Source organism: Capricornis sumatraensis, chromosome 10 (genome assembly GCF_032405125.1).
Source record: "Capricornis sumatraensis isolate serow.1 chromosome 10, serow.2, whole genome shotgun sequence".
Lineage (NCBI taxonomy): Eukaryota > Metazoa > Chordata > Mammalia > Artiodactyla > Bovidae > Capricornis > Capricornis sumatraensis.
This window is the reverse complement of record NC_091078.1, coordinates 10920585-11064763: the sequence shown is the minus strand read 5'-3', so window position 1 is coordinate 11064763 and position 144179 is coordinate 10920585.

Sequence of the window (144179 nt, the reverse complement as noted above, 5' to 3'; positions counted from 1 at the left end):
AGCGACAGAGAGAGTGATTGGCTGATGATGTTGTTGGCAACCCTGAACAGGACCCTTCCTGCAGCATGGTTCATCCTCAGACTTTTCAATTATGTGAGCTGATGTATTACTTGTTTTGCTTTAGCTGGTTTGCATCTGGTTTGTGATCACTGCAAATAAAACAGTCCTAACACACTAGTGTCAGAAGGGCCACAGCCCAGAGGATACTGAGATCTTGGGGAAATGAGCATTTAAGTTTATACTCAGAGCAAGAAGGATGAGGAAGAAATTAACCTGCAGCTCAGGCCCAATAAGATAACACAGCTGTGATAATGGAAATGCACCATGCCTTTCCAGCTCAGAAAAAATAATGTCCTTGGACTGAAATGGAGAGCTGAGGGTTCCGGAGAGAGAAAAAGAACCTACCTGACAGTTTTTAATTCAAGAACCCATGGCCATTGTGCAAAAGAGAACTTGAACGTGGGGCCACTCATCCGTGGCTGGAGATATGGAAGGAGTCGAGGAATAAGGAAGAAGTGAAGATGCTGATAGTCTCGAAGCAGGCCCATGAATTTCCCATACTCTGACCCCTGGCAGCTAGCCCAGTGCCAAATAGAGAGCAGGCCCTTGACAAAGTTCAAAAGATGAGTGAAGACGGGCAAGGCTATTTCAGTTTTCAAAAATAAGATGAGGGCAACATTCAAAGGCCCAGGTCAGATGTTGTTTCTGCCCAGTCATCTAGCAGCAACAGGGATGGTTTTCAAGAAAAGATAGTCTGGGAACTAATGTTGATTTGATTCCTAAAATCAGGGTAATCATTTAATAATGAATCTTTTTGAAACACTCTGCTTTTCTTTCTTCCCTCCCTCCCTTCCTTTTTTTTTTCTTTTTTTCTGAGGGTATTTGTAATTGTTAGATGGTTAGATCAGGGAAATGCAATCGGGCACAGTGTATTTGAATTTCCACATGGTGTGTAATAAAGTTTTTATGATATCCTTTTAGGTAACATGAAAAACTCTAGCTAAGGTAATAACACAGTCAGGAAGATGGACTTGTAACCACTTCAAGAACCGCGCCCAGAGCTTGCTGATTAATTCATGCCTGTTTAGCTTGTCACTTCAGGAGCTCTCCAGGGCCCTGAGATAAGGTTTTTGTCCTTGACTCTCTCCTGCTAAAATAAATTTTGCGAATACTTGAATGAAGGCATAGAAAGCTCCTTATCAAATCTGTAGATGCCACTGAACCGGGAGGGGATGACAAACGAGTTAGATGGGAGAATTCCTATCCAAAAAGCTCTCAGTGGGTTATGGTGGTGCAATGCAACTTACAAGGTAAAAACCATAATGGGCCAAGTAAGCTTCCCCCAAGAAGCTCTGCTATGTCTGCACAGGGTGAGAGAGCTCTTCCTTGAAAGCAGCCTGAGTGGTCTCCAGCCACTCCCTAAGGATCCATATTGTGCTCTAGCTCTCACTGGAGAGAGCAATTTAGGGTTGCATAATAGGGGTAGAGTGTGTAGAACAAAGAAGGTCAAAGTCTCAGATTCAAGGCTTTCCTAGTCAGGCCTCGCCTGAGTCTTATATTCAGTTCTCAACACCGAGATTGAGGATGAAAACGGATAAACCTGATCATGTTCAAACCTCATCGTGAGTGTGCTGTGTTGTGCTTAGTCACTCAGTCGTGTCCGACTCTGCGGCTCCATGGACTGTAGCCCACAAGGCTCCTCTATTCATGGGGATTCTTCAGGCAAGAATACTGGGGTGGTTTGCCATGCCCTCCTCCAGGGGATCTTCCCAACCCAGGGATCGAACCCAGGTCTCCCGCATTGCAGGTGAATTCTTTACCATCTGAGCTACCAGGGAAGCGTAAGAGTATAAGGGAGTATATATATTCAGCCTGAAAAAAATTCAGAAGGGTGAATATTCCCCATGTTCAACTCCTTAAAGGGTTGCCAACTGAAAGAGACTAGACACGATGTCTGCTGTTTAAAAGTTGGAATTAGGAGCACTAAGCAGAGACCCTCTGCATATTGGGTCCTTCCCTACATTGAATGAGGGAAAAATAGCACAGCTGCCCAAAGCTGAAAATACAGTATTGTTAGGAAGGGAGTTCCCCAGCATAAGAGCCACCTCAGCAGATGCTGTACGTCAGCTTAGAGGAGTTTGGGGAAGAAGGCTTTGGAATTGACCGAGCCATGGGAAACGGTGGTTCCACCAAGATCTCCACCTCTGCACATCTGGATCTCCATGACGACAGGAGGACCAGAGTGGAAGGGGACAACCAGCCTGTGGAGGAGGAAGCAAAGCGGAGAAGAAGCAGAAGAGGGCGTCTTGGTGGTCACTGGTGACCTTTGAGAGAGCAGCAGGTCACCTTTCTTTCCTGCTTCTCCAATTATCTCTTGTCTCCACAATGAAACGGAAAAGCACTTCCAAAATTAAACCTCCATTGAGAGCACACATTAATAACACACCAAAGGACACATAAATTACACCTGCGAGTCATATCCCACTGCAGACGAGTACACTGATTAATGTCACATTCCAACAATATCAAGAGCACACCATAATTAAGCTACCACTGGCGGCTTGAAAAGCTGTCTTACATCACTATGGACACACGTGGCAATCAAGATGACTAAAACCTGAAAAATCTCCCAATTTGGAGTCATATCGTTGTATTGGAGGATTTAAAGTGTGGGTTCTGGAGTCAAGCTGCTCTGGATTTTAATTCTGGTCCTACCGTACACCAGCTGTGAAACCTTGAGCCAGCTGCCTAACCACACTGAGCCTCAGTTTCCTGATCAGTAGCAGGGGACATTTATGTGGGGCTTCTTGGCAATGTTAATTCAAAGAATGCTTGCAAAATGCTTTGCACAGACCACGCACCCAGAGCACGGCTCTCAGGAACATGAGTTCCTGTCCCTGAACATGGGTTCATGTCAAAAATCTTCCTCTGGTCCCACCCGTGAGCCTCACGCTTGTCATGTAGTTCTTAGTTCAAGTGGGCATTTCCAGTTATTTTTAAACTGCAATGTGATTGCTGTTTTGACATCATGATTACAGTACTCATTCATGGCTGACCGGGTGAAACTCTCCCACCTAAAGTGCGAGGATTGTCATCTGTTTTGATTCACGCTCTTAGTCTGAGAGAATGACTAAGAATCAGTGTCCCACGTTCAACAAGTCAATCACCGGAATATGTCTGGTTCATGATGACTTGGTGAGGCGGTTGTGGGATGAAGGGAAAACACTGGCCTGGGTGTCAGCAAACTGTCAGGAGTTGGAGCTCCTCTTGAGATGGAGCTTCAGGGAGGTCTCTCATCTTGACACATAATGGCATCTTCTGACTCCCAGGACAGCCCTCTAGACAGCATCAGCACCCTGTTGAGCAGAGTCACATTTTATTGAAAATATTTCCATCCATTCCTCTGTGCATATACGCAGGCAGACACCCTAGCAGACAAGCTCTGTAGTTGATGGACACCTCCATTCACTTTTCCCCCTTTGACTTACCGTTTTCTTTCCCATTCCTCTCTTTTTCTCCCTCTTCCTAACTTCACCTTTCAATCCATCCCTCCAATCCTCAGGCAACCAGTGTTAATAATCTGAAGTGTGTCCCCCCACCTTCCTCAACATTCATATGAAAGTGAAAGTGTTAGTAGCCCAGTTTTGTCCGACTCTTTGTCACTCTCTGAAAAGTAGCTCACCAGGCTCCTCTGTCCATGGGATTCTCCAGGCAAGAATACTGAAGTGGGTTGCCATTCCCTTCTCCAGGGGATCTCCTCAACTCAGGGATTGAATGCAGGTTTCCTGCATTGGCAGGTGGGTCCTTTACTGTCTGAGCCACCAGGGAAACCAGCTCACATGATTATATATAAATATTCATTGTGTTACTCTTGACTTTACAACTGGGATCATATTCCACATGCTTCTTTACATTTGAAGTCCCTTCCAGTAGACTGCTACACGATTTTCTAAAATATGTTATTTACTTTTTTATGGCTGCCCTGGGCCTCTGCTGCTGCCCGGGCTTCCATTTTTCTAGTTGGGATGCGTGGGCTCCTCATTGCGGTGGCTTCTCTTATTGTGGAGCATGGGCTCTAGGGCGCAGGCTCAGAGTTGTAGCATGCAGGCTTAGTTAGGTGGCATGGGGGATCTTAGTTCCCAGACCAGGGATCGAACCTGTGTCCCCTGCATTGGCAAGCAGATTCTTAGCCGCTCGTACGTGGTTTTGTCACTGGTACGTGCTGTTTGGAAAGGCTGCCTCACATTCCACCCTGGGGGCCAGAGAAGCAGCAGAATTTCCAGTTGTGGCTCTCCTGCTGGCCACTCCCCTTGCCCTCTCGGGTCCAGATCCACTAGAGACCACAGTGCCATTAGCATCCCTGAAAGCACACAAACCCTTCGTTTCTTGTGCTCTGATTTCAAAAGATTGTATTTCTCCATCTCTTGATTCAGAGAATAAAACCAAGATATATGGATGGAGGGGTTTTGTCTGGAATCACACAGCTAGTAAGTGTCTGAAACATTTCAAAGCAAGCCCGCTGGACGCGATAGTGCATGCTCTTTATTCTACCAGACACTCGACCCTTCTTCTAAATTCTTACTGCCAGAATTAAGATTTTTGCCATCAAATGTAGTCAAGACTTGCCCTGAATCCCCCCACCACCCCCTGAGACAGAGATGGTCAAGTCCCTGGCTGTCACAGAGTATCCTGGTGACCCTGGGTGGTAGGAATTCAAGGCAGATGAGGGATGCTATGCCAACATGTAGAAAGCACTTAGGGGAGTTTTGATAAAAATACTCCATCTGCTCAATAAACAGGTATCGAATCTCGACAGTACTTCAAACTGGCAGGTGGGAGACTTTACTCAGCCCTCTCTAAAGGTAGCATAAACAGCCTTAGGCCTCATTCATTTCTATCTTGGAGGATTTGACAGCCAGGCCCAGAGTCCCTGAGCATATTGTCAAGGGGCTTCAAGGCCCTTGCAACTGGTTGGGCCAGATTGACCAGAAAATTCTGTGGCCCTGCTTCTTGCTTGAGTCACACTGTCCTCATCTGTGGACCCGCGAGAGGAGAGGCTTGCAGAGCTGGGCCTGAGGGATCTTGGACTTCAAACCTGCCTCTCACCAGTGAGGAGAGTAAGGTGTGCTTCATCACTCGGTCGTGTCTGACTCTTTGCGACCCCATGAACTGTAGCCCGCCAGGCTCCTCTGTCCATGGGATTCTCCAGGCAAGAACACTGAAGTGGGTTGCCATGCCCTCCTCCAGGGGATCTTTCCAATCCAGGGATCGAATCCACGTCCCCTACATTTGCAGGGAGATTCTTTACCATCTTAGCCACCAGGGAAGCCCAAGGAGAACAGGGTGCAGAACATCAAAGGGATGTTTCCAAAGTGTCCCTGGCAGCTGCTGATGGCACTAGGGTGCCAGTCCAGGGCTCCTGGCCTCATCGTTCTTTGTTCTCTGCTGCGGTCATTGGAACCCTGGGCCTGCTTTCTTTTCCCCACTACAAACCTGGATTGGCATGCATGCACAGAGATGAAAATTGGCTACTAGGTCCCTGCAGGCTTAGCCCTCCCACCCATTCAGTGACTTTGGGAGAATTATTTAACCTCTGTGGGTTAATAGCAATAACCAGTCCACTGGTTTCTGGGGATTCCACAAGACAATGGCTTGAGAAAGCCTGACAGGAAACTGACCACATAGTACGCACTCAGTAAATGTGGGTTGCGTCTTTGGGTTCCCACTCACTTCTTTGAATTCTTGCAAAACCTCCCTGAAATTCCCAAAGTCTCCAATACAGCTCAGTTTCCCCCAAACAATAGCTCTCTTGACGTATGTGGAGATGCGGGCCCCTCTGTGAAGTGCTTCCAAACCCTCTTTCTCAGGCTTTCATCCGCTGAACCCCTGAGGGATTGCTGGCCTGCACTTAACTTCTCCAGAAGCAAGACTCTGCTGATCGCTTTCTGGTGAACAGCTATGAACTTGTCAAGAAACCAGCCAGGAGGGAGGTGGTGAAGGGCCGGGAGCGAGGCCGGCAGGTGTGCAGCAGGCGAAGAGGGCTGGCGCCATCCATCTTAATTCCTTGCTCCGTGTCCAAGTGTAAAGGGATTTGTGTCTACAAGGCTGTCTTCGCCAACCTCGGGGAAGAGCAGAAGTCATTTAATTTGAAATTTTTACGTCTGCCACAGGGGAAGATTCTGGGGGCAATTAGGGATATTGTAATTTCTTATTAAGGTCAAAAAGAAATTACAGGTAGAGCCCACGAGTCACATGCCAACACAGTAAAAAATGGAATTTCTGGGTGACTTGGTGTGGGTGAGTCTCTGTGCCCCCCCACCCATAATGATTTAGGTTGAGGGGAGGGCAAGGGGTGTAGGCCACCTCCCTCCTGCCTCTGAAATACTCACCTTTTTGGAAACCCAATAAAATTAATTCCAAGCTCAGGTTATTAATTCATCGTGGCGTGTGAATAATTCATTGTGGCAAGAGCCGTGTCACATTTTCACATTTTGGAGTGCACGCCCTCCCCTGCTCTTGCCGTGGGAGAAATGGCTCCCCCTCTTAACCTGCCCAAGTGCGGAAAGAACCAAGCAGTCAGTGGTCTACTCTCCAAGGACATCAGAGCCACGGTTGCAGCCCAACGCCTACCGCAAATCCTGTAGCCAGAGTGTAGGCAGTTGCACTGACCCAAGGCGACCTACTGAAGTCAGGATGCTTCTTAAGGACCAGGGGGACTTGCTCGCCATGTTTATGACTGCACCAGGATGTGAAAGGACTTCCTGTCGTGACCAAGTGCCACTGCCAATTACAATTTGGTCCTCCGAGAGGTTCTCCGATGGACTGCCCATCAATTATGCATTTCCCCAACACACCTTGCAGGCTGGCTTCTCATGTTAGGGACATTTCCTATCTGGTCGCCTCTGAGCAGGCGTCCCGCCACTGCTCCTGGGAAAGAGATGAAAGATGAGGCACTGCTGGTCTATAGTCTCTAGGGAGCCTGGTGCCGAGGCTAAGTGGGACAAGGGAGGGGGAAGCTGGTTTAGGAACTTCTCTCTAGAACATGAATGGGGGTCATGGACCATCCTCTGTTGAACCAGTGTGTCTCTGGAGCTCAACAGTGCTTTCCAAACATGTTCTCACTGAACTGTGCACTTACAAAGACCCTGAGATGCAGATGGGCGAACGGAGCTGCTCTTGTGATCGATGAGGAATCTATAGATGGGGCTCAGGGAAGGGGTAGGTTTTCCTGGCTGGTTCTGGCTGCACTTGAAATAGTCCCTACTCTGGTGGGCAAATAATTCCTGTATCTATTATTTCATCAAGGAGGATGTTCACCCCAACTCTGCTCGTTTGTTAATCGTGGTCTGATTCAGAGCCAGACCCAGTGCTGAGGGTAAGGATCCTGGAGATGACTCAGACCTAGTTCTTGTGCTAAAGGAGCTTCTGCTCTTGAGTTGGATGAAAATACCCAATAAGGTCTCTGTGGTGACAGGGTTGTGACGAGGGAGGAAGAAGACCTGTGAGGAACATGGTTCTCTGTTCATCGGTTCATCCCGCTCTCTTTCGTCGAGCTTCAGCCACAATGACAGTTGGGTGCCTGTCCCCTGGACAGGCTGCCCAGTGTGTCTGCTCCTGCAGCTGTGCACATGTCTGGCTCTTTTCATCCTCTGATCCTCTCATCTAAACAAGCTCCTATTTGACTTCTGTCCCCCAGAACACCCATCACAATTTGCAATAGGTTCTTACTCATGCTCTCTCTCTATCACCAGGCTGCAAGTTCCCTGAGGAGCTCACAGCACATCTGACTCGTGTGTCATGGTGGCCTATCGCGTCTGTTGATGAAGACAACCCACAAACAGTCCACACTAAGAATAGAAAGTAGCTTTACTTGCACAAAACCGAGGTCTATAGCCTGGAAACTAACTCTGAGGAACTGCTCCAGAGAAGCAGGGTTTTCAGCACAGTTTTATGTCCTGCCAGAACAAAGAATATCAAACAAGTCAAGGATGCATTCCTTCAAGGCTTCAAGAGAAACAGATGCGCACTTCCACAGCAAGTCAGTATGGCCTGGGCACCTGGGAAGGGAGTCTTATCATCAGAGGAGGGCTAGAACTGGCGTCCCAAGAAGGGAAGCATTTAATCTTTATTTTCAACATGAACATTCTCTACTTCTGGTCACTGCACCTCTTTTTAAAATTGTTAAAGCAGATGTACAATGTATGTTTGATAGGCCACAAAGAGGCTGTTTCAGTTAGTATAAAATTCAAGTTAACGCATATATAAGCCAGAATGACATTCTCATACCTCGATATGTGAAGGTTTCTTTGATCATGTGGCACAGTTGCATCTTAATAAATACTGAACGAAAGAATAACTGAACTCGGCGGGTGCCAACAGAAAGGCAAAATCAAGCAGCCCCAGGAGGTCTGAGGAGAGAGTACTGTGTCCACCTGGGGGATCAGGGATGGCTTCATGGAGGAGGGGGCATTGGAGCTTTGGGGACTCTCAGGCTATAGCAGAGAGGTTTTTTGTTTTGTTTTGTTTTAATTTGAAAAATAGGCTTTTTAAACAAGCAGTATTTTATGACATCCTATATGGCATAATTGATTACAGCCAAGTTCATGAATATAAATAAATGGGATTTTCCCTCATTCTCTCTTTCATTTTCTGTTCAGAGAAATCAGGAGATGGGAGCATTATGCTCAGAAACCAAGGAACTCCTCCACAGGCTCCAGCTGAGTCCAGGCTCCTAGCGTATTCGCCTCTTAACACGTATACGGTCTCATGTGCAAAGACCTTTATGAAAAAAATATTCAGAGCAGCCTTTCTGTAGGAAATCACAGAAGCATTGCAAGGTATCCTCCTGCCTCATTTAGGAGTTTGAAGACTACTTATTAATTCACAACTGGGGAAAGAGTCCTGCAACCAGGCTGTTTGTACATTAGCTGAGTGTTAAAAAACTTGGGAAACATCGTAGTGATTAGTAGATTTCCAGTTGTGCCTGGAATCTTAGTGTGAGTTGTTGGGAGAAGGCTTGGGAAAGAGGGATAGATGGCTACAGGCTATGGCAGAACTTCGTACCACACCCCTCTCTCCTCCTTTGAAAGAACATCTTTCCAAATAGTGTAACACTGGATCTTGCCAAATATTTGGTCAGCCTCTTTTCCCTGGGCAGTGCTGATGGGGAACAACATATGCTTGGCCTTCTGCCTTGCTCTCATATACACACCCCAACACACATCCACATCACACCCATTCATCTCTTTGACAGCAAGGGGAGGGACGCGGCCTGATGCTTCTGGGGCTCAATATGCAAATGTGTAGCTAGCAGACTTAGCAGTTCTGGCCCTGCAGTCTCACAGAGAGGGGCTGGGATGATCACAGAGACCGTTCGTGGGGAAGGGAGAGGCCATCGCCCTGTGCACCCTACTGGTGGCAGTTTACTGATGTGTGTCTGCTGGAACAGGTTGATTGTTTCACCCCTTAGCACTTGTCAGGAATGAGAAGTGATCTCGGGAGGAAGGACTGGCTTTGTATCCAATCCCACCTCTATTACATACCTTGTGAATTCTCTGAACCTCAGTATCTTCACCTATAGAAGGACAACTCCTTAAAAGGATGGCTGTGAGTTCCGGAAATTGATGTAAAAAAATCTATAACTGCCCATTCTCAGAAATCAAATGAGACTGGTCAAAATCAGAGGAGGGGTCAAGGGGCATGGAAAACCTGGAAATCAACAACATAGGGAAACAGCTAGTCAGTCTAGTTAAGCAAGGTAAAAGAGACAAAACAATACTCAAAATTAAGATTGGGAAAAGGAATGGGACCCTTGGTATTGTATGGACAGCACTATAAAACAAATATGAGGATGTATGCACCAACTGTGTGAAATATGTTGAAATCACAATCAAATGCATGCTTTTCTGTGAAAATATAAAATTAACTTTAGAAATGAAAACTTCATCAGGGCAAAACCCTTGGAAAAAGTGAACAGAAGTCAATGAATTATATTTCTAACCAGTTTGCAACTACATAATAAAAGTAACAGACTAAATTAGTTTCACAGGCTGGTTTTTTTTCTCAAAAATTCAAGGAATAAGTCATTACCAAGCTATATAAAGTGTTTTAGAATGCTAAAAATAAAGATGAAGCAATACCCAGTTCATCTTACAAGCTAGAATATTCCTAATAACCTTGTTTGACAAAGATAATATACAAAAAAAAAAATCCCAAATCTACAAAATAATATTACCAGTGAATTTACATGTAAAGATTTTAAATAAAGTATACGTGTATATCAAATTTCAGAAATATATTAAAAGGATAATGCACCATGATTATGTAGATATAATCTGGGTATGGTAACTTAAAAAATCAATCAACACAATTTATCAAGTTAAAAATAATAAAACATAATTGCACCTTTACTATCTTGTTAAGATACGTTTCTATAAAAATTCTGAAAATAAAAATTACTAAATTGAATTTCATCAAAACAAACCAAAAAAGAGAAATAAAAACCTATTACTCTTTAGAAAACAGCACTGAGATAATGAAAAGATGAACTACAGATTGATTGCAAGTCCTGCATCTGATAAGGATGTGTATATAGTATATACATATATATGGAGAGACTGTATATACATATATAGAGAGAGACTGTATATACATATGTGTGTGTGTGTATATATATATATATATACACATGCATATAGTAAAAGTTGTTCAATCATGTCCAACTCTTTGTGACCCCATGGACTATACAGTCCATGGAATTCTCCAAGCCAGAATACTGGAGTGGGTAGCCTTTCCCTTCTCCAGCATATATCTATATATATCTATATTTCTTTTTTTAACTCTTACAGCTCAATAAGAAGGTAAACAACACTGTTAAAAAAACAGAAGGTAAAATATTTGAACAGACCTCTCACCAAAGAAGATACACAAATATCCAATAAGCACATGAAAAAAACAGGCTCACCCACCACCGTTAGTATTAAGGAAATGCAAATTAAAATCAAAGTGAGATATCATAGTTTGGAGAAGGAAATGGCAACCCACTCCAGTGTTCTTGCCTGGAGAATCCCAGGAACGGAGGAGACTGGCAGGCTGCAGTCCATGGGGTCGCTGAGGGTCGGACATGACTGAGCGACTTATCTTTCACTTTTCACTTTCATGCACTGGAGAAGGAAATGGCAACCCACTCCAGTATTCTTGCCTGGAGAATCCCAGGGATGGAGGAGACTGGCAGGCCACTGTCCCTGGGGCCGCACAGAGTCAGACACATGTGTGAGTGTCACTTCACATCTGCTGCTGCTGCTGCTGCTGCTAAGTCGCTTCAGTCGTGACCGACTCTGTGCGACCCCATAGATGGCAGCCCACCAGGCTCCCCATCCCTGGGAATCTCCAGGCAAGAACACTGGAGTGGGTTGCCATTCCCTGCTCCACTGCATGAAAGTGCAAAGTGAAAGTGAAGTCGCTCAGTCGTGTCCGACTCTCAGCGACCCCATGGACTGCAGCCCACCAGGCTCCTCCATCCACTAGAATGACTCTAATCAAAAAGACTGGCAATGCCAAATGTTGAAAAGAATATAGAGAAACTGGAAGCTTCTTAGATTGTCAGAATATTAAATGGTACAGTTTGATAGTTTCCTAATCAAGTCAGACACCTACCGCACAGACCAACAATTCTACTCCTGAATATCGTCCTAAATGAAATGGAAACATATGTCCAAACAAAGACTTGTACAAGACTGTTCATAGCAATGTGACTTAAAATAGCTCAAAACTGGAAACAACTTAAAAGTCCATCAACCAGCCAAGGGATAAACACACTAACACGTTCAGACAGAGAATACTGCCAACAATAAAAAAAGAATGAGTGCTTGACACACGGGACAACACGGGGGCCTCAGAAGTGTTCTGCTAAGTGAAAGACGTCAGATACCACATACTATAGACCATATGTCACAGGATGCCGTTTACATGAAATTTCTAGAAAAGAGACTGAAGGCAGATCGGCATTTGCCTGGGGCTGGGGGAGAGCAGAGGCTGGCTGCAGATGGACACTAGAGAGATTCTGGGGGTGATGGAAGTGTTCTTGAACTTGAGTGTAGTAATACACTCCCAGTTGTAAAAAAATTTCTCATCAAACTATACACTTAAAACGAATGGCTTCTGTTCCATGTAAATTATATTCCAACATATCTGTTTCTAAACGTTTCTGAGAGGACAGAGAGCAAACTGATGAGTCGTTACCTCTGAGTGACATAATCAAAGACAATGTGTTTTGTTCTTGGGCGACTTCTACTTTTTCCTCTAATTAAGCACATGTGAAAGTGAAATTCGCTCAGTGGTGTTTGACTCTCTGAGACCCAATGGACTGTAGCCTGCCAGACTCCTCTCTCCGTGGAATTCTGCAGGCGAGAACACTGGAGTGAGTAGCCATTCTCTTCTCTAGGAGATCATCCCGATCTAGGGATCGAACTTGGGTCTCCTGCATTGCAAGCAGATTCTTTACCATCTGAGCTACAGGGAAGCCCAATCGTATATTATACTCATAATGTCAAAAACTTCTCCACCAAGAATATCGTTCTTTGAACAGCTACGGAATGGGTGCTTGATAAATAAAATGTTTCCTCTATGTTCAAAAATCCCTCTTCTTACAGCCATGCACCATCTAGCCCTCGCTCTGACCCTTCCTACATATTCCAGGGCAGTGGCAGAGCCTCACGTCCACTTGGCTGAGACCTGAATCAGCACCCATCCGAGGGCAGCTCCGCCTTACCATCTAGTCTGCGGGAGGCTTTATCACTGCTCTTAACAGGCTCACCTGCCACCCGGGTTTCTTCCCTAGTGATTCCTGGGTTCCCACTGCTCCTTCCCTAGCCAGAGTCATAACAGTGCTGCTGTGAGACCAGAATTGTTTGTCCCAAAATAGCTACAATGTCACAGCAAATAGAGGCTTATGGATTCGGCAGGTGGAGTCCTGTCTGTGCAGCTGCAAACCAGGAGAAGACATTGCCAGCATCTTCGGCTGGGACAGAGGACTGGAACGCGGGGCATTTAGGTGCTGCTGGCAAATCCCAGAGTGTGGGCTCTGGAGTCAGGCATCCCTGCTGCTTGTGTGACCAGGCCCTGCACTTCTCTGAGCCACGGTGTCTTCTTGGCCTTGCCAGGTTTTTGTGAAGATAATTTTAGAAAAGGGAAAGTGCCTTGTCTATTGCGACATGCCACCCCAGTTGTGGGTGACTGCTGCTGTGACCATTCCTGGCACTGCAGGAAGTGCTGGGAATCAGAGTCTAGCTCAGGTTGGGCATAATCCACCCTAAACGCGACTTGTTCAGGAAAAGAGACCTCCTGTGATATAGTGTATTTGAAGTTGCTGGGGAGCAGGATGGAAGAATCTAATAGGAAGGTTCTCTAGCCAGGGGGAATATCATCAAAATATTAAAATTGAGACAGGATGAAACATTATGGACCGGACAGATCTTCCTCCTCTGCACAAGTAGAAAAATGGAGCAAATACGTGAAACAATTCTTCCCAGACGTGGGGCAACAGGCAGCACACGACTGTGATCTCTGAGAGAGCATTTCAGGGGAGCCCTACAGTCTTCCCAGCTTTCTACCTGTGGTCACCTCAGCTTTCTGCCTAGAGGTAAGTTCTGGCCACAACATAGGGAGGAGAGGTCCAACAGGACTCACAGTCTTGGTGAATTCGAGGGGTGGAGAAGGAAGTTGCAGGACATGTTTCTGAAACAGAGTAAAAGAGCTCCCGAAATCTGAAGAGGAGTCTCCATGGGTCTTAGTAAGCATGGGGCCTTACTGCATAGTGTGAAATTCCACAAAATCATGTAAACAGTGAATAGGGGATTGGAAGCTGTATAATTCCCAGTATTTACACAGGGCAGGGTGATATTTGAAGGCTGACAACAAGAATGATGAGTCCTCAGCAGTCACGTGGACTTTCAGTGGGATCGCAGAGGGGTCACATCTGACTATTCAGGCTGAGCTATCTATCCCTTCAGTGAAGGCTACTCTAGAACTGCCCTAGCAAATCTCTGAAATAGACTGAACGTGATCAAACAATCTGTAAGGAGCTTAGGCGCTCTCCAGGACAAAAACCAACTCCCTTTAAAGGAAGACGACAAGATCCAGACACTCAACAACATAAAATTCACCATGTCCATCATCCACTAAAACTCACCAGATGCACCAAGAAGCAGGAAGAGAAAGACTGTGAAAAAGGAAAAGCCTGTCAATACAAAAGGGATGAGAAACAGCAGAGGTGCTGAAACTTGCAGACAAGGATGTTAAAACGATTCTCATGTTCAAACATTTAAAGGGAAATAGGAACAGAACCAGGAGACAAGCAGAAGTCATAAAGAAGGAGCAAAGGGAACGTCTAGAGATTAAAAAAATACACTATCTGAAATGCATATTCCACCAGAGGAGACTGGCAACAGATTAGATGCTATAGGGAGAGAGACCGGGGAACCTGAAGACTTAGCAAGTGAATTTACCCATGGTGAAGCACAGATGTTCAAAAATAGCAGAACCTTGGTGTTCTGTGAGATAATATCAGCCTACCAAACATAACCATAAAAGGATGGGAGGCAAAACAATATTTGGCAAAAAAAAAAAACCTGGCTGAACATTTCCAAATTTGAGTAAGTTCATAAACCCACAGACCCAAAAAAAGCTCAGCAAACCCTAGGCGAGAAAAATACCAAGAAAACCAAATGACAATACATTATAATCAAATTGCTGACAAAAATAAAGGAAAAATTGCAAAGCAGCTGGGGGTGGTGGGGCGGGGGGCATGTTATACACAGAACAAAAATTTGCCATCATTTTGGAGGAGTTCAGTTCAGTCACTCATGTCCGACTCTTTGCGACCCCATGAATAGCAGCACGCCAGGCCTCCTGGTCCATCACCAACTCCCGGAGTTCACTCAGACTCGCATCCATCGAGTCAGTGATGCCATCCAGCCATTTCATCCTCTGTCGTCCCCTTCTCCTCCTGCCCCCAATCCCTCCCAGCATCAAAGTCTTTTCCAATGAGTCAACTCTTCACATGAGGTGGCCAAAGTACTGGAGTTTCAGCTTTAGCATCATTCCTTCCAAAGAAATCCCAGGGCTGATCTCCTTCAGAATGGACAGAAGAGCCTGGTGGGCTGCCGTCCATAGAGTCATGGAGTCGCATACTATTGAGCACGCAGATTCACAGGAAGAGAGAGGCTGGAGAGATGCGCAAGACCAGATCATACCAGTTCAGAGAGCCTTGAAACTTTTTCAGTAAACAGTGGGAAGCCAGAGAGGGCTTACCATGGGAGATGACACCTTCAGATCTGGGCTCAGGGAAGAGCACTCTGGCTCATCATGAGAACTGTCAGCAAGCCTAGATGAGGTGTTTGAGGAATGGGGAGTGACAATGAAGACAGACACAGGACACCGCACGAGAGGTGTTTAGAGCGTGAGGTCTCCTAGGCATGGGTGTGGTCCTGGGCCATGGGAGGTGGAGCCTTGGAAATCAGAACACAGAGGAGGAGCAGGTTTGGGGAAGGATTCGAGTTCAATGTTGGGCAGAACCTGTTGGAGGTGCCGTGATGACCTCTCTGGGAGAGTGGGAAGACAAATTCCAGATGTGGGTTTTGCTGAGATGGCAGAGATTGGGGTTTCTCCAATTAAAGTGCATTTGCCTCACTCTGTCACCTGGAGACCTTGTTAAAATACAGATTCTGACTTAGTAGGTTTCTTGGTGTCTTGTAGGAACCGGTGTTTCTAAAGAGTGCCCTTGATGGTGATAGTTTGGAGACTGCACTTTTAGAAGCAAGAATGTAGAACACAGCCATGTATGAGAAATTTTTTAGTTATTAATTTTTTTTCTTGTTCTCACCCCAAGTCTGTATTTGCAGAAGCACCGATGCTCCCTCTAAAGAAAGCAAATAGAAAAAAAAAAGAAAAACCTCTCTCCTCTCTATTGGCCACCACCATCCCCTGGAAGACACAGATCAGGGAACTGGCTGCCTTCCAAATTTCCCTGCCTGGCTCACTCGCTCTTAAAATACCCTCAGTCACAGATGCTTCTAGAATGTGAGCTGACCTGGAACACTCTTCGTCAAGGGCAGCAAAGCTTTCAAGTGGTTTCCTGGAACAAGAAAAAGAAAACAAGAGAGAGAAAAGAAGGTTTCTGAAAATGAGACTTAGCAGCTCACACAAGTGGCACCAAACAGAGAGGCCGGATTCCTTGGAAAGAAAGCCGACTACCTTCCTCAGGCACCTCTCTGAACCTTAGTCTTTTCACCTATAAAGTGGGGGCTGTAGCAGACTCCTTTCAGAGTCTTCTGAGGAGGAAGGGGTCCCACAGGTAAGCTGGTGGGCCGAGGCACGTGTACAAAGAGCGCGCAGTAGATACAGCCCCTTCCGTGTTCTAGAGCCTGAGCCACTTCAGAATTGCCTGGTCGGAGGTCGGCTGCACCCAAGCTTCACTCTGGCCCCTTCGCTTAGTACAGATAACTCCCCACAGATCACCTATTACAGAGGATTCTCAAACACCTTTCTTAACCTCGCTGGACCATTTATGGAATGAAGATAATGCCAGTCACCTCACTGGCATGCGACAAGGACTAAATAATTTTGTGTTTGCAAAGCACCTAGAACAGCCTCCACACATAACAGGCATGCAATTTGCCTTGGCGGCTTTCTCCAGCTTCCTCTGCTGGACACGTTGGGTTGAGAATTCACAACGAGCCCTGTATAGTCCTCCAGTTATTTTTAACAGAGCATACGTGGCTTGCCATTCTCTCTTCTTACTTCTCTCCCGTTCCCCCTTTGACAGGCCTCCCACAAGCCCACCTACACAGGGGCTATGAAATTCCAAAGGGTAAACAACCCTCTGCAGAGATTAGCAGATGACAACACACAGTGGAGGCATTTTCTCACCAGGAGTCCCCCAGGGCGCCACTGCTGTGTTTGGCTGCCGGCCACCCATCTCCTTTCTCTGTGTCTGTGCACACCAACCCCTGCCCAGCTGCCTAATAAACTATCCAGTTTCCAGAGTCCACCTGTTGGGACCCTCCAAGCCCAAGGCAAAGGAAGTGCCCACTCTGTGAAAAAGGAAATAAAGGTGTGTTTACCAGACACTGGGAGGCACCAAAGCTGACTCCCGGACTCTGGGCGCATATGAATCCCCAGCTCTGCAGACAGGAAGGTCAAGCTCTAAAAGACATCAAGGGCACAAGTCTCGAGCTGGGAGCTACCTGCCTCGGTGGCACCATCGCTGCCAAATAAGTTCTTGTTTCCTTTTCCCCACATAGGCCCCATCCACATAGAAGTCTTTCCTGCGCACAGCTGGCCTGATTGACTCAGATCAATCAGGGAGGGCAGGAGGAGAAAGCCAACCCCAGAGACACCTGGGGAGTCCATGCCAGAACCCTGGCTGCTGCCCCACCCCCAGGGAGGACGAGGGGAGGGCTGATGAGCCCTGCCATGGGCCATCCCATGCATGGCAAAGCGCCCGCTAACTCCCTTTCCGGAATAAGTCATCTGAATTTGGATGCCCGCAGGAGCAGCTTGAAGAGAAGACATTGAGTTGCTCTGGGCCTTGGGTATTTCTTTGAACACACTGACCAACCACCATCCTTGACAGTACTGAACTAAAACATAAAACAAAGAGGTCTCTGGGGTGGGGTGTAGTAACTGGGGAAGACTGTGAGGCTGCTGCACTTGAAAGCCACAGAGGACCCAAACAAGCTGTCAACTCACACTCGTCATCCTTCCTGGACCTGTTGACCAAGACATCTAATTCCTCCCCGCAGGCCAACATGGCACCGGTCCTCCAAACCTGGCCCCTGCCCAGCACGGCAACCTATGCACGAGGACCAGACGGGTTAATGACATGTGATCAAGACACTCAGGCCCTTTGTCCTGGGAGAGAGCTATGACTTCCTCCTTGATTTTGGCACCTTGTGACCTCAACCCGTAAGAGGTAGAAGGAGGGCTTTATTGAAGAGCTGGGCCTTGGAGTCTTCTCCCACGCTCAACACATTCGATATATTTATTCATAAATACGTAGAAATGTGTGCGTCATATAAATGGCCCCAGGGAAAAAGAAATGCCATTTGTGGTCTTTTGGCATCTAGCGATCCCTCCCATCCTGATTTCCTTTTATTTCAGTATAAAAAACCCTGCAGAAAAGTGAGCAGAGCTGTGAATGAGCGCAAGTGTCACACTCACACAAGCGACCCGGACTCCAGTCATTATTAAACAGCTTGATTGAGGTGCAATTCACCAGCCAGATAATTTACCCACTTCAAGTGTACAACGCAATGATTTCTGGCATATTTAGAGGCCTGTAACGTCACTACAATCCATTTAAGAAACTTCCATCACCCCAAAAGGAAACACTGAACCCTTTAGCTGTGACCCCTTCATTCCCACCATTCCTTTTAGCCTTTGGAAACCACTAACCTACTTTCTCTCTGTAGGTTTGCCTCCTCTGAACTTTCACAGGAATGGAATCATACAGCATGTGGTGTTTTGTGTTTGGCTTCGGTACATGTATCAACACTTCATTCCTTTTTCTGGCCAAATAGTATTCCTTGGCCTGGATATATCCCATTTCATTTTTCCACTTATCAGCTTCCCATTTGGGTTGTTTTCACATTTTGGCTCTTGTGAATTATGCTGCTATGGCTGTGATCAGTTGTACAAGGTTCTCTGTGGGTATATACCGACATTTCTCTTGGTTGCATACCCAGGAGTGGAATTGCTGAGTCATATAGTTTAACTTTGCCAATTTCTTTTTGAGGAACCAGTTCTTTTCTACTATCCCGAGTCTCATGGGCTAGTAACTAAGGCTCTGCTGACCCATTCATTGGGCAGGTATTGACCCAAACAAAGCCCACCTGTCTCAGTTCTGACCCCTTTCCAGCTTTCCTGGTGATTCCAAATCCTTGAAATCCTTCCAGCAAATCCACTCCTGGCTGGGTTAGCCTGAGCTGTTTTTCACTGCTTGTATCCAAAGCTCTCAGTCTGTTGGCCCCTCTCAGACTCAGAGCATGCAGGCAGCTTTGATTAGAGAGTGGCATGACACAGCAGACAGGCCCCAACATCATACAATGCTGGAGTGTTCATGACACCAGATTGCCAAAGTCTAGGTGAGGAACCAGGAACAATCCACCAGGTCCAGCTAGAGAGATCCTAGCACAAAGTCTCGCATGGACCGTGAAGCTCTTATCTGACCCCAGGCACACAGCAGACACTTCAGGGGCCTGCCTCACATCCCTACCTCTGACTCATTCATTCACTCATTCACCCATTTACTCAGTCAACTAGCTTTTATTGAAAGACCTAGTTTCTTGTAACGACTCTCTGAGCTCTGGGTACACAGTAAAGAAGAATCGATTCTGCTCACAGGAGTCATCATCTCCTAAGGACCGAGGCAGACAAATAGAGTACCGTAGTTCGTGATGAGTGGAGAGGATAGGGCAGAGGTGGGGAGCGGAGGAGACAGAAGGGGCACGCGCGTCATGTGTCTGCAGGCCTGTCTCACACCTTGGCTCACTGGCTGCTTTGGCCACTATTGCAACATGCAGTGGCTTCCGTGACAACTCCAAATTTCAGCTGCTCCACGGACCCCTGTATCCAGAGCTTTTCCCAGAGCCTCTGCCACTGACTTGTGAGCTGCTCAGCCACACTGGCCCACATACAAGAGGGGTCAACACTCTCCCTGGGGCAACCCCACCAATGGGGCACATAAGGTACTGGAGAAACACCCCTGTGCTCTATCAGGGCACAAAATTCTCAGGCACTTTGCAGAAGGCTGCTCAGAGCCGTTAGCAGCTCAGTGACACATTCACGGCTTCTCCTTTCCTGTTCCACTCTTGCAGTCCCTCCCCACCTCCCCACACTGAGATCGCTCCCCTCAGTAAAAGCCTGCCTGTAAGCCCTTGACTTAGGAGCCAGTGGAGGGAATGAGGGGGTAGGGGTGCAAGCTAAGAGAGGCAATTAACCCTGTCTTGGGAGGGCGGGAGGAGGTCCTGGAGGAAGTGACCCCTGAAACCAGAGTAGGGAGAGGCTGGGTGAGGAAGGAGATGAAAGGGGCTCCACAATCCTGGCCAAGGGGGGAACCCCACGGGCAAGGCTGCGGTTGCAAGAGAGAACTTAGTGCTTGCTTCCTTGAGCTGTGAGTGGTTCACCTGGGGGACGAAGGCTGGCGAGAGGGGGTGTGGTGGGGGAGGAGTGACAAGCACTAGACTGTGAAGGTGGGGACCCTGGTCTGCAGGCACAAGTCTAAGAACGCAAGGCACAGCCTCCCTAGAAGGAGGCACGGTGCCCACCAAGCACCACCCCCTGGCACAGAGCTCACTGGGGCTGCTACCAGGGTTTTCCCATCTCTCAATGAAGAAACCGAGGCAAATGAAGTCATTTTATGCACACACAACAATGGACACACACAGCTAGTACATGGTGGAGACAGGTTGTAAACGAGGGCAAAGGGCTTCAGAGACCATGCTCTTCACCACCAGCGTGCGCTGCCTCCTTCAGCTGAAGGGAAGAGGCGAGGTTTGGACTGGCCCCGCCTCCTCTTCCTCTCTTTTCTTTCCCTTGATCAAGGGTTCTCAAGCCCAGGCAGCATTGCTTCCAGGGGATGTTTGGCAAAGTCTGGAGATGTTTTGATTACAACTAGGGGAGGAGGGTGCTGCAGGCCTCTAATGGTCAGAGGTTGGGGGTGCTGCTAACCCCCCCACAACACATAGGCCGGCACCCTGTGCCCAACAACCAAGAGTCACCCAGGCCAAAATGTCTGTCTGGTGGAGGAGGACTGTGCCCAGCTCCTCTCTCTGCCTCCTCTCCTCCCAACCGGGTGACAGCTGAGTGATGGTGGGAGGTCGGGACCACAGGAAGAGGAGAGGGGGACAGGAAGGAGCCCGCCATCCAGGGCACACTGCACCACGTGATGCTTTCTTGCCCCTCATGCTGGTCGGAGGGCGAGGGCTCCCTGTCCTTGAGTTTAATGATTCTATAAGAGAGACACACTGATGGATGAAAGCGTCCTCTGTGGATCCTGTATGTCTCTGGCAGGTGGGAGAGCACTTCAGGCCTCCCAGAACTGTGTGGAATGGGCTTTCTGAATTAGGGGATCAAAACTACCCTGGAAATTCCACTGTGGGGTCATCAAAGCAGTAAAACCCAGATCTGGAGGGTTACATGCTGGTGCCGGCTTCCCGCTCTAGAGGTCGAAAAGACCTCCAATTGAAACCAATTGACTTTTTCATGAAACTGACATTTTTGACATTTACAGCAAAGTAAAGAAAAACAGAGTCTGGAGTGGGAGTTGCGGAGTGTTAGACCAGACAGAGCAAACAGGAGCTTGGGGATGTGGGTCAGGCCCTCTATGAGAAGGAGCTGCGGGAGCCCCACCATCTCTCCTGCAAGAAACATTCCCTCTGGTAGCAGGAGGATACCCGCCCAGCGGCTCAGCCTTTCACTTTCATGGAGTGGCAGTATCAGGGCACAGGGTGTGACAAACGCAAGCAAGCCTGACCTTCCTAGAAAACCCGTCCTCGGGGCCAAGTCCCTGCTCTGTGACTGCACCTGGGAATGTCTGGAATTTGCAGGGAGGCCGGCCACACCCACCATACCACCCACCTGCACAGCCACAGCCCAGCAGCCACACCAGCACTCCCCGGGCATACACAGCCACAGTCCCAGAGTCCCAGGTCTAACAGACAAACCCAAGATCCTCTGGTCTCTGTTTGGCACCACTAAAGATGAACAGAGGCAGATACTAGTGAATGTGATCAGGATAGAGTTTAATCAGTAATAGCTATTGCAAGAGGCAGTAAAGTCCAGGGTGAACAAGCCTGTTTCTATACAGAGGTGGCTGGGTGTTTTAAAGGGAGAGCCAGGGAATGAAGGGTGGGGGGCAGTGAGCAGCAGGCTCAGGAGAGTCAGGGAAGTGAAGCATTACAAAACACAAGAAGGAGATGTTGGTCCAGGTAAACCCCCAGGGTCGGCTAACTGGCCTTATGGAGGTTAGGCTCCTCGCCTCCCTCAGAGGCTGGGAGGTGTCCCATCTCCTCAGGTGATGGCTAGGACAGCCAGTTCTTTCGGCAGCCTTGAGTTTTCCCATGTCGGCACTTTGAGAGGGGTCTACCATCATCCTAAGGGTGTGGCCTTGAGCTGTTAGAAACTATGTTAGTGTCTGTGGAGGTCTTCACAGAGGGCTCAGAGGAGCCTGGCTGAGGTTTGGTGGAGGAGAGTAGCCTTGCTGGTGCCCATAAGCTACCAAAATAGCTGAGCACCCTACCATGGCTCAGACTTCCGTGAACTCCATGTACTTCCACGTGCTCACCATGATGAAGGGTCTTCAACTCCACCTGGCCTTTCATGTCCCTTGTGCAGGCTGTGGTCCCTTGAGACCAGCCACCCCTTCCTCCCGGGCACCCCATGCCCTGTGTCTTCAGGGTGGGCATGAATTGGCATGTCTCTCCTCCCTGGCAGATGCCTAGGTTTGCATATTAAGCATGGCTGTCCTTAGATACAATAGCCATTTCCTTCTCCAGGGGATCTTCCCGACTCAGGTATCGAACCCAGGTCTCCCACACTGCAGGCAGTCGCTTTAACCTCTGAGCCACCAGGGAAGCCCCCTTCCTAAGACAGATGTTTATTTCTCTTCTGAGTCATGGCAGGAATGAGGGAAATCCAGAGTTCCCACCACAGGTTTCTTTTCATCAAGGCTCCTCTTGTTCTGTCGTCCAACCATGCGTGGGCTCCACTTCTAAGACCACGTCAAGGTCCCAGAAGGCTGGTACAACACCAGCCGACATGCCCAGATGCCAGCTCACAGTAAGGCAGAAGAGAAGGCCATGTCAAAGAGGAAGAGAAGGGCCTTCCAAAAGCATGCCATCTTTCCAGGAAGGTCCTGGAAATGACAACACCACACCTCCACTTATATCTCCTTGATGAGATATTTGTTGAGCATCAAGGAAGGCTGGGGAATTGGGCCCTTCATTTGATGGCCAGGTGCCCAGATATAAGTCAGAACTCATGTTACCAAGAAAAGGAGATTAACTATAGCTTTTGCCCTGGTGAGTGGCTTGAGCCAGGGTCTCCCCCTACCAAGCCTGCCAACGTTTTCTCTCCCTGGGCACAGTGGAGCAAATGTTGGTACCAAAATTTGGTTGCCAGGGTGACAGGAATAGGAAGCCCCACTCAGACCTCCACATCTCAGCCACATGCTCCCAGCCTCTCAGTAGAGGCGAGTGCTGGTGGCAAGTGCTTTCTTACCAGGAGTCTCTACCACAGCTCTCTGAACCCAGTGATCCTCTGGCCCTGGCTGTGGCTCTCCTGAGCACTCCAGGAGCCCAACTCTGATACCAGTCCACCCTCTGGGCCCTCTGCCTGGAATTCCTCCCCCGTATCTTTCCAGCTCAACAATCCCGTCCTCTTGAGCCCTCCCTGGCCCAGTCTACATTTCGTCATCCTCGTCGACAGTTTGTCTTCTTCCTCTCCTGGCCTCCCCTGCTGTCGTTTGGCTCATCTGATTCATCCTCCGTCTCCCAACTCTGTAACATAAATTCTAGCATACAGAGATTCTGGCTTATTGGTAAAGAATCCGCCTGTGAAGTAGGAGATGCGGGTTTGATCCCTGGGTGAGGAAGATCCCCTGGAGAAGGAAATGGCAACCCACTCCAGTATTCTTGCCTGGGGAAAGAATCCCATGGACGGAGAGCAGCCTGGCAGGCTATAGGCAATGGGGTCACTAAAGAGTTGGACATGACTTAGCAACTAAACAACAGCAACATAGAGATCCTGCCTGTTTTGTTCCCCGTGGCATCTAGAACAGTGCCTAATGCCTAAGAGGTGACCATATGTGTTTGAACGACTGGATGGTGGGTGGGTAAGGGAATGAGTGAATGGAACTCCTCAAACCCTTATCCTTATGCTCCCCAGCGCATGTTCCATTTCCTTGCTGCAGCCCTGCCTGCTACCCCATCAGTTCTACTAGCAAGACCCTCTCCCACCCAGCTGGCTCTCGAGTAAGTCTCCCTGGCTGTCTCTGTAATGCCATAGGCAGCCAGGGGAACCTGAAGGAGGGGGATGCTTGGCTCCCCCAAATCTGAGGTTTCAGCCTCTGGTCTACCAAGCACCAGCTGGTTGGTAGGGAGGAAGTGACTTTTGACTCCTAGCCCCTATGTTCATGCCTACATCAGAGGCATGTTTTCCTTTGGTCATTGGGAGGGGCTCAGAGATCATGCAGATCTGATCCCAGGACACGTGGCATGTTCATGATGGTCCCCTCCTCCTCTTCAGTGGCTGTGAAACCAACCTTCAGCCTCTTGCTGATGTTTCATGATTGTTTATCCAAGAGGAAGGACCAGGGCATGTCCTAGTCCTTTGAGTTAGAGTCTCAAGAAGGGACATTGGGACTTTTAGGCTTGATTTCTGTGGAAAGTACCCAGCACTTGGAATCAGTGCAGCAAGACACAGATCACCTCGTTCACTGTAAGACTTTCTAAAGGTAAAAGTGAAAGTGAAAGTGAAAGTGTTAGTCACTCTTTGTGTCTGACTCTTTGTGATCTCATGGACTGTAGCCCACTAGGCTCCTCTGTCCATGGGGATTCTCCAGGCAAGCATGCTGGAGTCGGTTGCCATGCCTTCCTCCAGGGGAATCTTCCCAACCCAGGGATCAAACTTGGGTCTCCTGCATTGCAGGCAGATTCTTTACCATGTGAGACCCCAGGGAAGCCCTTGTACAGGTAAATGCCCACCTAAAGACTCCCACTCACCCTGGAGATCCCCACTCACCCACTGACATTCAGCGCCGATGTCCTCTCCGCCCCCTCTCCCTTACCTAAAGGAGTTAGAAGCCCTCTTCCTCTCATGGCACTTTGTATGTTCATTTGACTGTGGATAACTTTTTAGTGCATTTATCCACTTATCCACTTATACATCCATCCCTTCATCCATCTGTCCATCCCTCCATCCATCCATCTGTCCGTCCATCCATCTAATCAGCAAGCATTTTCTAAGTACCAGTTACTACTAGAGAGAAAGAAACAAGCAAGGGCATGGACTCGGCTCCTGTGGACTTCAGCCCATAAAAAGCAATATCCATGAAGCAGGGCACATGGGAGGAGGCAAGAACAGACTGGCCAAGGGAGACACTGACCTCAACCTCCTATGAGCCTTAGGAAGCTCCTCCGGGGCAGGTGGGCTCAGGGTTCTGAGAGCCCAGACACCAGGGAAGGATGGGAGATGGACCTCTAGTGAAAGAGTGAGAGGAGTGGACATTGGGGAGAATATAGTAGTGACACAAACTGGTTGCTTCAAAAACAGTCAAAGTGGCAGGGTGAATTAAGTGAAGAGTGATTAAAACATTATATGCCTTACAGGTATCCCCCACTTTTTGAAAGTTCACTTTATGCCACTTCAATTTGCAAAAGGCTTACACTAGTACCTATTTTCACAAAAGAAATCCAAAGAGGATTTTCACTTTTACGAGGAAAGGCGAAAAGTGCAAACAGTGTTCAGTGATTGCATTGCAGCGAGCTGAGCCATTACCCAGGCGGCAGGCACCCTGGGCAGCGAGACGGGCACCGCCAAGCTCCTTCTCGAAAACTGCGCTCAGTGTCTCAGCATCAAGCCGCCACAGCTTTGAACTGTGTCTGCGAGCATCTGTGCTTCATCTCTGTCTATTTTGTGCATCCCTTAGCACGAGGCGTCCTAAAGTAACTGTTTCTTCATTTTATACCATTTCCACTTATGAAAGGTTTTCTAGGCTGTAGGAATGCTCTACTTTTGGATAGTGGGAGTCACCTGTATAGAGAACTGGGTTACATGTCATACACGTGCTATTCCAATGAACTCTCTGGTCTTGTATGAGGGTGATGAGGAAACAGGTGAGCCATTTCTAGGAACATATCGGGGCCGCACAGCTAGCGTAGGGCAGCATCTAATCTCATCCCAGGAACAGCTGACTCCCCGGTCCTTGCTCTCACCCCTAGGCTGTACCACCAGCCACCGAGTGGTCCACCGTGGAGCAGGGAGGAGGGGCAGGGAGCTCTGCAGGGCATGGTGCCCGAGGCAAAAGGGGAGAGAGCCACCGACTCGCCTCTGCCGAGTAGAAGAGAATCACTTCTGTACTGGGGGCTCTCAGAGAGCATAAAGTAGGATTTCATTCATCTCTAGGCTTTCAACACCCAGCACATTGCCTACTACAGAGAAGGTTTGCTGAGTGACTAAAAAATACCTCAGGGAATAGTGAACAAATAAAGCAATGTGGTGTTGTTAGACTTTGAAGTCAAGCTATACTTAATAGGATTAGATTTAGCAACATGTGACAGAAAGCCCCATAGTGCTTTAAGCAAAATGCTAATTTATTAGATTTTCTATAAAGAAGCCCGTAGGCAAACAGTCTGGAATTGGTATAGCTTCCAGAAAGTGAAGAACTAACTCTTCAATATTGCTAACCCATGATTCCAGAATGTGGTTCCTGGTGTGCAGTTTTACCTCGACACTCAAAAAAGGTGCTAGAGCTCCAACCATTGCATCCCCATTCCAGGTAGCTAGAAGCAGAACAAGAAGGAGTAGAATCCACACTATCCCTTTTAAAAGTCTTCCTAAAGTTACCATGCAACTTCTGCTTGTACCTCACTGGCTAGAACCTAATTACATAGCCCACTTCAGCCCCAGGGAAAGCCAAAAACAGTCCCTTAGCTGGAGCCTTTGCTGCTTTGAGTACAAGCTGTTATCAAGGAGAATGGGGAGAATGGATGTTGTAGAAAGCAACCAGCAACCTCTGTCACTAGAAGTGAGTGGCTTTGTGCAAACCTGCATGCATATGGCATCTCTTCCCAGGGAAGGAAAAGCCTCTTCACCTTCTGGGGAAGCAGTTATCTTAGGGAACTCCAGGAAGAGCAGGACTTGGCAGGTATTTGAGATTACATCTGCCTGATAAAAGGAAGCCACTGAACTCCAGCAAATGCTGTGAGGACAGAAGATAGGAGTTCTTGGCTGGTTCCCGGTGCTGTCCCCAGCAGCGAGGCCTCCTTATCACCGCTGGATCAGGGCCTGCTCAACAAGGCCCATTAAAGGGACTGGACTTGGATTCCAACAGTGCCTCAGGGCCAGATGTTTAGAACCATCTGCTTTCTGACAGAAGATAAACAGGCCTGGGCCAGAGGATTCTTTTCTGGGCCGCCTGAGCTAAGAAGTTTGCACTGAAGACCCCCAGCCACCTGCAGAACTCCCAACATGGCACACGCAGGCTGGTCAAGTTCAAAGGCACCTTCCTCAAGGGGATGAAGACACGAGGCAGAGGCCATCACGAGGAGGCATAGCTTTGCCCACTCCCTGAGCCCAAAGCTGCTGGGGCCCGTAGAGCAGAGCCAGGAAGCCCAGGGGGACAGCGTGTTGGGCCTGAAGCAGGAGCTGCACACTGTACTCTTGGCAGTGATGCTCTCAAATCATGGAGCTGCAGGACCAGGGTTTGTACCTGGCTCCCTGACACTGCCAATTCTGGGTCTCTCTTAGGTGAAGCCAAGACTACCATCCCTGGGCCAGGAGTAGAGGGGGAGTGTTCACTTCTTCTTCTTCTTCTCCCTGGGTCCTTGGGTCCCCTACTGTTTCAGCCAAAGGCCATCTCCTGTCTGTTCCATGGGTAAATCTTGGTATAAACAGAGTTTTGAATTGTTCTTTTGTTTCCTCAGGGGAGACAAAGTAAGCCATATTATTGTGCCCACTTGGCAGATAAGCAAATTGGGGTACAAAGAGGGTTCAGACATCCATCCAAGCTCTCTGTCAGAGTCTAAGGGGATAAAGCTGAAACTGGGATCTGTCTGTCTAACATCCAAGGAGGAGGCTGTCACTAAGACAATGGAACTTTGGGGAGAAGAGTTCCTCTCCTAGCGGTGCCCACACCGTTCGCCTCTGTCCCAAGAAGTCCAGATTTAGTTGAGATGCTTAAGGAGATGTGGTCAGCACCCGCCAGGACTCTCCCTGGGTAGACCACAGCCTGCTGGTTCAGGCACCCATGCCAGCCTGCCAGCCGAGGGCCAGTGTGGTGACGCCCAGGGAGGGGCTCCCATGGGATCCCGGTGCTGGACCACCTCTGTGCTCACCTGTTGTGAACGAGTGCCAGCCTCTGCTCCTGGTCTCTCTGCTGATGTCCAGGGGAATGACCACCTGTCATCCCTCCCTGTCCAGGCCCAGCAGACATGGAGGCGAGGCAATTGGCAATAAAGGCCAGTTCTAGCTCCTATGTGCCTGCAAAAAATTGAGGAAGATGAGACGTCCCCAGAACCCTGCAGCCCCCTAACCAGCAATGGCACAGGCATAGCAGCCAAAGTTCCACCTCTGTTCCCTTGGGTTCTTGAGATCTTCCTTTTCCAAGGCAAACGTTTCTGTAAGGAGTGCTGAAGGCCTCCATTTCCCCAGCTATAAAACATATGAAAATCCTTCCCACTCAGGAAAAAGAGACTCTGGGAAGCTGTAGGAGAAATTGCTGACATGTTGGCTGGGGCAGCAGATGTTCAGGATTCGTGAACCTGAGAGGTAGAAGGGCGCCCACGATGGGAGAGCTGCCTGTCTCCCCTGCAGGGCCATCCCGCCCCTCTGTGGCTACCTCCAGCGGCCACCCAGCCTGTCCATCCATCCTGGGAGGGTTCTGGAGCAGGGGCCTCATTTAGGGGGCTGTCGTCTGGGTGAAGTGTGGAGGAGCTGGCCTGAGAGCTGGAACTTGACTTGGGGAGGAAGAAGGAAGACGCCCTGCAGTGGAACCAGGAAATGATCCCCAGGGGGTCTGCCCTCCCCAAGCACCAGCCTTTGCCACTGTCCATTCATTCTTTGAACAATGCGCCTCACATTTTATAAGGCAATTGCATATCTGATTTACTCTATGTGATAACCTGTTTTACAGATGAGAAAAGTGAGGTTTGGAGGAGACTTCATAGTTTGTGACGCACGAACAGAATCCAAGACCCCCTCTGCCGTGAGTTCTCTACGTGGAAACGACAAAATCTGGTCCCAGGAAACCACAGACAAACGGTATTTGTCCCATCCGTCAAGGAACTGTAAAGAAAAGAGAGTTTACCAAAGGAGCCGAACATCATTTGTGTGTGTGTGTGTGTGTGTGTGTGTGTGTGTGTGTGTGTGTGTTATGGAGAACAAGTGATTAGATCCAGCTAGAGATTTTGTTTATTTTGTGCTTCTGAGTGTTTTTCACATTTCTTACAATGTTACTTTTGTAATTAGATATAGAAAAAAGAAACAATAAGAGCTATTAAAATCATTTTAAATAATGAGAGAGGGTAATTGGGTTATAAGGAAACAAACATGGATCTGGAGTCCGGAAGCTTGGCTCCTAGTCCTGAATCTTCCCTTTCCCTGCTGTGTGACCTTGGCCGTGCAGGATCCCTCTCTGGGCTTCAGTTCCCTCATTAGCAACCCAAGCACTGGTCTAGAAGCTCCTGCAGAACCTTTCCCCACTGGTCTCTCTGGGTCATGAATAGTCACTTCTACGGACAAAGCAGATCAGGGATTCCCAGTGCGAAGCCCCAGACTCCAGACTTCCATACCCACCCCTTTGCTTTTGGAAATCTGGACTCAGGACATGGCCACAGCCACTCCCTGCCGTGGGGAAAGAATGAGAGGAGGCAATTCCCCGTGAATCTGACAAGTTGTTTCCAGCTGCTGCTAACATGTCATTAGCAGGATTTTCCTAAACCTCACATCTACTTTCCAAAGTCCCACCAGGCACAGTGGCCTTCTTGTCCTCTGCCGCCCTCCAGGACTCAGAGCCTGAAGAAGAAAGAATGCACCCCCAAGTTTCTGATCAGAGCCACGCTTGCCTCGCTAGCTGGTTCCTCGCAGGTTGGAGTTTAGAAGCCTCACCGAGACGTCTGGACGCCCTGATCCCTGCTTTTGCTCGGGGGCTGTGTCTACTACTTCCAGATGTTTACACAGCTGGCTGGATTACTTAACTGCCTTGACATCATACACCTTGATATTTCCTCTACACAAAAACAGTTCAGATGGGAAAGAAACTGGCTATTGAGAAGCTGTGCTCTGCGGAACTAACCAAAATAACATTCCAACTCACCAAGGAGAAGCTGAATGCCTTGGCTTGCGTGCACTGGCCCCACACGAATCCACGGGCCTCGCTTCCCCATCTGCTAATCGAACGGGTGGGTTTGGACTGCTCTCAAAGTTCCTTTGGATGCATAGAATTGAAGTTGCCTCATTGGACAGATTTTGATCCTAAGTCCTGGGGTGGGGACTTGATTTTATTCAACTGATAACTACTTGTAGAGAACCAAGTACCACGAGAAGACTGCTGCTAACTGCTAAGTCACTTCAGTCGTGTCCGACTCTAGATGGACACAGAAGATAGAAATCCTATCATGCTAGTGAGTGGCCCCAGGGATTCCTGTGTGTCAGGCTCTGTACTGAGCCCTTTGTGGCTAGTGTCTCTTTCTTAACCTCATTAACAGGGGATCTATGTGCTTTGCTTGGCTTTATAAGATAAAGGGACTGATGCTTAGAGATGTTAGTGAATTTACTTCAGGTCACAGAATCTGGGGCATCCACCCCACTAAACATCACTGCATGCTGCTCCTCAAACATTTCCTACCCGTAGACACACCCTCTAGTCCAAAAAAGAGACACAAGTCAAGGAAAGAATAGACATGTTCACTACCAGAAGTTGGCACGTGCCACAATCAAAACATGTACCAAGTGCTAGGAGAGCTCTCGCTGCTTGGGAAAGGCTGCCTAGAAAAAAGGGCCATTTGGACTAGGCTTTGAAGGCGGACTAAGAGTCTACCTGGCAGAGGCAACTAGAGGAGATCATCACTAGCTGAAGGTGATGCCAGGCCCTGACGCGGTTCAGTGCTTCCAGAACACTGCTGTTTTCACAGCCTGCTCATTTTAGGAATGGCCCAGAGGGTTTTGGGTCTAGATGTCACTGTGACCAACAGTGGCTTCTTGGCACAGCCTCTCCCTGACTGTCTGCCCTGTAAGGCCAGGGTCAGGGACTGTCTGGGGTTGTGCCCTGGCACCTGGCACCGAGCAGAGCACAGTCTGTTTTTACTGGGCAAATAAACGTTTCAGTTTGCAGGACTCATTCCCCAAGCAGCAGCAGCAGGAGCGTAAACAACTTAATTTGTTGAGGGTGGTTTGCCAGGCACCGTGCTAAGTCCTTTTCATGCATCATCTTATTTAATCCACCCAAAGCCACGCTCTGAGTAAAGAACGATGATTTTCCCTACTTGACACGTGAGGTTAAATAACTCATCCAAGGTCACACAATGAGCAAGTGGTGGAGCCAGGATCGTGCCCAGCCTGCGAGGCTTCAAAACCCATGGCTTAACCCCTCTGCCTCCGGTTTCTCTTTGTCATGGCCTTGCCGCCCTCTTAGCTCTCCAGGGAGCAGGAACTGTTGCAGGCAGGCCTGGTGCGCCACAAACCTCCCAGCACATCCTGCCCCTTTGTCCTCAGACATCTGTTTATCATCGCCTTGATCTGGAGCCGGCCGGGCCCTGCCTCCTGCCTTGCCGTGATTCAGATGTTGGGGAGGATGGAAGCCAGAGCCCAGCGTCTGAGCATCTGAACTGGCAGAGCGCAGGACAGCCTGGTGCACACTTGCGTTTGTATTGTCAGCCCGCAGCATGGCGTTTGTCAGAGACAGGGACTCATGGATGCCACCCAAGCCTCCCCAGGTTTCTTGCTGTGGCCAGCCAGCCAGCACAGCACCACCGCCCACAGCTCTGGGGAGGTGACAGAGGGAGTACCCTGCTTCCTGACCCCTGCCCACCGCCTTCTCCTCCACCCTCAGATACGCTGCCTCCCCCACCCCCCAATTCTGCTGCAAGCCTCCACCGGGATGGAATTCCTCTTCCCACTTTGAGCAAGAACAGGAGCAGCCCTGGACATTTCTGAAAGCAATGTTCTTTTCAAACCATGTTCTCTAGAGTCATAGCCTTGCGAGATGTCCTGCCAAAAAAAAGAAGATGCTGCGGACTGTGTCCTGCCCTTGTGGCTCCCAGGGCACACTGGAGTGATGCAGGCACTGAGAAGGTCTGCAGAGTTTCCCAAATTACCCTTTATTCTAGGCGCGCTTGCTCTGAATAGAACACCCTCCATGACCTGGAGGGGAAACCAGGTCCAGGCAGGAGACGCCTCCCTCCAGTAGCTCACATGCCCGCCCGCCAGCAGGAGACCCCGCCTCTCTGGACATGTGCAACCTGGAACCCCTCCCCCTACTTCTTGCTCTGGGCATCTGCTACCCTGCCAGGAAGTCCCCGATTCATGCAGCATCTCCAGAATGGACTTTCCTGTCAGTCCTCAGAGCGAGAACAAGACCAGTGTTTGGCTATAAGGAGGCAGGGACAGACTCTTCATCAGCACGTTGCACTTACGCAGAGATGCTCAGGACTGTGGAAGCTCCTGTCACTGAAAGCACATGTGCAAGGCTCGGTGGACTGATGACCGGGGAGTCTCGTCTCAGAGGGAGGCTAGCCCCTTCCTACCTTTCGGTTCTAGGGCACTGGGAATACCCTCAGAGGAACTTGAGCCATCCTGGATAGACCCTCCAGGAGCAAACCCCCGGGACGGTACCCACCGCACTTTACACTAAGCATGTGCTTACCCGTCAGCTCCCCAGACAGACAGGAACCCATGCAAGATGTTCCGTCCGTGGATCTGCCCCCTGGGGCCTGCATCTGTCTGTCCCACAACAGGACTGGATGCAGGTTTATTGACTACGTGCTAGATTTCGGTCAGTGACTGTTACACGTCACGTTCCTTGAGAAGCAGACTCTGGGCCGGAGATTAGTGTGGGATGTGCTTAGGATCCAGTCTGCAGGAGCAGGGCAGAAAGCCGATGTGAGCTGAGGGAGAATCAGGCTGCGAGGCAGTCATGGCAAGGCCTCAGCTGGCCCCATGAGAGAGCACTGGAGTGGTAGCCTTTCACAGGACTGGGCCTCTGAACCTCGATGTGGCCTGGCAGTGGTACCCTTGACATTGCAGCTCTCTTTAGCCAGCCAGCTCCTAAAATCCTCCTAAGGAGGACTGACCAGGGAGCCCTGTCAGCTGAGGACATTCCCAGCAGCTGGAGAAAAAACTCCCCTGGTCCTGCAGGAGGGACCTGGACGCCCAGGACAGAGCAGAGCAATAGCATACCACTGACCCCAACCCCAGCTTTGCCGCCTGGCCATTCTGGACCTTCCTTCTCCCCCTGGCCCCTCTGCCCAGGCCAGCTCTCTCCTTCCCTCCTTCAGTTTTCCTTTGTGCAGGACAGGGGCTCCTCCAAGGGCAACCCTTGCATGGGGGGCTGGAGTGGGACATCGGCCAGTGAGAGTCCTACCAGGGCCGCGATTGGAGCAAGTGAACTGTATGTGGTTAAGGATAAGGACCCCACATGGTCCTCCATCCATCACATGCTAGCCAGGTGACTTCCACAATTTGCCACACCTTCTGATATTTATTCCTCTTTGTGAAGCAGAGGTGATGGGGCTCAGTTCAGGGGCTGCTATGCCCCAAGGCTGGAATGAGAGAATAAAGAGCACCATCCACACTCAGCAGCATGGGTGATTTTGTTCTCACTATTGTGCTCCATCCTGCTTGCCTCTATGTCCACAGAGTTCTCCATCGCCCCCACACACCCGCCTCCTTCCCTCTGGCATGAATATTCTCTGCATCATTTCATGAATAAACTGGTGACCCAGCTCTGTCAGGGCAGTCCACTGCTTTCGCTTGGAGTCTGAGCTGGACTCTCCTGCACCGAGCCCTCAGAGAAGCCGGTGTGGTTCCCGGGAAGAAGAAATGGATTGCTCGGCCAGGGGCTTTCCTCTGCTGTTCTCTGTGCTGGCTGGGGGTCCCATTAGTGAACCAGCTCAGACTTGCCTCAGCAGGAGAGAACACTGGCATTGCAGGATAGCCTGTAGCTGCGAGAGTGCCCAGCTCTTAATGGAAGGGGATGGCAACCCAAAACACTGTCCATTAGCAACATCTGCTGTGACCCCAGTCGCTCCCCACAGAGCACAGCATGCGGTCTCCTGGTGTTCCGTCTTTGCGGATGGAGGATGTTTTCCTGGTCCAGGACTCCTCATTAGCACTGATGGAGATGCTCGTGCCCCAGAAGGACGTGGCTGCAGGGCGTGAGGGGGCTTTCTCAGCAGGGTGGTGAGAAGACAGGGACACTGAGTGGGCAGTGTTTGGTCTTCCTAAGGGGTCGCTATTGGTCAATACACCGTGGTCCCAGCCAAGGACGGCCATACAGTAACAGGAATCTGCAGCTAATGGTGATATGGGGAGTTTAGGGGGGCGCAGCTCCATGATTTGGGGGTTGGCAGCAGTTGGGAGGAGTCTATTCAGTTCCAAACTGGACCCCCATCAGCAAGAGATGTGGAAAAAGAGAGCTCTCAGATGGGGCACGTTTGGGAACTAGGGTATGAGGAATGCTGCCAGCGGGGCTGGCTGAGGGGCAGGGATGCATGCACGGTGCAGAAGCAGTGCAGAAGCTCGGGCTGCTCTTTCCAACCACGGTCCAGGGAAGGGCACGGGTATATTGCCTGGGCAGGCCCACAGGGGTGAGGAGGGAGGAGGTCACACTCCAGCACAGGCTTAGGAAAACACCAGTGAGAGCTTTCAGAGTCACTCGTCAAAGCTGAGTCATTCCACTGCTTAAACCCTCCAGAGACTGCCTGTGTCATGCGCCCTGACAGGCTCTTCACACCACCTTGCATCACCTTCCTCTTCTCCCTGTGGTCTAACCTCGGTCAGTTCCTCTAAATTCCTCTTCGGTAGCATCAGTCCCTCAGTCATGTCCAACTCTTTGAGACCCCAAGGACGTACTCCGGCAGGTGCCTCTGCCCTTGGAATTCTCCAGGCAAGAATACTGGAGTGGGTTGCCATTCCCTTCCCCAGGGGATCTTCCCAGCTCAAGGACTGAACCTGGGTCTCCTGAGTTGCAGGCAGACGCTTTACCATCTGAGCCACCAGGGAAGCCCAGATTCATCGGAAGCACTGGAAAAGCCTTTCCCTGTCCCAGGGCCTTTACATGTGCTATCTAACTGCCTCGGGCTTTGACACCAACCCCACCCCGACCTTCTCAAAGCCTTCACTTCAGTATCAAGTCCAGGGAAGGACCACCTCTGCCCACCTTATCTAAAACACCCGCACCATCCCATTAGCCTCTATTTTAGCATCCTGTTTGTTTCCTTTAAGCTTCTTAGCAGAGTTTATAGTTATCTGGTTTATTTGGGAATTCATTTATTTCTTATCTGTCCCTCCAGTTGAAAGACTCCAAGACAGTAGGGAACCCCCCCTACCTTTCTCTCACTGGCCAATATTGCCAGCCTCAAACATTCAAGAAGCCCTCAGTAAGTGTCAGCTGTTATTTCTACTATTTTATTATTGCCGGGGTGGTTGTTACTGTAGGCCTGCAGTAAATATAGCTTGAACATTGAATGAATATCAAGAGTCACCCCAGGCCCCACTAGCCAGGGGGATGTGATGCCAGATGTGTGGCAGGTCTTGGGCGGGTAGGAGAGACCTCGACGCCCGCTTCTGCCCTCTGGTCCTTTCTGGGGGGTATCTCAGCCCTGGGGCGGCAGAGCGTGCCAGCCCCCTGGCCCGGGATCACTCGGGCTCTATCCTATCTCTTGCGGTCCTGCCCGGCTGCTGGAGTCATCCGGTGATTTCCCCCAGCACACGTACTGTCATCTCTTCACCGTGAACTGTATTTAAAATGTAAATAAAAAAAGGCTTTTAGGAGATTTAACTGTTTCCCTTGGTATTTAAATTATTCAATTATAACTAAAGCTATTAAAATACAGTTAATTAAAATTGTTAGATTGTTTTCCTTTGCACTGATCACAGCATTGCCCGACTTCTCCCTCTAGCTGTTTAATTCCTATTAAAAATGATAATGCCTCGCTTTATTCATAAATGCAGCAACCTTCCCGCACATTCTTCAAGTGATCTCCTCGGTACAAACCGCGCTGTTTTCTTTTCTTCTAGCAGCCAAGCGGAAATTCTGCTGTAGTCTTTAGAGGTTTAATCAGCAGTAAAAGGACTCAAAATTTAAACATTAGCATTACCAAGTCACAACAAATAATACAAACCCCAGTAAAAAAAAAAAAAAAAAACAAAAACGTGTCTAATTCTGAAGCAACATAATGTCATTGGAGACCAAAGGAGAACCCTGAGGTTTAATAAAAGGTGGGACCTAAATAAAGGTTTCATAACTCACAACATAAAATTACTGGATCCACACATTAAATATTTTATTTGAAAGGTTTCACAGCATTTCTAGAGGGAGCAGCTGTGTAGTGGAAGTACAGATGGGTAAGTGCTGCCCGTAACCACAAAAAGGGAAAATGAAGGAAGGAGGACAGGAGGCTTCTCGGATCTGCTTGTATCTCGTTGACTTTGGTGTGTTTAAGATGATGCACCCTGAGAAACTGATTGGCTTTAGTGTTTAAACTCCTGAGCCATGTGTTCACACAAGGGTAATGGCTGTTCCAGGTAATGGTGGGCAAGGTGGCAGAGGCAGTTAACTTTTCAGGTTGTGGCGGGCGCCGCTTCTGGCATTTGCAGTGATCTGTGAGCCCCGTGTGGTGGTGGCAGAGAAGGGTCCTAGTCCCCACACTCAGGAGGGGAAGGCATGGTACAGAGAAGCACTGGATTCCTCCAGGGACTAGCTGACTAGGAGCCTTCTGTGTGTAACAGCCTCCCACCCTCCAGAAACTCATAGCCCTCCACAGTCCCTGTAAACTGCATATGGATCCAAGTTCAGAATGCACTGGCCCCAGTAAATCCTCCTTGTGGGGATGAGGAGGGCTACGAAAGAGGCTTGGGGGATGCGGCTGAGAAGGTCTCCAATGGCCAAGTAAGGGAAAAGCATAAGGGAAGAGTGAGGCAGGGAGACGGGCAGGAGCTGGCAAGTCTGGGACATGAGGGCCTTTGCTAGATCTGGAGCATGGGCTGGGTGGATGTAGACGGATGCTGTGGGAGGAACTAAATTTCGGAACTTGGTCGAGAACGGCTTGAGAGTTTTGACTTTACTCTGAAAGTTGCCAACAAACAATGCCCATTAAAGACTTGCTGCTGGTCACAGAACTGAACTCTGGGGAGGAACTCAGGTTGTTGAGCAAACAAATCAAGTCTGAGGGTTAGAAGCTGATGCATCCTGCATATAGATTGCCTGTGGAAAAGCTCCAGGACTGGCACCCCCATCCAAGGGGTGGTCTCTGCCAGTCAGAGCCATGGGACCAAGTCTGCAAGTGCTCTGGGCTCTCATGCGGCCTTCCAGTCTTCATCCTGGGTGCATCCACTTGCCTGCTGTCTGTTGGGAAATTGAGCATTCACCTCTGGGCTGCAGGGGCATGCCCTGAGCTTCTTAGGCTCACTGTATGTACTTCTTCACCCAGAAGGGCACAGTGCCTCCAGATAATTAGGAAAGGGAACAGCAGGAAATAATATCAACCCCACTGATCACTAGGACAACGCATGTGAAAACCACAGTGAGACATCACTACAAGTCCACCGGAAGGGTTCTATCAAATAGACTGGCAGCACCAAGCCAGTCCATACCAAGGAGAGAACATGGAGAAACTGGAAGCCTTGCATTCCACCAGGGGTAGAGCTGCTTTGGGAAACAGTTGGGCCATTTCTTAAACAGTTCACATACTCCCACTACATGATCTAGGCCTCCTGTTGAAATGAAAACAATGTCCACGCAAAGACCTGTACACAAATCACGGCAGTTTGATTCATGATTGCTCAAAACTGGTAACAACCCAAGTGTCCATCAGCAAAAGAACAGATAAACCAGTATGTTCATCAGATATGAATACTGCTGCTGCTGCTGCTAAGTCGCTTCAGTCGTGTCCGACTCTGTGCGACCCCGTAGACAGCAGCCCACCAGGCTACCCCATCCCTGGGATTCTCCAGGCAAGAACACTGGAGTGGGTTGCCATTTCCTTCTCCAGTGCATGAAAGTGAAAACTGAAAGTGAAGTCACTCAGCCGTGTCTGACTCTTAGCGACCCCATGGATTGCAGCCTACCAGGCTCCTCCATCCATGGGATCTGCCAGGCAAGAGTACTGGAGTGGGGTGCCATTGCCTTCTCCAGCTGAAATACTACTCAGCCGTAAAAAGGAATGAATCTTTGATGCATGCTTATAACGTGGATGAATTGCAAAGCAATTGTGAGTGAAGGAAGCCAGGCAAAAAAACAGGAGTACATTCTATATAATAACATTTATGTAAAATTTAGGAAATGGAAACCAACCTATAGTAAACAGGTGCCTGGGGTTGGGGTAGGGGTGAGAAGGGCTGGTAGGGAATTGTTACAAAGGAACAGTAGGGCTTTTTGGGTGATGGGTATATTCACTTTCATGGTAGTGGTGATGGCTTCATGGGTGCCTACATAAGTGCAATTTATCATAGCAGTTCATCATATGGAAATTATAGCCCAATAAAGCAGCTTCCTTGGTAGCTCACACGGTAAAGAATCTCCTTGCAATAGGGGAGACCCAAATTCAATCCCTAGGTCGGGAAGATCCCCTGGAGAAGGAACTGGCAACCCACTTCGGTACATGGAGAATCCCTGGGACAGAGGAGACTGGTGGGCTACAGTTCATGGGGTCATGAAGAGTTGGACACAACTGCATGACTAAAGCAGCTTTAGCCGAGACTTTGGAGTGTTCTTTTTTACAATTTTAATCTTGATCTAGTTTTAAATGCACAGAATGGTGGTAAAAATAGTCAAGGATACCCTGCACATCTTTCACCAGTCTCCAATGGCCACATTTTGTCTCATTCACTTGATCATTTCCTCCACTCTTCTTTCCCTCCACACCCCCCTCATCTATTTAAGAGTGCACTGGGGACATGTTTCCTTATTACTCTTAAACACTCCCATGTGTTTTTCTTTAAAACAAGAACTTATCCTACATTTCCATAGTATAGTTATCAAAAATCAGGAAATTTAATGTTCACACAAACTATTATCTGGATTCTCTATTCAAATGTCACCAGTTCTCTCCATAACATCCTTTAGAGCTGTCTTTCCCATTCCCCAGGTTCCACCCCTGAATCACACATTCTGTGTAGCCCCCTCTGACCTGAGCTGGAATCCTGACTCCATCACTTACTTGTCCTGTGATCTTGGCCGTTCACACCTGCATCCTGAGCTGAACAAGCTCAACCCTGACACCCACCCCAGGGCCCAGGGGAGAGAGGAGGTCTGGACTGTGTCTTTGGCACAGAGGTGCACACAGGGAGCATTCAGGGAGTAGAATTATAGTAAAAGCAGGCCAATGTACCAGGGCCCTCGCTGCAGACCCTCTGCAAACACCCGGAGTGCACAGGGGTACCCCCGGCTGGGCCAGGGCCCTGGCAGCCCCCGCCTCCTGTCCAGCCTCTTCCTGCCCTCTGCTTCCATCACCAATGCCTCTCACACTGACCCAGAGCACTGAGCTCTTTAGAGCAACGTGTCCTCCAACAAGGAAGGCAAGCAGATTGCAATGTTGATATTTCAAAAGCGTCTGTGAGTATGTTTTCTTTCTTGCATTTGGAGAAAGTGCTTCTTCCTTGTCTTCTTCCTTTTCATATTATTCTGTAGGAAGTTTGGGCTTCCCTCGTGGCTACAATAGTAAAGAATCCTTTGATCCCTGCATCAGAAAGAGTCCCTGGACAAAGGAATGGCAAACTTCTCCAGTATTCTCACCCAGAGAATCCCATGGACAGAGAAGCCTGGTGGGCTACAGTTCTTAGCATCGCAAAGAGTTGGACACAACTGAGTGACTTTAACACACACGCACATCGGAAGTTTAGTCTCAGCAGTGAAGGTGCGTCCCTCCCAGAGTCTCCCTATGTGGATGGGAGCACATGACCAGCCTCCCTGGCCACAGCTGGAGGAACAGGCCCGAGGGCTACTGCCTGTGAGTTGGCCTGGGGTGAAAGCTTTGCCCTTTGAGGATGATGATGGTGAGCTAAATCGTCTACTCACCTCTCATGGACAGTTTGAATGTCTCTCAGCCAACTGAGAGAGTTGGCTAGTCAGCATGTGTAACAGACACGGAAGCAGATGAACACTGGACAGCTCAGCCTGCAGAGCTTCTAGCAAAGGGAAATTGCCACATGGGGCCTGAGATGGAGGCACACGGAGGAGGAGGAATGGGTTGGCTGGTGGCAGTTGAAGTCAGAGCATAGCGTTGCCAGGGTGAGAAGCAGAGTGGGGACTCCACATGTGATGGTGAGGGCTAAGGAGGCCCCTGACCTCCTAGACTCTATGGCCTGGCTGGGCTTCCCTTGTATCCTTACACTGCTCAGTTATAGTCATCATTTTAGGGCTGCCTAAGTAACAAATGACCACAGTTGGGTGGCTAGAAGTAATGGCAATTTATTCTCTGACAGTTCCAGTGGCCTGAAGTCTGAGATCAGGGTGCAAAACGATTGTTTCATTCTGAAAGCTCTGAGAGAAAAATCTGTCCGAGGCCCCTCTCCTAGCTTCCACAATTGTCAATAATCCCTGCATTCTTTGGCTTAAGAAAGCATCACTCCCACCTCTGTCTTCATCTTCACTGGAGTCTTCACGTGCTAGGGACATGTGCCATCACACTGACGGGCCCTTCATCCAGGCTGAGCTCATCTCAAGATCCTTATAACTAGTTACATCTGCCGAGATCCTTATTCCAAGTAACATCCCGGGTGGTGGGAACAAAGATTCTGGTCTTCACTGTGGCTCCTTAGATCCTTACTGTAAAACTTGAAACCTCGAGAACTTTGTTTTTTAGGAGAATGATGAGTCTCCTGGGAAGGAAGAGTCATGCTTTTTTCCATGAGTTGAAATATCTCTGGTGGTCTCTGAGCCTTGTTCTTTCAGACCTTGGCTTTCCAATGGCCCTGCTGGTCCAAGTCTGTTGGGCAGCTGGTGGAGAAAACATGAGGAAGGAAGAAAAGGTTTGTCAGAGGAAAGACATGCATAGCCCTAGCAACAGAGAGGTGGTCTGTGGGTTGTGGATGATGCTGAGACCCCAGAGCATGCAGAGAGGCAGGGAGGCATAGTGACAGGCAAGGGCCACCAACTGGGCTTCTTGCCAGACAAGTGGCATTTAACCCATCTGTCTACTCTGAGCCTCAGTGTTCTCACCCATAAACTCAGTTTCACCAATGCCAGTTGAGCACCTATGAAGTCCCAGAACCATGCTGGAAGGAGGGGACACGGCAGTGAGGAAGCATGACCTTAGGTCTGACAAATTCCCTGCGTTGTGAAGGAGGCAGGTGCAGGAAGGACCAAGGGGACCATCAGGGGGTAAGGAATGTAAAAGCCTTCAGTATAAGCTCCATGGGAATACTGGCAGTTGGGCAGGGAACCCCTAGAGTAAGTGATGCCAAACTGGTCTTAAGCATGAGAACTGAAAGACGGGAGAACCCAGAGGTCCAGCCTGAGCTCTTGGCACAAGCGGAGGCACTGTCCCTAGAAGAGTGTGGGGTATTCAGAAAGCACAGCATTACCTCCAAGGGACTGGACTATGGAAGATATGGTGGAAACTACAAGAAAGGGGCCTTGTAGAGAGAGGAAGGGGAGGGAAGCAGCAGTCCTTGAGTGCCTGGGAACCGGGACCTTAGTCCATAGCTGTTGGGGCTGCTGGAGGCTGTGACACCAACTGCAGGCTGAGCAAACTTGCAGTGCAGAAAGATCACTCAGACAGCAGGAGGGGACGACAGGGCTGAGAGGAGGTCGTGAGATGCTACTGCAACACCCCCAAGAAAGATAAAAATGGCAGTGGCCGTGTGACAGAGAAGGAATGGACACAAGAGGCATTTCAGGGGTGCAGGCGCAGGGCTGGGTGACCTCACATCCGCCTGCTGCTCAAGCCTGTCTGTGGGTCGTGCAAGATAATGGATGCGAGGCACTCAGAAAACTGCAGAGCCCCTCTTCATTAGGGTGCAGCGGCTGGTTTCGGTAGGATGCTGTTCAGGTTTTCATGAAGTGAAGCCTCTCTCACCCTCCCTGGCTCATCTTCAATGATGCTTTCTTTTGCCCGTAAGCAAGGGAGAGAGGGGAGGTGAAAAACAGAGACATTAAGTGCCAAAGCTTATGTTAATACAGCATTAAGGTTGAAAATGTAATCTCCTAGGAGTCAGGAAATTCTGAACCCCGGGTTTCCATGGCAACCCAGCCACACTGCTCCTCTGCCCATTCGGGCCCTGTTTTCCTTGTTAAATACGATCCCATCACATATTATATTTTATCGAGCTGAATGTGTTACCCACAGCATGCAGAACCCCAGTCAGCAGCAGTGCAGACCTTCAGGAAATGTGGTGTGTGTGTGTGTGTGTGTTGTGTGTATGCTGTGTGGCAGGGATGGACCTTCCAAATTTGCCTGATATAACACAGCTACACCTTACGTCTTTGTATCTAGTAAGTGGAATCTAACTCCATTAAGAGAAGCTCCCATGGAAATAATTGAGCAACAGTGCTGCAGTCTTGGGCTCTGAGGGAGTCTTTCGGGGTGCCCACTCCTCCTGGAGGGACACAGCCAGGTCCCTCACAGCCTTCTCTCTGCACCCCCTGGGCCCCAGGGGCAGGGCCATCATTGCCACCCCTGGCTCCCTCCTGGATGGAGTTCTGAGGAAGTGGATCGGAATTACCTGGTCCAGTGGTTCTCCATGCACGCCGGCCAACCGAAGCTCATCTGTCACTGTTGGTTAACATCCCAGGGTGCATTGGGCACCGGCAAACAGATGCAAAAAGGAAATCCGATTCTCCTCCAAACCCTCTCTCCCACTAAGGCAGCACAATGGACAAAAGGCTTCCTCGGTGGCAGCAGAGATGTTAGCGAGGGGGAGGGAGATGGCTTGTCAGGGAGGGCAGCTCAGTGGTGGAATGTGTGACAGAGAAACATCTGTAGGTTAATGTGGTGGAAAGACCGTGGAAGGTTAGAATCAGGCTGCCCGGGACTCGGCTATCTCCCAGGCATGTGGTCTTCAGCAAGTCTCTTTATTTCCTTTTGTCTTAGTTTTTTCATCTGCAAAATTGGGATAAAATTACCATTAACCTCACACAGGCTTGTTGAAGGATTAAATGGGATAATTGATGCAAAAGCTCACTGTAAACGTCTAAATCCCTACACAAATGTTATTCGTACAGGGAGTTCTGGAAAACCATCCTGGATTCTAGACTTACATAGTGGGCTCTAGAACTGCATTCTAAGGTTGGTCTGAGGATTCTACAGTAGGTTCCAGAATCAACTGATAGACCTAGAACAGGGTTAGCATTTTTTTTTTCTATAAAGGGTCAGATGGTAAATATTTGGGGCTTTGAGAGCCATGCTGTGACTAGTCGACTCTGTCACTGTTGCTCGAAAGCAGCCAATATATGGCTGTGGCTGTGTACCAATAAAACTTTACTAACAAAAACAGGAAGTGAGCTGGAATGGGCCCATGAGCTCTAGTTTGCCAGCCCCTGTCCTACAACTGACTTTGTTGAAAGCTGTGCTCTTTTTGTGAATGCTGCTTTTCTGCTCAGAATTTACATCTCCTTCCTCTCCATCCTCCACCTCCTGCCCTGCCCAACTCTCACCCACTCAAACACACACCTACTGGCCAACTTGTTAAACTTCCAGAATCAGAGTCCCCTCCTCCAAAAGCAAATAGCAATACTCGCTTGGCCTTTATCTCCTTCCCTTACAGCCTGAGACCCTTAGGCAGTCAGCTCTGTCACCCTAAGCCCTAGGTCCTGGTAGAAGCTCAGTGGATGCTTGCAGAATGAGTAGGGGAGAACACAGCATCGTGGAGAACTGGGGCATGGCCATTCTCTCAGGAGGTCTGTGAACTGCGATGTTTTTCAAAACGTTGCGACCTGACATCAATCTTTCACTGTGACCTGCTCCATCAGAGCTTCTAGAACAATCAGAAGGGAGAATCACCTTTGCAGACCCAGACCAACACACATAACTGGGGAGCTCAGGGGCTAACATGTTCTCTTTGCAGGTGCCCTGGAGCCGTGGGTGGCAGGCCAGATGGGCAAGAGTGGGTCAGTGGGCTCATTTACTTTCAGGCCCAAGTGACCTGAAAAGCTGCCTGTTTTGAGTGGGGCTCAGAGCAAGAGAAAGATTGGCATCTGCCGTTCTCTGCAGATAAATCCCTTCCCTTCTGAGTAACTGCTGAGCCATTCGATTTATACCGGCAGTGACCCTACTTCCAAAGAAGTTCACATTCCGAGGTTCTGGTCTGGCTCTAGTGGGAAGGGGGCGCTGCCCAGCCACCTCTCTGAGGTCATGACAGTGCGGCGGCTCCTCACCCTGTCCTCAGAGGGCCTCTGCCTCCGCTAGCCTAGACAAGCCACGTGATACACGGAAGCATCCGTAAATGTAGCAGCCCTTTCTGCTTCCACGCTTGTAAGCCTTCCTCCTCCTCCCCATCCTGGGCAGAGCACTCAGGCAGAATGGAGTTGTGTAACTCACCTCTGAGTCACACTTCCCCAGTGCAGCACTCGTTTTCTGCCTGACAGAGCCCAGCTTCCCCAGGACAGTCAGACAGGCAACTATTGTTCCAAAGCCAGGCCCAGGGACGGGCCCTTTTGCCCCCAGTACACCAGCTAAGATGTCACGTTTCACTGGGGGAGCAGACATGTGGGTGGGTGTGCATGTGAGGTGGGGATTCTCCAGTACATGCAACATGCATGCGTGTGTGCATGCATTCACACATGACATCCACGTGTCCTTGGTGCAGGTCTGTAGGCTGTACGGGTGTGTGGCCACTGCCCGTGTGTGTGTGTGTGTTTAGCCATGTGCTTCCGTGTGTGTGTGAGGCTGTGTTGTTCAGACACATGCCTGGGAAAGTCTGCTGGTCGGGCACGTGCTTCTGTCTGGGTCTGTGTGTGTCTTTAATTTAGGGCTCTGCTTCTCCTGGAGAACGTGATGGCTTCCATCCTCCAGCCTCAGCAGATGAATATTTTATTACCTTGCTTTTGCCATGACATTAGGCAGTTTTCCTGTGAAAAGCCAGAGCATGACACACTCCAGGGCGGTGGAGATGGAGGTGCTGATACTGGAGCCTGAGCAAGCCAACCACCCCTTCCTCTGGAGACAAATCCCCAGGAGGGCTCACAGATGCTGCCAGTTAGTGTCATTAGGAACTGATGAGTCAGCCCCCTTTCCCCTGTCCCCTGACGGTGCTCTCTCTAAACACAAAGCCGGCACACCCATTTCACCTGAGGCATGAGGGAGCTCCCTCCTACAGCCAACCCAAAGCAGTTGCATTTTTTCCCAGCTGCCGGGTCCTCCCATGGAAGAAGATGCTATGTCCTGGGAGCAGAAGGTCATTGTATGACTCAGATGACCAGCAGAAGGTCCTGACTTCTCTCACAGCCTGGCATGTGAGTGAGGCAGCCACACTGAGAAAGAGCCAGGCAACACTGTAGCCAGGAGGCCATGGAGACAGCATCTCCCAGCCATAGGGCCCTCCAGCCCTCAGCCGTGGTAGCCCCGCCAAGCACTGCTCTGTGGCTGGGCTCCCAGTTCAGTTCAGTCGCTCAGTCGTGTCTGACTCTGCGGCCCCATGGACTGGAGGACATCAGGCTTCCCTGTCCATCACCGACTCCAAGAGCTTGCTCAAACTCATGTCCATCAAGTTGGTGATTCTCCCAGAAGCAAGCCCTAAGACTAGGACTTGGATGCCAGCAATGTATCTGGGAGGTGACCCCGGCCTAGGAGCATGGTGTGAACACAGGGACAAGATCATGAATCTAGACAAGCAAATTAAGCAGGTATTAATGAATGAGTATGTCTCTGGCCCATTCCCCAGGGGCTGTGAGGCTGAGGGATTCGGGTGTACAACCACCAGCTCTTACCTCTTCAGTCCAGGGTAGGCTGCACCCCGGGCAAAACAAGAACCCTCTGCTGTAGGCTTCCCTGGAGGCTCAGACGGTAAAACATCTGTCTGCAATGTGGGAGACCTGGGTTTGATCCCTGGGTCAAGAAGATTCCCTGAAGAAGGAAATGTACTTTTGCGTAGAAAATCCCATGGATGGAGCAGCCTGGTGCCGGCTACCGTCCATGGGGTCGCAGAGTCAGACAACTGAGTGACTTCAGTTTTCTTTTCTGCTGTAGAGCCAGGAAGGGCAGGGCATAGGGCTGTGCTGTTTCCCAGAGGGGCAGGTAGCCTGGGCCACGTCTCTAGTTGGTAGGTGCTAATCCAGGCCGCAGGCCCCTCTCTGTTGCCCCCGGCATCCTCCCTGGTCCCCAGACTGAGGTGGAAACTCTTCAGGCTGTCCTCTCCGAGGGAAGCAGGGACTCCCCACTGGCCCTGTGTGGGGCAGGGAGTGCTCAGCCCCCTTAGGCTGTGAATCCCCCATGGAAGCTCTCAGAGCCAGAGCTGCTGTGATGGGAGTGGGGGAAGTTGGCCATACCTGAGGCTCCTGAAGCTCTGGAGCCAGGTGCCCTGGGCATGGTTCCACTCGCTGCTGGAGTCTGGAAGTTGAATGTGAATAAGGTGGAAAGGGCTTCAAACAAGAGGATTATAAGCATGATAACGAAAGCAAACAGGAAGCCTTCTTGAGTCTTCCCTACCCCAGCTTTCCTCTTCCCACCCATGCATCCTGATAGCCCTTATTTCTACCTCTCTGACAGTTTTTAAACGCAGCTACTCTTAACTGTTAAACTCTATCTGGAATGGGAATAAAAGCATCATTGTCATTATTTTGGAGCTTCTACTTTGTGTCAGGCCTTGTGCTTAGCACACATTATTTTATGAAATCTCCACAACAACGCAATCAATTAAGTACAACTACCTGCGTTTAACAGAGAAGCTGAGGATCTGAGATGTACTGCTTCTCACCTCAGGTCACTCTGCCCAGAAGGGCCAGAGATTTGTCTTGGCCGGTGTCAGTGAAGTGGGTCTTAACACACTTGCCATTTACTTCCTACTGGTCTGTGAGCTCTGGTGGGGCAGTGCTGACCACTCCCCCTCCAAACTCCTCACAGGGCCTGGAGCCTTGTCCGCCATGGGTGGCTATCAAGTGGAGCTCTTTTCATCTCTTTGATTATCTATCCAACCAGGAATTACTGCGCCTTGGTCAGCATCTATTGAAAGGGCCTGTGAGTAGCTCCACTCTTGGGCTTCAAGCTCACTACAATAGCCTTTCACACCACCTGTCTCAAAAAGGAGAGAGTGGGTCTGCCCCGATGGAAACAGACAAGCACTCGAGTCTGAGGCACCTGGGTTTAAACTTCACTCCCACCATCTGCCTGTGTGGTACTGAGCAGTTTACCTAGCATCTCTGAACCGTTGTGTCCTCCAGTGGGGATTCTGCCTCCCTCCCAGGGATGCTAGGAGGCTGGGATTTGAGAGATGCAGGTTGGATCTCTAGCCTGACTGTCAGAAAGCCTTAGTAGACATGGATTCCACCCCGATCAGACTGTGAGATTTCTCAGGGCAGGGAAGGGGGTTTATTTGCCTCTGTCTCAGCCACACCCATCCCAGGACCTAGCCCTGCATGGACACGTGGTAAGAGTCAGTACTGTTGAACTGTCCCCGGTTCAGTGGTGTTTATAAGGACTTGCCCTAGCACACCAGCCTCATCAGAGAACGGACAAGTGAGCTTTTTGCAGTCAGGACTCTGGCCTGTGTGTGCAGCTCTTTGAAAGCATGGCTGTTCACTTCTTCCCCTTTGTTGTTTTTTTGGCCACCCTCCTCAGTCCCACACCTGCAGTCAAACACTGCCAGAACAAAGTCCCCAGCCTTTGCTGAGTGAGAGCTCAGGGCAGGGGGAAGAGGCTGCGGCAGGCCAGCTGTCAGGATGTTAGGCCCGCCTCCAGCTCCCTGTCCGCCGTGGGACCGCACCCTGACAGCCAGCCCTAACCTCTCTTGCTAGCCTAGCTCTTCTGGGGTGACTGTGCCATTTTCCAGCAGCCAGAGTGCCGAGCTGGGGCTTCTCTGGCAGCCCATGCCCGCCCCCCACTCCTCATGGCTTTCTTCCCGACCCATCTCCCAGGCCTGCGTGGGGGTGGTCCCTCAGCCTTCCACTTCTCTCCCTCCACATCCTCTGTGTTTGGAGATGCTCATCACTGCTCTAAGTTTCTGTGGTGCCACAATGCTTTTCTCTTTGCCTGTTCCCCTGTGATAAAATCCTTGTTTCTAGCTTTATTTTGTCATCCTGACTGTGGATGGTGATTCTGCTCTGATGAGCCTGGCTCCTCAGAGGGCCCTGGAGAAATCACCACGTGGTTCACATCAACCTTACAGTAGGGCCCTTTCTGCCCTTGATTGCTCCATGTGCAGCCAGCATTCCGTTGCTCCTTCTCCCAGGGCATGATGCCTCTTCTTCCTCCACCATGTCTGGGTGGAGTGGGGAGCTGCTGAGCCCAGTTCTGCCCCTTCCACCCACTCCTCCTACAGCTGGGGGCTCACGTGCCAAGCCTGGCATCGGTGGCAGGCGCCATGGAGGGCAGACGACTAGCTGGGAGATGAAAACCTCCATTCAGGACAATATCAAATCCCTGGCTCCGGACAGAGAGACAGGTTTGCTCCTGGTCCGAGACATTGCCTGCAAAGCGAAAGCCGATACCGAGAGAGGAGCGTCTTGTTAATACGGGCTCTGTTCTCTTCACCTGGCAGGCCAAGCACAGCGGCTCACTTGTGCCTCTGAAATCCTAGCTGGCTCCTGGCTAGGAGCTCTGGGAACTGCTTGGGAGACTGCAGGCAGAGTGTGCCAGGTGTGCACCCGGCCAAGTCTCAACTCAGCCAGGCAGAGACTAGAGAGGAAGGCCCCTGGAAGGCAGACCACACCCGCGCCATGCGGTCACTGTCAGGATGAGGCTGGAGCCGTGAGCTTCAACCGCCCCAGTGTCCTTCAATTGCCTTTTTCTTTTCTCTGGCCTCCTTTCCAAGTGTATGCTGCAAGAGGGGCACCAGGGAAGCATGCAGTATGTGTATGGAGGGCCCTGAGTAATTTCACTCTTTTACTCAAATTTTTAGGGTCACAAAACCTCCTATAAGCCTTGAAAGCCATAGACTCTCTCCCAAGAAAAATGTATACCCCCCAAATTGAGTATATAAGTGTATGGTATTCACACATCCTGAAAGCTCCCCTCAGCTAGCCCCCTGGAGTTCATGTTTAGAATATTTTTCAATGCCTCTTTCAATGGCTGGGAAAACAAAGGCTAAATAGGGCAACCCAGGGAAACAGCATGTTGCTGGCAGAGATTTGATCATATTTAATAATTATTTGGTTAAAAATAAGTATGTCAATTCACAGAATGTGTTTTGCAAATAAATATCAAACTCAGAGAAGCCTGTGGGCTTGCACAGCATCACTAGTTTTTCCTCCATAGATCCCTTCTCTCCTTCCTCTGTAGTGGAAGAAGATTTTGATGGCTACTTGGACACCGACAATTCCCAACATACCTTTCAGCTGTATGGTTTTTCTTCTAAGTTTGGCCAATGGCATTTTAGCAAATTTCTAACTCATATATATATGAAAAAGATGGGTGCACCCTATTCCTCTTTTTCCCCATCCCACCAGGTGGAATGCAGACGTGACAGAGGAAGTTGGAGCAGCCATTCTGGGCCACATGATCAAGGCTGGGTATTGAAGACGGCAGAGCACTGAGATGGAAGGAGTCTGGTCTCTGAGGATCATGGAACCACCATACCAGCCTGGGACTGCCTGCTGTTCTGAGTTTCTCTGCCATAGCATTAGAATCCAAAGTTTAACTTATAATCTAAGAGACCAGAACATCCAAAGATCCTACGTCCCTCCTCATCCCAGTGGTTCCCAAGTCCCATCACATTCCCATCTCTCCTTCCGCTGATCCAGGCCATCTCCATCTCACCCTATACCACTCCAGGCACATCCTGGTCAGTCTCTGTGTTATAGCCATTCTGCCATCCAGTCCAAAGCACTTTTCCTGAAATGCACACCCAGACTGGATCGGTGTCCAGTTTCTTCAGCCGTTTCTTTCTTTCTTTCTTTCTCTTCAGCCCTTCAATGGCGCCTTCTTCCCAGCAGAGTGAACTTCACTCCTCAACAGTCTGATCCTCAACCTCCCTCACCAATCCCATCTATTGCCGCTTATTTTGCATACCCTCTGCTCCCAATACAGGGAATTGCCTGTCCTTTCCCAAGTACCTTGCAGCCTCAAAGACCTTTCCACTCTTTGCTGGACAGCCTGCTGGGTTCGTCCTTCCAGGCTCACCTCCTTGGTCAGCTCACCCAGCACTACCTCCTGCATGCCCCAGACCACCCTGTCCACACCTCCATCACAGGCCATGACTGGTGCCACTGACCTTGTCCGGCCCCGTGCATGACTGCCAACGCCATAGCACTTGGATGGCTTCCCAGATCCATAGATGCCCACCACGCAGCTGGGAACAGAGGCTCTGCTCAAGAAAGCTGTTGAATAGCAACGTATCGCTGGAATAAGAAGTAGAACTCGGCTTTCTTTACATATCTCTCAGGGCCCGTCCTGCTTTGTCGGCTCTATCATCCTAGCAAGGAATTTACTCCTGCCTGCCTGCCCTCTTTCCCTCCTTTTTTTCTTTCTGCAAGTATAACCCGAGTGCCCCCACAATGCTTGATAGAAAGAGAACTGCTGAGTATTTGTAGAATTCATGAACGTGTACGTTTAGGGAGTGGGGTTTATTATTATTATTATCCTATTTTATATTTTTGCAGGTCTCCAAGCTGGGTAGAGAAAGCCCCGACCTGCCCTCCAGGCCTTCCCAGCCTGAGGGGTCAGGGGCAACCCTGCCTGTGGAAGGAGGTGGAGGCGTGGGCTCCCCGGTACCTCGTGGGTGGGTCTCTGTAACATTTACTTGTGCCTGAGTGATGTAACAGGACCCGAGGAACTGGTCTTCCCCACTCCCATGTGCGGGCTGGAGGAGGTGAGAGGCGGAGTGATCCCAGCCTTCGGGCAACGTGATGAAGTCATTTGCAGAAAGACAGTTTTGTTCTGACTTGAGTGTTTTTCCACATGACTTCATCCCCCGGCAGGTCGTGCTTGGGGCTTAGCTTGCGACGGGCCCCAGGCCCAGCTGCTTAGGGAGAATGGTCCTGATCCCTTCCGCGGGCAGCTGTGGCAGGACAAGCAGGGCCTTGTGTCACCCACCGCCCAGTGAACGGCCCAATCACAGGCAGCGCCCACCACGGCCGGAAGAGGCTACAGAGAGGTTGAACTTAGCATTGCGGGGGCTCTGAGGAGTAGGCGCTCAACCATGCAGTCAGAATGGAGTGAAAATTTCTCAAAAACGGACTCTTAAACTGGGTCTTAAGAGATGAGAAACAGTTTTCAAAACAAAAGCAGAGAAAAGGACTTTCCACAGTGGGCCCTGTGTACTTGGTACAAGCTAGGGAGACCCCAAGAGCAGCAATACCAGTCCTCACTACCCAAGAGCAGCCTGGCCCCTGGGTTATACGGAGGCCCAACAATGCCCACAAAAACCAAGACTCACATTTCTGCTCAGCCCTCTTTGATGTACTGGGTTTTTGCTCTTTATCTGTTATCTCATGCTCAAAAGATGGCTGCTAAGGCTCCAGACGTCATATCCGCTCACCACTGGATGGAAAGACTCAAGGGAATGCTTCCACCTGCTCTCCAGAAGCTCTCTTACATATATGCCTGTCTAAGCCTGTTCAGGCTGCTGTAACAAAGTTTCATAGACCGGGAGGCTTATGACTACGGAAGTTTATTTCTCACATTTCTGGAGATGGTGAAAGTCCAAGATCTGGATGCCAGCACTGTCAGCCTCTGGTGAGAGCCCTCTTTCAGTTACAGATGGCCAACTTCTCATTATATCCTCCCAAGGAGGAAAGAGGGAGGGAGAGTTCTCTGCGGTCCCTTTTATAAGGACCACTAAGGAGGCTCTACTCTCATGGCTTAATCACCTCCCAAAGCAAAGACCCCCCACCTCCAAATACCAACAGGTGTACTAAGTTAGGGTTTGAACATATGAAACGGAAGTGGACAAAACATTTGGTCCATAGCAGTCCCCAATTCTCATTGACTTTGTCACTTGGCTAGTCACCACCATCTGTGAGGAAGACTGGGGAAATGCTTGGCAAAAGGGATTTGGATAAGCATGCTCTGTTTACACTGGGGTTGCTGAGGAGCTGGGTGCTAGAATCTCTGTGCACCGCTCCCACAGCATCAGAGCTCTGCTGACAGGGAACAAGGGCGATTGGGAGGGAGGAGGGGCTGTTTGGCGAGCAGCAAGCAGGGCGGTCACGTGTGTCATATGTTGGTACGTGTGAAGTTCCATGGTGAAGGTGGTGAGAGAGGAGGTTGGTGGTATGAGAATATGAACAGAAAGTTTATAGAGTCTGGGGCTTTACACTAAGCTCAGTCCATGCAAGAGTTCTGAACCTGAGTTTGGTTCATGTTTCAGAACTAGCACTCTGTCAGCAGCCAGCACTACTTAGGGGGGCAGAGACACCCCAAGGGTGGTCGTGGCATTGTCACTTCCCGTGCACAAGCCCCTGAAGGTAGGGACCGCCTCTTATTTATGTCACTGTCCTCAGTGGCTTCCACCAGGCTGCTCCTACAGAAAGGGAGGACGGCCGAATGAGTGAATGAACGAGTGACTGAGTGAGTGAGATTCACAACCTCTCCTTGCATCTTTCCCTCCTCTGTATCGTGGGATCAGTAAGGTGGTTCTTGTCTTACAGGCCTGTGAGAATCAGATGAGCTGATGGCGGCCATGGTGCTTAATACATGGGAAGGCTGTGGGCAGAGAGGAGGAGGCAGATAGGGTACATGAGTTGCCTTGAAACCCCACGATACCAAGCACAGGTGCCCCCCTGCTGGCACCACTCACTGCCTGACCACATGGAACTGCCTGGAGGTGCCTGTTTGGCCATCCAGGACTTTCAGAAAAGGAGGCAAGGAAACACCTGGAGTGGCCCAGTGGGTCCTGCCAAAGACAGCAATGGGAGAGTGATGAGGATAAACAGCTGCCTGTCTCTGGTAACGAAATTAGGAGATAAAATATTAAATGCTTTACGACGGGACATATATCTCCCACATAACGAGCTGCCTCTTGCAAAAGCAAGCATTGTCCAGGCGGGAGGCAGGCAGGCAGGCCCGTGTCTCAGAGCCAGCAGCCTCTGAGAAGGGCAACAAATTCCCATTCCATCACCATTTGGGAAGCTCCTCTTCCTTCATCATCATGATCACTGCAGTCCCCATTTACTGAGTTACTACTATGTGCCCGGAACACTCTCAGAGACTAGCTCACAGCCTGGACCACCTTTTTTTTTTCCCCCAAGAGAAAAATGTAGGGTAAGGGAGCTATGCAGAAACCAAGACTCAAAGATGTTAAGTAACTTACCCAGAGTCAACCACCTTGAAAGAGTCAAAGCTCCTGGGGGCAGCTGGTGTCCAGTGCAGGAAGCCAGCACAAAAGATGGAGGTGGAGTGACCCAGTAGGCGGGGAGGGTGAGATTTGGCTTGTCCTGTGATGTCCTGCAGCAAGATGTCATGCAGTCCCTGCATGGCCCTGGTTTCCCAGGTGATGGGATAGCTGGACGTGAGGCTGATCTAGTTGTGAAACACCCAGACTTCCAGGCTGTCTGTGTCTCAAGGAGAGGTCTGTCTCACCACCTCTTGACTTTGATGGTGAATGACTGATTACTTTAATGGGTTTTTTGAATCGACACAGATTTGTGATAAGAGCAGTGGAATTTCAGGCATCAGCAGAGTCAGGGCACCTCACAGCACTTCTGAAAGCACGCTTAGGCAGCCAAAGACTGCTGGACACACGTTTCCAGAGCCCTGCCTGTGTCAAAACCAGAATCACTGCCAATTCTCGCTGGAGGGTTAGGAGGAAGATCATGCAGCCCTCACAGGAGATGAGAGGTTGTTTGCCAAAGCCCGTTTGCATTCACCATCCCATTTTCTTCTCACAAGAACATTGTGAGAGAAATGCAATTTCAGCCCATTTTATAGATGTGGAAAGTGAGGCTGAAGGCTTTTAAAATAACATGTCTGGTCCAAGAGACAGGACCCATATTTGTGGAGCACTTGCAGTGCTCTAAGGATTGGCTGTAACAGACAGGGATGGGCGTGTGCAAAAGGCCTGAGACTCGAAGGACCTGCCACGTTCCTGGAGCTGAGAGGCAGCCAGTGTGTCCGTGGGAAGGTGAGTAAGGGACTTGCAAGAGTCCCAGTGATAAGCCACGCCTTCTGATGTGTCTCTGATTTCAGTCTAGAGCTCTTGAGCGGAGCCCCCTGCTGCAAGGAAGCCCCCCACCCCGCCTGCCCCCCTCACCAGTCAGGATTCCCTCCAGGGTGCTGAGAGCCCCGCCACTGTGACTGGCCCCCTGCTGCCTGCCCGGTGTGGTCCCTTCACCTCTCTAGGACCACCCTCTTCCTTAGGTCTGCCTCCATCTCTCCGTGGCTGCATTCCTAGAAGCCAGGGAGTTGGGGCCGGGGGGCCAGCAGAGGGAGGGCTGTGCAGGTTTCCACGAGCGCTACATCTGGAGAAAGAGACCGGAATGTTTGTGTCTGAAATTTAGCTAATATCCCAGGAATTTCTCCTGGCGTTTCGGAGGGTTCCTAGGGGGACTGCAAAGCTGGGATGTCTGGGTTCTGGGGGCGGGCTGGCCTCGCTCAAAGCCTCTTTGTCTGCATGGCTCTGCCTGTGTCTATCTGGCTCTGCATCTGTGTGTCTTTGTGTGTGTGTCTGAGTATCTCCTTGTGTGCGTATCTTTCTGCTGAGTGTGGAAATGAGCATCTGTGAACATGCCAGTGTGTGTCTGGGTGTGGATGTGTGTGCGTGAGTGTGCGCCTGTGTGTGCGTGATGTATCTGCGTGTGTGAGTCTCTGTAAGGATCAGTGTGTGTGCGCATGTGAATCTGAGCATCTTTCTTTGTCTGCGTCACGGTGTGACTGGAGTCTGTGTCTCTCCGTTTCTTGGTGTGTTGGTGAGTCACCGAGTGCCTGCCTATGTACCTGCCCCTCTGGCTTTGCTTTCGCAAAAAGATGACTCTCGGGGACTCTGGACTTCTGCTCTTGTCTCCCCCTTACCACTTCAGGCTGGGGCTGGCCCTCACCCTCCCTGTGAGTACGTAGTCTCTACAGTAGGGAGAGAGGAGAAAGACTAAGGAAGCAGCAAGAGTGGGTGGGAAGGAGACAGGGGAACAGGCTCCTCTGTGAGTCTGCGTGCGTCTGAATGAGTCTGTGTGTGCGTGCATGCATGCGTGTGTGTGTGAGTGTGTGTGGCTGTCTGGCAAGGAATGAGTCCTCACAGACCAAGCCTTGCCTTCAGCCCTGCCATGAAGAGGCAGTGCCCTGAAGCTATACTTGGGTTCTCTGGGCTCCGCAGCCTGGGTTGTGGCCCTCGCTCCTGTCCTGGCCTCTACCCCTAGTTGGTCACAAGGCATTTCAGAATACATCCTCCAGCGGAGTCGGCCTCTCCCCTCTGCCTCCGACTGGACCTTTGCTCTCCCCCGTAGCCCACTGCTCTGCATGGCCCCTATCCTCCAGTTCTCTACACCCACATCTCACTCCCTGGAGGATCTCACGGCTTCCTGCTCAACGACAATCCAGGCAACTCCCTGAAGGTCAGACTTCAAGGACCTAAACTTGCCACTTCTGCCAGGAAGTCTCCCTGGACTCCCCAGCCCAGGGAGAAGCCTCCTTGTCCTGACCCCCTTGCATTTTGCCTGCAAGCCTCTGTCGCTGTCATTCCTGGGGCTGGAGTTGTCCACTTACTGACTCCTCTCTCCCTGTAGACGGGAAGTAACAGGGCATTATTCAACTCTGGTCTCCCACCACTGGGTCCACTGCTTGGAACTCAGTATTCTCCACCATACCTGCCCCTGGACAAACGGATCACTCCCCGGGCCTTCTAGGAAGATAAAGAAGCTGGAGGACTTGATTTCCCATGATTCCCTGACAGCCACTATATTTGCTGTCTCCTTTAATGTATCACCGCCCACCCTCCCCCAAACACAGCATTCCACTGCTCACCTCCAAATTCCCACATGACTCTGCACCGATGTTCAGCATCCTTAAAGCCCACATGCAGGCCACCTCCCTACACCATTGCTGACCACCTGGGTTACTGGCCTCACCACCCCCGGGGCCTCCACTGAACAGTGAGGCACCCCTCAGGGCCCTCAGACTCCGTCAGGGGTCCCACATCATCTCAAACACATGGGTAGTCTCTTTATCTTACATTTTAAATTTTTTATGGAGTACAATTAGTCTTCTAGGGCTGGGCTAACAAATGACCACAAATTGGGTGGCTTGGGCAGGAACGTATCCTCACATATTTCTGAAAGCAAAAAGTCCAAAGCCAAGTTATCGGCAGGGCCTGAATCCTTCCAGAAGCTCCACGGAGAATCCTTCCTTGCCTTCTCCAGCTTCTGGTGGTCGCTCACGATCCTTGGCGTTGCTTGGCTTGTAGAGACACATTACCCCGATCTCCGCATCCACCTTCACGGGGCTTTCTCCCTGTGTCTCTCTGTGTCCCAGATCTCTAGCTCCTTATAAGGACACCAGTCAGTGGATTTAGGGCCCACCCTAAGATGATCTCATCTCAAGATTCTTAACTTAATTACCTCTGCAAAGGCCCTAGTTCCAAATAAGGGAATCCTCCACATTCACAGGTACTAGGGATTAGGACTTGGGCACATCTTTTGGAGGAGACACAATGCAACTCACTTCATGGACTTATCAGGCTAGAAACTCAAAAATAGCTGTTTGGCCTGAACAGCTGATGATAACAAGCAACAGAGACCTTAAGACTGTCTGGGTTAGAGGTCACCTAACACACCTGGCCAGGAGTGCCCCACAGGGTCTCCCTGCTGGCTGAAATCCCCGCAGGGACCAGAACATCACCTATGGGGCCTGACAGCTGGGCAGGGAACCTGAGTGGCACAGTTGTCAGGGACCATGGGCAGGAAGGATGTCCTTGCACTCAAGACTCCTCCCACTTTCCTAAATACACAAGGCTCTTGTACTTTTGGACAGCAAAGAGTGGATCCTAGCAAGTTGAAGAATAGCTCAGGAAGTAAAATGGAACAAGCCCTTCCAGGTCTTCCGAAGCAGGGCCCTCCCCAGGACGTGAGCAGGAATGGTATGATGGCAGAGCCTTGCTTACAGGTCTCTGTGCTAATCCATGCTTACAGAACAGCCCTGAGGGAGGCTCCCTGGGCATCACCTGTGTGGTGGAATCACTCGTGCTGGCCCTACTTGTCTCAAGGTCACTCCGAGACCCACATAACCTGTGGATCTGAGCCACCCCGTGCCTGTGAAGGCCAGGGCTGTGCTCATGGTAAAGGAAATTACAACATCTGGGGCCCAGCAGGAACACTAGCAGGCTGCCTGCTTTATATGAGTTCCTTAACCCTGGGAGAGCTGAAAGGCAAGAAAACAGGCAGGCTCATGGCATTACTGTACACCTACTACGTGCCAGGCATTCTGCGAGGCCATGCCTGCAGGGTCCTGTTTAACTGAGCCAAGTGTTGTGCTTGGCCCAGAGCTTAGAAAGCCCTTGTTTTTTGTTCTGTTTTTGGTTTTCTTCTCTTTTGGCCGTGAGGCATGTGGAATCTTAGCTCCCCAACCAGGGACTGAACCCACACCCACAGCATTGGAAGGTGAAGTCTTAACCCCTGGACAGCTGGGGAGTCCCAGGAAACCTATCTGGTGTTTTTTCTCAAGAGAAAAGTGGAGGATAAAAACTGACCAAGCTCACGTCGCCAGAAGGCTGTTGAGTGTCTACAAAGAAGTCACCAAAAAGTGGTTTGAAGTGAGAGCCAGGGGGGTGAAAGGGCAGGTTTAGAAGCTCAAGTTCATTATAAGACCTGGATAGAAGTCCTGCAGTCAAAATAAATAAATAAGCCACTGATTTCCCTGGAGGGGACTCAAGCCACCTTACATTATTTCCTTGGCTCAGGAGCCAAAACAGCTGCATTTTATCATTCCTCAGAAATCCATAAAAGGGTTGGAAAATGCTGGTGCTTGTGGGGAAAATGGATGAGCATTTAAATTTAATTGTGGGCCCCCGCTGCTCTGTGATGGGGCCTTGAGATATCACCTACGGGCCCTGGAGTTACCAGCAGAGCAGTGGAGAGAAAAGTTTTGCGTCCAGTGCAGAGGAGTGATTCCTTCCCAGCCTCTGGCTCCAGGCCCAGCCTGACCACACCCTCCTCTGGCCTCCTGCAGCTTCTATGCCTGCCCTCCCCAACACCCAGCTTGATATGCTGAGTCTGTGTGCCTGGCCTTCTGCCCCAGCCAGGAGGCTCCCAGCAGCTTGCTGGGTTCTCCCAGCCACCCTGGCCTGCCCACTGCGGCTCCTGTAGGAGCTGTCCCTTCTGTCCCAGCAGGGGCCTTGCTGGCTATTCCCAGCTCATCCTTCTTGGCCGGAACAACCAGGCTGAGCGTCAAGTTTCAAGGCTGGGCTTTGGCCTCTGGTGCTGAGAGTGAATCGCAGACTGCCTGAGCTGTTTTGTATGCAGGAGACTCAGGAGCTCACGAGAGCTCCATTGTTCTACAATCTCTGTGAAAGTGTGAATCACCTGGTGCCCCAGAAAAGCACAGATCCTGATCCAGCGGCCTGAGAACCAGGCCCCCCATGCTGACATTTGGCAGACCCCGCCTTGAGTCACAAGGCTCTTGGTCATAGATTAGTTAAACTGAGGCCCAGAAAGGAGTGGAGAGCTGCCTGAGGTCGCACCATGAAAGAGAAGGGGCTGAGATGGATTCCCACTGTTCTGCCCGCGCTTGCAGGGTACACACACTCCAGTGCCTCAGGGATTGGACAAGCAGATCCCTGAGTCTGCCTGCCTTGTACACTGTGTGTGGCAGGGACCCAGCCTTCATGCTCCCGAATGCTGGGGCCAGAACGGGTCACTTCCAGTCCCAGCCCCAGCCTCAGCCAGGAGAGGGGCCCGAAGGACCAGAAGTGCTCTCTGAAAAGCAGTGTGGAGTTATGATCTGGCAAACTTGGACACTAAGGCCAATTTCAGGCACTCTTGGCTGTAACCTCACCCAGCCTCACTTTCCTTTTGAGTAAAGTGGAAATATTAATGGCATGGACCCCACAGATATGTTGTGCTCATGGAATGAGAAGCAGGGGGCATTCCTTCATCCACGGCAGTGGCTTAGCCTCTCCTGCCTGCTCCTCCTGATTGCTGCTTTACATACTTTGCCCACTACCGTGGGCTCTTAAGTCCTGCCGACACTGCCTATGGTCCATTTGATGCTAAGAGCCCTTTACCCGGGCTGAGTCTCCTCTCCTCCCTTCTCCTGATTTCCTGTTTTGTGTTTTACTCAAGCTCTGACTTTTCCTGGAGAGGCCTGGCTCCAGAGCAGCAGCTTCTCAACAGACCATGTAAGGATGAAAGCTCAAAGCCAAGCTTCACCAGACTGGAAGTGACTGCCTGGGGCACTGTGGCCTGAGAGCAGTGCTGAGACTGTCCACATGCTAGGGTACCCGGGGGTGGGGCTGGGGGAGGGGGGAGTGCTGTGATCAATTAGCGATGTCTGCGGTGGGCTCTGAAGTGGAGAGTGATGGCACGTGCCACTTACCATCTTTTGTGGAGCAAACATGTCTTCCAGGCAGGTCTTCTGATAGCTCATCATAATCCATGGCCTTACTCCATGATCCTCAAAGCCACTCTGTGAGGTCAGCAGTAGTACCATCACGTGATGGATGAGAGAACCAAGGAGGTGACGTGCTTTGCCCCAAGTCCCCAGCAAGCCCCAAAGCCAGAACTAGGGCCTAGTTTTCCCTGAGCCCCCTTCCCATGCTTTGCCTTTTGACCTCATTTCTCCCCATTCTAGACTGGTCAAGATATGGGGTCAGGGGGATATCCCTCGTCAGCCCCAGACTTGGCTTCTGACTCTCTAAGCCTGTCTACACATATCTCAGAGTGAAAGTCGGCTTTGAGATCTCCAGACCAGACTGTGTCTCCCTGGGGAGGGCCTCCCCGTTTCCAGGCCTCAGGCCTCAGTCTCCCCATTTATATAGCGTGGGGAACAGTGACTCCTAGAGAATGCATGGCCATGGAGAATGAGCATAAAGGGCTGGCTTCCCAGGAAAGAGCTCACAGCTCTCCCCTCCCTGCTTGTCTTCCTTTCTCGTCTCCGGCAGACCTGACCCCTGCCAGCTCTCACAGAAGGGCCTCTGACCCCTCTCCAGCCTTCCCCATAGCTGTGGCTCATTTACAGGCCTGTAAACAGCCCCAGGAGCAGTGTCTCGGTGGCCTGCAGAAGGGGAGGCGAGCAGGAACCTCCCACAGGCCCACCCCCACCACCTTGGGATGCTGCCAAGGCCGCCACCAGCAGGAAAACATTTCTGCCCCTCAGGCCACCCAGCGAGGCCAGGCTGGGCCCCGGCTGCTGTTGCAGCCCAGGATCTGGGGTCAGCGCCCTCTCCTGCGTGCCCAGTGACTCAAACCGCAGCTCCTGCCTGGTAAGCCACAGCGGCTGGTGGCACCTGCCCTGCTCCCCATCACCTGGCGGGAGAGAGCGGGATGAGATAACGTCTGGACTCGGATCCGGCCGTGGTGAAAGAAAAGCTCTTTGCACATGTGGCTGAGCCTGCACTTATTTATTTATTTTTGTTTGCGGCTCTCGGCCCAGCTCAGCAAACCGGGTCATGGCAGGGAGTAGCTCAAGTGTCTCCTGCAGCCTGACTTCCCAGGAAAAGCCTCCCCCACCACCCCGCCCGGGTTACAGTTCTGGGACTTCCCAGCAAAGAACAACACTGGGATCAGATGCTTGTGAGGCCAGAGAATGTCTTTGGAGCACGAAAGGCAATAAACCACCCAAGAACACTGGGAGATTTGGGAGGTGGGGGGAGGTGGGGTAAGGCGGGAGCGCATCCTAGGAACAAGTTTGAGATGACAAGGGGTAAAATAGACCATTAATTTAGCACCTATTGTGTTCTACGTACTCTGCAAGAGATTTCGTTTCAGCTCCTTTATCCTTCAAATGATCAAATTTAAACTTGAGGTGATTGCATTCTCAAATCCATCTGAGAGTTTTAAAATATCATCAGTGGTTCTGAGGAATGGTTCTGAGGGGTGGGTATATTTTTAAAGCCCTGCAGAACCTTCTAATGTGCAACCCAGGGTGAGAACCATGGCCTAAGGCAGTGCTTCTCAAACTTCAGCCTTCGCGCAAATGAATTGCATGGATCTTACTGAAACGGAGATCCAGTTCCACAGGGCTGGGGCGGAGCTGGGTGTCTGTGTTTCTCTGCAGCTCCAGAGGATGCGTGAGTTGCTGGTCTTCGGGCCACACTTTGAGCAGCAAGTGTGCAGCCTGACAAGAGCGCAGCAGGACTCCCCCTGGTTCATTGCTGGAGCCCAAGCACCACGAACAGCACTGGGACAAAGTAGACCAATAAATAACGGGCAGAGGCAGAAAGGGATGAGCAGCTCTTGAATGCAGGTGTTGCCTGGTTGCCATTTGTGCACAAGAAAGTTGAGGTCGACGCAAAGCCATAAGGAAAACAGGCTTGGGGAGGGGCTGGCCTGCATGTGAGGTTGGTAGTGGAGTGACCATGGGTTCCGGAGTTCATGGATAACAGTGGGGAAGGAAGGGCTCGGGTCAATCGGGATTTGACAGCCAGATTCCAAATCCTGCCTCCGGCACCCACTAGGCAAGTGGACCCAAGAGATGAGGCTGCAAACCAACCAGTGCACAAGTGGATGATGTCTCGCTCACTCCTTTGTTCATCTGAAGAGACAGAGCAACCGTATTCGTAATCTGTAAGGGTTACTTGGAGGATTAAATGAGATGATTCACAGACTGGACATTAGATGGTATTGAAAATGGTGGTTTATTTTTTTAGGTATAATAATGTTTTTGCTTTCTGTTTTAAACTTGTGTACCTGGTATCAATACATACTGAGGTATTTATGAGTGAAATGATACAATGTCTAGGATTTGCTTTAGATATTTTAGCACAGAGGGAGAAGACAGAAAAGGAGGAGGAGGAAAAGGTAACAGAAGGGATGGATAAAAAAAGAAAGACAAGTGTCAGTCATTACTGAAGCTGGGTGATGGCCCCAGGGTGTTCATGACTGTCCTGTCTGTCTTTGTCCACCCTTGCATATTTCTACAATCAAAGGTTCACAATAATAAATAAGAAAGTGAAGAAGTAGGTAACTTGCTTGGCTTGGCTCCTGGTTCATAGTAAGTGCACAGGAAACGTCAGCTCCTTTTCCTTCAAGATAGGCCAGGCTCTGGCCATGAAGGAGGTGCTCAGCGGCCACCAGGCATGTCCCCCAACCCTGAGTGATGTGCCCAGGGTCCCACTATTGACAGGAGCAAGGTAGAGATTTGACACCATGCCTCTGAGAGTTCAGCCCACAGGACCACACAGCTGGAAAAGCAGGGTCAGCTTGCCTTCTGGAACAATCGGCAGTAGAGACAGAGCTAAAAATAATAACCACTTCTAGGGACTGACTTTACCAGGCCTCTTACATTTGTTACATTATTTAATTCCCCCAAAATCCTTGGAGGCAGAGGTCATCCTTCCCACTTCCCATGAGCAGATGAGTAAATGAAGACTCAGGTTGGTGGGGTGCCTGGGCGGCTGACACACTGTCTGTTGCTGGACATACCCTGTCCACAGGGGGCAGCTGCTCTGTTCACCCACCCCTTCCTCTGTATTGTTTAATGTGTGGCCTGGTCTGGTCAGGGCTCAAACGGTGGTCTCAGCTCCTGGGAGTGTGTCCTGCCTGTCCAGCTCTGGGCCACCCCAGGTACCTGCAAATTCCAGGTAGACACACAGTCCAGGGCTCTTGCCTGCTCTCCGAGCCCCAGCAAGGTTGCTTAGGCACTCCAACGGGACAAGCCATTGCCCCCTGCCCTCCCTGTCTGAACCCAGTGGGGTGGGATTTGCGTCCTGGGCCTGGCTGTTACAGGGATACGGCTGCCGGCTCCCCTGGGCAGCACACCAAGTCCTGCTGTGAACCCCACCATGAATGGCAGCCATTCTTCACCCCAACTCCAGGTCACCACCACCCCGCAGCCTTCCCCAGGCCTGTAAACACCAAGCCACACACACAGCAGGGCCCCAGCAGCCAATAAATCTTGGCCCCAGGTTCTCTTAAAGAGACAGAGCTGGGACAGACAGCAACCAGCCCCCAGGTAGCTGTAGCCAGCTCCACTCTGCCTCTCCACCGCCCACCCCAAATCAAGAGAGACACATTAACAGCACTCTCCCGGTACGCTTTTTGCTCTTGCTTCTGACATCTAACTTTTCTCTCTCTGATTTTTCCCCTCTGCTGCTCACCCTGGGGATAGGATAACGGGAGACCTGCTGGTGGGAATGCGTACGTGATTCGTCTTTTGGAAGCTGAGCCCCTGGGCTCATGGTGGGAGCCGGGTGGAGAGGCCGAGGTCTCCGGGCTTTGCACCCAGGGAAGCCTCAGGAAAGCCAGAAGGACAGTTGGGGTCAGGTGGGAAGCCAGCCCAGCCCAGATGCATGTTCTATAGAAGGAGCGTCTGTCTTGATCAGGCGTCTTGGCTGCTAGGAGGACTCCGAGGCCCACATGCTGGGAGAGGAGAGCCAGCTGTGGCTTTGGGGATGACATCCTTTCATTCCACCCCAGGGAAGAGCCAGGTCACTCACAGGCGTGGGGCTGGGAGATCTACGGCAGAGCCAGGGCTGGGCCCTTCTCTGTTAGAGGTGTTTCGGTTTGTTTCTCTTTGGGTATGAACGTACCTTCATGAGGGGAGTCTTGACAATTGCATTCTCCTAGAAATTGTGGGTCCAGTTATCTCTGGAATTAAATTTGCATGTGTTTACAAACCCATCAGACAAACGTCTTTCTCAGATCCCAGCACTAAATGGCACCCCTGTAGTCTGCCTCCTGGCAACCACCAGGCACTGTTAAGTGTCAGGTGCTGGAAGAGACATCTCTCCTGCCCTAAGGAAGCACACAGTTTGGGCACAAGTTGAAGACTCTCCTCCCTGTCCCACCCCAGCACCCTTTGAAAATCTGTACCAGGCACCCCAGATAGACTTTCACTGTTACCACAATCACAATCAGAAGACAGAAGGGCACGGAAGGCTTCCCTTCCCAATAGAAGGGATGTTGGCCAGGTGGGAGGATGAGATCAATTGAATTCCAAGGATCAGAGCTGGAGGGCGAAGCAGGCTGGGCAGACATGCTCCCGAGCAACACCGCAGCAGGAAAGAACCAGACACGTGCGTTCTGGGGAATGTGAGTGAGAAGATAGGGCCAAAAAGGGAAGAAGTGACAAGTGAGATCGCGGGGCCCCAGACCACTTTCCCGCCTTTGAAACCATCAAGGAACATTGCCCTCTGCAACTCCCCCTGAATCCCAAACTCTTATTTCACAGATGAGCAAGCTGAGGCCACGGTTGGAGAAGGTAACTCCCCAAGGTCACTCGGCTAATTGGGGTCAATCCGGATCAGAAGAGGGGCCTCTGAAACTTGCCCTGGTTGTGTGATTTTTATTATTCCCAAGTATGTGGAAATGGGGTGTTTGCTGGTGTTTTGAAGAAATGATTAACTTCTGACCTCCTGGCCTTGATTACCTGGTTGCCAGAGTGCTAATTAGCCACTTGGCTGGTCACCTGGACCAAAAAAGGGCTTGGGAAAGGCCCCCAGCCCTCTGCCCCAGCCAGACCAGCTGCACTGGCTGTCCTCTGCAGCCTGGCACTACAGGATATTCAAACTGGGAAGACTAAGGGAAGTTACATTCCCTGCTTAGAAAGAATATTCAGGCCCAGAGAGGGAAAGGGACCAACCTGAAGTCACACAGCTGAGGGAGACAGGTGCAGATGAACCCAGACAAGGACATACATAGCATGTTCTTGAGAACAGAAGAAACGATCTGTCCACCAAGCAGCCTCAGGGCTGGCTTTGTCCAGCCTGGCCCCAGCCTGGTGTGGCGGGGAGGGGCTGGCAGACACAGGATGCATTGAGGACTCATCATCCCAGGCTCGGGCAGTGGATTTTAGGCCTGATCTTCTTCATTCCTCATTCTAGCCTTGTGAGGCAGGCATTGTGCCCATTTTATAAATGGAGAAACAGACTCAAAATTATAAAGAAGGATCACGCATTTTAAAAATGGCACAGGCTGGGTTCCAACATGGTCCATCTCAGGAGTTTGTGTTTCCTCTCCTTCTCCCTCTCCAGCTAGTCCCTGCCCCTGGGGGTCAATGTTCTAGCAAGAGTGCCCTCAAACCTAAGGACAGGCAAAGCCTTCTCCTCCCCCAACGCTGTGCACACCGTAAGATGAGGGTGTGGAGGATCAGGAAGCCCGAGGCCTGGGCTGTCAGGTGCGCCGAATGGTGGGGTGGGGGTGAGGGGAGGCTCTTTGAGGATTTGGAGAGGCCATCATCAGACAAGCAGCGGAACGTCACATGCTTCTTGTCAGTGGTGAGGATGGAGGCTATTTCCAGACTAGATATGGGAATTGGCATCAATCATGGCAACGAAGGCAGTGACAATAATCACAGCTCTCATTTACTGAGATCAGATCTGGGACTGGGCACAGACCCTGTCCATGCAGGTGGCTTCTAATTTCTGTTCCAGTGTCGGAGAGAAGTGCTGTATGACCGCTTAATAGGTGGGGACCCTGAGCCACCATGAGGGCAAGCGGCACGTCAGGTTCTCAGAGCCCACTGTGGGACCAGCCCTGAAGCCTGGATGCTGGGCACCAGCAGACACTTGTGGGTCTGACGCCTGCCGTGAGGTTGCTCACTAAGCATATCAGTAACATCCCTGCTGCCCATCCTGCTGCTGGGCCCCCTGAGACCCATGGGCCACGTTCTTAAGGCTTTTGAATGGCCTTCAGGGGGCCTGCCCCTCTGCCCGCCCAAGGCCACCACAAGGATATGGGGCCTGTGGTCCTACAAGCTCTCAAGGATGCGGGCCCTGTAGTGGGGAGGGTGGGGGCAGGAAAGCGGAATTGGGTGGCAAGGGTGGGACAGGTTTACTCCTGCCTCTGCCCTTTCCCCTGCCCCGACAGAGGGGAAGGAGGTCCCTTTTTAGCTCCACTTTCTAAAAGTCTGCGTTTTACAAACTGTGGACAGGAAGACATCCTGTGGAGCCCAGAGGCCATTGGGCTCAGGAGGTGAGCAAAGTGCTGGCAAGAAAGTCAGCCTTGAGAACAAGTCAGGAGTGGCTGCCTAAAGATCTTTGGGTTCTTACATAAAAAGAAGGGGTCCCAAGACTTACTCTTCCTTATCCCATTCCCTTTATACCTGCTCTTAGGATGAGATGGAAGCATCTGGAAGGGAGAAGAAAAAAAATGTCCTGTGACACGTAGGAGACCCATGCCCAGGAAGTTTTCAGTTATGACAACAGGAACACCCCCTGCCTCCATCCAGGGCCTTGCCAACCCTGACAGCCTCTCCTGAATCTGCCCAGGGGACCCAGGCGCCCTCGAGTCCACCGCTTCCCAATCCTGCAGGCTCCCTGGGCTCACCCTCACCTTTTACCACCAAGACTGTTATTGGCTGATCCATTTTCATTAGGTCAACTTATTTTTAAGCTTCCACAAGTGCATTTTAAAAGACCGTTTCATATCACTCTCATAAAAAGGGAAATGGGTATTTTTCTAAAACATTAAAATAGCTCTCTGTTAAAAGGGCTGAAACCGTTTCCTGTGTGCCAGCCCAGATCACCTGGTTCACCATGGGGTGCTGCTCCGGCTCGTCCCTCCCCTGTTCACCCAACCCTCCATCATGTTCGCTGCCTCGTGGCTCCGACACCCTCTCAGGGGGCACTGCTCACACAGCTTGAGGCCCCTTTCGGACCTGTCAGTCCTGGCCCAGAGACTCCGGTGTCCTCTGCCCCACTGCTCCTCCTCAGGAACGTCTTCAGCACCAGCCAAGTTCGACTGTGGAAGGCACGCTCTTGTGACATGTGGATCCACAGCCTTTGAGGGGTAGGAGGGGGCCCCTGACCATGTACTGCCCCTGGCTCCCCACAAAGCTGCACTCTGTCACTGGGATGCATTCAGGGGTTCATCCTCCACAAACTCTCTCAAGAGCCCTATTTCACCTGACTGAAATGTGTTCTCCCTAAAGCAACTCAAACACTAGCTCCGGAGTTCTCCTCACTAAATAGATTCCTCCACGATAGATCTTGGCAAGCTTTTATGATCTGTTTGGGAAACAAAATTCCCCGAGTGGCTCATCCCTTCTTTGCCTCTCTCTGTGCCTTCACTCTGGTCAAGGAGGGTCCTGGTCCTGCTTTCCTGAAGCTCCACCACCTGTTGCAAGCCATGCTGCCAGTCCCACGGTGCTTGGCAGGGAACGTCTGGTGAGTTGCCGGAATAAACGAGGATGCCCTTGGGTGAGCCACCTAGGCCCATGTTCTTCCTCCTCCCAAGGGACAAACAGCACTGGTCAGATGACTGGGGAGAGTGGCCTTGCCTTAACTGAGCAGCTACGTCATTCTGGGCATTGGGCGGGGACTTTTCACATTGTTCCACAGCAACTGAATCAGGTAGGCTTTCAAACTGGGCTCAGATCTCTCCCCCTCCCCCCGACCACCACTGCACCCCCCTGGTCCAGGCCATCCTTATTGCTCCCCCAGAATCTGGCAGCAACCCCGCTGAGGTGTTTCCCTAACTCCACCCTCCCACACCTGCTGCCCCACCAGTTCCTGGTCTACCCAAATGGCATCTTAATGGCCCCTTCTTTGGACATCTTATCAGAAATGGCACCCCACCCCAAGAATTTCCTACTCCCCTGCCCAAATAAATTTTTTTTCTGAGTATTCAGGTCATCTGAATTAATATATAATAAAGTATACATTGATGCTGTGAGGGATTGGGGGCAGGAGGAGAAGGGGACAACAGGATGAGCTGGCTGGAGGGAATCACTGACTTGATGGACGTGAGTCTGGGTGAACTCTGGGAGTTGGTGATGGACAGGGAGGCCTGGCGTGCTGCGATTCATGGGATCGCACAGAGTCAGACACTACTGAGCAACTGAAATGAACTGAACTGAACTGAAAGTATATACTAACTAATATATTAATGTGTATATTAACTGTCTTTCCCTCCCACCCCCTTCCAGTCTGCCCCTCGCTATCAAAATACCAGCTTCCCAAGGTCAGGGACTATTGTCTGTTTTGTTCTCTGGAGTATCCCTTGCACACAGCGACTGACTGATTCCTGGGACATGGGGACTGCACTACTGTTTCATTGAGCAATCTGATTCTCAGAGAAGTTAAGAATGCTACCCAAGATCCCATAGCTGGTAAGTCATAAAGCAGTTACTGACACTCTGGCTTATCTGTGCTCCATACCACGCTCCCTCTTATACCCGTGACTGTGGTTCTGTCAACCATTATTCTGTGTGTTTCAGTCCCTGTGCAAAACAGGAAAAGCAATTGCAGCCAGATTCCCCCAGGACTTCTTGGTCTCCCAGCATCACGGGTTTCCCGGATGAGAGGCCCCTTAGTGGCAGCAACTGACAAGGGCCAATAATTCAGTGCCAGTTGCTGGGAAAGTAAGACTTTTTTTATTTTGCTCGTTTTGCAAGAAAAGAAAAATGCCATTTGGCCTCAGAAAGATGTTCTTGCTGCCAAACACATGATTTTTGCACATGGTGAGGATGTGTGATTTTTACATATGTATTTTTTTTTTCCTTTTTTCTCTTTTAGTACAAACAGATTCATCTTTGGCAAGAGGGTGAAAGAAAGGGAGTATACGAATATTACTATAGAAAAATCATTACTTTGCTATTACAGAGACTGAGAGCCAAGAGTCTGGAATCTTCATGGATAAAAGGACATTTTTAAAAAAGAGAGGGGGAGGGGAGAGTGTGAGGAGAAAGATCACCAAGGTTTACGAAACAAGACGTAGATTTGGGTGCTGGCTCCCACCTGTCCGTTCTGAAGTAGTCTGGGTCTTCAAGAATACTTGTCTTCGTTGTTCAGTCACCAAATCGTGTCCTACTCTTCGGGACTTCATGGACTGAGGCACACCAGGCTTCCCTGTCCTTCACCAACTGCCGGAGTTCACCCAAGTTCACGTCCATTGAATCAGTGATGCCATTCAACCATCTCAGCCTCTGCCACTCTCTTTTTTGCCATCAATCTTTCTCAGCATCAGGTCTTTTCCAATGAGTCAGCTGTTCCCATCACGTGGCCAAAGTATTGAAGCTTCAGTTTCAGCATAAGTCCTTCCAATGAATATTCAGGGCTGATTTCCCTTAGGATTGACCGGTTTGATCTCTGTGCTGTCCAAGGGACTCTCAAGAGTCTTCCCCAGCACCACAATTTGAAAGCATCAATTTTTTGACATTCAGCCTTCTTTATGGTCCAATTCTCACATTCATACATGACTACTGAAATGACCAGAACTTTGACTATAGGCACCTTTGCTGGCAAAGTGATGTCTTTGCTTTTCAATACACTGTCTAGGTTGGTCATAGCCTTCCTTCCAACAAGCAAGTATCTTCTAATTTCACGGCTGCAGTCACCATCCACCATGATTTTGAGGCCCAAGAAAAGAAAATATGCCACTGCTTCCACTGTTTCCCCATCTATTTGCCATGAAGTGATGGGATCGGATGCTATGATCTTAGTTTTTTGGATGCTGAGTTTTAAGCCAGTTCTTTCATTCTTTTCTTTCACCCTCATCAAGAGGTTTTTTAGTTCCTCTCCACTTTCTGCCATTAGAGTGGTATCATCTGTATATCTGAGGTTGTTGATTTTTTCCCAGCAATCTTGATTCCAGCTTATAACTCATCCAGCCCAGTATTTTGCATGATATACTTTGCATATAAGTTAAATAAACATGGTGACAATATACAGCATTGTCGTATTCCTTTCCCAATTTTGAACAAGTCAGTTGTTCCATGTAAGGTTCTAACTACTGCTTCTTGACCCACACACAGTCTTCTCAGGAGATAGGTAAGATGCTCTGGTGTTCCCATCTCTTTAAGAACTTTCCACAGTTTGTTGCAATCCACACAGTCAAAGGTTTTAGTGTAGTCAGTGAAGCAGAGTAGATGTTTTTCTGGAACTGTCTTGCTTTCTTTAATGATCCAACAAATGTTGGCAATTTGATATCTAGTTCCTCTGCCTTTTCTAAACCCAGCTTGTACATCTGGAAGTTCTTGATTCAAGTACTGCTGCAGCCTAACTTGAAGGATTTTGAGCATAACCTTACTAGCATGGGAAGTGAATGCAATTGTTCAGTGATTTGAACATTCTTGGCATTGCCTTTCTTTGGAATTGGGATGAAAACTAACCTTTTCCTGTCCTGTGGCCATTGGTGGGTTTTCCAAATTTGCTGACATATTGAGTGTAGCACTTTAACACAATCACTTTAAGTATTTTAAATATCTCAGCTGGAATTCATCACTTCTACTAACTTTATTGGTAGTAATACTTCCTAAGGCCCACTTGACTCCACATTCCAGGATGTCTGGTTCTAGATAAATGACCACACCATAGTGGTTATTCAGGTCATCAAGACCTTTTTGTAGAATTCTTCTGTGTACAAAAAATACTTAGATACTGTGTACAATACTGTGTTCAAGAATACTTAGATAATCTGAGACGGCAAAGGAAGGGCAGAAGTGATGCCATTCCTTTGATCTATGCCCAGGGCAGACATTAGGAAACAATCACAGCATTCTTTCTCACCAGGCAGGGATATAGGCTTAAGACTTTAGGAAACCTCTACCAATTGATGAGAACTGGCAAATAAGACAAAACAAGGTTACTTTTTTGTACTAATTTACTCCTTCATTTTACATTTTCAAGTGCTTGAGACACAGAGAGAGGAAGCAAACTAACAGGGGTTACACAGAATGTCCTGCCCCCTCGCAGATTAAGGTGTATTTCACTAAACTCCCCATTTCCTGGATATCTCTCAGGTCCCTTCACAGAGGTGAAAAGTTCTGAATACCAAAAAGAGGATTCCGAGAATAAATCTGGAAGCTTAGATTTCCTGCCTCCACCTGCTTTCCGTCAGTATCTATGCAATAGGCAAGTCATCGTTCCCCACAGAATCACATTAGGTCAAAAAGGCTACCAAAAAGAAATGAGTGTCTCCATCCTGGCAATGTGATCTTTCATATGCATATAAAGATCACGCTTAAAAGGGAAGAGCTATTAGCTAAGAAAGGTCAGCATTCCCGCAGGAAACAGTTACCACTCTAGAAATACTTCTTGTACATTTTTTTCCTCAGTCAAAGAATGAAGTTTTCCATTAGAGCAGTATTTCCAAAGTATTTTATGAGAAGATGTTCTAGGCATATTGTTTATGTTATCTTTCACAAGATAACATAAAACAAAAACACAAATAAAATAAGATGGAAAAGACTTATGGCCAAATACATTGGAGGAACTAAGCATATAATATCTCTCTTATTAAAACACATATTGCATCTTCAGTGATATTAAAGGCTCTGAGAAGTCCTGCAACAAAGCCCTGGAAATTTTTCAAGATACATTTATCTACAGAAATCTGTTTGCATATAGCATTTATTAAAAATCTGTTGGGTCTTCTTTCAAAAATACCAATTTAACTACAGCACACTAGAAAGGAAAGAAGGAAAGAGTCAGATTTTGAAGACCTAAATTTGATTCCTAATTACTTGTCTTTGACATTTTACTCTGAGGAGCTTATGCTTACATTTCTAAGTATTAGAAAATCATCTAGACTTAGTTTATGTTTTTCATTCAGCTAAGTTCAGTCACTCAGTTGTGTCCGACTTTTTGCAACCCCATGGACTGCAGAATGCCAAGGCTTCCCTGTCCATCACCAACTCCCAGAGCCTACTCAAACTCATGTCCATCACATCAGTGATGCCACCCAACCATCTCATCCTCTGTCATCCCCTTCTCCTCCCACTTCAATCTTTCCCAGCGTCAGGGTCTTTTCCAATGAGTCGGTTCTTCACATCAGGTAACCAAAGTATTGGGGTTTCAGCTTCAGCATCAGTCCTTCCAATGAATATAAAGGACTGATTTCCTTTAGGATGGACTAGTTGGATCTCCTTGCAGTCCAAGTGACCCTCAAGAGTCTTCTCCAACATCACAGTTCAAAAGCATCAATTCTTCGGCGCTGAGCTTTCTTTATAGTCCAATTCTCACATCCATACATGACTACTGGAAAAAACATAGTTTTTACTAGATGGACATTTGTTGACAAAGTAATGTCTCTGCTTTTTAATATGCTGTCTAGGTTGGTCATAACTTTTCTTCCAGGAGCAAGTGTCTTTTAATTTCATGACTGCAGTCACCATCTGCAGTGATTTTGGAGCTCAAAAAAAATAAAGTCTGTCACTGTTTCCATTGTTTCCCCATTAATTTGCCATGAAGAGATGGGACTGGATGCCATGATATTAGTTCTCTGAATGTTAGTTTTAAGTCAACTTTTTCACTCTCCTCTTTCACTTTCACCAAGTGGTTCTTTAGTTCATCTTCAGTTTCTGCCATAAGGGTGGTATCATCTGTGTATCTGAGGTTATTGATATTTCTCCTGGCAATCTTGATTCCAGCTTGTGCTTCATCCAGCCCAGGATTTCACATGATTACTCTGCATATAAGTTAAATAAGCAGGGTGACAATATACAGCCTTGACATACTTCTTTCCTGATTTGGAACCAGTCTGTTGTTCCATGTTCAGTTCTCACTGTTGCTTCTGGACGTGCATACAGATTTCTCAGGAGGCAGGTCAGGTGGTCTGGTATTCCCATCTCTTGAAGAATTTTCCACAGTTTATTATGATCCACACAGTCAAAGGCCTTGGCATAGTCAATAAAGCAAAAGTAGATGTTTTTCTAGAACTCTCTTGCTTTTTCAATGATACAGCAGATGCTGGCAATTTTATCTTTAGTTCCTCTGCCTTTTTTAAAATCCAGCTTGAACATCTGGAAGTTCACGGTTCACGTACTGTTGAAGCCTGGCTTGGAGAATTTTGAGCATTACTTTGCTAGTGTGTGAGATGAGTGCAATTGTGTGGTAGTTTAAGCACTCTTTGGCATTGCCTTTCCCTGGGGTTGGAATGAAAACTGACCATTTCCAGTCCTGTGGCCACTGCTGAGTTTTCCAAATTTGCTGGCATATTGAGTGCAGCACTTTCACAGCATCATCTTTCAGGATTTGAAATAACTCAACTGGAATTCCATCACCTCCACTAGCTTTGTTCATAGTGATGCTTCCTAAGGCCCACTTGACTTCGCCTTCCAGAATGTCTGGCTCTGGATGAGTGATCACACCATCATGATTATCTGGGTCATGAAGATCTTTTTCATATAGTTTTTCTGTGTATCCCTCCCACCTCTTCTTAATATCTTCTGCTTCTAATAGGTCCATACCATTTCTGTCCTTTATTGAGCCCATCTTTGCATGAAATATTCCTTTGGCATCTCTAATTTTCTTGAAGAGATCTCTAGTCTTTCCCATTCCGTTGTTTTCCTCTATTTCTTTGCATTGATTACTGAGGAAGGCTTTCTTATCTCTCCTTGCTATCCTTTGACACTCTGCATTCAAATGGGTATATCTCTCCTTTTCTCCTTTGCCTTTAGCCTCTCTTCTTTTCTCAGCTATTTTTAAGGCCTCCTCAGACAACCATTTTGCCTTTTTGCACTTTTTTTTCCTTGGGGATGGTCTTGATTACTGCCTCCTGTACAATGTCACAAACCTCTGTCCATAGTTCATCAGGCACTCTGTCTATCAGATCTAATACCTTGAATCTATTTGTCACCTCAACCTTATAATAGTAAGGGATTTAATTTAGGTCATACCTGAATGGTCTAGTGGTTTTCCCTACTTTCTTCAATTTAAGTCTGAATTTGGCAATAAGGAGTTCATGATCTGAGCCACAGTCAGCTCCTGGTTTTGTTTTTGCTTACTGTATAGAGCTTCTCCATCTTTGGCTGCAAAGAATATAATCAATCTGATTTCGGTATTTACCATCTGGTGATGTCCATGTGTGGATCACAATAAACTGGAAAATTCTGAAAGAGTTGGAAATACCAGACTACCTGACCTGCCTCTTGAGAAACCTATAAGCAGGTCAGGAAGCAACAGTTAGAACTGGACATGAAACAACAGACTGGTTCCAAATAGGAAAAGGAGTATGTCAAGGCTGTATATTGTCACCCTGCTTATTTAACTTATATGCAGAGCACATCATGAGAAACGCTGGGCTGGAGGAAGCACAAGCTGGAATCAAGATTACCAGGAGAAATATCAACAACCTCAGATACGCAGATGACACCACCCTTAGGTCAGAAAGTGAAAGGACCTAAAAAGCCTCTTGATGAAAGTGAAAGAGGAGAGTGAAAAAGTTGGCTTAAAGTTCCACATTCAGAAAACTAAGACCATGGCATCTGGTCCCATCACTTCCTGGCAAATAGATGGGGAAACAGTGGAAACAGTGTCAGACTTTATTTTTTTGGGCTCCAAAATCACGGCAGATGGTGATTGCAGCCATGAAATTAAAAGATGCTTACTCCTTGGAAGAAAAGTTATGACCAACCTAGACAGCATATTGAAAAGCAGAGATATTGCCTTGCCAACAAAGGTCCATCTAGTCAAGGCTATGGTTTTTCCTGTGGTCATGTATGGATGTGAGAGTTGGACTGTGAAGAAAGCTGAGCGTCAAAGAATTGATGCTTTTGAACAGTGGTGTTGGAGAAGACTCTTGAGAGTCCCTTGGACTGCAAGGAGATATAACCAGTCCATCCTAAAGGAGATCAATTTTGTTGTTCATTGGAAGGACTGATGCTGAAGCTGAAACTCCAATACTTTGGCCTCCTCATGTGAAGAGTTGACTCATTGGGAAAAACCCTGATGCTGAGAGGGATTGGGGGCAGGAGGAGAAGGGGACGACAGAGGATGAGATGGCTGGATGGCATCACCGACTTGATGGACATGAGTTTTAGTGATCTCTGGGAGTTGGTGATGGACAGGGAGGCCTGGTGTGCTGTGATTCATGGGGTCACAAAGAGTCAGACATGACTGAGCGACTGAACTGAACTGATGTCCATGTGTAGAGTCTTCTCTTGTGTTGTTGGAAGAGGGTTTTACTATGACCAGTGCATTCTCTTGACAAAACTCTGTTAGCCTTTGACCTGCTTCATTTTGTACTCCAAGGCCAAATTTGCCTGTTACTCCAGGTATTTCTTGACTTCCTGCTTTTGCATTCAATCCCCTATAATGAAGAGGACATCTTTTTGGGGTGTTAGTTCTAGAAGGCCTTGTAGGTCTTCATAGGATCGTTCAGCTTATTTAGCATTACTGGTCAGGGCATAGACTTGGATTGCTGTGGTATTGAATGGTTACCCTTGGAGACAAACAGAGATCATTCTGTTGTTTTTGAGACTGCACTCAAGTACTGCATTTTGGACTCTTGTTGACTATGATGGCTACTCCATTTCTTCTAAGGGATTCTTGCCCATAGTAGTAGATATAATGGTCATCTGAATTAAATTCACCCATTCCAGTCCATTTTAGTTCACTGATTCCTAAAATGTCAATGTTCACTCTTGCCATCTCCTGTGTGACCACTTCCAATTTGCCTTAATTCATGGACCTAACATTCCAGGTTCCTATGCTCGGAGAAGGCAATGGCAACCCACTCCAGTACTCTTGCCTGGAAAATCCCATGGATGGAGGAGCCTGGTAGGCTGTGGTCCATGGGGTCGCTAAGAGTCAGACATGACTCAGCGACTTCACTTTTTTTCACTTTTATGCATTGGAGAAGGCAATGGCAACCCACTCCAGAGCTCTTGCCTGGAGAATCCCAGGGACAGCAGAGCCTGGTAGGCTGCCGTCTATGGGTTCGCACAGAATTGGACACGACTGAAGCGACTTAGCAGCATGCAATATTGCTGTTTATAGCATAGACTTTACTTCCATCACCAGTCACATCCACAACTGGGTGTTGTTTTTGCTTTGACTCTGTCTCTTCATTCTTTCTGGAGTTATTTCTCCACTGATCTCTAGTAGCATATTGGACACCTACTAACCTGGGGAGTTCACCTTTCAGTGTCTTACCTTTTTGCCTTTTCATACTGTTCATGGGGTTCTCAAGCTGAGAATGCTGAAGTGGCTTGCCATTCCCTTCTCCAGTGGACTGCCTTTTGTCAGAGCTCTCCACCACGATCCATCCATCTTGGGTGGCCCTACACGGCAGGCCTCAGTTTCATTGAGCTAGACAAGGCTGTGGTCTGTGTGATCAGATTGGTTAGTTTTCCGTGATTGTGGTTTTCATTCTGTCTGCCCTCTGATGGATAAGGATAAGAGACTTATAAAAGCTTCTTGATGGGGAGACTGACTGTGGAGGAAACTGGGTCTTGTTCTGATGGGCAGGGTGATGTTCAGTAAATCTTTAATCCAATTTTCTGTTGATGAGGGGGGCTGTGTTCCCTCCCTGTTGCTTGACCTGAGGCCAAAGTATGGTGGAGGTAATGAAGATAATGACGACCTCCTTCAAAATGTTCCATGCACAGCATAGCTGCAGTCTGTGTCTCCAACCCTGCAGCAGGCCGCTGCCAACCCATGGTCTGGCAGATCCTCCTGGACACTCACGGGCATGTCTGGGTCAGTCTCTTGTGGGGTCACAGCTTATGTTTTTAAAATACATTTATTTGTTGCCAATAATATAGGTTCATTACAAAGAATTTGGAGAAAATTAAAAATATATAGAAGAAAATTAAAATTACTCATAATTCCATCATCTAGAGATAACCACTGTCAAAATTTTGATATATTCCTTCAATCTCTTTCATCTATTAAAAGAATCTGTAGACACATTCTTTTGTCTTTAAAAATAAATCAAAACACCTTAAAATACTCATAGTTTTATATTCTGCTTTTCTTTTTTTTTTTCAGTTTTAACATTAAGAAAAACTGTGATTAACCCTAATATCCAACAATATTCTGCAAATACGAATTTAAATGATGCTACAGGATTATATCATATGAATATGCTCTGAAGCCTCTGGCCCAAATGTTTCAGAAATCAGAATAGTTTAGATTTGAGAAAGGTAAGACTTGGTAAAAATGGTATTTTATGAAGCATCTGCAATAGAATATTAGCAGCGGCCTAGAATCAAACACAGTATCTGAGCAAGAAAACATTTGGATAATCACATGAAGGGAGATATACAATGGCTGTGAAAAAGCCTCTTTTCCGTTTAGGTCAGATCTTTGCCACTAATGAACTTGCAACAAACTTAACAAAAATCTGTCAGTTCAAAGAGTTTGGTGTATTTGAAAACTGCACATTGAAAATGGACTTGTAGGCCTATACTGTGATTGCCCGCTGAGCCAAAGTTTCATTGTTGACTTATGTGGGTTGTTTCTAAATTTTCATTATTATAAGTAAGGCTGTAAAAAGCCTTCTTGCCCATAAATTTTTTTTTGCACATTCATAGTTGCTTCCTCAGAATATATTCTTAGAAATTGAACTCCTGGGTCACAAGGAATTAACATTTTCAAGGTTCTCAATATATCTGCCAAACTGCTCTCCAGAAAGCTGAACAATTTACAGTGCCAGCATCATTGTGTGAGAGAAGGGCTATTTCCCACCCAGTAGCAACACTGGGTGTTATCAGTGTTTGAAGAATGAGTTCTAATTTGAAGAGCAAAAATTTCCATCTCTCTCTGACTCACATTCTCTTTATTACTAGTGATAGTCAACCTTTTTTTAATATGCTAACTGAATGATTATATTTCTAAGTGTCTTTATATTTCCCATGTAAATCTTTTTATTAAGATGTTCATATTTTTTCTCTTGACTTGTAAGAGCTCTTATGGATTAAGTATATTAAAATACTTTGAATATATGTTGTAATATTTTCCATTTTTGTCATTTGTCTTAAAGTTATTGATGATGTTTGAATGATTCCCTGAATTTTAAAAGTGAAATATGTAATACATGCAGAATATGAAACACTTAAAAACACAGAAGAATGTCAAACAAGAGAGCTTATTTGTAACTCAGTTCAGTTCAGTTCAGTCACTCAGTCATGTCCAACTCTTTGTGACCCCGTGAACCGCAGCACGCCAGGCCTCCCTGTCCATCACCAGCTCCCGGAGTCCACCCAAAACCCATGTCCATTGAGTCAGTGATGCCATCCAACCATCTCATCCTCTGTCGTCCCCTTCTCCTCCTGCCCTCAATCTTTCCCAGCATCAGGGTCTTTTCAATTGAGTCACCTTTTTGCATCAGATGGCCAGAGTATTGGAGTTTCAGCTTCACCATCAGTCCTTCCAGTGAATATTCAGGACTGATTCAGCCACCCCAAAATAACCACACTACTATTTTAGTGTAGAATGCTTAATATTTTCTGCTTTTTTCAAACAAGGGTATGTCATTTGGTATATGGTTTCAAAGCCTGTTTTGCATTCCCTTATCTTGTGAATTTTTTTTTCCATTTTAACAAATATTTTTTACAACTCAATTTTTGTGACTATATAGCTTTCCATTGTATCCTACCATTCCCTGATTTTGAATATTCAGATTGTTTCCAATTTTTATCATTATTATTGGTGCTGTGTTGAGTACCTTCTTATCATCATCCATTCTCACATCTCCAATTATTTCTTTTTTAAATAGTTTTCTTTGTTTGCTTGTTTGTTTTACTTTTTGGTATGTAAGATCTCAGTTCTCTGACCAGGGGTCAAATCCATGACCTCTACAGTAGAAATAAAGTATCTTAACCACTGGACTGCCAAGGAAGTCCCTCTATTTCTTTATAATGAACTCCTTTAATTTCTGGGACAAAGAGCAAGTACATTTTCAATTTTTCACTATTTTTCTAGTAATTAATATCTAATTAATAGTAAACCCATTTTTTAAATATAGTGATTTTAAAGGAAATGGGAATCATCCTTAATTTTCCCACTCAGAAACAGCTACTATTGAAAATGTTAGACTTCCCTCTGTACCTTTTCATCTGTGCGTGATGTTTGTATAAACAGAACAGGAATTATCTTGGATGTCCTGGCTTCTCAATGCAATTATTTGCTATATTATAAATATCTTTTTCAGTGCAAACATAATTTTAAAATAAAATACTTTTGCTGGTCATATAATATTATACTGTTTGGATGCTCCATAATGTAATATATTTAATCAGTCTATCTTTACAGGGAATTTCAAGGATTTGTTTTCCATATTCCTGAAGCTATCTGCAGCATAGCGGTGAACATCATTGTGATACCTTTAATTATTATCTTGGGATACTTTCTCGATGTGAAATCAGTGTGTTAATGATGTGTATATATTTTTGAGAATTTTGATATATACTAGTGGTTTATATGAAGAAGGCAATGGCAACCCACTCCAGTACTCTTGCCTGGAAAATCCCATGGGTGGAGGAGCCTGGTAGGCTGCAGTCCATGGGGTTGCGAAGAGTGTGGCATGACTGAGTGACTTCACTTTCACTGCTCACTTTCATGCATTGGAGAAGGAAATGGCAACCCACTCCAGTGTTCTTGCCTGGAGAATCCCAGGGATGGGGGAGCCTGGTGGGCTGCCATCTATGGGATCGCACAGAGTCGGACACGACTGAAGCAACTTAGCAGCAGCAGCAGCAGTGGTTTATGTTGTGGAGTTTGGGCTTCCCTTGTGGCTCAGATGATGAAGAACCTGCCTACAATGAGGGTCAGGAAGATCCCCTGGAGAAGGGACTGGCTACCCACTCCAGTATTCTTGCCTAGAGAATTCCATGGATAGAGGAGCCTGGCAAGATACAGTCCATGGGGTGGCAAAGAGTCAGACATGACTAACACTAGTACATAACAGCAACCCTTGGATTTGACTCTATAATATCTTCTTTCAATATCTTCCTTAAAAAGACCCTCTTCAACCCATATTTTATAGAGTGACCTACATTTTCTTCTAGTACTTTGTGCCTTTATTTTTATATACATATCTTTAATTCACTAGGGATTTATTTTAGTTTATGACTGAGCTAAGGATTGGGGTTAATTTTTTTCCAACATCATTTATTGAATAATCCATCCTTTCCACAAGGATTTGAAATGTCACCATTATCACATGCTAAATATTTATACATACTCCAGTCTGTCCCTGGGCTTACGGTTCTGTCCCATCGATCTCTTTGTCTATTCTGGAGCTGAGGGGAAAGAGATTTCTGGGGTAGAACAGGCAGGACTTGATAACTGATTAGACGTAGGGGGAGTTGAAGATGACTTCACGGTTTGAGTCTGAATAACTGGATGGATGGTGATACCATTAATCAAGAAAATAGAGGTGGGGGAGGGCTTGCTCTACCCGGAGTCTCCTCTCTTCAATCCATCACTCACATTTCAGGCAGAATAAAAATTTTAATACATATTTATTTTATATATTGGAAAAATAATGCGTGCACATGATAAAAAAAATATTCAACTGGTACAAAAAGGTTTACAATGAAAAGCAACTCTGCCTCACAATTTCTACTCCCAAGTCTCCTCCATGGAAGCAGCACTTGTAATAGTTTTTTGTGCCTCTTTATGGAATTGTTTTAGTTGTATACAAGCATAGATAGATAGATGCCTTCATGCATGCACATTCACACACATCTTTCAAACAAACAGAACCACATTACAAACACCATACAGCACCTTGATTATTTTAACCTCAATGATTTATCTTGGAAATGGTGCCGTACGCGCCCATGTAGAGCTGCCTTACTGTTTTAAATGGCTATTTGGGGTTCCACTGAATGATGTACTATCATTTTCCACCCAACTTCTGTAGAGAAACACTTTAGGAATTTGTCCCAATTAATTTTTCTTCTTAAGCACAGAGCCGACTGTGTTTCTCTTTTATTTAAAATTCTCCCTGGCTCCTCACTACTCACAAAACACAATCGAAAGCCATGGTTCTGACTAGTGAAGTCTTCACAGCATGACCATCTTTCCCTCTGAACCTCATCTCCAGCCATTTCTCACCTGGGGCCTGTGACCGACCACCTCACACTCCTTGGAAGTCCCTCTGTACCCCTGTGGGTCTTTTAGAGGCAGTCCTCATTGCCTTAAATCTCTGCTCTGTCTTGTCTAGCTGGAGAACTCTTATTCTCCCTCAAAACTCTGCTCAGTAATCACCTCTGCTGGGAAGCCTTCCCATAACCCCCTTCACCTCCTTAAAAATATGCACTCCACATACACACACACACACACACACACACACACACACAGCCCGGCCAGATGAGTTCATTCATCCTCGGTGCTCCTAAAACCCACACCTTGCTCCGCACTAGCTCCTACTATCCTTCCCAACATAGCCCCATCTTCTCTGAGCCGTCTTTCTTGAGCCTTCAGGTAACACTGATCACGCCATCCGTCAGCTCACTCTTTTACACCTCTCACAGGACCCACAGAGCTTCATTTCTAGCACATCCATGGCCCTTTTCTTTCCTGGAGAGGAGAAGGCCATAAGCTCCCTGAGAGCAGCTTTTATCTCCTCAGCCACGGCTGTTCCCACACTGCTCCTAACAACTGGATGTTATACACAGCTGGGCAGCCACACTGTTTGAATGTCCGTGGGATCTTAACTCTCTTCCCAGTTGCCCATATCAATGCCACCACTGAATATTCCCTTAGTGTTCAATAAACATTGTTGATTGAACACTATTGCTTATACATTTATAATTCTCATTAGACTGTCTCTGACACAAAGACTGTATCATATTTATTTTTGAGTCCCCAGGGACCCACAGCAGTGCCTGGCATTTCAGGGATAGTGAATGCTGCTCGAAGATCTGAGCAGGTAAATGTATAAAGAAGCAAGTTGCTTGGAGCCCAGGCTGCTGGCTGGGCACAGCTTCCCACTCCTTCTCTTATTGTTGCTGATGCTCTTAGACTGAAAGCAAAGCTCTTACTGGGGTCTACCAAACCTGGCACGGTCTGGCTTCTACTTTCTATATGAGCTAGGCTTACTTTCAGCTGTGAATCACAGTAACTCCTAAATAGCTGTAGATTAAGTCCAGGAGACCTATATTCCCTTCTGAACCCAGGGACAAATGGTGGAGGACAGGGAGTGCAGGTCCTTGGTCATCAGAGACCCAGACTTTTTCCTTTTTGTCATTCTGCATCCCTAACTCATGATTTTACGGCATGGACCACAGGGACACCTCTGGCTGTAGACATGATATTTGGGTTTCACCCTGTCAGAAAGAGCAATGGACAAAGAAGCCTGTGCCTTTCCCTTTAAGAACGCTTCCCAGGAAGTGAACATTGGTCAGAACTTAGTAACATGTGCATACCTAGCTGCAAGGGAGGCTGGGAAATGCAGTCTTTGTTCTAGCTTGTCTTGAGCTCATTTTAAATAAAAGGCTCTCTAGTCAGAAATAAAGGGGAGACTATATTTTAGGGGACAAAGGCAGTTCTTTCCATACTCTCTTCACCCCATACAACCATGATCCCTCCAGTTTCTCCTCCACTCACCACCTCCTTCCTGTCTTGCTACCCAGTGACCTGAGATGCCTGTCTACTTGTTACCACTCTCCTTTCTCACTTCTCCTATTTCACTCCAAGCCACCCATCAGAACTCAGCTTAACTTTTACCTCCATAGGAAACATCCTCACTAAGTCAAAGAATCCATGACTGAAAATCAAAGACTCAAGTATCTCTCCTTTAAGATGCTTGTCAAAATCCCAAATGTACATTCATTTGCAAGATTATTTGGTTAACTAGACTATAAGCCCCACCAGACAGACAATGTGTCTGCATTTATTCATTATTTGGTCTCCAGCACCAAGCACAGGCCCTCGTTCCCCAAGGAAGAGGGATAGACTGAGACTTAGTTAAGAGATCACGTGACCCGTTCAGGAGACAGATCAGGCTGATTCTCAATAGGAGTTCTCTTAAGGAGCAGAACGTGCTCCTGAAGACAGAGAAGAGGATAAGAGAGGACAGGATCCAAAAGACTGTGAACATGAGTCCTAAAGGTCAGTAAAAATCAGAGGGCTTCAAGCAGAGAAGTGACCGTTGGCTCTGTCCATGGGAGGTTACTATAGATGAGCGGGCCCAGCAGAGGCATGGCAATCCACAGGAAAATGAGATGAGAAAGTCTATGTCTCTGGGGTTTGTATCTTCTTTGAGAATTTAGTATTGAAAGAACAGATAGGGCTCCAGGAGAAGGTAACCAGTGCTGGCTAGTGCAGCAGGAGAACCCCTAGGTCTCAGTGGCTCAACACAGCAGAAGTGCTTCTTGCTTCCTTCATAGACTGATGACAGCTCTGCCAGCTGTTCTGCATGGTCCTCCTACACCTGGTGGTGCAGGGACCCAGGCTGCCTCTACCTTTCAACCCCCGAATCTCAGAGACCCGAACTCCCAGCTACGCAAAAGAAAAGAACGTGAGTATAGAAGGTTCACCTGTTCTTAACTGCCTCTGACCACAGGTGGCATCTCACTTCTGCTCACTTCCCATCTACAAGAATGAAGGCTATGATTTCTCCTAGAGGCATGGGGTCTGATGATATGTTAGGCGCCCTATAAGAAGAAGTCAGTGCATAAAAACACAGCATTGCCTCTGCCACACAAAAGCTTTCTAGACGGAAGGAGGATTTGACTAGTATATAAACAGAAGAAAAAGAACCGGTGGAGAGGGAGGTACGGGGACAGAAGACGGCAGATGAGGCCTGGTGAAGGGCTCTGGCTGGAGGACAGCAAGATTCCATCTGAGATCAGAAGAAGGAGGAGGCCTCCGACCATCTCAGCAGCATACACACATGAAGATTAAGAGCTCAGACCCTAGGGCCAGAATTCCCTGATGAAAATTCTCCCTTCACCCTTGTTGTTTAGTCGCTAAGCTATGTCCAACTCTTTTGTGACCCCATGGAGTGTAGCCCACCAGGCTCCTCTGTCCATGGGATTTCCCAGGCAACAATACTGGAGTGGGTGGACTTGGATGAGTTACTTAACTTCTCTGTGCCTCAGTCTTATCATCTGTAAGGTGGGAATAGGACTACAGTCTGTACCATTGCTGTATGGATTAAAGAGATAAATGTATAGAGTGCTGCTGGGTAGAACACTAGACGTATAACAATAATTCAAGAACTGTTCTAGGCTCTTACATTTATTTGTAACATATGTACATAGACATTTTTACACAAATGAGTGTACACACCACAAGTTGTCTGCAAGCTGTTCCATCCAGGCCACATTCCATCATCAGAATGCTTATGTAGCATTCCATTGCACACACGCACCGTCATTTATTCAAGCAGTCCCCTACTCCTGAGCAAGAGATATTGCTTACTGCTGTTAGTATAAAAATCACTGCAGCAAACATCCCAGTCCTTGCATCTATAAGCACACATGAAGGGGTGTCTGGTCCAGGGATAGTTCGTTGTGCTCAAAAGCACATGAGTTTTCATTTAGACACCCACTCCTTCAAATTGTCCCCCAAGACATGGCACCTTCCTGACTCCACCTGGGACCCTGGAATGATGGTGCCAGCTTCCCGTGTGATAGATATCTGTTTAAGAAGTAAGCAGGGCTGTTTTTAACATCTGGCACCATAAAGTCTATGAAAATCTTAGAGATGTAGGAACACACATGCATACGCTCCAAATTAAGGAAAGAACACTGCGAACTCAAAATGAATAAATACTTAATTCAATGTCCCCCAAGCAGAGAGGAGGTCCTGCAGGAGACAAAGAACAAAGGCTGTGACACTCTGGGGCTGCCCTGCTGCCCCCTGCCCTGCACTGCGTGACCTGAGCAAGCCACCTAGGCTCCGTGAGCCTGAAACTGCTTCCTCTGTAAGATGGAGACAGAGGCAAGTGCTACCATGTGGGCTCCTTCTAAGGATTACCTAGGAGCTTGCCGGATACATGAGGCCCCCAGTCATGTCGCATATTAACGTCCTATGTCAGGAAGGCACCCACAATTCATCTCGTCATTATTTATGAGTTTTATACACACACACACACACACACACACCCCATATATATGTGTGTGTGTATATATATATAACTGCAGGGTGTAGGTATGCTGAATATCCTGAGATGATGAATTATAGGTTCCCCAGCAGGAAAAGAGCCCAGGGTCCTAAAGTGACCATGTGAGTAAGTGAAGCAGAAAGTAGCTCATGAAGATAGAAGGAGCTGATGGTGAGTGAGAAAACGCGTGTCCTGTGACTCTTACTGAACGTTTTCATTTAAAATAAAGGCGGGGAGCCAAGCAGCAAGGACTCGGGGAGAGGCGCCCATCCTCATAGACGGGCATGGCTGGTGTCTCCAGCGACACTGAGCCCCACATGGAGAAAAGCACTCTGATTTAGGCTTCTTCGGCTCTTCTATAACTCCATGTTGTCTGCATGTCCTTGACTTATGTTTTATTCCTCCTGATCAGTGCCTGTTCCTTTAAAACAAACTGTGTGAAGGCAGCAATTTCTGCTGATTTTATTCACTGGTGTGTCCTGTGTCTTAGGAATGCTTGGCACATAGAAGGCTCTCAATAAACATTTGTTAAATGTGACTGAATGAAACGGGAAGTTTCATTTGGGGGTTAGTATGTCTCTAACAACCTCTAACACCTGTTAATCTCCCTTTCGAACAAAGAGACAGGAGTTCTAAGGCTCAGAATCTTCCACGGCAAGGATTTAATCACCTTGCTTTGGTGTCGCTGTGTTGATGACGGTCACTTGTCATGGTGACCACAGGGCTGCTCACCACATAGCTGGTCAAGGTCCAACACTCCTCTCGCTAGAGGCGTGCGGTATGATGTCACACCCCAGCACATTTTGAAGGTCATCAGGCCAGGTGACTTGCTTTGGCCAATGAGATGGGACTGGAGGTGACAGGTGTCCCTCCCAGGCCAGTCTTAAAGAGACAGTGAGTGGTTTACAATAGGGCCTCCCTCTCCTCCGTGGCAGTGGGAACAGGCAGCCCATGGGACTGGCTTCAGCCTGCATCTCTGAGTGACGATGAGGACCAGAGCTCCCTTACTGACAGCCTTTGCGTGTGTATCATGAGAGGGCCTGGTTGTGGTCCACTACTGAGATTCTGAGGTCTTTGTCAGCCCAGTGTGACCCAGATACCTGTCTGGTATCACTTCCAATGCAGGACAGTGGAGGGGCCAGTGGAGGAGAAGCAGACACAGGAGCCCTCCAGCTCCCACAAGGCTGCCCTGTCCCTTCGGGGGTCTCACAAGGGTTCTGGCCACCACATGAACTCAGAAAAAAGAAAAGAAACCCAGAGTGGCCCAAGGTACCTCCTGACAGAGGATGGAAAAGCCCCAGCTAAGGGTGGAAAGACAGATCAGACTCCTGAGGGCAGGGACCCTGGCACACCCATCTCTGCAACCCACCCCCATAGAGCATGTAAAGTGGAGCCTTGCCTATAACATTTGCCTGGTAAAGTTTGGGAGATAGATGGATTAATTTTAAGAAAGAAGCCTAATCGAACATTTAGCATGGGGGCCCTGAGAATGGGCAAATTGGGCTCAAAACCCAGCTCCACACAGCCTGCCCATGTGACCTCAAATAAGCCCTGTCAGCCATCTGAGATGCAGTGTCTTCATCTCAAAAATAGGGATGATAGTAACATCTATTTATGAAACTGTGGTGAAGGTTCCATGAAGGAACATGTGCAGAGTGCGTCATGTAAAACCTGCCCTCAGCAAACATCAGATGTGGGTGCACAAGGCCAGCTCTGCAGCCGGACACAGGTTCTAGTCCTCATTTGGTCACCAGGCCAACTATCTCTTCTTTGAAGTCCCTTTATTACTAAATGGAAATAATGCCTCTCAGGCTGGAGGTAAAGCACCTCTCGTGGTACCAGAGCAGTCCACACTCTCCCCCATTCACTCTTCCTGGGGAATCCCATGGCAGCTTGAGCTCAGGACCAGGATCCATGCAACACTGCCAGTGGGAGCTGGCCCCAGATTCCAGCTCCTACTTCTTCCAAGGAGCAGCTCGTTATGACAAGTGAAGCTGTGCAAGGGCGTTAACAGGGGATCCTGGGTTAATTTGTTACCTCTCCTGGGATCAAATTTAGAACTGAGCAGATCGCTAATGGCTCTGCTAGGATCCTGTCGAGGCACTGGCATGACGGGACAGGGTACTTAATGGTGGCCCATCTCTTGGGGCTGTCCAGACAAGGTTGACCGTGATCCTTCCTTTTTCACCATGACCCTCGGTGCAGCTGTCCCAGACATGTTGGTGCTTGTAGCCCACAGCAAGCTCAGGATGGGAGAACTCACAGTGGGCATGCTGACTCTCAGGCCCGAAGTACTTCCTCTTTGCTTCTACAGCTCTCTACCCCTAGCCCCAGATGGAACCTCTTACCAACAGATCCTTTGCAAGTTATTATCGGTCTGATACCCAGATGGCCCATCTTCCCCACATCTGGAAATGACTCCCTTTTCCATCACCATTTATTGAGCACCTGCTATGTATCCCTGCTCAGTACCGTCCCCGATGCCGTTACATTCAGACCTTCCAGAGACACTGTGAGTTCTACACACACCATCGACCTCAATTCCCAAACAAAGCACTGAGTTTTGGAAATAATAAACTGCCCCTGATTGAGCTGATGGTGAGGTATGTTGCTGCTGCTAAGTCGCTTCAGTCGTGTCCAACTCTGTGCGACCCCATAGACAGCAGCCCACCAGGCTCTGCTGTCCCTGGGATTCTCCAGGCAAGAACACTGGAGTGGGTTGCCATTTCCTTCTCCAGGTGAGGTATGTTATCTAGGCCCGAAATTCAGTTCCTGCCCCTCTTCACCTTACTGCTGTTGATGGCACAGAACGTAAAGAAAACCTGCGAGGATGACAAGCTAAAAGTTCAACAAGAGCTTCAGGAAGAGAACGGGTGGGCTGTGGCTAATGAGATCTTGGATACTGATGGCAGTGGGAAGGGAGGTGCCACTGGACAGACATCTGCAGGGATGTTGCCCAGACTCGCCACGTGGAGGGCTTTGAAACCTGCTCGGGAAGCGTGAACCATCAAGGCAAGAGAGCTCCTCTCCAGGAAAGACAATATCTGTTGCCCTTGATGAGTGCACGTGACACCTTAACAATGATATCATCAAGCCCTAGAGCCCAACCCTGCAATTTCAGGAGAAATCAGCAGTTTCCCCTTGGCACTAGGTGAGCTGCTGGATGAGGACCTGACTGCCCATCCTGGGCTGTAATAGGCCATGGAGGCTGAGTGGGGAAAGCCCTGCCCAGTCCCTTTGCCCTTCTTCTGAGGGGCATGGGAGGATTCCCTGAGCACACAGAATTGGGGTTTGGAAGTCGAGATGCAGGACTGTGCCTGGTTCTGGTCCCTGTGGCAGCCCTCCTGGAAGGTGGCAGCTGTCCACCTAGTTTCTCCCCCTGACTCCTTTTCTCCCACCCTCCCCTGCAAAGTCAGAGGATACAGAAACATGTGATGTGAGGAATTTTTGAAGAATGAACCTGGAGTCATTTGGCCTGCAAAAGAGACGCCTTGGGAATGCGTAATGTCACTCTCAAATATCTGACAAGGCGGCAAACTGACTCTCTGTGATCTTGGGAAGCAGCACCGGCTCCGATAGGTCAAGCATCAGGGGTGTAGTGGAAGATGTGCTGGGATGATACAGGGATTTCAAGTCCCCCCACGCAGCACCAAGACTGTCCCAGTGCCCTGGGCTTCCTTTCTGCCTCTGAAAATCCCCCAGCACAGGGACGGCAGTAACTTTTCCACAAAACCCACAGCTTGGAGGGAGGTCTCAGGGAGGACAGGGTTTGGAGAAAAGGAGTGCTGTGATCCATTCCCAAGGGCTGGGGATGTAAGGGCATCTGTGCTGGGCATTGGTAATTTCTGGCCTGGCATTGCTCTTTGCACTGGAGAGTCTCAAAAATGGTGCTTGAAATGGAATGGTGTTGCCTTGGATGTGCTGCTCTGCATTCCCCTGTATTGGGATGTCTTCTGATGCAAGCTGCCAGGGCCCTGAGGACCCTCTACTGCAGGTGGGTTGGGAGCAAACTGAGAGCCTTCGGGGGTTAGGTTACACGATCTCCAGCCATGCGGGAGGACGTAAACCCCACGTGTGTGTATATAACGTGCTGTCATCCAACTGGAGACGAACACTCACAGGCTCCCTGGAAGGATCTGAATGCAGTTTATTCATGCCAGGTGACTTTAGGCACACAAAGAACGGGCTCCAGGTAGTGCTAGTGGTAAAGAACCAGCCTGCCAATGCAGGAGACGTAAGGAATGTGGGTCGGATTGAATTGGGAAGATCCCCTGGAGGAGGGTGTGGCAACGCACTCCAGTATTCTCCCTTGGAGAATCCCATGGACAGAGGAGCCTGGTGAGCTACAATCCCTAGGGCTGCACAGAGTTGGACATGACTGAAGCGACTTACCATGCACGCGCATGAAGAATAGCGCCTTTAGACAAGGCCGGCATAATTAGAAGATGGAGGAAGAGCGTGCACTCTGGCATCTTACAGACCTAGTTTTAAGTCCCAGTTTTGCCATATCCTGGACGTGGGCCCTCTGTTGCCCTCAAGACTCTCATCCGTCACGGAGTCCAGTGAAAGAGCTGCCTGTAACAGGTTGATGTGGCGATTACATGAGGTGACACAAGGAAATCGCTTTGCCCAGGGCCTGGCTCATGTCAGGCTGAACAAATGATCTCTACGCTAATTAATATAGTTTTAATAAAATGCAGTCCCCTGGGAGCCTGATTGAGTGGAAGGATGGTAATAATTTGTAATCAGCCTGTCAGCAGTGTCTAGGCAAGTGGCTACTTTCTGAAGAGTTTCCAGTCACCTATTTCACAGAGCCGTTGTGACATTCTTCCTACAAACGTGCTGGCACTCTTTGACTTAACCCAGCTTCTCTCCAGAGCGGGATGCAATACTCCATCTCCTGGTTACCTGCTCTGGCCCAGGCGCTCTCCCTTCCAGCCTCTTATTAATCCTCTCAAGGGCTGGGAGGGAAGTGTTATCTGCGTTTTCCTGGTGAGGACAGAGAACTATCCCTGGGGCTCCAGAGCTGGCAAGGGGCAGCCAGGCACGCAGACCCAGTTCTGCCTGATTCTCCAAATCATTTTCTGTGACCCACTGCTGCTTCTAGAGAGAGCCAGGATGCCCCTGATTCCAGTCTGTGACCCCAGAGTCACCCCAGAATTAATCTGGGAGGTTTCCCCACTGGTCTGAGTCCCATAGAAAGGGCTTGCATGGGAACCCCATCCGTTGCACACGATGACTTTGCTCACTGAACACCAGAGCTGCTGGGAGTGTGTGAGCGGGAGAGGCAGCTTTGAAGTCTTCCCTCATGCTGAGCTGCAGAAAGTGCTTGTTGTCTTATGCAGAGAGCAGTTGAGGATATCAAAGGGAAGATGGGATGTTAAATTTTGAGTGATCAATGTTTAATAGTCAGAGTTGTAAGCTGTCATGAGTGATGCTCCAGGAGGGATTCGGCATGAATATCAGGATTTGCGATGCAATCTCTGAGGGGAGGATCTAGCCCTCCAGAGTCCCTGAGCGAGAGCTCTGATGTGGGGCCCACACCCCTCATCCCCAGACTTGTCTTGGAGACTTGACCAGAACGTGGGCAGGATTAGGGAAGAAGGGTGCAGATACAGCCTCCATACACCCCAGGAGCACCCCTTGCTGCACAGGTCCATTCATCCAGCAGATGCTTTCAAGGTAACCAGGTGCAGATTGAGGTCCATGTGGCCCAAAGAACCTATAGATCTAGCACTGGCTAGGACACATCTCTTCACTTTTTCACTAAAACTCCTCTGGAAAAGTCTAGCTTTGTCACAAGGCATCAGGAAAAGAGGTGTGGGTCACCTCTGTATTGAGGCAGGAGGCAGTGTGGGTTCCAGAGACAGTTTTGCTGGGGTAGAGGTGGCCCCTCACCCTGCATGTAAGTTTGCGAGATACACTGGTTTTCCTTTCCCTTCTAGATATCCTAACATTACGTGACTTCTGTCAATTATTCAAATAGCTCAGAAAAGAGGAAGAGAAAGACCACCTCCCCTTGCCTTGTGACCAGCAGATCTGGAATAAGTCTTCCCAGGACTGTCCACTCTTGCAGGCTGCCACTGCAGCAGAGAACATGGGCCTGAGTCCCAGGTCCAGGCCTGTTTCCTTTGGAGCTCACACTTTCTTGACAGGGAGGCTGTGAACCAGGCCATGGGTGGGGAGGAGCTCTCCTTAAAAGCTTTTTTGGCTGGAGAGCAAGAGGCAAGCCAGAGTGTCCCCCACGGGTAGCCTTCTTCTGTTCCCAAATTTGGGCATCACAAGAGGAATGAGACGGGCTCAAGTGAGTTCCAGGAGATCCAACTGAGCCCAGAGATGTGGTGAGAAGCAAACCTGGGATGAGGGCAAACTTGGGGCATCAGCCTACCTGTGTCACGTGGGGTCAGTGAGTCCACTGCCTGAGGGAGCCCACAGCTCCTGAGCAAAACACAATTTCATAACTTTGGGGGATAAAAGCTTTTATTTACTTCTTTCCCAAAGCTTTGGAATTCTTTCTGAACATCAAATAACTTCTGGCAAACACATCCTGATGAGTAACACGGAGTGAAGCAGAACCAGATGGGCTCACTGACTCCGGGCTGTGCACTGGAGGAGGAAGGGCAAATCCCATTTGGAATGAGGCCAGGCTTTGGGCCACAAGAAGCCCACCCAGGGGGGATACAGCCTTCCCCAGGAGGGAGTCTAAGTCCCCTGGGCTTCACCAGGAGATGGGGCCATGCCGCCTGCCACCTGGCTTTGCTGGGAAGAGAAATGAGCCCAGGACACAGCTTGGGGTGCCCATCTCATCACCACTAGCAGCAATGGCCCTGAGGGGCTCTGGGGCAGGGACTGGGGTCATGTGGTGGTGAGTTAGGAGGCGTTGGTGTTACACAGCTAGCTGCCTAAACAATATCCACCCCTCCTTTCTTTCTTGCATATGGAACCCCTGAATTTGTTCAGCTGAAAGACTACATTTCCCAGGCTCAGTTTCAACCAGGGAAATGCTGTGGCTGATCTGGCCAATGAGAGCCACAAGCACCAGCAAGGGATGCCTGGAAATTTTGCTTGTCCCCTACAAGCACTGCCTCTTCCTCATTGCCACTTTCTTGACTTCCAGGAACATGAACATGACCCTAAGCACCAAACACGGTGGACACGATGGAGAAGCCCAGACCTCAGTGGCTCCATGGAGCCACCTCACCTTGGAAATTTGGCCCTTCGGACAAAATGTCGAATGAGAAAAATGTATCACTCTTTGATTAAATAGTTGTTCTTTGGATTCTCCATGACACAATCAAAAGCAAATCCCATACCAAGATTGTCAGCCCCAGCAATGTACAGACTCCCAAGATTTGCTACTCTCTCCTCCTGGACTTCAACATCCTCCCAGCTGCCATGGGGTCTCCCATGAGAAGTCACCTCTGCAGCTATTGAGGCCTCAGGCCATCCAATTCCTTCCCCATCTGAGACCTTCAGCCATGTGTTCCATCTCACCTCTAGCACCTCCTCCAAACCAAGATCCTATCTCTTCAGGCAAAACCAGGGTGTTAGATTCGTGGATCTTGGATATAAGATGACAGCCCTCTAGTTTGTTTGGGACTGTGGGGTTTCAGCTCGGGACTTTCCAGGTTACTATGGGGAATGTCCAAGGCAAACCAGAATGAGGTGGTCACCTTAAGATATCAGAGCCTTGCAGGAAACTGGGGAGCTGTTCTGGTAGCATGGACTCTTAGTAGCAGAACCATTTGTAGGACAAAACCTTAGGTGCAATTCCAGTATATAAAGCAGAGCTGGATGGGGCTACTCTGGGAAAGCCCTGGGGATTCCGCCAAGCATTACTGGAAATTGCTGTAGCCTGGAAGGGAAGTGACATGCCCTTATCTGGCAACCCCTGACCACACTGTTTCTCCTTTAAGGCCCAGCTCTTTTGTCACCTCCCCTGTGAAGCCTTCCTTGACTGCCTCCTCCCTTAGGTCATAATGCCTGGGCCATCTGGTGTTTCAGCCTGAAACTGCTTTTCCCTGTCTATTTAGTTAGCTGGTACCAGTACCAGACCCAGGCTTGGAAGGACTATCATCATTATGCCCCCATGGATGATCATGTCTACACATAGTTGCCTTATGAACGTTGTTGAATGAATGAATGAACCAATCAATCAATGACTCAGTTTCCTCCAAGTAGGGTATGTATTATTTTAAACAACTGTTGATGGGAGTGTAAATTGGTACAGCCACTCTGAAAAACAGTATGGAGTTTCCACAGAGATGTTATGGCGAGGGAGGTGGGAGGGGGGGGTTCATGTTTGGGAACACATGTAAGAATTAAAGATTTTAAAATTTAAAAAAAGAATAATAATAATAATAACTAATTTTAAAAAAAGAAAGGAAAAAAGAAAAAAAAAAGTAAAAACTTCAAAAAAAAAAAAAAGCTGAAAATAACAGTTGCCATATGAATGAGCCAGCAATGCCACTCCTTGGCATACACCCTGACAAATCCATAATTCAGAAAGATACAAGCACCCCTATGTTCATAGCAGCACTATTTACAATAGCCGGAGACACAGAAGCAAACTAAAGATCCACTGACCGATGAATGGATAAAGAAGATATATATATATATAGAATGAAATACTACTCAGCCATCACAAAGAATGAAATAATGCTATATGCAGCAACATGGATAGACCTAGAAATTATCACAGTAAGTGACAGTGAAAGATGAATATCATATGATAAAACTTACATGTGGACTCTAAAATATGAAACAAATGAACGTATTTACAAAACAGAAACAGGCTCACAGACATAAAGAACAGGATTGTGGCTGCAAAGGAGGGAGGGCTGGTGGGAGAGGGAAGGATTAGGAGTTTGGGACTAGCACATCCCAACTATTATATATAGAATGGATAAACAAGGGCTTACTGTATAGCACAGAAAATTATATTTAATGTCCTGTAGTAAACCATAATGAAAAAGAATATATGTGTGTGTGTGTGTGTGCTTATCTGAATCATTTTGCTGTACATCAAAAACTAACATAACTTTATAAATCAACTATACTTCAATAAAAATAAATTTTTAAAAAGAGAACAAAAAGAACAAAAAAGAAAAATGATGACCATTCGTCATGTTTCACTGGCTGTCCCCTGCCCCTTGCCTGACACTCTCTCACTGACATTGGCCTGATTTCCTTCTGGAACTTGCTTCTTCCCATTGCGTGTGGTCCTGGTGGAGAGAAATCCTAGTCTTCTGCCTCCCATTACAAAAGCCAGCTCCCTACATCTCCTGGTCTACCCTAGAGAGGAGACACGTGTCCCGACATCTCTTCTGGGACTTTGCATCTGGGGTGAGTGATGCAGGGTGTCCGTCAGGCTTATTGGTTGCTGGCAATAGTATCTGGTCAGCTTGAAGCAGAAAGGGGGATTTATTCAAGACGAGATGAGGTGGCCCACAGACTCACTGGGAAGGATGGGAACAAACAAACAAAAAGGCCAGGTCACGTCTGGCACGGCCAAGCCCACCTCATGGAGTGAGCATAGTAGGGCACGGCTGCTGCTTCACAGCTTGTCTGGGCACTGGCCAGTGGCGCCCTGGGAGGTGGATTTTGCTGCTGCGATTGCCGTCCCCAACCTCCTGCCATGAACAGTGATGTGCCCTGCCCCTGTTCCATGGCCTCGCTTGCTCCTGGCTTGCTGTATGGGTCAGGGGCTTGGAGGTTGACCAGTCTTGGCAGACGCCTGTGCCCTAGCTGCAAGGGATGCTGGACCACGAGAATCCATCACTCCAGTCCACAATGGAAGGCTGATTCTGCCGCTTCCCCCCCCCCACCCCCAAGCCTTTTAGGATAAAGAATTTCTCAAGCCTAGGAACGAGGGGTCATCAGATGACAGACAGACAAGGAGAATGGCAAAAGCCACTGAGCCCAGAGGCAGAGGGAGGGACTGCGGGTCGTCCGTCCCAGCCACGGTGGCGTGCAGACCAGCTGTCCCCACTACCAGGTGGTGGCTGTGGCTCTTAATCCAAGCCCTCGAGAGAGGCCTGGGCCCCCGCCCCTCCCCGAGGCTGCTTCTCCAGGCTTCTGTCACTTCTGTGAGCTCCCGACATCCTGCCAATAAATTCCATTTTGCTGAAGTTAACCAGTGTTAGTGTCTGCTGGCTGCAGCCAAGCAACGCTAAGTGAAACCACATGTAAACATGAGTCCACACTGCTTGTAAAACACTAAGGCAGCCCTGATAAGGCCACAGGCCTCCTGACACCACCCCCTCCCCAGCCAGCATTCTTCCTTGAGGGAACCACTAGTGAGTGTGTCCCAGAGCTTACTGGTCATGCTTCTGCACATACATGAGTAGCCCTAGTAAACACGTCCTGGGAATAATAGTCTATCTCATTGTGCCTAAGATGTCTCCAACTGTGAAATATGCTATTGCTTTTTGTGCTACCAAGAAGGAAGAAAAAGTTGCCAGTGAAACCACGACTCGATGTTAAAATGTATCAGTTATAAATCACATCTCAATTGCTGGTGTAAGACATGGAAAAAAATATGGTCATAGCAACAACTAACTTATTTAGCCCTTACCAGGGACCATGTGCTCAGCCATGTCAGACTCTTTTGCGATCCCAAGGACTATACCCTGCCAGGCTCCTCTGCCCATGGAATTTCCCAGGCAAGAACACTGGAGTGGGTTGCCATTTCCTTCACCAGGAGATCTTCCTGAACCAGGGATCAAACCTGCATCTCCGTCATTGGCAGGCAGACTCTTTCCACTACCACTACCTGGAAAGCTCTCTACCATGGGCCAGGTATTCTCCAAGTATTTTGCTCATGCTAGCTCAGGTAATCATTCTATTCAATAATTTCTTGAGGTTGAAATATAATAATCCATATTTTACAGATGAGCGAACCGAAGTACAGAAAAGTTAGACTATTGCCCAAGGTTACAAATCTACTAAGTGGCAGAACGAGGATTCAAAGAAATTCTGATTTAAAGATGGCTCTCCTCACCACCAATGCTCAGTGTTCTGTGCATGAGTGCATGTGTGCGCATGTGTACATTGTGTGTGCATGTCTGTGTGTGTGTGCATTGTGTGTGCATGTCTGTGTGTGTGCACACATTGTGTGTATCTGCGCAGCATGTGTGCACTGTGCGTCTGTGTCTGTGTGCGTGTACCTGCATCATGTGCCTATGTGTGTCCGTGTATGCCTGTGTGTGTGTGCATTGTATGTGCCTGTTTGTGTGTGTGCACACATTGTGTGTATCTGCACAGCATGTGTGCACTGTGCGTCTGTGTCTGTGTGCATATATCTGCATCGTGTGCCTATGTGTGTCCGTGTGTGCATGTCTGTGTGTACGTGTGTGTGCATTGTGTGTGCATGTCTGTGTGTGTGTAAATTGTGTGTATCTGCACAGCATGTGTGCACTGTGCGTCTGTGTCTGTGTGCATATATCTGCATCGTGTGCTTATGTGTGTCCGTGTGTGCGTGTGTGTGTGTACATTGTGTGTGCATGTCTGTGTGTGTGCACACATTATGTGTATCTGCGCAGCATGTGTACACTGTGTGTCTGTGTCTGTGTGCATATATCTGCATCGTGTGCCTATGTGTGTCCGTGTGTGCATGTGTGTGTGTGTGTACATTGTGTGTGCATGTCTGTGTGTGTGTACATTGCGTGTATCTGCGTAGCATGTGTGCACTGTGCATCTGTGTCTGTGTGCATATACCTGCATCGTGTGCCTATGTGTGTCCGTGTGTGCATGTGTGTGTGTGTACATTGTGTGTGCATGTCTGTGTGTGTGTACATTGCGTGTATCTGCGTAGCATGTGTGCACTGTGCATCTGTGTCTGTGTGCGTATACCTGCATCGTGTGCCTATGTGTGTCCGTGTGTGCGTGTGTGTGTGTGTACATTGTGTGTGCATGTCTGTGTGTGTGTACATTGCGTGTATCTGCGTAGCATGTGTGCACTGTGCGTCTGTGTCTGTGTGCGTATATCTACATCGTGTGCCTATGTGTGTCCGTGTGTGCGTGTGAGCCTGAGTGTATGCCTGCTGGTGCACCTACACCTGTATTTTTTCTCTTCAGAAGGACCATATTAAATGTACATCCTGCACTGTGCTTTGTTCATTTAGTACTCTCCTGGAGACTTCTGTCTCAGGACGTAAGTTTCTCCCCCATTCTTTCTAAATGTTGAAATAACTGCCATAAGGCCTCTAGCCCTTCTTGCACTGATAGGCATTAAGGTTGTTGCCATTTCCGACTCTGCCTGACGAGCCCGCAATAAACAGCCTCCAACTGGCCTCCATGAGCACACGTGTAAGTGTTTCCGTTGGGTGGACAGAAAGAAGGAGCAGCAGAAGGCACGTGCATTCTGAATGCTCAGAGTGAGGTCGCTCCTCCGCCGTCTCAGGGAACACTCCCTATCTCTCCCGGTGGGGGAGTGGGCATCAGTCTGGATGAGCATATACCCCACAGTGAGTGTGGGCACCTCCCTATGACTTCTACCTGGATCTGCGGGCTGTCTGACCCCTCACCCTCCCCGGCATCTGCAGCATTAGCCCCGCTGGCCTCCTCTCCTCCCTCTCTCGGCCCAGTAAGTCCACAGCCTCAGTTCTGCCACTCTGCATTTCAAGTCCTGGTCACCGACTCCTCACTCCTGGCCTGGCATTCACATTGTCTAGAAGTTAACCTCCCAAAGGGAGTGGCAAGGGATGCTAAAAGGCATTCTCAGGAAAGGGCATCCCTTATCAAGGAAGTCTGATAGACCCCGGGAAAATTAGAGCTGTGGCAGGACTTCTCAGGGTCTTGATGGAGTGACCCAAACTGCAGTTGCCATCTCTGCTGAACTCAGAGCACCGTGGAGGAGCAACCCCCACTGGCCCCATGACCAGCCAACAGGAGGGTGCCCTGAGCCAGCCAGGAGCACCAGCAGCTCAAGCCCTCCCTCTCCTGCTCTCCACTGTGGCCCCAGCACCCACAGGCCCCTGCTCTCTTTCTAGGTCTTCGTGTACCATGCTCCACCCTCTCCAGCCTTCCCTGTGTAATGCAGAGGAAAGAGAGCTGGCTAGGGACAGAAGACCTGGTCACCTGAAGCTCAAGACCTTGGGCCAGTTACTTAATCTCACTATGCCTCAGTTTCCTACCTTTAAAATGGGGGAAAATTCAATAGCTATCTGGGGTAATATTTTGCAATTAAAGTGCGTTAATAAAGAGAGAGCAGACAGAAAAGCGCTTTGCATGAAGTAGGGCTTCAGTGAGAGTCTGCTAGCAGGGGGGCAGGAGAACTGGGTTCCAGATCTCCCCATTGCCCACTGTCTGCTCCTGATCGCGTCACCGTCTTCCTCAGCATCTCTGCTCCCTCACTTGTTAATGGAAGGCTAGGTGAGTCTCTACCTTCAGAGGCTCCCAGCCTTGGTCTTGGTCAACCTGGCATTCCCAGAGCCTGGCATGGAAACTGCCGTGGAGCACCGATCAGTGAGTGTGGGGTGAGCTGGGCTGAATACAGGGGTCCCTGGAAGGAGGAGGAAGCACTGACTTAATGTATCAACAAGACGCAGCACTGGGGAGCAGGGGGAGAGACGTGCCCGGCAGGGAGCCTGCTTGCATTCCTGAAACCCTGGGAAGTGTTACTCAGCTCACGAGGAATCTAGAAGAGCGGGGAGGAATTCAAGAAAGGTTTCATGGAAAGGGAGGAACTCAAGATCAGCCTGGAATGATGGATAGGATTTTATTTGGCTCCAGGGAGTAAGGTTGGATATCACAAGAGTGCTATTCACAGAGTAGTCGCAAGTGGAGAGAGCACAGAAGTGGGTTGAGCCTTCATGGTGTCAACCCAGGCACCTGTATAGATGTCTGGGAACCTACACTCTGCTCGAGTGAGGCAGACACAACTTCCCTGCCCTGCCTGAGCCGAGATAAGATCTATTCCCTTGGCAAACAAAGCCCAGGTCTCCCACCCCCTCCCAGGCTTGCCAGCCCTCAGTGGGCTGAGAGCAGCTCTGTAGGTTTACCCATCCCCCGGAGAAAGAGGGTGTCTCCTCTCGACAGAGACAAATGAGACACGACATCCTCCCGGCTCAGCCGCCTGGGAGACACAGACACCCCTCACGCCCATTACGCGCTTCCCTCCACTGCTCCCTCGTTATCTCTGCCAGGGTGTCCTCGGGCCAAAATAACGCACCCAGACCCTGCCTCTACCTGGGTATCATTATCATGACTCCCACTTGAAATTATTTGTTTTTCTCTATTGATCTCAGTTCGACACTGGAAAAATGTATTCTTTGTAAGGCATTCCCAAGGGCTTAATTTGTCCGTGTTGGAAGCCTTTTTTAATAGGATTCTGCCCCATTGTTTATTCTGAACATTGAGTTCCGCGAGCCGGGATTCAGCTCTTTTAATAGAAACTCATTACTGGGGTCCCTCTGCATCAGAAAGCTGATACTGGCACTGTGAGGAGGAGACAAATTAGGAGCCTGCCAAGGGCCCGTCTGATCAGAAAGCCCCTCAGGAGGCTGAGTTGCCATCCAACTCCCTCCACCCTCCTCCTGTTAGAGGGACCTGGGGAGTGACAGCCACCAGGCTGGGCAGAGAGCCCTCAGGTCTGTGAGCCTACTCCAGAGCTCACTGGTGACCCAGTAACCCCTCCATCCCTGCCTACTTTTGGCTCTCAGGAGCAATTCCTACCTTGAACAGACTCCAGTCTCCTGGAGCAAGGCTTCTCAGAGATGACACACAGCACCTTCACATCAGAATCCCCTCGGGTGCTGGTGTCAATTCCAGCTCCCTGGCCTCCTCTAGACAGAAATCCTCTGCCAAGTGGTTCATACCTCAGGGGGGATCCCTGCTTTTGAGGGCCTTCCCTGTGCCCAGGACTGGCCAGTTTCATAGGGCCATCCATATGAGATTCCCATGCTTGGACCTGGTCCTGTATGAATCCTATTCCCCATTTGTTTCTCTTCCTCAGAGATGGTATGCCCCCTCTACCACCACCTCACTACCTCTCGGGGTCGACTAGATGCCCCATAGAGCTCCTAGCACTCATATATATTGGGTGAATCCAGGGCTCCGTGGTCAGGCCCTTCCTGTACCAGGCAGACAGCTTGGCAAGTGAATTACTCCACTAGCCAGCCAAGTATTTCTTTCTCAGGATCACGTGAGTTTGGGCCTGTAGAATGGTGCTCACATGATTTTAAGTGACTTAAAGTATTTTGCCTTGCCTTCAAAAAAGGGAAAAAAAAAAAGACTGGCTTGAGGCCCTGTACACTCTAGGGGAAACCCTGCCTTGAGACAGACTAAAATAGTAGCAATGAGGAGGAAGCCCAGGAAACTGCATTTTTACAAATGCCCCAAGGAATTCAGATGCTCACTAAAGTTCAGAGTCTATTGGAAGTGTGGTGACGAAAGGGAAAGAGAGTGGTTTGTAGAGTTACTCAGAACTGAGCTCAAGCTGTGACTTGCAGCAAGCCAGCAAATTCCTAACCCTCTCTGAGTCTCACTTTGTACTCATAAATATTTTTGGTCCATAGTAGCTCTAAGAGCCTTTTTAGGAGCGGCTGCTGCTGCTGCTAAGTCACTTCAGTCGTGTCCAGCTCTGTGCAACCCCATAGACGGCAGCCCACCAGGCTCCCCCATCCCTGGGATTCTCCAGGCAAGAACAGGATTCTCCAGGCAAGAACACTGGAGTGGGTTGCCATTTCCTTCTCCGATGCATGAAAGTGAAAAGTGAAAGTGAAGTTGCTCAGCCGTGTCTGACTTTTAGCGACCCCATGGACTGCAGCCTACCTGGCTCCTCTATCCATGGGATTTTCCAGGCAAGAGTACTGGAGTGGGGTGCCATCGCCTTCTCCGTTTTAGGAGCAAGGTAACCTGTAAATCTTGCATATGTAAGGCCGGGACCGTGCCTAGTTCTGAACCCAGTCTATGACAGGAATCTAAGCAAAAATGCCTGGAATCACTGAATCACTCAGTCAACAGGTATTTATTGAAATTCTACTATGTGCCAGACACTGTACTCTGTGATGGTAAGACAAAACAGGCTCAGTCCTTTGCCTTCATAGGGGAAGACAGATATGAAGAGATGAAAGACAATTCATAAACATGTATTTAGTGGCAGCAGTGACTGGTCCTACAGAGGGCAGAGCGGCCTGGCATGGAGAACAGGGGACATGCTCAAGTAGGCATCTGAGGGGGTGAGGAAAGGCTTCTCAGAGTAGTGATGCATCCCCCAGGGACCTGGAGGTAGAGCAGGGCTTGCCAAGCGAACACAGTAGCTTCTGGTCTGATTTCTGCCTTTCAGGGGCCTCTTCCTCTCTTGGAGACAGCTCTTTTGGGAAGTAAATAAAGATGATTGATTTGACAGCTGCTCTGCACAGAATCCAGACAGGCTCAGTGGGTTTGCCAGGGGGCACATAAGCAGAGGCATGGCATCGCCAAGGCCTGATGGTGTGCCAGCCACCGGCCAAGTGCGCCCCATGCACTATCTCATCAGACACCCACAATAGGCTGCTGTTAAATGTTATCCCCATTTAACAAATGAGAAAGCTAGAACTCAAAAAGGATTAGTCACTTGGCACCTAAGTAGAGTCACAGAGTTAATAAAGGAGAGAGCCAGGATCCAAACCTGGACAAAGTGACCTCTACTGTCCCTAGGCTGAGGCCCCCACCTGTGACACTGTCTTCAAAACCCTCTGAAGAGGGGTCACCTTTTCCATGTAGAGAAGAATTGAGCACACTTTAAAGTCACCTAAGAGAGAGTCGATTTGAATGATACAAAACTGCATAAAATGTTTTGCGAAAGGGCTGAAGGGTAATGAACCTGGGATTGCACCTCAACAGCTCCCATGATGACTTCAGGCCAAGAGGAGGAGCTCGGGCAGTGGTTCTCCAACTGTGTTCCTTAGAGCCCTGGGCTTCCACGGAGGCACCGTGGGGCTGCCCTGGGTGGGTGCTGGGCCATCGCTCCCATCAGTCCCTGAAGATAAACACTGGTTTCGCAGCAGGTAGCTGTTGGGAGACAGTATCTGAGGCTGTGACAGCACAGATGATGGTGACAAGCTCTTCTTTCCCATCACTCTTAAGTCAGTCTGCATTCACGGAGCACAGATCATGCTGTGAGCTGAATGTCAAGGATCCAGACAGGTCCCTGCCCTGGAGGAGTACATTGGCCAGTGGAGGAGGTGCCCAGGGCCAGTGCCTAGGTAACCAGGGGCCATGAGTCACAAGAGGGTTCCTGCCCTGATTGGGCAGCAGCTCAGAATAAGGCAGAGACCAGGTTGGTATTTAAACCCAGAACTCTTGGCAGCCAGTGCCAAGCTTTCCCCCAACCCTACCTGCATCAGGTAAATTGAATGGGGCATCAATAAAACGGCCATTTAATGATAGAGCCTCAGGAGGTGAGTGGAACTGCAGGGACAGAGGCTAAGAGGGCAGGCAGGAGCCGAGGCATCACACAGAGGCAGAAGATCAGGGCAGATCACATAGCCAAGCTGGATTTGAAAAAGAGGCCCCAATGGTCATGGTCAAGTGTCTGCCATGGGGCAGGGGAGATTACCAAGGCATTCTACTTGTCTATTACAATGATCGATAATATTTATTGAGCACCGTACCAGTCAGGAGAGTCTGAGGATGCTGAAGCAATAAGTAGCTCTAAATTCTCAGGGCCTACATACAGCAAATGTTTGTTTACTGCTTACCCAACATTTACTGCAGATCCTAGCAACTCTCCAGGACGGGTGATCTCCAAGCACTGACTCAGCCACACGGCTGGCAAGTTCTTCACCACCCAAAGCCATCCCATATGACCTCAGTCCAGACTGCAGCATGAGAGACAGGAGGATGAGGCATTGGCTTTTCACGAGCCCAGTTCAGAAGTGACACCTGTCACTGCTGCTCACATTTCCTAGGCCTGAATATGGCATTTGGTCCACTCAACTTCACAGGCGTCGATCGTCACCTTCCAGAGGTCATTTCTCTTTGCATATAAGGAAACAGAGACACAGAGAGAATGAATGGAAAGTACCTATCCAAGTCACACAGCGGGTAGTGGAAGACTAATACATCGAACTCAAATGGTCTGGGGGCTTAGCTCTAACTCTGCTTCCTCCCAGACTCTCAGAGGTCAGTGGTACTTCAGGAATAGTCAATCCACTACTGTCAGAGTGCTGCCTTTCAATTAGCCCAATGAAGGAACCCGTGTCCTTATGGCATTAGATAAATTGGGAGAGGGATGTCGTGCTCCCTTGTGACCTGGGACCATCGGTAGCCTGTGTAGAAGTGAACAGACCAAAATGTTTATCAACAAGGAAGGGAAGCAGGTGATACAGGATTGCAAATCCACCATGAGTGGCTTCTGATGGCACGAGGAAGAAGGGGGGGCTCCCTGGAAACCAGGTAGCTTGTCAACAAACTCTTTAATCACAAATGCCAAATGCAGGGGGTTATAAACAGGTCATCACTGTGGTTCCTGGGGACTGAGATTTCCATTTCAAGACGGGGGAAATAATAAGTAACCACTGACTAGCATATCCAGGTTTATTGACTTGAAAGGTCATATATTGATGGACAAAAAGCCAAGGTCAATATTTGATTTTGAGAAACAATAAATCTTGATATTCACAGAAAGATGCCTTCAATGCAGGTGCTACTGGGCAGGACAGGGACTCCTTCATGGCGGGGGGGCGGGGGGGGTCCTGCCTCTGTAGTGGGTGAAGGGCTCTCTTGTGTGGAATATTAGGAAGGAGGCCTGTGTGTGTTTAGCAGTTTCTAGGTAGCACTGGTGGGTGCATGTTTTAAAGAAAGCCTGGGAAAAAGAGAAGCAGGCAGTTTTCAGAGGGCTGCCATTTTTGTCCCTGTTCACCCAGATGGAGGGAAAATACCTACCCTGAACCCTGTCCCCACTGCCTGCTCCCCCCGGCCTGCCAGTATCTGAGATTTACCTGCACCTTTGCTAATTTGGAATGTGGATGAAATTTCCCTTTATCTGCTTTCCAACTCTCTACTCAACAACCCTTCAGTGTCTTCATCTTGCCATGCAGAGTTGGGTGCATTCCCACAGAAAGGTGTGCCACGGAAAGCACAGCTGATGCAAACCCATCAGTATCTGCCTTAAAGAGGGGACTCGCTACACTCTCCTCCCTTTCCAGTCTCTACTCCAGGCCCTGACCCCACCTCATCCTTCCACGTCACAGTAGGGCCACCCAGACTGCTTACCATCCCTGCCCAGTTGGACGTTTTGGACCCTCACGAGTTTGCCTGTCCTGTGGCCATTGCCAGAAATCTTTTCTTCTCCTTCCATCCCTCTCTCTGTAAATCTCCTCCTGGGAAAATTTCACTAATCCTGAAATTGCTCATTTGACACTATCTCCTTGATAAAGCCCTCTCTACCCAGGTAGATCAGCCTCCTCCCTCCATCTACCCCCATATCTCTCCATCTACCCCAGATACCTCCATCTACCCCAGATTCCTCCATCTACCCTCATATCCCTCCATCTATCCCCATATCCCTCTGCCTATCCCCATATCCCTCCATCTACCGCCGTATCTCTCCCTCTAGTCCCGTATCTCTCCATCTACCCCCGTATCCCTCCATCTACCCACATATCTCTCCATCTATCCCCATATCCCTCCATCTACCCCCCTATCCTTCCATCTACCCCCATATCTCACCATCTACCCCAGATTCCTCTATCTACCCCCGTATCCCTCCATTTACCCCCATATCCCTCCATCTATCCCCATATTCCTCTGCCTATCTCTATATCCCTCCAGCTAACCCCATATCCCCCCATCTACCCACGTATCTCTCCTTCTACCCCCGTATCCCTCCATCTACCTCCATATCCCTCCATCTACCCCCCTATCCTTCCATCAACCCCCATATCCCACCATCTACCCCAGATTCCTCTATCTACCCCCGTATCCCTCCATCTACCCTCCTATCCCTCCATCTACCCCCGTATGCCTCCACCTACCCCCGTATCCCTCCGCCTACCCCCATATCCTACCCCCATATCCCTCCATCTACTCCCATATCCCTCCATCTATCCCCATATCCCTCTGCCTACCCCCATTTCTCTCCATCCCTATTCTGGCTCTTGCTTCCTCCCTTGTGCCATTTTTGCTCATATGTCCATTCATCTTCACTTTTCCGGGATTGCATGTTTGAAGGAGGAGGGTTGCTCCTTACCTAATTCTGAGTCCCCATTGCCTGGCCCTGGTAAATACTCAGTGTGTTTGTGGAAGGGGTGGCTGAACAGTGGGAAGGACAAATAGATCAGGTAAGGGACTCAGAGCAGAGCCTAGGCAGGAGGAGGGAGCAGGGCCTGAAGGGACCAGAGGGAGGGAGGTGAGCACAGGAAGCTAGGGTGCTGCTGAGCAGCATCCTATCTGGCTCCTCATTCTCACCAGCAGCTGCCCTGACGGTATTAATCAAGGCCAGAGTGCGTAGAAATATCAGTCCACTGTGTTCTATTCAAGTTCCCTGGAACTAAATTATGTTGTCAGGATCGGACAGAGCAGGAATGGAAAAGACCAGGCTGGATGACATGGGGCTGTTAAAAGGAGATGAATGAGCCCAGTGGTTTCCATTCAATTTTTCAAGGTTTCCCAAGGCAAGTCTGACAAATACCACCTTATAATTCTCAGGCACCCTGCGCAGTCTCTTCCACACTCTCATTTTTCTCATTTCTGCCTGTCAGATTAGAAGGACAAGGGATTCTTCTTTCTGTCTCACATCTGGGGAAATGGAGGAACTGGCATGAGGGGAGCACTTTGACCAGAGTCAAGGTCAGGCCAAGCTGAGGGCAGGAAGCAGAACTCGGAGTTTGCACTGCAGTGCCCACGCCATTACCCACCTGCTCGGCCTCCTCTGTGTGGAGCTGGCCAGACCTGCCTCTCAGGGCTGCAGCAGGGTCTCAGGAAGATTGTGCACTTAAAGCGCATCTAATCGAAAAAGTGCTGTTCACTTATTCAGCCAGCACTATTTGAGTGCATACCGTGTTAGCATGTACTAAGCCGTGTTAGCGCTTCTTATTTAAGAGTTGCTATAAGAATGTAGCAAGAGGCTGAGAACTAGAAATAGATACACATGGGCTTCATATCTGTCTCACCACTCAGTAGCTGTGTGATACTGAGTTGGATATAAAGCCTCTCTGATTCTCTTCAGGTGATTGTCAGGACTGAATCAGTTGAAGACACGACAACAGCCGGCACAGTTCCTTGTAGGAAGAAAGTTGTAAATAAGAAGTTATTGAATCTGAATGTGTCCTCCCACACAAGAGCAGGTGTGTCTTTCCTCTCTGTAGGAAGAGCATCTCTGTTCAAGGGAGGCATGAACCTAACTTCCAGCTCTGCAGCGTGTTGCAGCGCTCAGCATATCTCACAACCCAGGGGTGAGTAAGCCTCAGTTGTAAACAAAGGACTAATTAAATTAGCATAAATGATTTTATGTAAATTAAAGAGCCACGTGGTAGCTGTTTATTGGTAGCAGCATCAGATCCTGCCACTGCACAGGCTTGTTTAAAATTAATGTGCATAAATGCTCCAAATATCATATTATTAATAATGATAATAATGTTGATGAGGACAATAATAAACATATTCTCATAACAATGCCTCCTGGCTGGTTCTAAAGTCACAGCAGGGAGTACGCTGAGTGTCACAGATCCTCAGGGAAGCAGCCAGATTTCACAGCTCCTTCGCAGCCTCCCAGCCTTTAGTTGTGGTGCCGTTTTGGTTTCTACTACTGGATTCTGCTAACTTTTGGCCTCTTCAAATCCTGTCCATCTTTCAAGGTCTTACTCAAGGCCACTGCTATGAATCAGCCCAGTCAACCTGAACTATATAAAGCTCTCTCCCTTCTTTCAATTTCTGAAACAACTTTTTCCCATCACTCTTGTCACCTATTAGCTCCTGGAACTCATCTCAGATCTGTAAGGTAGGTGGCAGGTATATTTACGATTCCCATTTTATAGATAAGCTAATAGAGTCAAAGAGTAAAAGCTACTCAAGGTAACATAGCTAAGAAACGACAGAGCCAGGACTAAACTTCCCCCCAGCTCATATATACCCAAGAAGCACCTAGCCAAGAGTTGGCATATAGTGGATAATTAATGAGTGTTTATTAGGAAAGAGGGAGGAAGGAACATGTGAACGAAGGGATGAGTGAACGAAAAACTTTGCAGAGTGAAGTCGTTAAAATCCCTCGATCTAACAGTGACCGCCCTCTTTATTACTACCTATCCAAGAGTCAATCCATCAACAAAACTTTTTTTGTTACTGACCACATGTTGATAAACACTCCCTGAGTCTAAGCCCAAACGTCAGTCCATCCATGTTGCTCAAGGGAAGACATACCCGGAGCCCCTTTGTGAGAAATTTAGAAAGGAATCCCACCCCAAGCAGGCTTGGTAGTTGAACAAGAGTCCACTTCACCCTTATGACCAGTTGCCAACCCACACAACCGCGCACGGTGGCCCTAGATTCAAAAAGGGCTAAAGGATGCTAAAAAGGAGCCGTGCTGCCTCCCCAGGGTCCAACGTTACTCTTGCTCTTCATGGTAGCATCAGACAGGGGCAGGGACCGCCTGCCTAGGGGTGTGTGTAAGTGTGTGTGCGTGTGCTCCACTAGACTGTGACGTTCTCAAGTACCAGATGTCAAGGGTTGTAGGGAAAATATTGGTTTCTGAACCAGACCAACTTGGGTTTGAATTCTAACCCTCACCAGCATTGTGGATAGAATTCTGGGGACCCAAGTACCTGGACAAGAAGAATGATATGTTTCGATTACAAACGGAGGCCACAAATTACAGTAGTATTTGCAGTAGCTGAGATTTTTGTCAGTAGTAGAAATTGCAGTATTCTCCTGCGATTAAAGTTGTTGCAGTTATTTCAAAGTATTGAACACAACAGGAGCCAACAAAGCTTTTGGTGAAGGTCCAGATAGTAAATATTTTAGGCATTGCAGACCATGCATTCTCTGTTGCAGCTACTCAGCTCTGCCGTGATAGCTCTAAAGCAGCCACATGTGTGTGTGCATGCTCGATCAGTCATGTCCGACTCTTTGCAACCCCATGAACTGTAACCCACCAGGCTCCTCTGTCCATGGACTTTACCAGGCAAGAATACTGTAGCGGGTTGCCATTTCCTACTCCAGGGGATCTTCCTGACCCAGGGGGTTGAACACACATCTTTTGCATCTCCTGCATTGGCAGGTGGATTCTTTATCACTGAGCCACATGGGAAGCCCTAGAGCAGCCACAGACAGTAGGAAAATGAGTGGAGTGGCTCTGTTCCAATAAAGTTTTATTTACAAAAACAAGTGGTGATCCAGATTGCAATTTGCTGATTCCTGATATATCCAAGTCATTACTTTAAAAATACATTTTAATTGTAATACATTTTAAATTTTAAAAACTTTTAAAACATTTTAATTTTAATAATTAAAAATAATTATTAGAATCTTGTTATTTAGTATCTTAATAAAGAATCACATAAATTAATACATCAGACTTTTTTTTTAGTATTTTGAAATCTGTATTTCAGTATCATTGGTTGCCCTTACGAGCCTATATATTTTGTTTCATGCATTTAAAAAAATTATTCTGAGTTGGGGTCTGTGACTTCACTGGTCTAACCAAGGGGGTCCTTGACCCACTGGAAATGAAGAACCCCCTATTATTTAATCTCACTCAGCTTTAGTTTCCTCATGGCAGTGGCAAAAGCAAATAAGAATAATGTCCATGTCAAAGAGTTCTTGTAAGAATTCAACGTAACTATGAATATAGAAACGCTTTGTTAAATAGAAATAACTGTAGAAATTTAAGATATGAACATTTCCGCTTCCTCAGCAGTACCTACTACAGTCCTCTGTACACAGTAGGTATTGAGCAAATGTTTGTGGCAGTACGATTAACTGAGCTCAGGGCCTAGCAGCCCTCCCCCAAGAGGCTTCTTGTGTAATATGTGAGGGAGAGGGAGAAAGAATCCCAGAGGCTGTAAGGATTCTCTCACAACTGTCTCTGCAGAATTCCCAGCCATCACATCTATTTAGACATTGCACTGGGGAATGAAAAGAGGAAGGGGGAGACGGCCAGTGCTCTGAGCGGAGACTTCCTGCTGATGCAGCAGGTTTTAAGAGCGCGACTTTGCACAGTTTGTGAAAGCACATGAACCTTGAAATAGAAATATGGACCCCTTAATTCATCTCTCCGTTATTTGACAAAGTGTAAAGTAAATGAATGCAGAACATTTTCCCTCTAATTACACAAGGAGAAACGGGTGGAGGGTGTGAGATGCAGGGGAGCCGAGGACCGAGGGTGAGGGGCCAAGGTGAAGCACTCTGCTTCCAAAGCGATTGTGCCACGTGAAGGCTGCCCGCATGGGCTGCCCTGAGACTTCACTGCTGGGGAAAGAGGTGGGAGCTATGAGCCTTTATGAAGCCTACCCCAGAACCCCGCGGCTTCCAATCGAGATGCATTCTGACACTGCACTGGGACAGGGCATCTCTGCCCTCAAACGGCTTACAGTTCAGCTGAGAAAATAAGTCTCAAATGCATAAACCAGGCATCACTACTGCAATGTGGTTAAAACCATTGTGGTCCAGCCCCTCGTCTGGGTGGAGAACATGGCCTCTCTGAGCCTTGCTGTGCTGTCACGAGGGATGGCCACCAAATATTTCCAGTTCTGCCCCACGGAGCCCACACCTAACATGGAGATGGACAATGCAAATAAACCTCTGAGTAAATAATATGTCAGACATGGGATCTTGGGTCTAAAGCCTTCATCTCCTCTCCCTCTGGATTCTTTGACTGTCCATCCCTTTCAAACAATTGCAGTTATAATAGTTGGTCGCTCCAGTGAGAGTGGACCCGAGTCAAAACCAATTTACGTGGCAGTAGTTCAGAGACATAGTGTCATATTATTTAATTATTTAAAGCTGGAATATTTCCTTCCAGGCTGCTAAGAACTCATATTTTATTCAATTTGATTATGATTTGTTAAATTAAAAGTAGTTCTGGATAACAAGAGGATAACTTAAGTGGTAGAAGATGGGGGTTTTTTATGGATTGAATTGTGTCCTCCCAAATTTATATATTGAAGTCTTAACCCCCGCCACCCCAGAGCTTATCTGTAATAGGGTCATTGCAGCTGTAATTAGTTAAGGTGACGTGATATTGGAGTAAGCCAGTATGACTGGTGTTTTTTCTTTTTTCAGTTTTTACTGGAGTACAGCTGATTTATAATTTTGTGTTATTTTAAGGTGTGCAGCAAAGTGAATTAGTTATACATATATCCACTCTTTTTTAGGTTCTTTTCCCCATATAGGCCATTGCAGAGTATTAAATAGAATTCCCTGTACTATACAGTACATCTTTTTTAGTTATCTATTTCATATGTAGTAGAGGTCCCTTTTAAAAGAGGAAATTTAGAGACAAACCTGGGCACATGGAGAACTCCATGCAAAGATGAAGACAGCAATCGGGGTGAGGCAGCAACAAGTCAAGCAAAGCCAAAGTTTGCCAGCAAACCAGGAGAAGTTAGCACAGAGGGAACTGATTCATCCTCAGAAGGAACCAATCTTGCCCTCACCTTGATCTTGAACTTCTAACTTCCAGAACTACAAGAGAATACCTGCCAGTGTTCCAGCCACCCTGTTTGCGGTGTTTTGTTATGATAGCCCTAGAAAATGCACAGAGGGTTTCATTTGGTTTTCTCCCTGCTGAATGGCTTGAGCAGGTCACTGGGGCACAAGCAGGCTACACAAGCAGCGGAGAGCAGGCAGTGGGAGCCCACGTGTCTGGCCTCGAATCCTAGCTCTGCACTCCCAGCTCTGATAGCCCACAGGTCAGGGGCACACACCTCTAAGATACAGCCAGAGAGGCCTTTTGCAAGCTACGCGGACCATCCAGACAGGACCCCAAGGAGAAACAGCCCTGCGGCAGAAGACGCAAAGCAACGGGACACGTGGAGCAGAGCTGGACGATGCTCTTGCTGATGTGGCTGATTCCTATCACAGGAAGGGAGTTTTTGATCCACTCAAGTTACTGGAGATTTAATTGAATAGAAAGCTCAGAGTGGGCGAGCACAATCCCCATTGTGGGGGCTGTTGGGACGCTGTGGGGAGGCACACAGCTTCCATTGTGTCGTGATGCCAAGGGTGGATGGTCTCTTAACTGACCTCAAGGTAATGAGCGTGGCCACCATCTTTGAATCCAAAGAACAAAGAAAACTGCAGTTTGACCACTGAAAATGTCTTTCTGCCCAGTGAATTTAAGTATTGCTTATTAGTTTGATATAAATATTTTGCTACTGTAAACATTTGTTCAGAGTCTGTCCTGAAATCAAGAGTGACTTAGATTCCTCGAAAGCCCAGGAGCCCTCCTCTGCCCTGCTCTCCAGGGAATTCCCCAAAGAAGCCAGGTCCCCACTGTCACTCCCTACAGACTGGACACCCTGTGTAATCAAAACCTCTATGGGTTTCTTGTAATGTTTACTGTTAATTCAAGAAAGGGCTTGTTGAGACAGATTCTTCATGTTGTGTTAGAATCGTGTGTTCCTATTCTCTGTCAGAAGAAGAAGAAAGAAACACATCCCAATGACAGCACAACCTACCCAGCAAAACTGTCAGCTGTCTTGGCCTGAAGCTGCAAGGCCTCACCGAGTCAGCTATGGGGCACCCAGCCCTGGCTCAGGTGCTGTGCGGATGGTGGAACAGACAGAGGAGCAGCGAAGACCTGCTCAGAGAACAGTGCCGGCTTTCTCTGTTCATCCTTTCCCGAGCAGCCCTTGGGCCGCAGTTTCAGCAAAGGGCTGAAAACTGATGGTACCAGGCCTGGGGAGAGGGGGGTGGGCATGAGGGTAGCAAACATCCTGCAGTGGACCAGCCGGTTCACAAGCGTTAACCACCCTGGGGTGAGATCGCAGGCAAAGCATTTGTTATGGCTGACCCTCTGCACATGGGTCACATGTCGATGCAGGGCTGCTGAGTTCTTGAACAGGACCCTAGAGATGACCCTTTTAAGGTTACTCAATAGCAAATTGAGAACCCATTCAGTGCTGGGGACTGTTATAGGAGTTAAGATGCAATGGGAAATTAGTAAATAAAATAGCCAGCATTTCCTGCCTTCATGGAGCTTGTATTCTTTCTTTCTTTCTTGAGCTTGTAATCTAACAGATTGAGGGCGGACAGTAACAACGCCATCTGCAGCATTTATAAAATTGCTTCAAGGACTCTGCCACAGCTTACAACGTGACTTGCAATGTCATTGTCCCTCTTCCAGGCTTCAGTTGGCTCATCTGTGAACTGAAATAGAAGCCAGCATTCTCTTGAGAAGATACTGGCATTTTCCCATTTAGGCTGCATCATTTGGCTAGCTTTATGACTAAAGGCAAGTTCCTTAACCTCTCTGTGTCAATGATGCTTCATAGGAGTGTCAGGGAAACAATCGAGTTAGTACAAGCCGATGGCTTTGCAGGTACCCAGCAAACAGAGGACACTCAGCATGGGTTATTATTATACAAAGAACAGAATCCAGTGAGTTTCACTCCTCCCTCTGTTGTCTTACCCTGGAAATGCTTACTTCTCTCCAGAGAGAAGAGATGCTATGAGTACTTCTCCAGGTCTCAGCAGCTCTTTTCCTTCTGTTCACCTGACCCACTCACCTGTTGTTCCACACACCTCTTCACACTCTCTGCAGCAGGAAGCTGCCAGCCTTGCTTCCTATAAGAAGCATGATGGCCCCTTGGGTGACAAGCCTACTCTGGGGTCAATGTAGCCAGGTATGAATGTAGGCTCCGCTATCTCATAGCTGTGTGACCTCAGGCCAGTTACTTAGCTGCTCTGGAAGGCTAATTAACAGTGGCTACATCACAGGGCTGCTGTGAGGATTAAGTGGGAGGATGAGAAAGGGTACTTAGGATGGGGACACAGTGAAAAGAGGCAACACGTGTGTCAGCAATGGGGCTTCCCCGGTAGCTCAGCAATAAAGAATCCGCCTACAATGCAGGAGCCGTGGGTTTGATCCCTAGGTCGGGAAGATCCCCTGAAGGAGGACACGGCAACCCACTCTAGTATTCTTGCCTGGAAAATCCCAAGGACAGAGGAGCCTAGCAGGCTATAGTCCATGGGGTCCCAAGGATTCAGACATGACTGAGCGACTTAGGATGCATGCATGTGTCAGCAATGGTAATAATTAACTCCTACAAAGACCCACAGCAGAGAAGAGAACAAAGGTGTGGTCCTCCAGCATGGCTAAGCTCTCTGTCCCACCACCAGCAGGAGATAGCCAACCCCTAGGAAGGCTTGGAAGAGCCTCTGAGCATTTCTATTAATGGCCTGAATAAGGACATGGAAAGCCAGCTTATCAAATTTGAGTCTGACATGAATTTGAAAGGAAAGATAAATGAATTGAATGAAAGTCCGATCCAAAAATCTTTCAACAGGTAGAAACGATAAGTGGTAGTCAACCAGATGGAACTGAACAGGAGGATCTAAGTCCTGTGCTTGATCCCCCAAAGCTGACTGCACATTCTTGATAAGGGACACAAGGTTTAACAGCAGCCAGGCTTCAAAAATACATGGAGTTTTAAACAAGAGTGAGTTTAGAAAAGTCGACAGTACAGTGCGGTTGCCACAAGAATCTTTCCCATAAAGTTAGGGATCTTCCATGTCACTTGATACACGGTTTGGAACAGTTTTCCTGGGTGTTGGCACCCAAAGTGACCCACTAGGTGTTTTGATTCCTTCTTAGTGATGGAAGGTTTCAGATGTGATCATTTGCCCTTTACTTTGGAAGGGACGTCCTGGCATGTCCCAGAACACCAGTCCGTAAAAACATCGCTGATGCGTCGGCTCCCTAAATCTTTGTAGGTTGATTTCCCATTCCATGGAGCACGTGTGTCCTGCCAAGGGACCTCAACATTCTTGCACCTTCCTGTTTTGCCAGGTTTATTCACATGATGTCATCAGTTCCACAGACCAATGAGGTTTCTATAGATTGTCTATACAGTTCCTGACCCTTGGGACTCTGATGACAGAGGATAAAAAAGTTAAGTAATCCTGGTAAAAGTCATTGTGCACTCGTTGTTCAGGCACCTCTGACTCTTTGTGATCCCTTGGGCTGTAGCCCGCCAGGCTCTTCTATCCCTGGGATTTCCCAGGTAAGAATACTGGAGTGGGTTGCCACTTCCTTCTCCAGGGAATTTCCCGACCCAGGTCTCTCACATTGCGGGCAGATTCTTTACCATCCGAGCCACCAGGAAAGCTTGTTAAATGTGTCCTATTTACCACCCCCATGATAATGTAAATTGCCTTGCCCTTTCTTGTATAGTCAAGTGAGCATCACCATGTCTCAGAGATGTCTTTATCTGTTCAAGCAGAATCACAGCAGCTGCCATCAGGGCTAACTACTTGGTCAAATTGTGGTAGTACACGCTCATCCTTCATGATCCATCTCAATTTTGTAGGCGCCCACTGGTGAATTAAATGATAAAATGATGGGGACCATGACCCTGCGTTCTTAAGGACTTTAACAAGGGCACCAATCTCTGCCATTTTACTTTCCATTTTCACTGGGGTAGGGGGAGTGGAGGAGTTTCAGAGCCTTCCACTCAACCTTTCCCACTAGGATACCTTCTCCCCCAGAGTCGATGCAGGGGATCTTCCAGCTGCCAGGTATGTCCATTACAACTGTGCATTCAGGGACCAGGGAAATGTCCCCAGAGTGGCTCGGTGAAAGCTGTGAATCCACATAAGTCAGATCTGTGCCAAGAGTGTATTTATAACCTGACCTCATGAGCACCCCCTCTAATGGTAATGCCAATGGAGACATTGGGTCACTGTTTGTCAGTGTCAGATTTGAGTATTTGCCATTCCTCAGTACATAAATGCCCAAAGAACTGGGGTAGTCATCACTGAACCCAGTATCGACGGTGATGCAGAGGCCTTCCTTATGGGCACCAAGCCTCTCCTTCAGTCATTGGGTTCCTAGCCTGAAAAGACTCAGATCCAGAAACTGGGCAAAGGGGTCATGGAGTTTTTGCCTTTGTTTTTGCTGAAACTGCTTTTAGCCATTCCTGATCATTCATTTTGAACTGTTTTGATTTTGTAGATTTCAGCAATGCTTCTGTCAGGACAGAGGGTGACACGTCATCCAGTTCGAGGAAGCTTTTCTTGGTTTTAGCTCTGGAAGACCTGTGCCCGGAAGCCCCCTCAGTCCTGAAAACACCAGCACAGTCCATCACCTTCGGTTACCCTGCCCTAGGGACGCCGTGCTCTCCAGCCACACCCATATGTTTGCAGGTGAGTCTACCTGGGCCACTCTGACCTGACTGGTCACTGAAATCATTGTGTTCACCCTGCTTGCGACAGATAAGCCCCACCTACTGGCCTCTGTTCTTCCTCGGGATCCCGATTGACGGGTCTGTATGGATTTCTCCTACAGCCATGCCTGGTCCGCAGACCACACCCCCAACGAACTCCTCCCAGGCGCTGGCACCTCCTCCCCGCTCCCGTGCGTCTCCCATCGCTTTGATGAATGGCGTGTTGTCCAGGCCATTCTGCGGAACCGTCAGTTGGTGGAGTTTCCGGCCTTACATAGAATATCCTCTCCAGCACAACTCACGGGTTTTTTGATTCCCTTTCCTGCCATCTGCCATGGTAATTCTGGCATTTCTACTGCACATAGTGTGGGCCATATCTTCTTCCCAGTTTCCAAGAGCTTCCCAAACAACACGTTAGCATCATTTTCCAGGGTCCTCCTCCGGGTGTGAAATCCTGTTATCAAGGGAGAGGCTTCCACACTGATAAACTCACTCATCCGGCTTTCCATTATATCAGCCCGATTCAGTGCCCTCAGTTTGCCATGTGTACACCCTGGGGTCTTGCCAGTATGCAAGGTGGGCCCCACACGTCCTCCCTTCCTGACTTCCTTTCCTCCCCTAGCAGGTCGACCCTCCTCTGCTAGCTTGTGTAGTGACCTGGTGTTTGGGCCAATGGAGAATGTTCCAGAGGAGAGTGGGGGTGGTTCCTGAGCAGACAGATGTTGTGTGAGATGGAAGCCTCCGCATCATCTTCAAACAAGGCAGGGGATTGGGGGTAGGGGGCACTAGACTTTAATGACAGGAAGTGAGCTCAGCTGGTCTGGGATTTCAGAGTTCTCAAGTTCATTGACTCCGAGCCTCACAATTCTGCTCCTTTTAAATAAGGGCTCTGACCTTGGCATCTCCAGCTTACCCCAGACGAGGATTCAGAGGTAGTCTTTTCTGAGCCCTGCGTTTAGGATTAAGTCTGGGTCCTGAGCCTCAGCATTCTCTTCTCTCCAGCTGCTGGGCAAGTGAATCTTTCTCTGTATATGTAGCCAAGGAAGTCCAGTCATCTACAGGCTTCCATTGTCCTTTCACCAATCCATCAATCAGACTCAGCAAGAGCCATACAACTCCATTGTCCTTATAATTACTAATTTCCCCAATCCTTGCAACCTCCTGAAATAGGCACCCTGCCCTGCATTCCCTTCCACCAGCATGGAGAAGCACAACCAGTTTCTCCAGCAGGAAAAAGTCTAACAATTGCACAGGCCAGTCCTGCACCCACCACAAATTATGGAGTCTTCATTGCTTCCCTGGTGACTCAGACGGTCAAGAATCTGCCTGCATTGTGGGGACCTGGGTTCAGTCCCTGGGTCAGAAAGATCCATTAGAGAAGGGAATGGTAACCCACTCTAGTACTCTGCCTGGAGAATTTCAAGGACAGAGGAGCCTGGAGGGGTCAGGCCATGAGATAGAAAAGAGCCAGGCACCATTGAGCGACAAACACTGTCTCTTTCATTGCCTCTTGGCCAGCAAGGGGTCCAGTTCCACAGTCCTATTTGGGGTCCACTTCCTCAGTCCACTACCAGTTTCAGTGTCCATGGGATCCCCAAGACTCTGCCCTGAAGCTTGGCATGGAGGAAGTTTACCAACACATGCCTTTGCATCAACTCCTGTGGGGACTGAGACCGGCAGGGCTGGGCATTGTTGAATTGCAGTGCATTTGCAATAGAGACTCAGCCATCTCACAGGACTTCTGGAATTGAGAATGACTTTTCAGAGGTGCTTCTACCTATCATTGGCTGCAACTGCCACCAGGGAGGGCCCAAACCTTGGGCCAGCCAATCCCTTCTGTCGAGGGCAATTCCTGAGCAAGAATTTTTTTCTTTTACAATAATTAACCTTAGCCTTTACCAGGTTAGGTATTAGATTTCACATCCTGTGAAGCCAAAGGAAGAGTTTCCTTAACCCTGAGAAAGGAGACAGACAGAAAGCTAACAGAGTTTTTCTTTTCAGGTCACAGGGAGTAGTGATTCACCTGGACAAATCTTAGCATCGTTTAGGATTTAGGAATCATCAGCACAATTTTCCTCCAGGAGTGGAGGGCAGCTGGGAAATCACTGTTTATTGCTCCTTTGGTAGGGGACCCACAGGCCCTTGGCTGAATGGCAGAGCCCCAACCTCTCAGGAAGGCGGCCTGAGCCATTGACAGGCAGCACTCTTGGCAACAGGAGAATCAGCAACTCTCGTGGAGAGTCTGTGGGCGCACCTCTGCACCCACCACACAAGCCAGGTGAGTAGAAGTCAAAGGAACAAAGGCCAGGAAAGAGAAGGTTCCCGGGATCTGAAACGTGCTTGGTGCTCCGGGAATCATACCTGTCCTGTAGGATCTCATGGGCCACAGTGGGTGATAATTATAATACAAATCTCACTTCAAGCAGGGGAGGGCCTTTGAGCCTTCTGACTCTTAGGAGACAGATGGGGACAAACTGCAGAAAGATGGCATTCCCTTTATAAGCAGAGACTGTCCCACCAACTGTGAAGCTGTTGTTGAAGACTTAATGATGATGTAAGCATCATTCATTCTAATCCTGAGCTTTGGAGACACGAACAATTTCTGCCTGACTAGTCCCAGAAGATCACCTTAGCGTAGGTCTGCTCTTAAGCACCTCCTGTGGGTCCTTCTAGAGTTCCAAGAGGGATGCTGGATGGATCTGAAGAGGGAGACAACGGGTGGGTGGATTTAATGCCTATGCAGCGAGCCGTGGAGTCCATGGTGACGTGGGCTGTGCTCCAGGAGGAACCCTGCGTGCTGAGCCTCCCTGCTGTCACTGTGTGCCCCTCCAGCTGGAACGTGCGTCCGCCGATTCTGTGCCCAAACGGGTGTGCGTCCCTCTGTGTGTACACAGACACGCACACGAGCTCTTCCCAACACAAATATATATTTAAGATTTACTGTTCTGGAAAACCTAGTGAATAATGTAAACGATGAAAGCCCGCGTCTGGCAGAAAATATTGTTCAGGCTGCCTCATTGAAATTCAGCCTCTCATGCACACTTGGTAATACACACGCCGTATGAATTATGGATTCCGGGCTTTATCTCTCACACGACACATGAATGTTTGATAAAGATTGTTTCCAATATTATATTTTGTCAAAATGCTCATCTAAAATTCAGTCAAAAATGCTTTCCGGTAATTATGCACTGACTTCACAGGGAGCAGAGAAAGGGAGGTAGAAAGTGCCCCTCCATGGGGTCATTGTGTGTGTGTGTGTGTGTGTGTGTGTGTGTCTGTGGCTTTTTTTACCCTGGGTATTTTTGTTGAAAGGGAGAGGGAGACTGACAGTGTTTGTGCTGAAATTCGTTATTCTTCCTGCACGCCCTCATTGCAGAAGCAGCTACAATAAGGTCTACCCTTCGCCTTGCAGACACTTGGTAGTTCATTTGCTCCTCGGATATTTTTACACTCGCTGCTGGCTCATTGGCAACATGGCCTTAGTCTGGCCTCCCAGTAACTCATGCTCCCCAGGGCTTCCAGCTGATCTTCTCCGGGGCACATTCTGAGCCCTTCCTCCTCAGCCCCACCCTCTCTACTTTCCTTCAGTGGCTCTTCGCCTCTTACAGCAGAGATGGCAAATCCCTACACCCAGACAGCCCACTCCACCCCTGCAGCCAAGCAGGCATCACAAATAATCCTGTCCTCCCTTCCCCCTGACTCCTCCTCAGATTCCTTCTTAACACATGTTCCCGGCAGCCATTATCAATCAGATGATCACGGTGCACAAAAGGAAATCTATTTATGCTTCAAAGATAAGTTCCACCTCTGGAACATGGGATTCTAGCCCCTTTAGGAACTTTCCACAGCCTCTGCTTCAATCTCTTCTCTAGTCTTTCCCTTTCCAACTTCTCCATGCTCTCTAGTCCCCGCTCTTGGCCTCTACTCCTGCTTTCCACCCACCTGGAATGTTCTTTATCCCCTATCTCTTTGGCAAACTCCTACTCATACCTCAAGACCTTTATAAAGCCTTCTTCATCTCCCTCAGGCCTGGATACGCAGTCCTCTGTGGTCTCAGGACACTCTCTCTGTATATCTCTCTCTACATATCGTAGAACGTGATACCCCCAGGGAGTTTCACCCATAGGGTGATTCAGAGCAACAATGCTGCCTGGCCCAAGCACTAGGAGGGACTCAGTAGATGCATGTTGAGTCAATGTGCAAAGGAAATTTAGGGTCTGTGCTCACAAATGGCCCTGCCCTCCATGGAGCTACAGCATCGAAGATGGGACATTCATAGCTCAGATATGGGAAAGATTTTCCCTTTATCTTCCCCAGTATGCAGGAAAACCACTATACATTTGGTAGCTATGGCTTTAAAAAAAAGTAAGCAGGCAAGCATTCTCAGAGGTGGCCAGTGTTCTTCTGAAGCATCTTTGCTAAAGCGTTCCTTTCCTCCACGGGGGCCAGCTCCTGCCCCCAAAAACCCTTCCAGTTTCTGCCCTGATGGCTCCCTCTCCCTCTGCACACAGTCCTACCAGGAAAGAAAGGGAAGTTCATCTCAGACACCCTTTGAATCTTCTCCCTTCTCCATTTCTGCAGTTCTACTGTGCTGTGGGCTACCCACATCTATCCCCAAGAAGACTGGAACAGCCTCCCCTGGTCTCCCTGTCTCCTTCACTCCACCTCCAACCCATTCTCCAGGGGCAGCCAACTCCATCTTTCTAAACCTAAATCTGATCACCTCACTCCCTCCTAGGAGCCCTTTCATGCTTCTCCATTTCTCTTGGATTGAAGGCCAACCTACTCTCTGTGCATGAAAGGAAGACGCAGTATTCAGAATACTGAGCAATCAGGGAGGCCTGGCCATCACCCATCAGAAGAGATTCAGGAACGGATTTCCCTGGTGGCCTAGTGATTAGTATTCCAGGCTTTCATTGCTGTGGCTTGGGTTCAATCCCTGGTGGGGGAACTGAGATCCTGCAAGCTCCACGGAGTGGCCAAGAAAAGGAAAAAAGAAAGAAGAAGAAGAGAAGCAGGAAAACAACCACGAAGGCCAAGCTTTGAGGATTAGCTCAAAATGGGCTGGAACAGAAGGCCTGGGACCTTCAGCCATATCAACCTCTTTCTTCCCTCACTCATCCTTACTGTGCCCTCCAGTCTCCTCCTCTCTCCTTTCAAAATCTTTGTTGTCTCTTCAAGCAGAGAGGACACCACCATGTAAGAGCAGAGATCTGGGTGCAAAATAGGTGTTTTGAAAATATGCATTGGATTTAATGGAAGGCCAGGAAATGCGGCAGCCCCTGGGACCATCAGGAAAGTCTGCTCTAGCAGCGAGTGAGGCTCCCTGCATATCAGCCAGGCATGCGAGCTGGAGCTAACAAATTCAGCCTTGGAAACATGGCAGCATGTAAGCAAGGGTGCTGACAGCCCCTAAGCCCAGTGCTGAACAAATGCTGTTCTCTAGACATTGAATATATCAATATAACTGGTGTAAGAATTACAGGCCTGGATTTCAGCTGTTCCCAGGAGGGCTGGGAGCAGAGAAGATGCCAACAGGGAAAATCCCTGTGAGAATCCCCGGATGCGTTTGTTGTGTAGTTTGTGTTTATCTACAGCCTTGCTGTCTTTCTTCCACAAACGCTGCTGCCTGCCGACTCTTGGCCAGGCCCCATATTAGGAACTGGGGATGCAGAGATGGAGAATACAGCCCTCTGCGTTCAGAGCTCTCACACTCTAGTGGGGAAGTCAGATGAACAAGCAGACATGCCCAGGGGCCAGGAGAGGTTGGCCAGGCTGGGACGAGAAGCCACAGAAGGAGGGCCCTACCAAGGTGGGCCATCAGAAATTCAAGTTTCTAGAAGGGGCATGGGGGCTAAGTTCATAAGAATGAGTAGGAATTCGCCGAGTGGAGGTAAAGAGAAAGGACAGAAAGGCATTTCAGGCACCAGAAGCAGTGCGGTCATAGATCTGGGGGCCAGAGAATGCTGTGAAGTATGGAACCATCCGCAGCCAAAGAAACCAAGGCCAAAGCCAGGAGGAGAGGTGGAAGGGCTGTATGCAGAGATCAGGGGTCGGGACATTGCTCTGAGGTTTCAAGAGGACAGTGTAGACACAGGTCATCAGTTCAGTTCAGTCACTCAGTCGTGTCCGACTCTTTCTGACCCCATGGACTGCAGCACGCCAGGCTTCCCTGTCCATCCCCAATTCCCAGAGCCTACTCAAACTCATGTTCATTGAGTCAGTGATGCCATCCAACCATCTCATCCTTTGTTGTCCCCTTCTCCTGCCTTCCATTTTTCCCAGGATCAGGGCGTTTTCCAATGAGTATGTTCTTTGCATCAGGTGGCCAAAGTATTGGAGCATCAGCTTCAGCATCAGTCCTTCCAATGAATATTCAGGACTGATTTCCTTTAGGATGGACTGGTTGGATCTCCTTGCAGTCCAAGGGACTCTCAAGAGTCTTCTCCAACACCATGGTTCAAAAGCATCATTTCTTCAGCCCTCAGCTTTCTTTATAGTCCAACTCTCACATCCATACATGACTACTGGAAAAACCATAGCTCTGACTAGGTGGACCGTTGTTGGCAAAGTAATGTCTCTGCTTTTGAATATGCTATCTAGGTTGGTCATAACGTTTCTTCCAAGGATCAAGCATCTTTTAATTTCATGGCTGAAGTCACCATCTGCAGTGATTTTGGAGCCTAAGAAAATAAATTTTCTCACTGTTTCCATTGTTTCCCCATCCATTTGCTGTTAAGTGATGGGACCAGATGCCATGATCTTTGTTTTCTGAATGTTGAGTTTTAAGCCAACTTTTTCACTCTCCTCTTTCACTTTCATCAAGAAGCTCTTCAGTTCCTCTTCACTTTCTGTCATAAGGGTGGTGTCATCTGCATATCTGAGGTTATTGATATTTCTCCCGGCAATCTTGATTCCGGCTTGTGCTTCATCTAGCCCAGCATTTCGCATGATATACTCTGCATATAAGTTAAATAAGCAGGGTGACAATATACAGCCTTGACGTACTCCTTTCCCAGTTTGGAACTAGTCTGTTTTTCCATGTCCAGTTCTAACTGTTGCTTCTTGACCTGCATACAGATTTCTCAGGAAGCAGGTAAGGTGGTCTGGTAATCCCATCTGTTTAAGAATTTTCCACAGTTTGTTGTGATAGACACAGGTCATAAGAGGAAGTCAAAACCAGAACTGGGCCTTGAACTTGTGTCTTCTTGGATATTGTGAAGAAATAAAATAGATATATTACTAGCTAAATGAATCAAGGGGAAAAGCACAAAGACATATAATTAAAAATGAAAATGGGAAAATAACTGCATAGAGAGGAAATGAAAAGAATGATAGCATTACTCAGTTTTGAAAATAGATCTGAACACTTGAACAAATCCAGTGATTTTCTAGAAATACAGATGATGCAAAGTAACCTCAGAAAAGATAGGGAATCTAAATAGTCCAATCACCAAAGATGAAACTGAGAAAGCATTCAAAGAGCTGCTAGCCGTTCAAGTACTAGACCCAGACAGCTTCGCAGGTGAAAGTCCATCACGAGTTCAAGAAGCAGAGGAGAGCGATGCTGGTGAAAGTGTGCCTGAACACTGCAGGGAGGAAAAAAGAGAATCTGAAATGAATCTGAAGGGCTTCCCTGGTCACTCACTGGTAAAGAATCCAGCTGCCAACCCACGAGACACAGGCTCAATCCCTGGTCCCGGAAGATCCCACACACCGTGGGGCAGTTAGACCCATGCACCTCAACTACTCCGCCTATGCTCTGGAGCCCATGAAGCCCAAGCACCCCAGAGCTCGTGCTCTGCAGCGAGAGAAGCCACCCCAGTGAGAAGCCTGCACGCTCCGACTAGAAAGGAGCCCCGCTCTCTACAGCTAGAGAAGGCCGCACAGCAACGAAGACCCAGTGCAACCAACAACACGTAAATAAATCACATTATTTTTAAAAAGTAAATAAAATGAATCTAAAAATTCCATATAATGGTAAAAACAAAATCTAAAAAAGAAAAACACCACCACCAAAAACCTATCATCCTATTTTTCAGACAATATAAATCCAAAACCGTAAAGAGAACATGAGCAAGGAGAATGCAAATATATTTCTAAGGGATAACATGCCACCAGCACATTGATAAGTGGGAAAGAAAAGAGTTAAGCAATAAAGTAAATGAAAGAAAATAAGAGTACGTTTCGTAACATTAAAGAAGGCTTTTCTAAGACAAAATTCAGAAGCCACTAAGATACCGATAAGCTAGTCCCATTAGCATGAAACAGTTCTTTCCTGGCAAGGGGGAAGAGTGGAAACAAACCCAGATTACAAGAATTGTAATTAGCCCATCTGACAATGAGCTAATATATGGAGAGAGATCTTGTAAATCAATAAGAAAAACAACAATAACAATCCAATGTAAAGGAAGGGCAAGGGCTTTTCAGAGAGAAAAACACAAACATAAACAACCTATAATCTGTCATATTTTTAAATATGTAAAGTAAAACAATAATGTGGTATAATGTTTCACCTAGTATATTGAAAACCAAAAAACTCAATAACGGGCATCGCTGAAGAAGTTGAAGAAGAATTGCTGGTATGGAGTAACTGTCATATGAGGAAAAATTTTCCAGTAAACATGTAAAAATGTGCAAACCTTCTGAACCTGCAAGTGTGCTTGTAGAACTGCACCCTGTCGGCACATTCGTGCAAGGACATAAATATGTATGTACATAAAGTCTGTGTACCAATGTTTGTAACAGCAAAGGCCTGAGAACAACCTAAATGTCCATCACTAAGGACCTTGGTTAAATAGCTAGTAATATGCGATAAGGTTAAAGAATGAGGTAGAGGCATTAAGAGAAACTCCTTCCCCCACCCCCTTACAAAATTAGGATGTACAGTACTGCGTGAACTGGATGCTATCCACTAGAACTCTCTGTGCTGATGGACTGGGACAGTCCAGGAGGGTAGCCACGAGCCACTTTCAGCTAGTGAAGCTGTTCGTGCAGCCAGTGTGAATAAGGCCCTGAATTTCTAATTTCAATTTTAATTAATATCGATCTAAATTTAAATAACCACACGTGACTCTGGAGCTGCATAATGCAGGCTGGAAACGCTCACGTCTGTGCATGTGAATAAAGTGGCATTTCTGAAACATTATAGAAGTGGTAACAGTCATTTCCCCTGCCAAGGAAAACTGGGATGGTCAGATATTTCTGGGGAGAAGAAGAGTTCTTTGTCTATTTATATCTTTAATATCTGAGTGGTTTACCACGTGTGTAGTGACCCATTTCATATTGGACTAGTTCATGAAAGGAGAAAAGGAGGGGTGCAAAAAGGAGGGGTAGAAAGATCTTGAGTGAGCCTAGGGTTTTTTTTTTCAGAGTAGCCTGGGAGAAGGCAGGCAGAGTTTGTGGCCAATCCAGTTCCTGGAGTGAGTCAGTTGTTTGGGTCAGAGGTTGAGAAAAGGGGTCAACCAACCCCAAATGAAGGAATCCTGAGCCGTGGGGAGCATCTTGCTGCCCTTGGAAACCAGCATCCATGAGGAGTAGAAGCCACGCATCGCAATGATTGTTGCCAGCAGCCCAAGTGTAGACACGGAGTCAGACAATTACATTACTCCCAAGAGACGTGTAAACAGAATTGCTGAGTAGGAAGGGATGGATTGGATTTGGAGAGACAGAAAAGGAAGAATCTACAGAATCTGGCTGCCAGTCTTATGTGGGGACTGAGGGACAACGGCAATCTTAGGATATCTTTCGACTCTTGGCTTGTATGAGTGAATTGATACTGCAGCCACTGGGGTAACGAGGCTTCCAGGAGGAGCAGGATGGGGTGGGGAAGAGATCTTAAGTTCAAGGTTGACGTGTTGATCCAGCTGGAAGTTTCTAGCAGCCTTCAGATATTTGGGTCTGAAGCTCAGCAGGGAGAACTGCACTAGAGAGATCCGCTGGAGAGATAACTGGAGAGATGCGTGATCCCCGAGGCTGAGAGAACTGTCAGACTCACCCAGAGAGAAGGTGTGCCAGGGACAGAGCCCCTGAGAGGATAAAGCTAATGCAAAAGGCTGAGGAAGGGGAACCAGCAAGGACACTGAGGATGAGCACAGAGGAGGGAGCCCTGGGGAGAAGGACCAGGGAGCAAGGTGTTAAGGTACAGGGTCACGTGGCACAGGGGCCAGGTGAGACGGGGCACTGAAGAGCCCTCGGCACTCAGCAATTAGGAGGTCATGTGGTGACCTCAGTGGGAGCAATTTCAGGGAAGTACAGAAAGGGAACACATGATTTCAGCAGGTTTGCGGGTTAATGGGAGATGAGACAGTGGAGATCATGAGGGGAGGCTCTTATGTCTGGACACTCAGCTGTGAGAGGAAGGAGACAAAACGAGCGGTGTCTAGAGGGCAAACTGAGCTGAGGGCTGTTATATTTTATGTTTGTTTATTGCTTTAAGATGAGGGAGACAGGGATCACAGACAGTGTTGAAGGACTGCTCAGGAAACCAGGAGTGATTAACAAACCGAGGCAGGGAAAGATGAGCTCTGTGATCAAAGTTAAGACCTGATCAGGAGATCTGCTCTGAGATGGAGAGGAAGGGATTCTGACACGGAAACGAGAGGGTGGGGACGGAGGCAGAAGCCAAGCAACCGTTTTTACATGGTGGCTTCGCTATCTTCAGTGACATCGTCAGGTGATGATGAAGATAGGAGAGGGCAAAGGGTAGTCGTAAGTAGAGTAGGAGGGATTGAGCCCAGGAAAGATGGCTGGCTTTGCCGAGGGTTCAGCTGAGACTGTACCATGAACACGTCAGGGTCCAGGGGCTCAGGTGAAAGTCTAGACCTCTCATCAGCAGACCGGGGACTCCTACAGATGCCAGGTCATGTCTGGCAGGAGGAAGCCACCTCTGGGGGAAGGAGCAGGGGAACGTGTTGTCCTGTGGTATGGATTTGGAGGACACTCACTATGGTGCAACTTTGGGCAAATTCCTCTCTCTCATTGGAGCTCCATCAAACAAATGGGATTAAAGTTTCCCACCTCCCAGATAAACCACTTAGCCTTGAGCTTGGCTTCAAGAAGTCCCATTAAAGATCAGCTAGATCACAATGGATGTGATTAAGCATGGTGGTAAAGATGCCAAGGGGTCTGAAGCGGAGGGTGGAAGCAAAATTCCAAGAAGCCTAGATGAGCTATCCAAGTGAAGACAGCAGGAAGGGATGGGCAAGGATCAGAAAAGTATGCCCTGAGACCAAATGCAACCCACTGCCTGCTTGGTCAATAAAGTTTTATTAGACAAAGCCATGCCCATTCTTTATGCAGTATCTGGCTGCTTTTCTGTTACAAAACAGAGCTGAGTAGTTACAACAGAGACTGTATAGCTCACAAAGACCCAGGGATCGAACGCAGGTCTCCCACATTGGAGGCAGATTCTTTACCATCTGAGCCACGAGGGAAGCCCAAAATATTTGCTATCTGGCCCTTTAAGAAAAATTTTGCAACTCTGGGTTAGAGGATAAAAGAGTTGGTTAGAGTCAAACTAACTAGGTGGCACTAGTGGTAAAGAACTTGCCTGCCAGTGCAAGCAGATGAGACGCAGGTTCCATCTCTGGGTGAGATCCCCTGGAGGAGGGCGTGGCAGCCCACTCCAGCATTCTTGCCTGGAGAATCCCATGGACAGAGGAGCCTGGAGGGCTATGGTCCAAAGGGTCGCAAAGAGTAGGGCACAACTGAGCGACTTAGCATGCACGCACAACTGAAATGAACCCAGGCTTTAAGAGTGAAAAGATCCGAAGATGCAGGGATGAGGTCAGAGAGTAAGACTCAGGATAAGGGGTCTGCTGGTGGAACTGTGCCAGCTGGTAGGCAAGAGGGAGTAGGTACCTATGGCCAGGGCTGGATGAGGGCTTTGGAGCTCAGGAGACTGACCCAGAAAGTATTGGCCTCTCATGATAAATTGAGAATCAATGGATGGTGGGTCATTAGATGGAATTACCCATGTGGATGTGGGTAAGATCAAGAACAGAGGGGTTTTTAGTCACAAACCACAGTGTCCAGGAAGTCACCTGAAAATGCCTCCCAAAAGCTACTCTGCACTTCTTTGCTATCAAAACTTTGATTTTGTTCAGAATGACAGTGCACCCTGGCCCTTAGAGATGAATCATGGTTTGTCTGGGTCAGTCAAGCAATCACATTCCCTTTTGGCTGGTGTTTACTTTTCCAGACTGCCTTGCAGCTAGGAGTGGTCACGTGATAAGTTCTGGCCATCTCAGAAAGTCAGCTTGCGGCTTCTGTGAGAGCTTCCACCTTTTGGATGACAGAGATTTGCTACTGCTTCTTTTCTCCCTTTTTCTGCCATGAACACAGAGCTAATGTTTGAGGCTGTGCTGCCATTTTGTGACCGTGAGGCAATAAACATGAGTGTATACATGTTTGAAGCAGAAAGAGCCTGCCCCTTGACACCATCATTAAACCCCTGCCCACCTTCAGGCTTTTTAAGTGAGATGAGGAAATGACTTTATTGCTAATTTTTTTTTTAAATTAAAAGAAGAAAGTTCAGAGGTAGTAACTGGAAATTAGAAGAATGGCATGCAGGGTTGGAGGGGAAAAAAGCTGGTAGGGGGCTGCTTTGAGCAGAGGATGTGTGAATACTGATGGGACTGGGGAATGGGTGGTTAAGAACAGACAGGAAAAGGTTTTAGATGGGGTTGAGGAGTTTAGGTTTCTCCCACAGTCCATGGGGAAAGATCACTAAAATTTCTTTAAAATCATATAGATCATAAGCTTGATGTGATTATTATTTGCTAAATTTTATGCCTTCTTCAGAAGCCCTTGAAGCATTTACTTTTCTGCATTTCCTTGAAAAGAAAAAATTGGCCATAGATTTGCATTATTGTAATAGCTCTTTTTCTAATTATAAAAGTGAGACATATTTAGACACTTCAGAAAGCAGAAGCAAAGAGAAGAAAGCACTTTGAGTGTTTGCTCTGAGGGCTGGTGTTTCAGAAATGGCAGACAGGGATTGAGGCAGGAAACAAGAAGATTCATTGTGACTTACCTTCTCTGGGCCTCAGACTCCCCACCTGTAAAATGAATGGGTGGGACTCCAGCTAGTGAAGTCTCCACCCAACCTAAGGGTCCAGGGATGCTTGATGCTATAGCGTGTTAACAACACACTACAGATACCCTGGGCCGGAGCAAGAGCCACAGCTAACATTCACAAAGCTCATCCACCCGTCTCCTATGGGTTCATGCATGCTGGGCACTGATCCCTCACATTTCTAACGTGAACTATCCTTGGAGGAAATAAAGTGATGGCTGCAGCCCTAGATCTATCCTCAGAGGTCAGAATCCACGTCCGGTGCTCACTCTGCTCCCCAGAGCCAGCCCCCTCTCTCCCAGACCTGGATCTCACTCCCTTCCATCACTCAGCAGTCCGTTCTGCAGGAGCTCTGGAAAGGCAGTGGAGTGGAACAAGCTTGGGTCTAGAGGGCCGGCAAGCCAATCAGCGGGACCAGTGCAGGAGAACTCAAGGTCCCTCCACTCCCCCGTGGCGAGGTGATGATTCTCTGGCCTGGCTGCCTAAGCATCTGATGTCTGAAATGGCCAACTCTGCCCATCAGGGCACCACCGGGGACCAAGAAATATAGGGAATAGCTTAGAGTTTCTGAGCCCAGTGTTAAAAACCAATAGTTTCCCTCCTCGAGAGGCACTCCCGGGGCAAAATAGAGGGAATCGCTTATTAGCATCTGTGTGCACAAGGGCAGATGATGAAGCAGCCAAGGAACCAGTCATACATGGTAATAAAGTACCCTTCGCCTGCTATCCCTGCACCAGTGAGCATGCACGCCACTCCACACTGATCAGGCACCGTTAACCCCCACGGCTATCACTCGCCCTTAGTCGCCCCTAGTCACCCCTAATCACTAGGAGCGGCTTTGGCATGGAGGCTGCCTGGGGGACTTTCCCAGGAAGGAAGAATTCCGAAATATAAGTGTGAGCCTCCCAACGCCCTCTGAAGGTGGGTAGGCTTAGAGGCTCTGTCTGGATTCGGGGGGAGGGGAGTGTCAGCACGCTAAGGCCAAGTAAACAAGCATGTTACCCTCTGGTGCCCTCCTCCCTTGGGTGCCATGCCCTGGCTCATTTACTCCAGGGCAGTTTGCTCCACTGTAAAACATTCTGTCCCTACCCACAGAACCAGAGCGTGTCTGAGGAAGAAGAAATCAGTGTCAGTGACAAAACTGCTCAAGTGTTCAGCACTCACAGCCAGAACCATCCTCAGCATTTGCCACCTACTGGCTCTCTGGATGTCCATGGTAACCTCAAGAGAGGCTATTGTACCATTATAAAGATGAGGAAACTGAGGCCCAGGAGGGAGGAGGAGGAGGTGTAGTAATTTTAATGACTCCCATGTGGAGACCCTAGAATTTGAACTCAGGCCTCAGTTCAGACCCTGAACTCATGACTGCTCTATTATTTCGACCATCCCTATGGTCCCTCCATCTCTTGCCTCTCTTTACAGATGAGGAAACTGGGATCCAAGAATCAGCGGAGACTGGCCCAAGGTTCCATAACCACACAGCCTAGGATGAAGCCCAGATCGCAGTCCCATCCAAGGATCCTTCCATGGCTCCACGATGTCACTTGCTTTCTGCAAGTTTCTTGCCTTAGAGCAGCAAAACCATACAGATTTAGAATTGAAATCTAGGCTTTCTCAGAGCTCCAGGCCCTTCAAACCTTCATGAGCCTCAGAGGAACTGGCATCCTTGAACCTTTAGCTTCCCAAAATGTTACTAACAAGAATGCACACACTTCATAGTTTACAAAGCACTCTAATCACCATACACCACGTAACCCTCACAAAAAACACGATATAGTAAGTCTGACCACAGTCTTCATAGACAAGGAAACAGAGATCTTCTCTGTGGCACAAGGACTGGCATGTCACCAGCATGGCCCAAAGGTGGACCACATGCCATTCGTGCCCTTCTGCCAGCAACGTGGTCCCTAATCACAACTGGACAAGGTCCTCTTATGGCTCAGAGGCCCCTTGGCCTCAAGCAAGAGGATGAAGAGACATAAGTCATTGTCTAAACTGGCAGAGCTTGCTGTCAGTGCCCTCGGCTCACCATTCCAAAATCCTGCGAATCCCTGGATGACTCTGAGATCCCAGAGAGCAGGTTTCATACTTATCTATATCCCCAGAGCATTTCTCATAGGGCTTGTTAGATCTGATAGTCAGTGCCTGATGAACTATGGACGGAGGTTCGTGACATTGTACAGGAGACAGGAATCAAGACCATCCCCAAGAAAAAGAAATGCAAAAAAGCAAAATGGCTGTCTGAGGAGGCCTTACAAATAGCTGTGAAAAGAAGAGAAGCAAAAAGCAAAGGAGAAAAGGAACTATATACCCATTTGAGTGCAGAGTTCCAAAGAATAGCAAAGAGAGATAAGAAAGCCTTCCTCAGCAATCAATGCAAAGAAATAGAGGAAAACAACAGAATAGGAAAGACTAGAGATCTCTTCAAAAAAATTAGAGATGCCAAGGGAACATTTCATGCAAAGATGGGCTCACTAAAGGACAGAAATGGTATGGACCTAACAGAAGCAGAAGATATTAAGAAGAGGTGGCAAGAATACACAGAAGAACTGTACAAAAAAGATCTTCATGACCCAGATAATCATGATGGTGTGATCACTCACACTCACCTAGAGCCAGACATCCTGGAATGTGAAGTCAAATGTGCCTTGGGAAGAATCACTATGAACAAAGCTAGTGGAGGTGATGGAATTCCAGTTGAGCTATTTCAGATCCTATAATATGATGCTGTGAAAGTGCTGCACTCAATATGCCAGCAAATTTGGAAAGCTCAGCAGTGGCCACAGGACCGGAAAAGGTCAGTTTTCATTCCAATCCCAAAGAAAGGCAATGCCAAAGAATGCTCAAACTACCGCACAATTGTACTCATCTTACATGCTGGTAAAGTAATGCTCAAAATTCTCCAAGCCAGGCTTCAGCAATATGTGAACTGTGAACTTCCAGATGTTCAAGCTGGTTTTAGAAAAGGTAGAGGAAGCAGAGAGCAAATTGCCAACATCCACTAGATCACTGAAAAAGCAAGAGAGTTTCAGAAAAATATCTATTTCTGCTTTATTGACTATGCCAAACCCTTTGACTGTGTGGATCATAATAAACTGTGGAGAATTCTTCAAGAGATGGGAATACCAGACCACCGGATCTGCCTCTTGAGAAACCCATATGCAGGTCAGGAAGCAACAGTTAGAACTGGACATGGAACAACAGACTGGTTCCAAATAGGAAAAGGAGTATATTAAGGCTGTATATTGTCACCCTGCTTATTTAACTTATATGCAGAGTACATCATGAGAAATGCTGGGCTGGAGGAAGCACAAGCTGGAATCAAGATTGCCGGGTGAAATATCAATATCCTCAGATATACAGATGACACCACCCTTATGGCAGAAAGTGAAGAAGAACTAAAAAGCCTCTTGATGAAAGTGAAAGAGGAGAGTGAAAAAGTTGGCTTAAAGCTCAACATTCAGAAAACAAAGATCATGGCATCTGGTCTCATCACTTCATGGCAAATAGATGGAAACAGTGGAAACAGTGGCTGAGTTTACTTTTGGGGGCTCCAAAATCACTGCAGATGGTGACTGCAGCCATGAAATTAAAAGATGCTTACGCCTTGGAAGGAAAGTTATGACTAACCTAGACAGCATATTCAAAAGCAGAGACATTACTTTGTTAACAAAGGTCTGTCTAGTCAAGGCTATGGTTTTTCCAGTAGTCATGTATGGATGTGAGAGTTGGACTATAAAGAAAGCTGAGGGCTGAAGAATTGATGCTTTTGAACTGTGGTGTTGGAGAAGACTCTTGAGAGTCCCTTGGACTGCAAGGAGATCCAACCAGTCCATTCTAAAGGAGATCAGTCCTGGGTGTTCATTGGAAGGACTGATGTTGAAGCTGAAACTCCAATACTCTGATCACCTGATGCGAAGAACTGACTCCTTGGAAAAGACCCTGATGCTGGGAAAGATTGAAGGCAGGAGGAGAAGGGGACAACAGAGGATGAGATGGCTGGATGGCATCACTGACTTAATGGACATGGGTTTGAGTAGACTCCGGCATTTGGTTATGGACCAGGAGGCCTGGCGTGCTGCGGTTCATGGGGTCGCAAAGAGTTGGACACAACTGAGCGACTGAACTGAACTGAACTGAGAAAGAAAGGGATGGAGAAAGAAGGGAAAGACATTTCACCCAATATTCACTGATTCAGACCAGCCACCCCAAGCTGGTATACATGAACGGAATTTTTATTATAAAATAATGGCACTAAGAAGCTGTTTGACTTTCTGCAGGTGTACGAAACTCTCTGAGCTCCAATGTCTCCTTCCATAAAGGAAAGTAGCAAGATGGGATCTCAGGTGGAGGCTATGCAGCGTGTGCTTCCATTCCCCCTAGAAGACTACAAACATCCCAAATCAATCTGAGCACGTTTCCCATGTGTTAGAAGGTGGGAGTGGGGAAGATGTTTCTTCACAATTCTGAACTAGACACGTGACTTTTTGCTTGTGCTTCCCAGCATTCAAACATTATTTCTCTTTGAGAGAATCCCAAAGAATGTGGGGTGCGGAGTTTCAACACCCTACATGTTGTCCAGGAAGTGGAGATTTCTTTTCCCAGCTTACAGGACAGGAGAATGGGGTTTAGAATTGGCCAGCAGGATGCTCCCACTCAGGACTCTAAGTATGAACAGGTGACACAAAGACACAGGCATTGTTAAAAGTTTCTCCCTGATGCAGAGCTGTCCAATACCCCGATATGGCATGGTGACAGGTGGCAAGTATGGCTGGGCCAGAATTCCACACTTGCTCTTCGCCAAAAGGCGGAGAAGCGACGGGTCAGAATTCTGAACATCCTTCCTCCCATGTGAGCTGACTGCAGTCTGTGCTACCAACTTGGTTCCCACCCATTTTGCAACAATCAGGAGGAGGCCATGTGGCCCAGTGCTTGGGACTATGGCTTGGCAGTCGGATAGACATAGGTCTACCTGTTTGTGCAACGCGTGAGCAACACGGCCGTAGGTAAGTGACATCACCTTGGGGAATACTAGTCTCTTCTCCATTAGGCAGACACCATAGCAAGTCCTCCGTAAGAGTTGTTGTGGGGATCTCATAAGATAATGTGGGTGGTGTGCCTAGCCTGGCACCTCCTAGGGGCTGAATAAATAGAGGCTGTGTTAAGGATGGAGGAGGAAGAGAAGACTTTTGAGAAGCTTTTAAAGTGGGGTACTAAAGCCAGAGCAGGTGCTCCTAGCTGTGAACAGTCTGAAGAGCTGTCCTGATACAGAGAAGCTGGGGAAGGCCCATCACAATGGGTGCTCCAGGCAGGGAACTGGCCTTCTCTCCCTGATGCTACTTAAACCCAAATCATCAAGTGTGTTGCCCTTGGAGGAAGCTCAGAGATGCAATAGGCAGCTGCTTGCATGAATGCAGAGGTGACCCTCAGTGAGTTAAGAGGACCAGCCTCCACTAATGCCAATTCCCCCGGATGGAGCAGGGCTGGCTGCTGATCTCAGGTGTGCCAGGCTGGGTGAGCAGGCATGCCAAGAGCCTGCTTCTCTGAGGTGTGTGCCAGCATCAGAGGCCAGATGCTCCCCTCAGACCTTCCATCAGCAACAGCATCTGCTCTCCTCCCAGGCTAGCTAGCTGCCACCCAAGTGGGAAGCTCCTTTTCCAAGCTGGACCCTTCTTTACGGCACCACGCCCACCTCAGGTATTTGCATGGGGGATCACAGATTGCTGTCCTTCCTTGGGTCAGCAAGGCCTCTAGTTGCAGTGTCCACTTTCTGTCTGTTTCTGGTTCCAATGTGACTTAATGGGGAGCCTGGAAAACCCTGGTTGTTCAATAATTATAAAGCAGAGAAATTACCAGAGCATCAAAGGTTGCTCCTAATTGCGATATTAATTGTCCTTTGTTATCTCTCCAGATAAAAGACCGCTTGACAGAGACGAAAGCTAGCCAGCTTTTATTCCACAGCTTTCTGACTGGGGATGAGGGGCCACAGTCACTTTCTGAGGATGAGGGGCCCTTGTTGGCTCTGTCCATTTTTTCCCAGACACAGACTTCTGCTGCTCTCTGCCCAGCATGGACCCAGCAGGCCACGCCCCAACCCAAATAAGAGCAAGGCCCAGCACAGCACCATCCAGCCACAACCAGTTCCAGACCCTCTTGTCCCCTGGTCCAGTGGCTCACAGAGGGCGAAAGCCCTGATTCTTACTTGTGTGTTTCTATGCCCTTTTCCTTAAGTGCTGGTGTGTAAGTGCACGTGGGGACACTCCAGGATGCAGAGCCAGTGTTTAGTGAGACTTCCTACCTGCCAGGTGCCATGTGACTGCTTTAGATGCCTTTCTTCTCAACAGTAGTTATGCAGGGTATTTTTCCCTCCATTTTGCAGATGGGGCTTAAAGTGGTTAAGTTACTTGCCCAAGGTCCCACAGGAATGGCATGCTAGAGTCAAGATCAAGCTCCAGTCGCCCCAGTGGGGCTCCTAAGCCACTCTGCAGTGCTGCTCTCTGAGTACGTGTTCAGGGTATGTGTGAGCGGGGGGTGCAAGAGCGTGCATGAGTGCCTGTGAGAGGGTTAGGGGAGCAGGCACTGTCTAAGCAGTGGATGGGCTCAGTAGAACAGGACTAAGCGAAAGGCATGAGTGAAGTGATAGTCAAAGTTATCCGCACATTCGTTTTGTTTATTTTTAAAGACCCAGCCACGCCTTGCTACAAACTGTTGGCGTCTAGTCGTAAGTGGACTCATGTTTGAATGTTCAGCTCCCTTGAGCATCTACTTGTGCTGGGCCCTGTGCCCTGGGCTGTGAACGGCCTGGAGAAGAGTCAACCACGTGCCTGCCCCCTGGGCTCCCTGCCCAGTTTTCAGCCACAGATACAGGGAGTCCTCTCTTCCGCCACCCCTGCTTCTGCTGGGAGAATCTGGGAAAGCAGTCTAGAGTGGCCTTAAAGCCATTCCATTCATGTTTTCAAGTCATTTGCCAGGGTGCTCAAATGCCACCTGCCCAGGCGAGATCTAGACTCACTCAACAATTGACTATCCTGGGAACAAGGCTGTGCATCACTGATTCATAATTTGGCTGCGGCTCTGCAACCGCAGCTACGTTTGTGAATAAACAGAACAGGGTGAGGAGCCCTTCCATGGCCAGGCCTGATGGAGCTTTCACTTTAATTTCACCGCAGCCCTCCTGAAAGAGATCCTGATCCCTTGTGACCAGCTGGGAAACCGTATTCTAGGAGGTGAGTGAGATTTTCCCCAATCACATGGCTCATAAAGGGCAAACCATGGAAGGAGTCAGGCTACTGCCCAACAGTGGCTCTGAACCATCATCAGTTGCTCCATCTGTGCCAACAACACGCAGAGATTATTTGTTAGTAGTGGGTTTCAAGTGAGGAAATTTGCGAGAAGTAAACACCCATGCCTGGAGCCAGGATCAGTGCAGACCCTCTGGGTTATTAGCAGCCCCTCTTGCCAGTTTCTGACCAGGGCTTGGGCTGTGGGAGATAAAGCTGAGGGCTGTAGCTCACTGGCACGAATTCCAAATCTATAGGTAAATCTTCAGTTTACAGCTAAGCCAGGGATCCTAAACCAGCCAGTGGCTAAAGACAATCAAGATGTCTCAGGAACGTAGGAATGACGTGGAAAATAAGGAACAGGGCATCCAAGGGATAAAAACCTTTCTAAATTCAGGGCTAGAAATGGTCTCCCCTATTGAGCTGGGTGATTCCTACCACTGGGCAACCTATATTGTTTTTACTTTGAAATTTCCTGGAGACTGAAAAGGAAGAGCTACCCTCAGCTGTTAAAATTCACCTCAGCACACAATTCATGATGCAGTTGTATAGTTCTATTGTCTCCTCACACGTTATTCCAGCCTGCAGAGGAGGTATTATTGTGTCCATTTCACAAATGAGAAAACTGAGGCTTCAAGAAGTAAACTAATAATGCCCTGGTTGTATCTAACCCCATCTCTCTGGTCACAGAGCCCTCCCAGGATTTTCCTTCCCACTGGAATAAAATCTGACCTCTTATCTTGATTCATGAGACCCTCTGTGATCAGCACCCCCAAGCTCTCCCACCATCTCCCACCTTGCTTGCCCCTTGCACTCACCAGGTTTCAGCCACATCAGCCCTATTCTCATCCTGAACCCACCGGTCTTACCTTCAGCCCCAGCCTCTGCACTGCTGCTGTCTCCTCGGGAAATGCTGTCCCTCTAGAGCTTTGCATGGCTTACCCTTGTTCATCGTCTGAGTCTCAGCTTCAGTGTCACTTCCTCAAAGAAGTCCTTGACCATACCACCTACACTGGCCTCCGGTCACTCCCTGTCCTATTTGCATCCTAGCTTTGCTGTCTCCTGTCCAGCAATAAATACTTCCTGTTTATTTGTGTAATGGAGTGTACCCACCACTAAAGTTCCATGAGGGCAGATGGGGTGAGACGCCTAACAGGAGCTTAACCAAGTTTTGATGAGTGAATGAATCAATGAGTAAATAACTCACTGGGATTCAAATAACCCTGCATGGAACTCTCCATCCCTAAGTCAATATGACTCCAAAGCAAGGAATATGCTCCAACTAACTTTACAAGGAACATGCAAGGGTCTGTGTCCACACCTCCCAACTCTGAGCCAGGCAGCAGAACAACTGGGATCTCTTCTAGTGGTCCTGGGACAGCTACCAGCATCAGGCTTGGGCATGTCCAGCTCCAAGGAAGCAGCGCTCTGCCGGGAGAACTGGTCTAGCCCAGCTCAGCAGGCTCTGGTCTGGCTGGAAGTCCCCAGTGTCAGCTGGATTAGCAGGCCTAGTGAGCAGCAATGATGGCTGTATCAAAAACCACAGAAAGGAACCACAACCTTAGCAACTCCCAAAACACCAAGGAAGGGACGTCTGCAGGACTCTGAAATTCCCACAACGCAGATGAACTTAGCAGGTGAGATGCGGGGGCTCACGCTCATGTGAGAACCAGCACGGGAAGACCACTCAGGGTCAGGCCTGACTCTGAGCCAGCCTTGGGAGGATGTTCGCTTAGACATTTACTGGATGGGGTCACCATGAGCTGTCAGGGCTGAGACAGGAGTTCAGAAGCCAAAAGTAGCCCAACCGAGGTAGAGAGGGCACCAGAGCCCAAGAGGGGAGCCCAGGCCGGGCCAGGTCCAAGTCAGAGGAAACAGACAACCAAGGTGAGAGCTAGCTGAGGAGTCAGGGTCATGGCCAGTCCAAATGCAGTCAGGGAAGGGCTCAAGGGCAGGCCAAGGCTGCCAGGCGGTTTGGGCTGCTACCTATTAGAGGTGGTCAGAGCCTCCTTGGAAGGTCCAGCCTCCGAGGGTCTCCACCAGGCCTCCAAGATGGGCATCTGACAGGCTGATGTGGGGAGCAGACATAGGCGGAAGCCTATTTGAACTTCCTCAGCCCTGTATCTAAGGAGGGAATTAAACCGTTCTGTTCTACTAGGGCGTTTCATTGACTTCTGGCAAAACACCATGTCCTGCTTCAAAGGAAAGGAAACACACAGGCTTAGGAGGCTCGTTGGACATCAAAGGGCTATTAGAGAACAGCATCCTGATGAGCTAATTGCCAATGCAGCCCGAGCAGACGGAGCACATTTGCCCGGGAACATATGGGCTCACACATCCGGGGAGAGGGTGCTGGGGACAAGATGTATGTGGGGCTCTGGTGAACCCAAAGGCTTTGCAAAATAATCCAAGACATTGCCTTAGCCTGGGCTGTTCTCCCCTCCACGTTCCATCAAACAGATGGGGGTGGGGAGCAGGATGCTGGTATCTCCTCAAAAGAAAGCCCCAGGAAGCAAGTAAGCAGGACTAGGCCCAGACACACCAGAACATTCCCTCCAGAGCCAGGAGGACATGTAAATGGAGACAGCCTTTTCTTGAATCCCAGAGGCCCCTCAAGTCTGTGTGCTCCATACCACGAGCAGGTTGCCAGGGGGGCAGCATGGGGGTCTATTCTCTTGCCTTACCCATCCAGTCGGAGCATGTGACCCCATCATTTTCAACCCTGAAACAGTAGCAGGGATTTCCTTCCTGCATGGCATTAGTGGTAAAGATCCTGCCTGCCAATGCAGGAGATGTAAGTGATGCTGGTTCGATCCCTGGGTCAGGAATATCCCCTGGAGGAGGGCATGGCAACTCACTCCAGTACTCTTGCCTGGAGAATCGTTTGGCCAGAGGGGCCTGGCAGTCGCAAAGAGTCAGACATAACTGAAGCGACTTACACAGCACACACCCACCCGCACGAGCATGGTAACAGGCCTGGAGACCTCCCAATCCGTGTCCCCTACCAGCCCAGCTGTGAGGGTGGCAACCTAGGCCCTCACCCATCACAAAAACTGAGGGACTTTTCTTCCATCTGGCTTCTACATCAGGATAGGACATAAAAGTTTCCTTGAAGAAAAGGGACTTCCAGATTATTAACAAAACTACTTCTCTGGAGCCACCGCTTCATCTTACCAGTTGAGGAAACTGAGGCTGAGAGGACCGTGACTACCCAGGGCACACGATGAACCAAGGATGAGGCCAAGGCTAGAACCCAGGACCCTGGCTCCAGGCCCGTGCTGCTCTGGCCACGCCACCTAGTGACCCTCACCTTGTCAGATTCACCAGCTTGCCCCTCAGTACTAGGCAGGTGTCCAGGCTCACAGCCAGGTCCCAGCCTCTCTGGGCCCCCCAAGCACAGAAGCTCTCCTCAGCCCTTGGGGAGCAGGCTTTCCTGAGGCAGGATCTGCATCTCAGCAATCAGGAGGACACCTCAGTGTCCTGGAGGATACCTCCAGGCTGCACTGATGAAGGGTAGAAGCATCCAGGGGAACAGAGGCACTATCAAAATAGAAGGCAGGGAGGCAAGGCAGAGGGGCCAGTACTTGACATTATTGTTCACTCTGATGCATCTTCTAAGACAGTGAGCTGAGTGTCAGCGTCAGGGAGAAAAAAAAAAAAAAAAAATTAGAGAGATTGCATGGGGCCTGGGAGGTAGACTTGTCCTGCCTGTTTCTATTACATTTATGAAATCAAAGACTGAGAGGGCAAGGAAGAGGAGATTGGGGGTGGGGGTGAAGGGCATGCCCAGGGTTTGCAACAAGGTTGTGGCTGAGTCTTGCCCTGGGAAAGCAAAGGTGTTGGGCACTTGGAATAAAATCCAAACCTGTATGCATGCCGAGTCCCTGCCGCCTGGATTTCCAGCCTCCTCTGCTCCCCTTCCTCCTCATTCTCAGGTCTTAGTCACAATCTTTCGGTCGTCTCTTTCCTCACTGCTTTTTTCACAGTCTTAAGTGACAAACTTATTTGGGTGATTCTTCCATCAATTTTTGTCTCCCCCTGCCCTAGACCACAGACTCCAAGAGGGCAGGAGTTGGAATGCTTTGTTCACATCAGGGTCCTCAGTACTCAAAATATGTTTGATGAATGAATGAATCAGTAAGTAGATCAGGGCTCTTTCTGACTTCAAACCCTGCCATGACCCTTCCCTACCTCTATGATTTCACTGGTAAGCCCTTTCCCCACTACTGCATTTGTGATCTGATCCATGCTCCTTTCTGGTCTCATCTTCCACCGTGATTCTCTCCATCCATGTTACCAGCCCACCCACTACTGGGCTCTGAACAAAACCCAGTACTACTTCAGAAGATCCTGCCTCCCCATGCCTTGATAGCTTCAGGCCTAAAATATCCCTCCTACTCACCTTTATCTGGATGACAGGATCCGACTGATTCTTCTACACCCAGCTCAAGGGTCCCCTCCTTCCTCCACGGTGAGACATCTCCATACAGGTCCTAGGCAGCAGAAGTGGCTCCCTCCTTGGCAGGCAGGCCTTGACTATGGTGTGACAACCAGGATACTACGCAGACACATAAGATAAGGATGGGTTTCCATCCAATTCCACCATGAGATACTAAGCCTGCTGTCAGATAGGAAGCATGACTTACCTACCTCTGGGTCTCAACACCTAGAGTTTAAGCAATGGGGCATCTCAGGGCCCTTGACCTTTTGTCCATTCAGTGCTCTTTCCACCACACGTTGATCAGCTTCACATCATTCCATTCCATTTCAACATCCCCACACCCTTCCTCTCTCTCTCTCTCCTCTCTCTCTCTTCCTCTCTCTCTCTCCTCTCTCTCTCCTCCTCTCTCTCTCTCTTCCTCTCTCTCTCCTCCTCCTCTCTCTCCGCACACCTTTCTCAAAACCCACATCATCTGAGAATCTTCTCCTGGCTTCCCTCTTGCCTATCATCCTTCTGATCATTTCTACTCAACAAGGAGGGTCCAGGAGGGAAGCTCAGGAGATGCCCAGAGTGCCAGGCTGGTGCTTTGGGTTCAGGCCAGTTCTCAGACCCTCTTATGCCTCATGGCCTCACCTAGAGAAAAGGCCTCACATAGCCTAGTTCAGTACATGAAAATTTTAAAGGCATCACTCAACTCTATCTGCCCTGTGCAATGCTTTTTAAAACCAGTACATTTTATATACAAATAAAGATTTCCAGCTCCTCCTGAAAAATTAAAAGATCAAGCCTTTCTGGAGGCATTTTCTAACAAGGCCTCAATGGGGAGGATATAATGGTAGCTTCCTCTTAGAGCCTATGGTTCCTAGTTTGCCACAGACTTTACTACTGCTTGTTGCCCATCAGCCATCTCTTTGCTTCACTAATGACCAACACCTGCCTGGCCCCTTTAGGCATTTAGGTTTGTGGTCTAGAGGAACTTTGGGAGACTTTCTTAGCTCCTAAATCAGAGATCACTCCTCCCACCCATTGCCTCCTCTCTCATTTGTTCCCAGATCCCACGTACACACACAGACTGACTCTGGATGCATTGGAGGGGCAGCAGAACCCATACACCCAGGTGCTGAGCCTGTGCGCACAGTGTCTCACTAGGGAGTATGGGGAAGTAATGACACGCCAAGGAAGTGGAGGGAGAGAGCATAGACATGAGTGTGCAGACAGATCATTTTCCAAAGTGGCTGCCTATTTTACATTCCATCAGCAATGTAGAAGAGTTCCAATTTTTCCACAGCCTCAAAATATATTATTTTATCTGGCTTTTTATTATCATCGTCCTAATAGGTATGAAGTAGCATCTCATCAAGATTCGGTGTGCATTTCCCTAATGACTAAAAATAGTGAACACCCTCATGGCTATTTGTGTATCCTCTTTGGAGAAATGTCCATTTAGATTCTTTGAATTTTTACATTGAATTATCTTATTATTGAGTTGTGCGACTAGCTTATATACTCTTATTACAAGTCTCTTATCAGATAACACAGTCCACAAATATCTTCCCCATTTTGTAAGCTGTCTTTTCACATTCTTGATGGCATCATTTGCAGCCCAGCAGTTTTTAATTTTCTTGAAATACAACTTACCTAATGGGGAGTCACTTATGCTTTTGGTGTCATATCTAAGAAACCATTGCCAAATCAGTGATCATGGAGGTTGCTACCTACTTTTTCTTCTAAAATTCTTGTAGTTTTAGCTCTTAAATTCTGGTCTTTGACCTATTTTGAATTATTTTTTATATGCAATGTGAGATAGAGATCCAAATTCATCCTTTTTCGTGTGAATATCCAGTTGTCCCATCACCACTTGTTGAAAAGACTACTCTTTCCCTCTCTTGCTATCTTGGAACCCTAGCTGACAAAAAAGGAAACTATAAGCAAGGGGAAAAGACAACCTTCAGAATGGGATGAAATAATAGCAAATGAAGCAACTGACATAGAATTAATCTCAAAAATATACAACCAACTCCTGCAGCTCAATTCCAGAAAAATAAACGACACAATCCAAAAATGGGCCAAAGAACTAAACAGACATTTCTCCAAAGAAGACATACAGATGGCTCACAAACACATGAAAAGATGCTCAACATCACTCATTATCAGAGAAATGCAAATCAAAACTGCAGTGAGGTACCATTTCACACCAGTCAAAATGGCTGCGATCCAAAAGTCTGTAAGCAATAAATGCTGGAGAGGGTGTGGAGAAAAGGGAACCCTCTTACACTGTCGGTGGGAATGCAAACTAGTACAGCCACTATGGAGAACAGTGTGGAGATTCCTTAAAAAACTGGAAATGGAGCTGCCATATGACCCGGCAATCTCACTGCTGGGCATACACACCGAGGAAACCAGAATTGAAAGAGACACATGTACCCCAATGTTCATCACAGCACTGTTTATAATAGCCAGGACATGGAAGCAACCTAGATGTCCATCAGCAGATGAATGGATAAGAAACCTGTGGTACATATACACAATGGAGTATTACACCACCATTAAAAATGATACATTTGAATCAGTTCTAATGAGGTGGATGAAACTGGAGCCTATTATGCAGAGTGAAGTAAGCCAGAAAGAAAAACACCAATACAGTATACTAACACATATATATGGAATTTAGAAAGATGGTAATGATAACCTTGTATGTGAGACAGCAAAAGACACACAGATGTATAGAAGTCTTTTGGACTCGGTGGGAGAGGGAGAGGGTGGGATGATTTGGGAGGATGGCATTGAAACATGTATAATATCATATATGAAATGCATCACCAGTCCAGGTTCAATGCATGATACAGGACGCTCGGGGCTGGCGCACTGGGATGACCCAGAGGGATGATATGGGGAGGAAGGTGGGAGGGGGGTTCAGGATGGGGAACACGTGTACACCCGTGGTGGATTCATGTCAATGTATGGCAAAACCAAGACAATATCGTAAAGTAATTAACCTCCAAAAAAAAGAAAATGGCAACCTTGATTATGGATGTGAGGATATATTTCTAGACTCTCAGTTCTATCCCATTGATCCGTATCTCTCTTTGCGCCACTATCACACTCGTTGATCATTGTAGCTCTGTAGTAACTTTTGAAATCAGGAAGTGTGTCCTATGATTTTGTTCTCCTTCAAGACTGCTTTGACAATTTGGGGCCTCTTGACCCAGATGAATTTAGGATCAGCTAGAAAACTTCTAGGTCTAGACTCCTTTTTGCCACAGGATGACACAAACCTTTTTTGTTTAAGTCTTTGGATTTTTCAAGAGAAGTCAAAAATTTGGATTTTTAAAAATATCAAATGTCTTGGTTTCAAAGCACAATTCAGGCCAAACAAAGCAATTCTTTCAAGTTAAATCTCAGGCCCACTAGTTTGAAACCCCAGCTGAAATTCCAAGTCCCAAATTTTCAAACAGGGAACTGAGACCCAGGGTAGTAGTGGTGGTGGGTTAGTTGCTAGGTCACGTCTGACTCTTGTGACCTCATGGACTGTATGTAGCTCACCAAGCTCCTTTGTCTGTGGGATTTCCTAGACAAGAATACTGGATTGGATTGCCATTTCCTTCTCCGGGGGATCTTCCCAACCCAGGGATCAAACCCTGTCTTGTGCATTGGAGGCAGAATCTTTACTGACTGAGCTACCCAAGGAGGGAAGGTAAATCTCTCAAGGATATAGAGCAAGTAAAGCATGTGAGGGCTCAGACCTGGAGGTCAATTTTCAAGATCAGAGCTTCGGGCATCCTCCTCTCTTCAGTTACTCTCCAAGCAATGTCTCTGGGAGCACACTCGACACCCAGCACATGTGGCCAGTGATGTCTTGGGCCAGAAGTACTCCTCCGTCCATCCCCACCCGAGGATGCTGGTCTCCTGAGATGCTGGGGGGGGGGGGGGGGGCTCCCTTGGTCTCAAGACTGAGTCCAAATCCTGGCATTGCCAATGCTTCCCAAACACTCAGGTGCCATCATATGTTTCACCAGCTCATGGCCCAGAAAGACAGGGTTCCCCTCTCCCGTTCTCTCCTGCAATCTGGGGAGTAGCCTCTGAGTTGAATACATTGCCTTCTCCTCCCTGCCACTTCTTTGGGTTTCCACAACCCCATTTAGAAAAGAAAGGGGAAAAAAACACAACAAAATAGTAGTAGCCA